We start from the raw sequence: 143,204 nt of genomic DNA on the forward strand, positions 1-143,204 counted from the left end.
TTCCCTCTTCAATTTAGTTGTAAGCTTGTGGCAAACCCTAAGCTGACAATGAGTATGTTTTATGAGTACCAATAAGCCGGAAAAGCAGCAATCATAACTGTGTAGAATGGAAACAGGTTTCATACCTCAGATCTAGTAGCTCCACCAACAATAAATACAAATATCCGCTGGCCCATCTTCTTAAAATCACTAGATGTGTGTCTTAGCATCGAATCACTATAGACCAGGAGGAAAACTAACATTACAATTACGAAAAAGTATAAAACAATAGTGGAGGAGAAACAAACTTCTCCTAGTTTGTTTCAATGCAAAACATATTCTTAGTTTAAAGGATTTTAACAAAAATCTAATTTAGGAAAAATGATTGGTTTATTTTTAGTTTTTTTTCTTGAAACTCAAATAATTTTCTAGTCACTTAAAAAATCTCTATGCTAAAACTAACAAGAACCAAAAAGTTGTGGTAGGTAGTGGTGGTTGTGGACACGGAGGTAGAAGATGTTGGGGGGGGGGGGGGGGGGGGGGGGGGGGGGTTGGTACTTGGGCTGAGCGGACCATTTTACCCATAAAAAAATACCAATGAGAAGTGCAGGGTGCGAATAATGGTGACCCTGCCAGAGAGGCGAGTAGGTAGCATTGGTTGCGGTGGCAGTAGCAGTGGTGGTAGATGTGGGGTGAGCGGGAAGAAAGTGGTGGTGATGGTAATGATGCTAAGAAGTAGGGGGCAGGAGAGAGGGGGAGCGAGGCAGTGGTGGCCGTGTGAAGGAGGATGGAGAGAGTAGGTTTTGTTTGGGGAAGAAATGAGTGGATGGGGGAGCAAGGTGGTGGTTAGTGGGGTGAGCAAGTTACACAGGGGTGGTTGGGTGGTGGTAGTGATAGCACGGAAGAGCGGATAGGAGAAGGGATGGTGACAGCACAGAGTGAGGGGGTGAGGGAAGTATGGTGGTGGGAAGGGGGCACGTGCTTGATCTAGAAAATGGCTTATGTTCAGCAGGAGTAAGCCATTTTTTTCTGAAGGGCAATTTTCTGTGGATCATGAAACATCTCTCTTTAACTAAATAATTTTCAATGGATCAATTTTTGGTAAACAAGCAACAAACAGAAGAAAACCAATTGGATATTAAAAAAAAAAAAAATTGTACTCAGTTAATGCAGAAATTTTTTGAGTTGAATGGACTACTAGGATCCACGTGAGGAAAGAATAACATTAGCACCTTGAATACCCATCATCAGAGTTCCGAGGCCGAGCCCACGTAGGTGTCCGCCTTGATCTAAGTGAATGAGCAGCTGGAGCTTGATTTACTGCTGCAGTGTGAGACATCCCGTGAAAAGTTTGACTTGGGTCATTCAAACATGGATAATCATCTTTTGGGAGTTCACCTTTGCTAAGTTTTTCAATAAGTTCCTGGAAGATGTCCAAAATTTCTGTCAAGTTCCTTGTGGCTTTAATGAGAGCCACAAATTTACAGGATGATTAATCCATCACAAAATGAAAGTGTCAACAAGATGCTAGTCACTTAGGCCCACCATTGGTTCCTCCCAAGGGCCCTTCATCGTTGGGCATGCATCTATAAGCAATTGGGGGGCTGCTGAGATAATCCCCAATTAGCAAAATATGGATAAGACACATGAATGTCAACTAATATGATTGTTAAATCTGGTATTAATCACTAACAAAGGAGAGTTAACCTTATGCCCTCAAGGAGAGTCAGCTTAAGGATTTCACACTTCATCAACGGGAGCCAATAAGAAATTCATTGTTATTAAGTAACTCCAACACTGAAACACATTTCCGGTGGATGGGGTTATGTATCTAGGGTTAACTCCCTAAGGGTGTGTCCGAAGGTTTCTACTCTGCTGAGATTCCATTTTTATAGTAATAAAAAAATAAATAAATATAGATAGAAGCCATTGTTAGGAGCCAACCATTTTGCATCATCTAGACCACACATCACCCAAGTCTAAAATAAAAAAGTAGAGAACTAAAAGCAGCCATGTAGTGAGTGCAAAGTGTGCACTGCTACAGTGGCTTCTCTCTAGCATTACTCTAAAAAAAAAGGCTCCAACACTATGGAGGCATGGTCATTAAAGTAGGCCTCAAGCAACTAGATAAATTTGCTTTCCATTGTCTCCAGAAAAACAGAAACATAAAAGAAGTTCTAGATTGGCATGGCAAAAGGAACTCATAAACATAAAAATGTTTTTTAGCTTTTATTTGAAGTTGAGAAGCTTCAACAGCAATTAAACTTTGGCTTCGATCAGCCCAGAACAGATACATATTGGAAAACCATCAGGAAAAGGTTTGAAACATTAGAAACACAAACGCTAAGAACACTGATTACAACCTAATTACAAGCAATATATATAGTTATCAGTAAATGATCATGATGGAGGTCATAGGCTCAAGTGCATTAGAAGTAAAATGTGGAGGCAAATAGGAAAGCTTGCAAAAACCAAACCTAACAAAGGTACTTCAAGTTCATATTTCCAATGATCTGTATAACGTGAATGACTCGGTCTTTACTGTACCTCAATCATTGGATAAAATCGTGATAGCTGCCACGTTTCTTCTTCGCCAGTACGCTCTTTCCTAGCTGCACGCTTCTTCTGAAAGTGGCATAGTTTCTTTTAGACATTAAACAACAATCAAGCCACATGCACAACTAAAATAAGGCATTTACCTTGTGAATATCAAACTTCAAAGAGAAAGCTCCAGTTGAGCTCTTTTTGGTATCTGATAACCCCCCCAGTAACCTCAAGTTATAAACAGCATTCATATCCTCAGGTGGTAACTTTGCTAACTGAAACGAGTTACAAATATAAATTTACAAATGGCATGCATTAAAAGCATCGGCAAAACCGATAATAAAATCACTGACTGCAAAGAGTAATAATACATTGCAGTTCAGTTACCAACCTTCATTATGTTTAGACCCTTTTCACCCTCAAACTTCTCAGGATAAATGGCTACAAGAATCATTAACAACCGCAACTTATTTTCACGGGTTGTATCCTGCAAAAAAAGTTGTACTTCATTTTAAAATACATATACACAAGGAGTAAGGTACATCCATTTTTTCATTACAATTGTAAGCTATAACCATTTATTGTACAATTGCAAACCTCTTTTGTGGTCAAGAATTTGATAACATCCTTCATTCCGGCATCTCCAAAAACCAGATCCTGCTCCAGCTGCCCAAGCTCCCGAAGCCCAGATTCCCTGATAGTCCTGTTAATTTTTCCTGCAATCTAGATAATAAAACCAAATCTACGTGAAACCATGGCTCCTGTATGCAAAAGTAAACACCTACAAAACATTTAAATCATTGGAGGTACATTTACTTAAAATGTGCATAAATGCACAAGTTACTCCATTCTTCATGCAAGACAAAAATCTTATTCGATGTTAGGGACCCCAAACATAGAACAATTTCCGTAGGATGATGGGGAACTGTTGACCACAAGGAAATGCCCTTGAATTTATTAAAGTTACAAAGGTGCATAAAAAAATCCTGACAGGAGAGATTTTACAAAAGAAAAAGGTAACTATTATATATATTAATGAGATCGAGGACATGATAAAGTAATAAATGGTGTGCGAACAAAAAAATAAAATTAAAAGTTTCTTTCTAGTCACAAGATGCATGATTCAGGGATCAGCTTTGTTTTGGGCTGGTGCAAAGAAGTTTTTTTTTTTTTTTTTTTTTTTTTTTTTTTTTTTTTTTTTTGTTTTGTTTTGTTTTGGGTTGGTCAGGGTATAATCACAGAATATCTGATGAATGTTGGCATGCGGATGCAATGTTAGTGAGTTAAAGTGAAATGATAGGAATGAAAAATGACAGAAAGACATCTGCAATGGTTGTACTTGGTAATGGGCAAACGAATGATTTTTAACTCAAGCTCAAGCACTGCTCAGGAAGACCAGAAAATGAACAAGGTTCAAGGCAAGGACAAGAAAAGCAAAAGAATTGATAGCCAACCTATCATAAGTATAAAGGAAGTATACAAAAGAAAACAGAACCTATCATAACTAGGGATGGCATAAAGAGGCCTTTAAACTTGTGCATGAGACACTCAGAGGGCCGTTTCCAATAAATTCAAAAAAGCATAAAAAGAGATGCCACACTTCATCATGTTGCATTGTTGTGACCAAACTTTTCACAGAAGGTGAAACTACCTAATATTACAAAACTGTAATAAACAAGACACAAACCTCTACATGGAGCGAGAGCTTGTCAATTTGTTCACTATACTGTGGTAATGCTTGAACCATCTTCTGCAATTCCCGTGTAGACAGTTCACCTCCATCCCTATACAAAACATGAGCTTTATGGTGAAAAATCATGATGTCATTATAACAGACTGCATATACTCAAAGATTGAATAGGAGTTACAAAACACAAAGATCATACTGGCCATCTTTGTATGAGCGCTAACATGGAAACAAGACAAGTTCAACAACGAAATAGTTTACCGTCTTACAATGTCAAAGGACCTAATTGTCAAAAGACAGGCAGGAAAACACTACAAGCAAATAATACTGTCAAACCCAGGATGTCTGAGTCTAGTCGTTGCTAGACTAATATATAGACAAGGAACGATGACTAATTCTTTTTTTGATAATTAATAAGAGATTTTATTACCAAGAATAGGCACAACTCAAGTACACAGGAAGTATACAAAGGAAATACCTACTACATTCTAGAAGCAGGAAAAAAACCAATACACATTATCATCATTCCTTACAAAAATCCTAGCCCACATATTTCAGCCTAAGCAACATAAATGCCAAATAAAAATATTCTCAAATCTTCCAACTTATTTTCTCTCTTTTCCCATTGCCGGCAAGGGTAGAAAGAAGAATTGAGAGTTTGTATCGGAATTTCTAGTGGGGTGGTAAAGGAGAAGAAAGTTTCATTTAGTTAGTTCGAACAAGGTTTGTCAACCAATTTCTTGTGGTGGTTTGGGGATAAAAAATTTGAGGTTGTTTAATAACGCACTACTAGGGAAATGGCTTTGGAGATATCATATGGAGAGAAAAACCTTAAAACGTTGTTGATGTTAAATATGGAAGTTTGTGTGTGTGTGTGTGCGGGGGGGGGGGGGGGGGGGGGGGGGGGTGGGGGTGGGGGGGGTGTTGTGGGGGAGGGGTTGGTGCTCAAAAGAAATACGAGGTGCATATGGGGTGAGTTTGCGGAAGTTCATTCGAAAAGGTTGGGGGGGAATTCTCTAATCATATTAAATTGAAGGTGGGAGATGGGAAGAGGATTCTATTTTGGCATGACATTTGGTGTGTGGATTCTACGCTTAAGTTGGATTTTCCCTATCTCTTTTGGATTGCTAGGGATCAAGATGTAGCTGCGGAACATTCTTTTTATAGTATTGATAATAATATTCAGTGGAATGTTGACTTTGTTAGAAATGCCATTGATTGGGAAATGAATGATGTTACTGCTTTTTTGGGGAGACTTTATAGTTCAAAGGTGATGCCAGGAAGAGAGGATAGTATGTTGTGGGTTCATGCAAGAAATTCCAAGTTCTCCATTTCTTCTTTTTACAGAATTTTAACTTGTAACAGGAGCTGTGAGTTTCCTTGGAAAAATATTTGGAGAGTGGAGGTACCTACCAAGGTGGCTTTTTCAGTTGGGTGGGGTATCTCTTGGCAAAGTGTTGACGACTGATAATCTTAGGAGGAGAGATGTGTGCATAGCTGATTGGTGTGTCATGTGCAAGAAGGATGGAGAATCTGTTAATCATCTCTTTCTTCACTGTCAAGTGGCCTTGTCTTTGTGGAATGAGGTTTTTAATCGGACAGGTTTGCTTTGGGTGATGCCAAAGGATGTAGTGGATCTATATGCAGGTTGGTATGGATTAAAGGGAAGAAAGAATGCTGCTGATAATGATTCCTTCTTGTTTGATGTAGTGTCTATGGATTGAAAGGAATGGGAGATGCTTTGAAGACAAAGAACGATCGATGGGAGAACTTAGGGATTTTTTTCTTTAGTACTTTGTGTTTATGGGCTAAAACTCTTGTAATGGATGATGTTAACTTTCTAAATTTGTATTAGCTTTTCTTTTGTTTTTAGAGAGATGTAGGTATTTCCTTTGTATACGTCCTGTGTACTTGGGCTTTGCCTATTCTTGGGAATAAAGTTTCTTATTAATTATAAAAATATATATATATATATTCTCACCTTTTCCTCATTAACACTCATAATAAGTAATCTTCACTCACATTTGTTAACTTCACTATCAAGGATAAAGATACAAGGAGTGCAAAACAAAACTACTCCCTCTATCCCAAAATGACTGTTTTGGTTCCAAAGACATGACTGTTGTGGAATGAAGAAGAAGTACAATAATCTTCCTATAATGCCCTTCATAATTTTCAATGTGGGCACTCCTTCCATTGAGAATTTGAGATGCTATCTATCAATACAGCATAAAGGGGTAAAGGTTTAAAAAGCTTTGACACCTTGAAAGTGTCATAATTTTTGGATGCCCCATGGAAGAAATATTTAACAAGAAAAATTTACATCAACCTTGAACCATGTTGGATTTGTGCAGCTTTATTCTTTGAAATGAAGTTGGTCATCTTCTCATGCAACCGTTCACTGGCCTGAGAAGATCATTGATTCAAACTCATTGATATAACTCAATTTATATTTATCTATACAAGGAAAAAAGGAATTATAAACATGGGAAATACATCTGCTATATGTGTGTGCCGAAGCTCAAGCCAGACGGGATCATGATCCTCCAAAAGAACCTCTTTTTTCTCAGGTGGACCACTGGTTTTGCTAGGAACCTGAACAATACAATCAATTGACGTACAGTATCCAAAAGGCACTGCAAATAATTGAAAGGATTTATATAAAATTTAAAATAGAGAACTTACCTCGTGCACATATTTATTTCCCTCCAAATTCAGTAAATCGTGACACATGGCATCATATGTCCATTCATGTATGATAGGAGCAATCTAGAAATTTAAACGATGAATATTGTAAACAATATAAACAATGTTTACAGTAAGAAAATTATAAATTCATAACAAACACATGCACCTAAAAACCTGATCTACAGATCTGTCGAGGATGAGCAACTCGCATGTTTCTGACTTAGGGAAGTTAGGAAGTGATTTATATTTCATAATACCGTCCCAAACACCAGCAGCAAGCTTTGTCGGAATTAGATCACGGAAAGTTGTCATTGTAGTTGCATCAAGGGACTTGGCAGCACGATAACGCACGTAAGGAAATTCCTGATAGAATTAAAGATAAGCGTGCTTCAGAAAACTTTTAATATAATACAAATCAAATTCAGAAGTAAAAAAAATGTAAATACCCTTAACGAAGCAAAAACTGTAGCAATGCGGTTAGCCATCACATTCAAGCAGGCTACACCTTTGCGACAATCCTCATCATCTCCAAAAAGTTCCTCTAAAGCCCTTTCATTATTGGTGATAAAACCCTATACCAAGAATATAACAAACAAGAAGTGACAATAATAAGACTTTATCATGATTGGCACACAACAGTATAATTTTGAATGGAACACAATTCATCAGCAGCAATGGTTTGTAAAACTCACCAAAATTATGATGAAAAGATAGGAGAATCATCTATATGAATATAAAAGCATATCGTCTACACTAAATGCACACTATCTATATTATGAATATGGTATTAAACAAGTTGACTGGAAGTAGCATCAGATACCTGACTATCAATAGCAAAGTACTCCAAATTCATCTGCATTTATCACCCAAAGGAGGAATATGTCACTATCTACTTATTAAGAATCCAAACACCAATGGAGGAAAAACAAGGGTGTAAATAGCTGCGGAAGGAGTATTTTCCAAACTGAGATAACTCTTACCTCTTTCAATGCAACTATACGAGGTAAAACAGTTGTATCCTTCTTAATGTGATTAACCAGTTCTCTTGAAATAGGTGAACTGAAGAAAACAAATACCCTTCACCAATACAAAGAAGATTAAAAAACCGCAACAAAATCAAAACTTCATATAGACAAAACAAGGAAACATAAAGATCTTTCACATACTTCCTGTACAAAGGCTTCCTTCCAGACATATCCGACAAGAACATTATAACGCTGCATATTAGAGAGAGAGAGAGATTAGAGAGGCCCCCATCTATGCCCTTGTATTATGAAACAAAACAGCCTTTTTTAATTCCCAACACCACACTTTTAAAAATAGATCAACAGAAAAACAAAAGAAAATAAGGCAATGAAGTCACCGGCATGAGATCAGAAGGGCAAAACCTCGCCATCAAAACTGGAAGAAAATAAAGACAAACTCTATATTGATTTTCACAACAGAACTGACTAATATGATGCAATTCTTTTTTAAAAAAGAAAAAAAGAAAGAAAGATATGGCCGTAAAAAATACACAAATGGAAACAAAGAGTTCCTCGACTGACAAGAAAACAAAATGTATGTAATTCTGCCCTTTTTAGCACTATGAGTACCTACAAACAGTAGAAACAGTTAACCAAAGGAGAACAATTACTTCTCTTTGGATGGTTGGATGAAGTATATAGCATCCATGGAGGGTAATGGCTGCCTTCGCCTGTATATGTCTTCAACCACTGTAGGAAAAATTGAAAACCTAATGACTTCAGGGCAACTAAACCAACTGATAAGATAAAAATAAAACATGTTACAATTACTTTTCATTTGTCTCATCACGTAAAAAAATCTTAAATGTAAAGCGAACAGCTGATTTTATTTATTTGATGTGTAGAACTTTATTAGAATAAATGACAGGCAACATAAAAAACTTCAATAAGGACTGCTACTACCTAGATAGATCCAATGAAAAGCATTACAAAAAGGGTTCTTTGATCAGTCTAAAGGAAGCTTAACCACAACTCCCCTACCATAGTGTCCACATTAGATATAGTGGCACCATCTTCCAGACCCTATTTATGTTCCAGCCTGGTTTACATCTCCAACAAAAAACTAGATTCTGTAACAGCCTTCCAGCTTAACCTAAAATCTTCTTCAAAAGCAGACAGTAGTCAATGGATCTTCCTAATGTATCAGCTTTCCAGGAAATGACAAACAGCCAGGTCAGGCCATAGGACTGCAAGGTTGGTCAAAAAACATTAGGCCCACCGGAACAGCTCCAAGTACTAAATGATGCGAATTGTTTCTTTTTAGATGACTAGAGAGACAAGAATTCCTTCTTATTCTTATTTGTTTGCGGGCTGTTGGGCAGGTTCAAGGGGGCAGCTAGAAGTAGATTTTGGCAAAAAAAAAAAAAATTACTGACTCCTGTTCTTTAGAGCTTCAAAATGCACAAAAATAATTGCCTTTACAATCAAAATTAAACTACTTCGTTATTAAAAAAAGGTAAAAAAAAAAATCTAAATTCAAGTTTTTAAATTAAGAAAATTTCTAGGGTTATCTTTTAAATAGAACAATGATTAAAATCCTAACCATACCACACAACAACAGATGCACTAATCTATCTATTTAACATATTTTTCTATAAAACACTTGTATAAATATATAGAATATTCACGAGAAGAAGGGTAGCAAGATCATAAGATTAATCATATTTTTTCTATCGGTAAAAAAGCATTTTATTGAGGAAAGAAATACGCGTAGCCCAAGTACATAGGACACATACAAGAGCAACACCGATGCATGATTGTCTAGAGGTACAAGAAAATCATGAATGTTGAAGATTTAATACCACAGGTAATTACCATCAGCCCCTCCCTTTGAGGAGACAACCATAAATCAAAATCAAAGGAATCATATTCATCCTATTGGAAATTCCACAATAAATTCTGCTTTTGTCACTCTTTGGTGTCATATTTTTTTCATAGCCAATTCTGAAACAAGATAAAGGAGGGTTGCAGTAGGTTCACAGACATTGTGAAATGGCTTGAATTATGTATTGTCAGCTAATACATACTCAGAGTGTAAAGGATCCATGGAGGCGACTCCAACTAGTTAGGATTTAGGTTAGGTTGAATTGATTTCAGTTGGAAATTCCAAATAAAAAATGCAGCATCGGAGGCATCAAAACCATCTAACAGAAATTGACAATGTGATACCTATTGATATGAACTAGCATGCAGCATCACATTCTACAGTCAACTAAATGTAGCTTGCCAGATAATTATGAGATGATAACATAGCAAGGACTGGGCAGAAAACAAAAATGAACATCACTGAGGGGGGAAAAAAAAGACCCTGTCAGAAAATTTCCCTATGATCCTTACATGAAACACCTTCGTCTGTGATATCAGCCATCTTGCACGAGTAAGACATTACCTTGACAGTTAGTTTGTCCATGATAAGTACCTAGAGGAAAGAGGTTCAAGGCCAGACATATTTAGAAATGAATTAATAGAAACAGAGGAATAAATAATAAGATCAGCAAATAAAAGTTCAACATGCATAGACAAGAAAGATAATGAACAAGAATATTAAGTTATGAGTAAAAAAGCAAATTCATATATCCTTATAAAGTGCACATGGATATAAAAAAGGCACATTAAATGCTCTCAAATAATATGCATGTGTAAATGTCCAGAAAACTACTACAAGCTACATATACCTTCCAAGTTGATTTTGAATCCCCTGTTTTGGCCGACTGAAGCATTTCATGCAATAATCCTACACATAAATAGGATTTGAATTAAAAACAAACCAACAGTATTAAATAATTACTGAGCGTTCAGTCAACGATTTGGCCCTGCCTAATCTCTAATGAACTTGGGAGACTGTCAGATAGTCAACCAATTCATGATAACAAAATAACTTAAGTTCTAAAAGAAACATAGACTATGTTGTGGATCATCACTGCAACAACATACAGGCATGCTCCAAATGAACATCTTTTTCTCTGATCTACATTTAGTTTCCAAGAAAAATTAATATGAGATTTAAGTTTCTGCAAAAGAAAAACTGTTACATAAAGCACAGTTGAGTGGACTTTGATTACTAGATTATACATCGTGTGAATCCAAGAATTAAAAACTTGGTTAATTTTCTTTTTGCTTGGTAACCACCATAGGACAAAGAGGATGTCAGGAAAATCATTGATCAAAGTCCCTAACAACTTTCACTGCCATTAACTTAAAAGAGTCAAAAAGGCATTACATCAGCAAGCAGATGCATCAAATACTTGAATAGAAAAAGAAAATAGAAAAAATAGTTTGTAGGAGATTATAGAAAATAGAATTTTATTCCCAAGTTACAATGAAGGAGAAAAAACACACGTTATCAAATTGGAAAAACAATAATACTAGATATTCGTGCATGAGAACAGTCAATTGATTGAAACTGGAGCAGAGAAATTTCAGCAAGAGGACCATCAGTTTATACAACTTGTAAGCACCATCATGGGAAGCTACAGAGCGCTCAAACTCCATTGATCCTTTTGGCCCCACAAAAGGATGGTATCATCAGTGGATGGAAGATGCAATTATTATCTTCTTCATACCAGCAAACATCTTCTTTTAGCCATATCATTGGTAGATGGTATGGTTCCTAAAACTCAAGTATGATAAAATGCACCATGCGAAGCAGATGGTTTACAGTCCCCATATATACACCCATATATACACCACTTTGATTTTCATCTTTGGGTGTCTCAGCCTTTAATTTTCATCTTTGAGTGTCTTGGAATTTAATGCTTCCATCATTCTGTCATCTCACTACTCAATTCTTGTTTCTAGTCCATCCACATCAGTCCAAACTTTGAATTCAACACTTGGGTTTTGTTAACTGAAATTTCATTTTATCTAAGAGAAAGTTTGCAGATGAATCCATCTTTTATGAGGAGTCACACTGCTACTGCTAGTCTGCTACACCTTTGTTTCAATTTCATTACATCAGTCCGCACTTCAAATTTAACACTTGAGAGTTTAGTGGCGAAACATTCATTCTAGCTGAAAGAAAGTTCACAAATGAACTTATCAAAAAAAAAAAAAAAAGTTCACAAATGAATACATACCTTCTCAGCGGGGTTACCACTATTCAAGGTTTAAGTTCCAAAGTCCCACCGCCCAACCATCACCACCATACTCATGGAACCACCAATAACCTAACCTATACAGGCTATACTCAATCTTTCCTTCCACCCAACACTTGAATTCTCTAGCTTGCTCGACCGTAACTACTCGAGCCGAAGTATTGTTCTTAAAAAACCAGTATGGCCGCTAAGACAGGCAGCATCATAAGGTTCAGACGGAAGTGAGCGTGGAAATACTGACACTTTCGTTTTATTACAAAATGCATTAACCATTGGAATACATAAATATGTAGTACTTGAGAACTTACATTTCCAACCACGAGTAATGCAAATAATCGACCAGAACATATTACTCCCACATCCAGATTTAACAAAAACATGTACGAAATCAACTAATAGTTTTACTAATGAATTCCTTGCCGAAACCAACCACTGCGAAAAAAATTATTAAATCGGAATGAAAGAGAGAGAGAGAAACAGTTCGTGGAGGGAGAGAAGATACTCACGGTCACGGCTGATTTGTCTGAAATTCTTGTACTCGCCGCCATGCGAAGATGAGTCAGAATCGGACATCGACATAGTCCTAGAAGCCTCTGATTCTCTCTCTTCTCCTTTGCTTCCAATTGATCACTCGGAAATCGAAATCGGGGAGGGACAGAGATCGTGAACTGGCCGAGGTCAGGGGCTAGAGAGAGAAGGGAAACTCGGACGAGAGAGAGAACGAGCGTGGCTTTTTTAATTCAATTAGCACATTATTAAAAGGGAAGCTACACTGGCTCCGGCTCCGGCTCTGATTTCTGCAACGCGAGATCTTAAAAAATTAGAATAACGTCCGGTTTGGATGGCATTATTGTTGTTCCATCACATCTCAAATATTTAAATATATTCTCTCTTTTCCTAAAACTCTATAAATATTTTAACTCAAATCATTTTACTACTATTTATAGATCATCACATCTCACTTTTCAAACCAGACATTGATATTATAAAGACTTTATTCTCAATTCGATATTTGCAGTTATAGAGTGCACAAGCGTCGCACATCCATTTTGTAAAAAAAAATAAGTAAATATGAGACTTATATAAAAAAATTATTTTTTAAATAGTAGATCTCACAAATTTTCAAAAGAAGTACGGCGTTTGCACAACTCATATTTAAATCTAACATTACTTTTACTTAAATGGTAAGACTTAGTTTGTAAGATTTAAATTTTCAAATTTATTTTCAAATCAAATTATGTCATATAAATATTTCACTAAGTATATACTTGGGATTACGGTAGGAAATATAAGTTATAATTTTAGGACTTATAACTTAAGTAATAAGTTTTACTATTAAAAAGTTATTTACTGTTTGACAACCATATGTTTGGTAAACATGTTACATTTGTTTGGAAACAAATTAAAAAACTATTTGTTGAGGTAGAAATGATAATTATTTGAATTTTTAAATATTATTATCATATCTTTAAAAATTTGAAAGTTGTAATTATCTAAAAGTTGTATGAGTACTTTCGTCCATTGATAATTTTTTTAGAATTCGAATTACGTTTTACATTATATAGAAAAGTACGTTTGAGAAAAATGATCGATACTCTTCCTCAAAAGTACTTTTTAACTTATTTAAAAATGTTTTAACATGTAATACCCAAACAATATAATTATTCTATTAAATAGTTTTTAGGGCTATTTAAATATTTTTTAAGACTCATACCGCTACTCCAAATAGACCCTGAGAGCATTTACATTTGGATGAACAAATTTTTTCCTAAATTTTAGCTCAAAATCATCTTTTCCCAAATTTTATTAATCTTTCTAAAACCTCCTGCATCTCACTTTATATTATATTAAAACAATATTATATATTATTTCTTTATTAGTTTTTCTACTCATTTAGTTGTCTTTGGAAAATACTTTAATCATAAAAGGATTACACAAAAGTAAATTCATAAACTGATGTGACTTGATGTAGTATATTAGATTGTAAAATTATTTTTATTATAAAATAAATTTAATGGATTCTATGAAATCACATCAATTTATAAATTTATTTTGTATAATCACGTTATATCTGTAGCAGTTATCTTTATCTTTCATGGAAAGAGAAGAAGATATTTTTTTAACTTTTTTTTTCGTATTTTCATAATTATTTAATTATTTATTGTACCCTTCTTTTCGATTTTTCATCGATTTTTCTTAAACTATTTATATCTCTAAGTGATAATATTTTTAAAATCAATGCTTTCGTAACAATAAATTATAATATTTAAAAATAATAATATTTTCATTAACGGTCAATTTAAAATTCCAATTATAACAAATATAAATATCAGAGAAAATATAGATGATTGAAAAAAAAATTATTTTATTGCTTAGAATTAAATATTTATAAAAAATAATTTAAGAATAAATAATAGCTCCACGTATTTATGGAGTCGCTGTTTAAATCTCAAAACCTTCCCCTAAAATACGTAGTCGGATGGAGATGAGCTTTTGTCAAAAAGTTTAAATATTTTACTAAAATTTAGGAAATTAAAAGCTTTAAGCAGCATCTGAAAGCAGATGCTCTAAATGTGTTATCCAAATCGACTTGTAAACATAATTTTTTTTAAAAAAAAAAAGGTATGAACTCTGTAAATTTAATTTAGAGCATGTTTGGAATTGAGTTTGAAAGTTTAGAAAATGCTTTTAATTATTTAAAAGCTCTTTTAGAGAAAAATGATATATTTAGAAAATTTATAAAAAGTGTTTTAATCATCTAAAAAAGTTGAAAGTCTACTTTTTAAAAAAATACCAAATGAAAGTTTTTATAGAAAAGTTCATGCAGATAACTATATATTTCTAAAAAATTAATGTAACTAACTTAAAAAAATATTTTAGATATATATTTATCAAACAGTAAACAACTTTTGAACTATAAAGTTTATTATTTAAGTTATAAGCTATAAACTCTAAAGCTATAAATTATATTTTCTACCACAATCACGAACATGCACTTAGTCCATACATTTTATTTTCTTAAAAATTTATATTCTCAAGTGAATCGATAAAGTACATATAATAAATTACTTATATTGCATAATTTAGTTTTAAAATTTAAATATTACAAATTAAAGTTGTGTTTGGATATTAAATTAGGTTGAATTGAGTTAAGATAAAAGTTAAATAAAATATTTTTAAAATATTATTTTTTAATATTATTATTATTTTAGAATTTGAAAATGTTGAATTATTTATTATATTTTGTGTTAAAATTTGAAAAAATTATAATAATTAAATAAGATGAGATAAGATAAATTTAAAATCCAAAATAACCCTAAATCAATGTAAATAATCCATTCTACTTCACAATAAAATAACTCTATTTTCTTTTTGGATAGCGACACAACCGTTAAGATTGTTAAGATGCAACTTGGTTTGAAAAGAATGCCGAAGTGAAGGTGACGTGGTGGGAAGCCGATGTTGAAGTTTGAACCGGCGAACGAAAAGTATTGACGATTGGACCGGACTTATTGAAGACGTCCAATGTGAACTTGGTCCCTTCCGAGTATGAACCCGTCTTCCTCACGAAAGTACGCTTTCCTTGTTATTTTATCATCGGTTGATGCGACATTTTAAACAACTTCTTATATTAATTATTATTTTTTAAATATAAAATGAAATAATATAATTCATTTGAATTATAAGACTCCGAATGAAAGACAACATTTATCACTTAAGTTATGTTTAGATAATAAAATGAAATGAAATGATTTTAGATAAAAGTTAAACAAAATATTGTTAGAATATTATTTTTTAATATTATTATTCTTTTAGAATTTGAAAAAGTTAAATCATTTATTATATTTTATGTGAGAATTTGAAAATATTGTAATGATGAGATGAGATAAAATATTTTCACTATCCAAATGAGACTTTATTGAAGTAAGGTCGCGTTTAGTTGCAAGACTCAGCTGAGTTTAACTGAATTCAATCTAATTTTAAAATGAATCTAACATCCAAACGCTCAATCTACAACTAACAAGCATGACGAGTGTGTCGACCATAATCTAAATCCGAAACTCTTATGCTATAAGCTATAGAAACTACAAAGTCTAGATGTACATATAAATTTAGTAAATGAGATCTTATATTTTGAAATTTTTAATATTTATTATAATTTTAAAGTAAGTGTCAATCGAAAATGTTAGGAATCCACTTTGAAATCATATTTTCCCTTCTCGTTTGACGTGGATCCTTCCACGTTGGCTTCTTTTATTTTTTTATTTTTTTCATGTTGACTAAAACACATTTCCTTCCCCAGCTTGGCATTCTCCTTCTCTGGTCCCCAGCCCCATCGAGTTCATCATTCTCAGCCTTTGCGAGTTCGTCCATTCCTAGTCTCCATCGAGTTCGTCTCCTATCTCCAACCCATCTCCGGCCACCCTCCATCTCCGACCCATCTCCCCTGCGAGTTCGTCCATTCTCAGCACAACAAAAACCATGTTCCCATTTCACCCATGGCTACAATAGCCGCTTCACTTTTCATTCTTTTAAAAAATGCTTGGAATCCCACATTGCCCACTTCTTTAAGAAATGCTCTTAAAAACTACTAGTACACCTTTTTTCACCTTGTGTTGCCATAGAAACCCAAGTATGTGTCACAAAAGAAAGACTTGCAATTGACATGACCATTACACACCCACCAGTTTCTAAAGCGAGAGCTATGGGGGATTTGAACTCAAGTGAAAGAGACAGAAGATTCATATGCTTGAAAAAATGGGGTTCTTACAGTACCACATCAACATTAAAGTTGAGTTTGACTTCTATGTTATCTAAGGCATAATCCTAAATTTGCTGCTGCCGAGTTCATTGACTTATCCCTGAACTAAGAGGATCGACCACGAAAAAACAAGAGTATCTTACTATCATTTATCTTTCCTGAGTAGATAAAGTCAGACATGTTGGATCAAATCAGTCAACAAAGTCTCTCATGTGGTGTTGTCTCAATCTCTAATATGGGGTTGATTACGTGATGGATTTCGAGCTGAAAAAACTCTGAAAATCTCAATGGCTGCAACTTTCTTGTCTCTTGAAGCAAAATTGAAATGAAAGATCAAGAGAATGAAAATAACTCAAGCATTATGCATTTTTCTCTCTCCCGACAAATTTAAAATAGGATAATAAATGAAGGCGAACTATTGTACAAAATGACATGGCAATATTGTCTACCTGTGTCCGAGAAAGCAAAAACTAAAGGTCAGTAAAATATCAAATCTAAGTCCAGGTCCTAAATTCAGTAGAACAATGAGATGTTGAAATATTTGGGAGTTTACAGCATGGTTCCAGAAGTTATTACTCAAAACACACCCATGAAAAAAAAATCAGGGGAGATGGAGGGTGGCCGGAATGGACGAACTCGCAGGGGAGATGTGGGGTGGCTGGAAATCATTTTACCTTGTGTTGGGAATGGACGAACTCGTAGGGGACATGGGTCGAAGATGGAGGGTGGCCGAAAATGAGGTCGGAGATGGAGGGGAGGGGAGACGAACTCGATGGGGCTGGAAATGGACAAACTCGTAGGGGCTGAGAATGACGAACTCGATGGGGCTGGAAATGGACAAACTCGCAGGGGCTGAGAATGACGAATTCGATGGGGTTAGGGAGAGGAGAATGCCAAGCTTGGGGGGGGGGGGGGGGGGGGGGGGAGATGGGGGAAATGAGCCAACGTGAGAAAAAAACAAATTAAAAGAAGCCAACGTGGATAACCCACGTCAAATGGGAAGAGAAAACGGGATCCCACAGCGGGATCTCTAGCATTTTCTCAATCTTAATGTTTTGAAATGATTTTAGAGTACAAATGTAGATATGAATTAGACTTGGTATTGAATCATTACACATGATTGGTTAACCTTTTCAAATCTTTCACCTATTTCTCATTGGTTCTTGTAAGATTTGGACAAAAGATGGTCGATGTCCATTTAAGTTTAGATAGTGAAAATATTTGAGAAATGTTGAGAATATTTGTGAATAGTAATAAAAAAATAATGAAAAAGTAATAATAGAATATTGAATAATAATAAAAAATAAGTGAAAAGTAATGAATAGTAAAAAAAATATGTAAAAAATAATAATAAAATAAAAAATAATAATAAGAGTATTTGAAATATTCTGTTTAGAAAACCGGGCAGGGTTGGGAAGGCTATGCGGAGGTATAGCGTTATTGAAATGGTCCCATATGTCATACGATGGCTAAGCCCAAATTAAGCCTGGCCTTGCCCAATATAGTTTCTAATATCTCATTTTCTTTAGCACCTAATAGGGTTTCTTAATTTGAAAATAAAATAACTAAAAAAGCTATATTTATATGTAAGTAGAGGATACACCCTGTCATGTCTAATACGCGGGATTGAAAAAATTCAAAAATTCAAGCCAAAAAAATAAAAAATAAAAAAATCTAAATTTTAACGTTTAACGATGATCATATATTTATGAGAAGTGATATTTACAGTCATAGAGTGCTAAGTGCCGTACACTTATTTTGAAAAAAAGAAGTAAATATAAGATTCACATGAAAAATTAATTTTTTAACGGTAGACATCACTCTTTTTAAAAAAGAGTGCATAACGTTTGTATAATCTATAACTATAGCTAGTATTACTCTTTTATTTATTTATTATATAGACTATAGAGAGTGTACTCTATACTAACTTACTAATATAAGAAGTATTAAAAACTTCACTTAAATTGTTTTGTAGATTAAAACTTAGTTTAGATACTAAGATACTCTCATCTCATCTCAATAATTAAATAATATAAACATAAATACTTTTAACTATGGCTAATTGAATGAGAGTGCTCTAACTTGATTAGAAAAAAAAAAAAAAAAAAAAAAAAAAGAAAGAATGAGAGTGCTCTAAGCGGTTCTGGACTTGATAATTGATATGCTGCTTTGCAAGTAATCGGGTGGTCCAACGCCAGAAGTTGTCAGGCTTCGCGATGAATATATGCAGTCTTTATTGTCAACCATCTCCATATCTTTTTCTAAAGAAACATACGTGACTCAAGCCATGGCGGACAAAACTCTAAACCATGCTCATTCATCATTCATGAGATTTTTCTCGTACAAACTCAGCCTATATATCCTGTCAAATTGGTGTCCCACACTCCCACCTGTTCATGAGTGACCATTCATTTAGAAATGGACTTCAAATTCCTCTCTGTGATACTCTTTAGTCTTTAAGAATACTTTCTAATTACCATAATCCTTCATTGTATTTGTATTTTGTACTCGTTTGCAAATCAAATGTAGTGCTGGCTACAAAGAGGTTATATACAGGCCAGTCTCTAGTTTTTTTAGCCAGAATCTCAGCAAATATAATACACCTAGGCTACTAGACCTTTAAAAAACAACCTGGAATTCGGGTTTTTTGGGATGCAATTCTCAGCTGAATGTAAAGTTGGCCTGCTGTACTGTTAACACATAAATGGCTTCCATTATTTCGTAATGAGAACAAGGCTCGTGTAAAACGATAGATAAAATTCAGAGGATCCAAGAAGACGATAATGATTGCACAGAGAAGCATTCTGTTCATATGGACCCTATCCATTTCACTTCGTTTTCTGCTTTCTCCGTTGGTATCATCATATCCATGTACTTAGCTTAGGACCCATCAAAAGTAATATAGTCAATTTGTATGGAATCAGAAATTAGAATCCAATCCCCAGGACTTGAAAAGGGAAGAAATCCCATGTGCCCACGAATGTCAATGGTGAAGAACTTAATAGACCAAACAAAGGAAAAAACAAAGAAAACCATCCTCTACTTTGACCCAGAAAATAAAAAAAAATACCACAACCACAGCACAACCTCTCGACACAGAAATAGGTATCCATAAAAAAAGAGCTTGAAGTACCATCCCAATTATACAACAATAAACAACAAAACTGCGCATAAAAGTATTACAAACGAATCAAAATATTTCAGTTCTAAATCATATAATTATTAAACCCTCGCTATGGTGGATGAGTAAACCTTTGCCTTGACCATCACTGATTGTTGATGTTGTTGCTGTTGCAGTACCTGCATAGCACCTTGCATTTAACCAGGCTGCCGTAGACATAGAACCCAGGTGCAACCATGATCCGGACCACAGACGGCATCAATGTCCTCATCTTATCTCCACCCATGTCCTCCATGTAAACTCCATCAAATCCCGCCCCTTTATCCACCCTAAATATAGGCAAGCTCGGGTGCACCGAGGTGGCCAAAAGGTGCACCAACCACACACTTTTTGAAGCAACAAAGAATGCCTGCAACAGTGGCTCCGGCCATGCTCTGTTCCACCCCAACATTGCGACAATTTCACTCATTTTCCTGTCACAAAACCTGCTGAAATCTTCACTGAAATGCCTTGTCCCCTTATTCAAGACCTCCTCCCATGTCAACTCCCGAAGCAAGGTAAAGGACTCAAAATTAGCCTCGCACCGATCAATCGGGTTCAATATTTGATTCGAGGCGTTCTTTTGAAACCCAACAGATTCGAAGTCCTCATAGAAAGCTTGGTTCAGCAAAGCCTCAAGGTAGAAAATCAAGCTTCTTGGGTTCTTCGAGAGTGAAACCTTTATATCATAAGGTTGTAGAAGAACCGAAATTCTTTCATATACTTTGTTTCCCATTTGCCTGAGTTGCATAGTGAGCGCGCGGCACAAGAGCCGGACCGAAGACCGAGCCTCCGAAACCGAAACCAGAAAATGCTCAATCACTTTGTCATTAACGCTCAGGGAGCCTTGATGGTTCACCAGCAGATTACTGTGGCTCTTTCCTATTTGATAGCGCGAGTTGGTGCTGCACTCTTCGAGGCCAGACTTCAAGTTATGGCAATAAATCTCGAGCTTGTTGAGCTTCTTCTCTAGCTCAGCCATGGAGTACTTAAGCCTTGAAGCTTCAAGGAGAGCCTCGTCTCTCTTTCTCGTAGCCTGAATCAGCTTGTGCGAGAGCTCTGCCACCGCAATCTTCCACTGCTCCTCTCTGGCCGTCGTTAACGCCTCCGTTGACCTCGGGCTTCTCCTCGTTAGCGACGAAAAGATGGCCTTGAATATGCCATTGGGACTCGCAATCGACGAAGACTGATTGTTGAGACCATTGTTGTCCAGCGGAACCACCGAGATCTTCTCGCGCGCATGTGGGCGGCACTTGTTACACAAGACCGAACCGTCCTCTTCGGTCTCCGTTGTATCGGACTCCGAGTTCTTCTTGGCGTTGGGTTTGGAACTTTTGTAAGTTTCATGGAGCGGCGTCGGGCGGTGTTTGGGAGTAACTCCCTTCTCCGTAGAACCAGCGGCCGGTCTCCCTCTGTTCTGGATTATTTGCTCCTCGCTATATCCATCTTCATCATGTTCTTCTCTTTCACATTCTTGAATCTACAACAAATTAACAACTCCATCAAGAAAACAACTACACAGAGCATAACTATATACAGACAATCATATTCTTTTCATTTCTTTCTCGAGAAACAAACGTTGGCTATGTCTATGTACTTACAGGGGTGAAGTGAGTGGGTTGGTGGGGAGGAGGAAGAGGAGGAGATTTGGAGGAAGAAGAAGGCAAAGATGTAGAAGAGGGAGCCATGTGTGCTACTGCATATTTTTTCCTGTTGCCTTCTCCTCGTTTTGGCACATCTAAAGTACACGACAGTTTTTGAATTTTATCCTGAGCTAGCTTTGTATCGGCCTTCCGGTTTCTGTCTCTTCGTTTTCTTTACATTTTCTGAGATTGTATTTTCGTCGTCTTCTAATCATGATAGAGGATCAAGTATAGAAGTAAGGTTTAGCACGCGTTTGGAACCAGACGATGGAAAGGTACATTCTCAGGTTAATGTCCAGTCCAGGTGATCCATCGAACCATGATTGACCACGTCAGTATCATCATGAATCTACGCAACATATTGTGGGCAACTTGCATTGCTAAGGCCTTCAATTAAATACATACGTGCCAGTACAGTGTTCATAAATGCACATTCATATCTATCCACTTTGATTCAAAAATACGTAAACATTGTCAAGTAGATGGATATAAATGAACTTCCTAAAATGTTCTGAAGGTAGTAAAAACTTCGTGAATGTCGCATAATTTAGCTAAAATCTGAACAGAGAAATTAATTAGCCGCAGACACTGACCGGCTTAGTTTAGACACGAAAAGATGCTTGGTTTAGAGTATCAATAGTGAACTGAACTTAACCAAATTTTGATCAAAATTTATCTTGGTTGCACAAAAATTTACTATAATAGATTTAATAAATAAACAGTAATTTTAGCTCAATATTTATTCGCTATCCAAATATGGCTAAGCCTCTTGGGCTAGTTAAATATTATTTTCACCATAAATAATTCTCTTCTCACTGCCTACTATTCTTCTAGTGCAAAAATGTTGTAGAAAAAATATACCTCTTATGAATATATGATTGTTGGAAAAATATAATCGTAAAAAAAATATATCAGTTGAAAAAATATGACTGTTATAAAAAAAATCGTTAAAAAATTATATATATTAGGAATAATATAAACATTAAAAAATTAATATGTACTTTTTTAATAACTAATAAATAGTTAAATCAAAATTATAAATAAAATAAATAAAAATATCAAAATTAATATTTTAATAAAATAATAATAAATTTAAAAAATTTATTATTTGAAGTTGTTAAAAATTAACTAACTAAATTTATAAAAGATAATTTTTAAATTTTATTGAATCCAGTACTAATATTCTTGGATTGCTTTGACCTCCCCTGGCTTTACATTATGCCCATTTTGGCGTGAGCAAGGGGCAGGAGGTGGGGGCGGCGTGCGCACATTAAAGTCTCTGCCCTTTGATTAGCTACGCAAATACATGATAAGGTGATAAGATTGTGTTTAGATGTTGAAGTGAATTGAGTTGAGATGATAAAATATTATTATAATATTATTTTTTAATATTATTATTATTTTGGAATTTGAAAAAGTTAAATTATTTATTATATTTTATATTAAAATTTAAAAAAATTATAATAATAAATTGAGATAAATTGATAATCCAAAAGAAACCTAAATATATTTTGAAAAAAAATTGTTTGAGCGAGATTTACCATAATGGGAATCCATGAAGTTTATGCCGGAGGCTTAAAAAAGGGGCCCCGGGGGTAGGGACAGGGGAATCCAACAAGTGCACAAGATTTTCACGAAGGACGTTGCTACGTCTGCAGACGGTTTTTACCGAAATTCTCTGCAGATAAGTTAATTTTTTTTTAAAATTTTTTTTTTTTTACTTTTTCTTTTACCATTTTTTTAAACTATTTAAATATTTTTTAAAAATAAAAAAATCACATATTTATTTAAAAACATTTGCTTAATCATTAAGTAAAAAAAAAATTAAAAAAAATTCGGCGAAGGATTTCGGTCTGTGAAACTAGTGTTTTCCTTTCATGAATTCTTGCACGTCTATGTAAGTCGTGCAAGAAATATTAATTTGAATATTTGATGCCCATTAGGCTTGCAGTTCTTTGACATTCACTTTACGTGAAGTTCAAGAACAAACAAAAAGAACAGAAATTAATAAGTTGAACAGTAAAATTACAAAGCAACTCTTCCACATAGATGTTAAATGTTTTAGGAATAATTTTATATTGACAGTACATAAGGTCTTAAGTATGTTTATTAAGAATGAATAATCTTCTCTTATAAAATTGATTTTATAAAATAAATTAGACTTATAAATTTGTTCATGATATCCATAGGACAAATGAGGGGTCACATTACTTATCTTGTAACAAAGATAAGGAAAAATACTAGCCTACACATGAGGGAGAATATTAAGAAATAATCTCACATTATCAGTGAATAATGTATTTGACATGTTTATAAAGAATAATCAATTCTCTTTCGTAGAATCGATTTTATGAAATGAGTTTTTTTTTTAAGAATATTTTATGAAATGAGTTAGACTTATGAATTTATTCACTAAGGTTGCGTTTAGATGTTGAGTTGAGTTGAATTGAGTTGAATTTTTTATGAATAGTAGTGAGTTGAGATAATGAAGTGAGTTTTGTAAGATCCACTTAAAATGAGTTTAATGCCTCGTTTGCATTCAAAACCTACTTTAACTCAACTTATCTCATCTCATAATTATAACTTTTTTAAATTTTTATTTAAAATATAATAAACAATTTAACTTTTTCAAATTCTAAAACAATTTTTTCAAATTTTCATATAAAATATAATAAATAATTCAACTTTTATTTTACTATTTACAAATCACCTCAACACATCTCAACTCATCATTGAATCCAAACCACTTTTAAATGTGTAGCTGAATTTATATATATTTATAAGAAATTAAAAAAGATTGTGGGTCTCGCATGTAAAAAAATGTTGAATTAAAACAGATCGTGAGTTTTATTTATAAAGAGATTTTAAATTAAGATAAATTTTTTATTTAAAAGTTAAATATTTAAATGTTAGATTTAATTTAAAATTAGATTTAACTAAACGGGCCTAAATCCTCTCAAAGTTAGTAAATTCGTTTGGATTCAAAGATAAGTTGAGATGAATTATAAATAATAATAAAATAAATTATAAATAATAGTGACATTCTTGATTTAAAATTGTTAAATAGTAGTGAAGGGTAGCAGTTCTCAAAGTTTTATTGGAGCAACAAAAATAGAAGGCTGTGGTCGTTCAATTACGAAGGGAAGTTGTCACATTTAGTGCAGCCTTTAAGTCCCGCCACCAAATCGCAAAGCCTCCAACAACTCGCATTTATAATTCCCACAGACTTATGTCACCACGTACTGTGTATCACAAGCCACCATGCAACCCCATGGCGAGAGAGAGATAGAACCAGAGTGGTAGGCATGTGAAGTTAATGAATAAGACAATGAGGGCCAGAGATCGAGTCACCTTCAGGTGGTCCACTCCAATGGGACTCCCACACCTTGCTGATTCTTGCCAGCACAGGACTTACCCCCGCTGACTTGTGACGTCCATTTTATCTTTCCAGCAGGATCACGTGCACCAGTTCCCCCCACCTCCCTCTTCTTGTCTGGATTTCTTGTCCCTCCCTAATCCTTGTGTTCTGATCTTAATACCCCTTTGGTAAAAGTATTTTATTTTATTTAATTATTATAATTTTTTTAAATTTTTAGATAAAATATAATAAATAATTTAATTTTTTTAAATTTTAAAATAATATTATTATTATTAAAAAAAATAATATTTTAATAATATTTTACTTAACTTTTAATTTTCATTTACTATTTATTCTATCCTCTACTACTCATTTTTTAACAATATTTTGTTCTCGTATTATTTATTTACTATTCTTTTATTTTTTATTTTTTATTTTTATTTTTACTTAATAGTTAATAAATTAATTTTTAGTGAAATTGTATATTTTTTAAATCTTTTCTTAATGATTAGTATGTTAAAAAAATACTTAAAAAAATAATAAAAAATTAAAATTTTAAATACACTATAGAATAATAAAATAACGGTAGAAGGATAATAAATCTATCATTATTTTTTATCTAAAATTATCACATCTTATTTTATCTTATTATCTATGTCACATTTAGTTTAGATAGTAAGATGTGTTGAAAAGAACTGTGAATAATAATAAAAATATAATAAAAAAATTAAATAATAATTAAAAGTAATAAATAATAATAATAATAAAGTATTCAAGAATATATATTTTACTCGATGTATTGATCGAAAATCTCTTTTCCTAGAGCGTGAATGCAGAATTTCAAATTCAGGACGTGCAGCACGGTCCAGGAGTTCAGGACCATTGCGCTACCCAGAAGTCTTGGCTTAAACTTTGAATTCCAACTCGATTGTTGTGGTCTTTGTGGATGATGATGGACTCTGAGAGCATTAGTATTGAATTCATTATTTTTATATTTAAAATTTAATAAAAAGTACATATTTTTCATAAATTAAAAATATCTCTATCCATAACTTCATATTGGATTAGCTATTAAATTTATTAAAATAATAATATAATATTATTTTGTTAATAATAATATTTTTAATTTATTTTTTTCATATTTTACAATTACACTAACTATATTTTAATTAATAATTTAATTTGATATTTAAATTATTATTTCCTAACTTAAATATATTGTAGCTCAAAATTAGGAAACAATAATTTAAATAAATAAAATAATGGTTATAGAGTGTGAATAATGAGTCTTCAAATTTGAAGATGAAGATGAATGTATTGTAGCTAAAAGCTTAACATTTGAGCATATGGTGAATCCAATACCAAGATTTTAAAGTCAAAATCATCAAATTTTAAAGATTGGACTCATTTGATGAGTCCAATGCTAGTACTCTAAAGGAAAATCCAGGAAAAGTGGAAAGTTATTTTCGTATTTGGAATTATTAGGGCTAGTTTTGACAGCGGAATCTTTTAAAAGATCGAGAATATTTTATTATTATTTATTATTATATTTTATCTATTTATTATTATTTAATATTTTATTATTATTTTTTTACTATTATTTACAGAATATCTGAGATTACATCATTACTCAAACACAACCTTAATTCAAGATAAATGATTCCAGAATTCAAATTCCGCCTGATTTATTATCAAGACTAAAATCTAAAACTTTAAAAGTTTTAAAAATATATCATCTTATTATTACAATTTTTTAAAATTTTCATATAAAATAAAATAAATAATTTAATTTTTTTTAATTCTAAAATAAAAATAATATTTTAATAATATTTAATTTAATTTTTTTAATTTTAATCATAATTTAATACATCTCATTTTACTTCATCTTTAAAAATAATATAGGAAGAAACCGGTTCAGAAAAAGTACAAAAGATCTTCTTGAACAAATTTGAATAAAAAAAGTGTTGGGTGTGCATTGGGTTTAAAAAAAAATGTAAAATAAGGTTCAAGAGTTTAAATTATAAAGACAAATGTACGAATTTACCAAAAAATAAAATCCCAACAAAACATACCACTTTAAGTGAAAAATTTTATTTACAGTCTCTACATAAAAATTATATATACACATTTTTTATTAAATAAAAGAAAATATTATTTTAAAAGAGATATTTTTATAATTTTAAAAAATTTTAAAGATAAAATTATTTAAATTTACATTACAGTTCTCAAATTATAAAATTATTTAGATAAAATTATAAACCTTAAGAAGTCAACTCGCAACAAGATATTCATGTCATATCGATAAAAGAGTCACACGAGCTACTTGTTTGCTTATCATTTTGAGAGGCATAATATAATATATTGTATGGTCCTAATTCAGTGAGCACGGCTATACATCAGCTATATTTTTCGCACATTATATATAGTGTTTTTTTTCTCTCCTCAATACGGTGTGCTATGACTACAGCGGCTGATGTAAGTAATTTCTCAATTCAATATGCGAAAAGAGACGCATCGTCCCATGTTATAATTTAATTTAAATTTAAATTTTTATAAGCAGTCAAAATGATACGCAAGTAGCACGTGGGACTGTTTTTATCGATATGGGATGAATATTTGTTGCGAGTTGATTTAAACTTTACAAATAAAATTATGGCATATGAATAATGTGTGATGTAGAGACAGTTTGGAACAAAAATTTTACAATTTTTCTAATCTAATCATTATAATTTTTTTAAATTCTCACATAAAATATAATAAATAATTTAATTTTTTCAAATTTTAAAATAATAATAATGTTTTATTCAATTTTAAACTTTCATCTAAACTATCTTATCTCAACTCAATGTCTAAACAATTTCTACTTGTGATTTGTATGTGTAGTTGTGTACTATAACTAGGGCTGCAACCCGAGCAACCCGTTCAACATCTGGGCCCGACCCGCACTTATTGATCGGTGGGGCAGAATCGACCCGACCCTCATATTCAACCCGTGTCTTTTTTTTTTTTTTCCTCATCTTCAACTCTCATTTTCCTTCAAGCCATACTCACGCAACATTGTTTGTACTCTCAATTTCACTTCTTACTACACGAATTGTAAACTCAAGATCCCTGCTCCCACTACTGCTAGCCCGTCGCCGACTCGCTGTCGGTTACCTCTAGATCTTTACCCTGTTGTGCATATGCCGTCCATCTCTACCCCGTCTGTTGCCTCTGGATCTCTACCCCGCCGTTATGGTTCTCAATATAAAGTGAAGTAAAAATTTAAAATAGAATGACTGAGGAAATAGAAATAGATATATTGTGAACGGGATGTAATAAGGAAAATGAATTAAAGGGAAAATGGTGCGCTGCATGAGAAAAGTGAAAAGCTTGTGAAGTGTTTGATAAAATGGGAAGATGAACTTAGAAAACTCAAATCGCCATCACTCCCAACTCACTAAGCTCAACAACCTGCTCTCCATCGACGAAGTCCTCCACCTCACCGCTAGTCACGTCCTCCGTAACTAGTCTTCCTCCCTCAACTTTACCCACGCGTTCCACAGCCGCTACAAAACCAAGAAAGACCTCAAGACTCTATACCTTCTACGATAGCAAACAAGACTTTGTAAGCAGGTTAAAACTGATTTTTTTTTTGGGGGGCGGGGGCGGGGGGTTTCATCTGCAGATTTTGTAAGTGGGTTGTACGGGTCGAACCCGATCAAGAGTTAAACCAGTATTTATTTATTTTTTTGGATCGGGTCAGGTCGGGTTGGTGCTCACGGAAGGGCCGGGTCACTCATTTTTTGCACAGGCCTAAATATAACATTTTATCCGCAACCTAGCCACGTTTTCTGGCATGTAAACACCGCTGCCCATTGTCTGTTCTTAGCGCCTCCGTTCTTCTCTTTCCAACTTTCCAAGATACTCTTCACTTTTCATGGGCTTTCTTATCTTCGGCCTGACCTTTTAACTCCCTCTTCAACCACGAGGGCATGTATAAGTTCTTCTATTGATCGTTCTCATACATTATATATTTTATTTTAATATTTTTTTAGTTTTATTTTTTAAAACTAATTAATTTTTTTCCACTCATAATCTATGTACCATATATTTAATAAAAGAAACTATAAAAAAAATTATATATGATGTATGGTATAAAGATGGTGAGTAGAATTGCTCGGACATGTATTGTCTGGGTCTTCCAAATCTTTCGTCATGGGCCTTCGTCCATTATCGTCTTTGGACATCCCTTGCATAAGGCTGCTTTTGGATGTTGAGTTGAGATCAGCTCTTTATGAATAGTAATGGATTGAGTAGTAGATGAAGTTATGTGGAGTTCATCTAAACTGAGTTTAAAGTATGTTTGGATGTTAAGATGAGTTTAGTACTTTTTATGGGAAGTTGAAAAATATTGTAGGTCCCACGTATAAAGATGTGTTAAATTAGAAAATGTTGTAGGCCTCACGTATAAGGAAATTTTGAGTTGAAATGAAGTTAGTAATTTGAAAGTTTGATGTTTGAATGTTAGACTCAACTCAAAATTATACTGAATTCAACTAAATCTTACAACAAAACGCAACCTTATTGGTAAACATTAAGGCCTAATAATATTGTCATGTTAAACTCAGGGACAACACGAATCTTGCGCAATGTCTCTTTCGCAATTACAACGAGGATCCAAATTACGGTATCCTTATTGGGTCAACCAGTGTCCCGTAGCCTAGATGTCTTATCGGACTCTCAGTATTAAGCCCATTTCATTCATTAGAAGTTGGAACCCAGGACAGGGGCTTGGTCCGTTGTGACTACTGACGACATCATATGGGGTTTGGGTAATAATGTTTGATAATGTTTGTATCTAGATCAAAAGTCCGAGCTCCCAGATCGATTTTCAACTCCGACTGAACGACATACAAACGATCTCCATTCACGATTATACTCTCAATCCCAATCCCTCTCTGCTGTCCCCACTATGCAAAGGTCGGGAGCAGCAATGGCTTGGAACGTGTTCAAGTTCTGTACGGCCCTGCGTGGTCTCGGCTCCATCATGATCCTCCTGGTCCTCGCCATAGTCGGGGTCTCCTATTACACTATTGTCATAGCCATTTACGGCCCAGCTCTCCTCCACACCGGCCTTCCCGATTCTCTCGCCGCTCTCGCCGTCTTGCTCTTGTTTCATTTCCTGGTATTTTCCGTCTCAGTACTTCTTTAATTGGTTCTTAATTTAACTATTAAATTGCTTGGTTGATGAGAAATTGAAGAAAAGGAAAGAAAATCCTAGCCCCGAGTACAGTTAATGGAGACAAAAGTGGGAAAAGTTGAAAATTGAATCTCATTACCTATATGGTTCCTCACCTCAACAACAATCTTAGTTTTGAATTTGCAAATACGCACCTTTTTCTTTTCACTTTTGTAACATTTTTTAGTTCTATTATGCTTAAAGGTACTTTTTTCCCATCCATTTCAGACAGGAAATTAGAATAGTGAAGACTGATTACGGTGCAAAATACTATATTTTACGAAGTATCTCTGAGTCAGTTTTGTTATGTAGTTGGGGATGCTATTATGGAGCTACTTTTCTGTTGTTCTAACGAATCCGGGCAGCGTTCCTCCGAATTGGAGGCCAGTAATGGATGAGGAGAAAGGAGACATGGATCCATTGATGTCATCAGAATACGAGGGCCCAGGTTTAGGCTCAAACCGGTCAACTATGGACCCAGCCAATCCAAGAATACGGTTTTGTCGAAAGTGCAACCAAGTTAAACCGCCTCGTTGCCATCACTGTTCCGTTTGTGAGTTCTTTGCATGAAATCCCGCTTTCAAAACCTTTTTGTTTCCTGATAAGTTGCTTTGAAAACTTCTGCTTGAAATTATGAAAATTAAAGAGGATTAATTTATGCATTTGTTATAGGTGCGAGGTGCGTACTGAAAATGGACCACCATTGTGTTTGGGTCGTGAATTGTGTTGGGGCGTTGAACTACAAGTACTTCTTTCTTTTCTTGGTATGCTGATTTCATTTCATCAACTTACAAGTCTCTTTGCATTAGCACACTCACTTTGCTTGATATCGTACTCATGCACTAGCTCATGTGGATTTTTGCCTTTGCCAAATAAGGGCAATAGAATCAAGATGGATGATTTTCTATTGGATTTTTGTTTGTTTCTTTATTTGTTTGTGTCATCATTTTTATGATGCAGTTACAGTCAATATCGTATGTATCCTATCTAGAAGTTCATGGTCTTGTAATGGTGTGCAGAAGAAATAAACGATTTTAGAACAAGTAGAAATTGAGTGCAGATTAGGTTTTCTTTATAATGTGTTGTGCTTTACTGATATAATGCTTCAGCAGCCACTGGCCCAGCAAGTAAAGTATATGCTAATCTTAATACGTTTGCACTTACAAAGGCCTCATGTTGTCTTCGCTTCTTGCCCAGGTTAGAGTTGTTAAAGTATAGTGTGTGAGACAATGAGAAATGTGGGAAAAGAGTTTTCAGTGTATGAGGTTTCTCAAAAGGATGCTTGCTAATATCTAGCATCAATCTAAAGCATTGCCTCTAAACAGTTTTCTGTTGCTTGTTTGTTTGTTTTGATGCTAACAGCAGTAGCTTGGTATTAGATCTTCAATCTGGGAAATTATATATAGAATGTGCAAATGCTTTATTCTGTTATTGACTGTATTGGTTAATTTTGTTGATTGTATGCCTTCCTTTTCGTAGCATAGTTGATTAGCAGGAAGGCTTACTGTCATTGTTTTGCTGCAAGATGTTGCAGAGGAAGGGTTTGCATCAACACTTACCAGCACAAATAAAACAATCTCATCCTTTCAGTTTCGTAAATTACACTAAAGTTTCCATTTGATACTAGATAAAGTATTACAATTTCTTCTCTCTCTCTCTCTCTCTCTCTCTCTCTCATGTGTAGGCGTGCACACATATGATGTCTTGATTGCCTAAGCTTGTTTATGGTTTGCCAAGGAGACACTACAGGGCACTATTCGATTGTTCTTATTATTTATGTACTTTATGAGAGTTTTTGACTTTGTCCTTTTACTTGCAATCCGGTGTGGAGGACATACTATTCACACCGTTGATGTGGCAAGACTTGATTCGCAAGATTCAAATTTATAAATTACTCTTGCAAATCAAGTCATGCCATTTCAACAGTGTGGAAGGTGTGTCCTCCACACTGGTTTGCAAATAGAATTTTTCTTTGACTTTTATGGCATTATGCATATATTTTCTTCTACCCCTAGCAAAACAAAAGCACGCTGAGACAGCTTTAGGCTGGGTTTGGATGTTGAGGTGATATCAGATGATCTGAGTTGTGTGAATGGTAATGTTTTGTGGGTCCCATTGAGGTGTGTCTGTATGTAAATAGGTTGAGATATGTGTTTGAATGTATGGAGTAGGTTGAGATGTGTTTAACTTTTTTGTGGAAAGTTGAAAAAGTAGTGGATCCCATTAATGATTGATTTGAGATGAGTTGAGTTGATTTCAACAACCAAACACAACTTATTTTATTGTGTCTTGTGCTTTTCTGCTAATAGTGTAATTTCCGAGAAGTAAAAAAAGCAATGAGAGTATGACTTAGTGGGGTCTTTTTAACGTTATTGTCCAATTTTGCTGCAGCTTTACACATTTCTTGAGACAATTCTTGTCACTTTATCGTTACTGCCGTATTTTGTCAAGTTTTTCACTGATGGTGAGATACCTGGAACGCCAGGCACCCTTGCAGCCACTTTGATCACATTCAGTAAGTTCTTTCAAATATAACGTCTTATATCTTAGATTTTCATCTGTACCCTTTAAGTGCTCAATTGCTGTTGTTTTATCCACTCAGTTTTGAACTTATCCTTTGCACTGAGTGTTCTTGGCTTTCTGATTATGCACATATCATTGATTGCTGCAAATACCACCACAATTGAGGTAATTCCTTCTTGTTTTCCATGTAACTAGGAATGAATTTAAACTTATAAATGTCTGACATAATGTTCTTGATCATTCAATTTTCTTGATTTTAGGCATATGAGAAGAAAACAACTCGTGAATGGCGTTATGACCTTGGATGGAAGGAAAACTTTCAGCAGGTTAACTCCTTTGTGTGTATGGGTGGGGTCTAGAAACATGGTGGATATGCGTGCCATTTCTGCTAATCTGTTTTGCTAGATAAATTGCATTGCTTAAGTGAACTTTTTAAACCCAGGATTAGTATGGTACATATGCACTGTAGAGCAGAAAGAAGAGCCTGATTTAGTTGCACTTGATTTTAGACATCTACAATTAAATCTGCATGAAAGCATGACGTCAAAATGTTCAGGCTAAAAACTTTGTTTGCAATACTTGGTATTTCATCATATATATCCTCTACTAATTTCAATTTACTGCATGTTTGAGCTTATCCATGGTATGACTTGTAAGACATGGTACCTGGAATTTGGTTTTATATTTCCTATTGTTTGTGAACATGTCCTTGCCATCTTTGTTCCCCCAGTTTTATACGCCCTTCTTGTCTGCACTTCTCTTTAGTAATGCACCATCTCAAACCGGTAATTCTTAGTGGTCATAATCCACCACAGGTCTCTCTATACCTGAGGCTATGATAGATCATATTACTACATTGCTAGCTGTAAGTAAAATTAAAGGTGGCAGACTATGGTTAGAACACCTCTGCTTGTCATGACTTCCAATGGTTAATTGGAGACAGTTCATGTTGTATATAACATGCATAGAATCCTTTGTCATGATGCAAGAATCAACTGGTCTTCCTACACCATGTGATGCAGGAATTCACCTTCTTCCATTGGTGTTTCTACACATGACTTGACACCTAAAATAATACATTTCTTCAAACTGAACTGCCTTGGGCAATTGTAACCAATTTCTTCTTTTTAGAAATTCTGAAATTTTTTGTCTGAGTTCCTGAATAATATGACAGATTCTCACTTTGTATGGGAAACTACAGTGTAATGGAAAGTGGAAACCAACATGTACTGGAAGTTTTTATTTTTTGACAAGTAACATGTACTTGAGTTTTGTGTTTGCTTAAAAATAAAAGTTACAGCGGCTGTATTGTGCATCGGAATTACATTGTTGGCAACATTGTAAATTTCCTTTTCCCATTTCAGGTGCTTGGGAGGGATAAGAAATACTGGTTAATCCCTGCATACTCAGACGAGGATCTGAGACTGATGCCAGCACTTCAGGGTCTTGAATATCCAACAAGGCCTGACTTGGATGTTCTTCGGGGTTTCTAACCATAGATGACCAGGACAGTTGGTTGCAGTTTTTTTCACATGCAGTCTCTGCAACCGGAAGGAAGGGAATATCATTCTTGAGTATGGCCTGGAATTTATGCCTAGAGACAGCAACAACGGAATCATCAAAATGGTATATAAGCTTCAGCCTTGGAGATATATCACCTGGATGTTTTAAAGGAGTGATTGAATTCGCAAACTTGGACGGCCAATATCGATGATGTCTTGTATTCACACGTAGATTCTACCTGCTGGAAGTTGTGTATATGTCATCTTCACTATATTTGTTATCATTTACACGATAAACGTCGTAAGTTCGAGCATGCACAAGGATTGTTTATCCCATGAATGAAATCTGGTTTTCATCATGATCTGTTGAACATGGATAGCACTTTGTTCCGAAAGATTTCTGACATCCAGTAAAATTACATAGGAAAAAATTGGCTTATAAGATATCTCACCAGCGGCAACATTTTTCTCCAAGAGAACTGTTTCGTTTCAGCCACAAATGAATTTATAAAATTAAATGTACATATTATTGTAGCTTGACGTGATATTTAGATTATAGTATTATTTTTATTGTAAAATAAATTTAATATATTTTATAAAATTATGTCAATTTATAAATTTATTTTTATACACATTTTTTACTGCAATAACACTTCTTTTTCTCTATTCTTAGGTTGCGTTTGGATGTTGAATTGAATTGAGTTGAAATGATAAGATATTGTTAGAATATTATTTTTTAATATTATTATTATTTTGAGATTTGAAAAAGTTGAATTGTTTATTATATTTTATATTGAAATTTAAAAAAGTTGTAATAATGAGTTGAGATGAATTGAGATGAGTTGAGTAACCAAATAAATTAAAATCCCATTTGTATATAAAAATAATTTTATTTCATTTTATCTTATTATTATAACTTTCACAAATTATCATATAAGATATAATAAAAAATTTAATTTTTTTAAATTTCAAAATAATAATAATATTAAAAATAATATTTTAATAATATTTTATTTTATTTTTAATTTTTATCTAAAATTATTTCAACATCTAGTTGTAAAAGTCCGAACTCGTGGTCACTTTTCTTAAAAGGGAATGTGTATTTATTTAAACAGACTCTGCTGAGCTTCACACGTGTTATCTCCATAGATTTGAATCTCAACTCTGACGTGTATCAGATCCGTACATCCTTATCCATCACGCTGCACATGTGATTCCAGTCCCAGACTCCCATGAATCACGTGCTACGGAGCTCCAGGCTGTGTTTTGCACAGGCTTCTTTATTTCTTTTGAAATAATTTACAAAAATTTATGTACTTCACCCTACATAAAGCCATATGAACTCATATTCTTTCTAAAAGAGTTATGTGAAGGGACCACCTTTGTGAGAATCAAATTTGATAATTATAAATAAAAATTATTTTCTTCTGTCTTTTTTTTTTTTTTAATTCTCTTAAATATATATGATTTTTCTCTTAACTTTTCTTTTAAAGAAATTTAGGATCGAGTTTATAACAATAAAATAGAGAAAATTGTTTTCATTTATGGTTATCAAATATTTAATTATTTGTCAAATGGGGTGCTAAGTATCATTTTTCCTTTCTAAAAATATAATTTTCTAAAATAATTTAAACATGCATTAATTATACTTTTATTTACATGATGACCTTTTATTAAATAACTTAAGTATTTTTGTGCATTAATGCATGATTCTACTTCTAGTATTTTTAACATTGCAAGATTTCCTTTTTTCTGAGCCAGATTAGAAATACAAGTTGATTTAGATCATGGACAGTTTGGGTATTTATTTGTACATATCCATGCCAAGATTTTGCGTACAAGTAGACAGAGATCGAAGACATGAAAAGAATGAATTATATACTTATGAAAAGTCAGTTTTGTGGAGGCTGGAAGTACTAGAAAGTTTTCTTTAGTTCTTCTCACGAACTTCTGTACAGATGATAATTAAATTGAATTTATGTTTATACATGCAACGTAAGATTTAAAGAAGGATTAAAAAAAAAAAAAAAAAGAGAGAGATCAGAACTATAAGTCTATATATATCTTTCAATTTCACCAGAAAACTACTTTCTGATAACATGCTCCTCTCCTGATTGTTGATCCACATGCCTGATCCATTTTTTCGCACCTGAACCTGAATTCCCCCCACTGGCCGCCGCTGCAACATGTGCAATATCCAGTCCCATCCCCACCGGCAGAAACACAGAGCGCACGAGATGCTGCGATCCGCCATCAAGAACGCTTCGCCATTTGAAGCTTGCTGCTGCTGACTTCGAACTGGCATTCTTGCACACCAAAACAGCACCGCGGCTACTCAGCTTTGCCAGCCTCAGTATTCTTGCAAAGTCCTTGCGCCTGCAATCAACCACCATGAAATCTATGCCTACTAGCTCGTCCATCGCTTCCTCCGGCTCTCCGACGATAACTTCCGGTGACATGCCGGCCTCGACCATGCCTTGGGCATACTCCGACCTCGACTGCTCATCGGGGACTATGCAAACGTGTCTTCCGCCCGTGTGACGGCTCGCCACCGCTAGGCCTGTACTTGTTGCCATAACTCCACCTTGAGACCATGTCTCCACGATGAAGTTGGCGTTCCAGCCTGCAGCCATGGCGGAAACAAGCTCTGCCACGCCTGATTCTTGATACAGCTCGCACTGCAAACAAAACCCGACCGTAAATTCATCAGATATATATATGGAAAACAAAAAGAAAGCAACTCATTAAAGATTCAAAAAAAAAAAAAAAAAAAGGGAAGCAACACTAGAAAATGTTATTGGAAAGTTTCAGCTTACAGATTTAACAGTATCGATGTAGGCCTTTGATGCAGTCTCAGGAGACCAAACTAGCTTCATTTTGTGTTGTGCTTGTCCTGATGTCTGTCGTCTTCTTTTCAAGTTGAGTTTTTTGCTTGGCCGTGAAGTTAAAAAACTTGGTTGTGGGGATATGCAGCAGGGGTGGAGTCCATTTTGGCGTTTTATTTGAGACCGAAAGGGTCGTCTCACATACAGCAAACAGTGTCGTACGTGGACCGTTGACAATGATATTGAATCCGCGCACATCCAACGTGTAGATGGGGATCACAATGGATTAGAATAACGTTGTTTCTCATATATACCAGTGTGCAACAACATGATTAACCAGGTAACTTCCAGGGATGTTACTCATGGTATTTTTTTAGTTTAATCGATTCCGACATTAATTTGTTATATATATATATATATATATATATATATATATGGACAACATAAAAGCATGCATGCAATTAAATTAATCAAGATCCTAATTTAGAATTTTATGTTTTTGTACATGTTTCTAATTAGAAAAATCAGAATAGCAAAGTACTGAAAAATATAAAATAAAAGCATCCTATATAGCTATATATATATTTTTTGTACTTGATATTGGATACTACGTACGTACTTATAAGACATGACTACAATTAGTATTGAAATGAATATAGTCCGTGACATCCTTGTCAAACACACACACACACACACACACACACATATATATATATATATATATATATGCATACACCATTTGCTACATGTTTTGTTTACTTATTACAAGGACAACGAACGACCATTAATAATCGAGCTTATTCTTTAGAATTTAGAATTTTTATTTTTTGAGAAAGTAAGCCACTTCATCATGTGAAGGCGAGATAAAGATGTAACGCGTTTGTGCGTATTTTGTAACGTGAAAAGGGACATTGGTGGATTATAGTACCGCTTTGTCAAACATATACACCGAGATCAATCTCTCCCCCTTTTTATTTTTTGTTAATTTGTTTATTTAAGTCTAGTTTAGATATTGAGAATATCTTACTATAATTAATTATTTTATTATTTTTATTCACTTACTTTTTATAACTATTTATTACTATTCTCAATATTTTATAAGTAATTTTTCATTCCTATTTATAAAATATTTAAAAATATCTTGTTATCTAAGCACAACCTTAATTTTGTTTTGATAAGAATTAATGGTCTAATGTCTTTCACCTTCACGTCACATCTTCACCATCTAACTCATCGTAGGAGCGTGGAATATATACAAGCATAGACTTAATAAAAAGTCTTCGTCGCTCGTGTTCTATCCACAGGAGGAGAAAGAAAAATAGATATCCTCTCTTTTCCAGAAACGTACGTGTCAAAGCCCAAGTTCACATACGGAGGAGTTTTGTCTTGGGGCCTAAATTGTTTTTTTATAAAAATAAATTGTTTTTTAGAAGCAAAATTATAGAGCACAATAATATAATTAGTATTTTGTTTAAAAAAATCATACATATTAATTCGAATTGCTAAAACACTATCAAACTGTAATATGGAGGAGGTATTTTTAATTAGGATTATAAAAACACTTATTTCTCCTCATAAAAAATCTAATAGGAAAAATAAAATAACTCCTTATAAAATTCTGAATGAATTTGTTTTAAGTCATGTGAAATTTCTTGATACGTTTCCTTACGTGTAGGCCTGTATTTTTGGTACTATTATCGTAAGTAGGTCGCATGAGTCTATTATCAGTCATAGATTAATCTGCTCTGATACTATATAGAAACACTCGTTTTTTTCTATAAAAGACCTGATAAAAAAAGTGAGATAACTCTATATAAAATTTAGAATGAATTTATTTCTAAGCCATATAGAACTTCTCAATAACAACTAACTTTCTTTTTCAGAGGGAACTTCATAAAATATAAAATAAATAATTGAAGAGATATAAATTAAAACTAAAGAACTAAATAAACAATGAAAATAAGGGAGGATTAATTAATTCTGTCGGTGAAAGATAAAGCAAGCCAACCACAAAACAAAATCCACCGAATTACGAAATGCTGTGGGTGATATGTACGTACACCGCCATAGCTCCAATTAATACATGACCACTGTCAGCATCCATCCATACACCTAAAGTTGAGCCCCAACCTTATCAAGGATTCAAGATAAAGCACGATCATTGGCCTGTGAAATTGTTCACGTCACAGGAATGACCAACTCTATGGAGGATGATGAATTGATGATGCTGATATCGGGTTAGTGGAAACCCACCACGCCATCTCTACATTTAGCAGCTGGCATGGGACATGTAGATCAGCAGCCGGCTCTACTCTGTAATTGCCATATGTATCTGAAATTCTATCTGATCCCGCGTGTAATTCATTGCTGTACAATGATGTGAGACCATTAAGGTGGTGTACGTAAAATAATTCAAAGTGGTGGTGTTCCTGTGTTATTTCTAATGCATCGACCCTCATGCCTTGTCGGCATAAAAAAAAAAATTCGATAATTATTCCACGCGTGCAGAATTTAAAAGAATTATAATCCAATCTTGATTTTACTTTTAAGTCACGTTTAGATATAAAAACGATTTCATCTTATCATTACAATTTTTTTAAATTCTCACATAAAATATTATAAATAATTTAATTTTTTCAAATCTTAAAATAATAATAATATTAAAAAATAATATTTTAACAATATTTTATTCAACTTTCATCTAAAACTACCTTATTTCATCTCACTCTATCCAACCGGAGCCTTAGTATTATTAATCATGAATATAAGGTAATGTGCTTGTGACAACCTAGCCAATTATGATGTAATAGGAGATTTTCTTCTCTTCTTCAACTTTCTAATTAAGCCTATGATTGTTATGCTCGATTTCTAGATCGCGCAGGTGTTACATCTATTGGGCACGAATTTCTTAAATTATTACTTAATTTTGTTATACTTTTTCATTTATATTTTTCATTTCCTAAATTTTCCTAAATTTGGTTTTTTGGAATCTTTCTATTCTTGTAATTCTCAAAGTTTTCTCTTTCTAATAAAATTAGAATACCATCATTTTTTTTTAAAATAATTATAATTGAAACAAAATGTCCAACACTTTGACTTTATGGTAATTATATATTGAAAGTTTATAATTTTTTGTACTGCTTTTTAATCTAACATCTTTTGAAAAGGAGGTTGCATGGCTTCCAACCTAAACCATGATTAATTATAATTAGGTCAACTTTACTCTGAAACTTAAATAAATCATGTAAACCATGTAAACGTTGGCCAACTCACAGCCTGCCTGCCCACAATAATTTTTATACTGGTGGCCTGATTAAAGATCTACTCGTGAAGAATCAACTTAACATTGATTACACTATGTTCCTGCTTTCCTTAACTAAGGATCGAGTGAAAATAGATGTGACAATTCCTTCCAGCCAGTTCAAACCAACACGTTGCAGCACATCCATTTGTACTGTGACTTCTAACTACAGTTTAATAATTTATTTGTCAGACTATTTAAAAATCGTCACCAAGCGGTTTTTCCTTCTGGAGATTTGGGTGGGAGTCAATCTTTTGATTCCGATCATCTTCTTTGTTTTTTTACTTTTATGTTGTAATGTGTGTTGGCTTTGAGAAGACTGTAGGGGACTTCCACTCAATCGAACTTATATCTTGTATCTGTTAGTTTTATCTATAAATGTTTACTTGCCGAGAGAAAAAAAAAAAAAAAACTTAACATTGATTACTTTATATAAAAATGGTGGAAAATAAAACAAGAGTTAATTTCAGCCTTTAGGTCAAGACTCTCGATCGATCGAGTTCCTTACGTTAATTTGTATTGAAAATGAGTCATGTCTCGGCCAACGGTCGTAAACAAAAACACGAGGAATTCTAGCCATATTTTATTGCAATCTTTTCTTGATCAGAAAGCTCATCTATCAAAGTGTCCGGGAATAAAATTATACCCAGTTTTGTCCTTAGACGTCAGCAATGATGATAATTAAACATTGACATTACGTGACTAAAAAGAAAATGAAAGTTAAATTACTTATTTTGGCACACATATACTAACTTTAATTAATCCTATATATATATAAATTCCTAATCAAAGAGTAATTATCATGTTCATGGATGTCAAAGGGACGACATTTATCGTATATTGCGTATTATTTATTTGTTAGCTTTCTATCATTATGTCTTTAGTTGAAAATTGCAATTGATTACTCGATTAATTATCTTGAAACATCATTTGATCAAGATAGACTTCTAAGTTTCATTTGGATAGTGAAATAAGATGAGATGATTTTAGATGAGTTGAATAAAATATTGTTAAAATATTATTATTATTTTGAGATTTGAAAAAGTAGAATTGTTTATTATATTTTATATTATAATTTAAAAAAATTATAATAATGAGATGAGATGAGTTGAGAATATTTCTGTATCTAAAACGGAACCTAGTGTTTGAGCTATTGTATCCTGTTTTAACACGAATCTTGCCTTTTTTTTTATTTATTTATTTAAAAAAGAAAAACAAAAGCTGTGCACAATGTTGGGCCAAGAGTTTGGTTTCTTACATCACATTCAAACTCTTGTAAAACTTCTACCGGGCTTAGGTAGTTTGCTCTTTCGAATATAAATAAGCAGCGGCCCAGCCATTTCTGCCTGAGATTCGATAGCCACAGGTCTCGCTCAGAACTTCCATCGAACACCTGGCAATCTAGGACTGACTTCCATTACAATAACCTTCACTCTAATACACGTGGCAAAAGTTCAAAAGCCTTTCAGCACACGTTTCACCTATCCAACTTTAGCTCCTTCTTTTTTCATTTCGAAGCCTTCCTTCTGATTGTTCGTCGTCGTGGAACGCAGAGAACAAGAAGATAATGCACCGCTTCAAATCCTCTCTTCGGTATCCCAAATTCGCTGCATACAGTTTCGTATCAAAACGTTTCTCTCACCTCGAAACCGCCGGGCCCCTGGCCTCGCTCCTCGGGTCCCGCTCTGTGGTCCGCTTCCGAGGTCCTGATACTTTGAAGTTCCTCCAGGGCCTGCTGACGAACGATGTACGGAGGTTCGGTGAACCTCTGGGCGAGAGAACCTCGACCTTTCCCACGCCCAATTTGCCCGCCTTGTCTGTCCCGCCCATGTACGCCGCGCTCTTGACTCCTCAAGGAAGGTTTCTGTACGACCTGTTCTTGTACATGCCGCCGAGGCCTGAGGCCAAGCTCGATAGGAACGGTTCCGGACCCGGTTCGAACTCGGACGAGTCGTTCCAGCTGTTTGCGGATGTGGATGCAACTGTTTTGGATGAGCTCTTGCAGACCTTCAGGAAGTGAGTTAATCGAATTTTCACTCATCTTACATTATTTGCGTTATTTCTCAAGTAGGTTTTATAAATAATATTACTAGGAATCTCACCAAGTGAGTTTTGTAATTTATAGCATCTATTTGGGACCTTGAATGGTTAATTTCGTAATTTTGGCTCGAGAATAGCAGTTATTCATGAAATAAAAGAATGTTGTATTCGAATTGGCGGTTGTTAAGATTGGTTTATTGTCTTAAATTTTATGGTAAATTAGGAAGAGTAGAACCGTAGTTAGATTACAGCTGAATTGTGAACTTCGAGTGCACATTTTGCTTTTGAACTATAAGGAGTTCGGTTTTCTTTTAAAGAAACACGCTTAGTTCTTAAGAAGTCTTAGATTAGTAACTGTCATTTTGTTACTGCGGATTTTCTGCTAACCTTGACAATTGAGTGGTCACAATAAGTCATGAAGCATGTCCCAGCATGTGGTAGGTCACTTGAACACTCAATGAAATATGGGGGAGCTATTGTTTGGCCATGGAAAACAATAACCTGCAAGTAAAGATCGTAAATTTAGGTGGTTGGAGTTCAAGAATCATTTTTGAATGGAAATGATTCTTTCCGATAAAAAAATTATTCTTTATCTCCAATGTTTTTCTGCTTTTAGCAGCTCAGTTGGAGAATAATACATTATGATTTGTTCTTGCTCAACATTGCTTGCCGGGTTTTGGATAAAAGAACTGGCTTGGTATAGAGGAGCAGATATGAAAATGAGAAAGGTCGTCTTCTGTGTATCCTTTGAGTGAGTTTTCATTAGCTGATATATCAGAGTCCTTCAAGCGACACTTTCTTCTAGGGTGCTGCACCATAGATTCCTCTAGCTATTTTCCTAGTTACAGCAATTTGGCCTCTAACCTGTTTTATGAGACTTGGTGCTGCCTGTGTTATGTATGAGCAACTATGGTTCACTGGTTGACCAGGCAGTCACCACAATTTTCTTGGATAAGTATGAAAATGGAAAGTTACTAAGGAGGGAAAGAATCATGGAAGACACAGTTTTCGGATCCAGTCTCAACTCAAAATATGTTATGAACCCAATTAAAGGGGCTGGGCTTAATGCCCAACTTAGTTGTTATCCTGTCATTTTAATTAGTTGTTGAGTTGTTAGTGGCCCATGGGCCTAGTTAAGGTAAATAAGAATCGACCCAGGGCCTGAGTTTGGTCGTCATTGATTAGGGGCATGGATTCTAAGTATATAGAGGGGGAGGAACCTCTGTTAGAGGGATCTGGAAAATTAGTGCTGAAACTTGTATTTTCGTTTGGGAGGAATTGGAGACCTCGAATACTCCAAGTTGTAGCCATTATCTTTATCTTCTTGTTCTTTGTTCTCTTGTATGGTTTATATTACTATTCTTTCCACTGGGTCCATTACAAAATACAAAAGGATCCCTCTGTTGCTAGAAAGTTGATGTTTGCTTGATTTTTGATCCACCAACCTTTCTTGCACTTCCTTCTAAATATGAATAATTGTAGCCGAAAACAAGAATAAATTAATAATTAGTTCCATTTTTTGCACTTATGCTATAAGATATGTGACCAACACCTAGACAGCACCGGGACAATTACAGAGGCTTTCCTATGTGGGTGAACGACCATTTTTTCCCTCTTAATGCTCTTTTATTTGCTTAATCTGTAATAACAAGGCCAGTAATATCCTTCTGTGGAAGCATTTGTGCGCTTTTTATTTTTGTCAATATAAGCTTTTAAATCTATGCATTTGCATATTTTCTATTTGAAAATCTTGTGCAATCAGATACCGATTAAGGTCTAAGGTTGAGATTGAGAATGTCGCAGAAGACTTCTCTTGCTGGCAGCGTTATGGTGGGAACCTTTCTGAAAAGTCGTTATCTGCAGAAGAACCAGAGGCTGCCAGTGTTGGCTGGGGTGGTGGTGTTGATCGCACTGGAGTGTCAGCTTCACGTGGAGTTAATCTTGGATGGCAATGGTTTAAGGATCCCAGATTGGATTCTCTTGGTTTCAGGGGGATCTTCCCATCGGACACGATACGTGAGTTTTCTAAGCTTTTGCTGCTCCTGAGATCTGCGTATGTTTACAGTATCAAAAAGTTTCCAAGGGCTTATGATGACATCATGGATCATTTGACAGACCCACTTACTGAATAAGCTGCATAAATATTTTCCTTTTGTGCCTGTTGCAGCACCTTTGGTCGAGGCTGACAAAAAAACAGATGAACAGAATTATCTACTCTGGAGGTTGCAGAAGGGAGTTGCAGAAGGCTCGACTGAGATTCCAAAAGGTAGTTTTTTATTTCCTCCTTGAGGTTATGCTCGAGTTTTTGCAATATTTTCCTTAACGTATTTTAGACTGCAACTCGACTGAGATTCCAAAAGGTAGTTTTTTATTTCCTCCTTGAGGTTATGCTCGAGTTTTTGCAATATTTTCCTTAACATATTTTAGATCCTTAACTCAAATCTAATTGATTTTTGTATCCGGCCCTTCACCCTTTCAATTGCTGTGGCTAGTAATTTGTCTGCATTTTGTAACCGTAAGCATGACATGATTATTTGCCTAGTTTTTCTCTTTTCATTTTTGATAGAATTGTTTTCTCTCCATTTCTATTTTTTTTACAAATATCACACACACACACACACACACACACACACACACACACATATCATGTACGTTTTTCTGGATAGAAATCATGGAGTTCTTATTATCATTTCTAGGAGAGGCAATTCCACTTGAATACAATCTTGTGGGTCTGAATGCAATAAGCTTTGACAAAGGGTGCTACGTGGGCCAAGAGCTTGTTGCTCGTACGCATCACCGGGGTGTCATTCGTAAGCGTGCAGTTCCTTTAAGGTTTCTCACTGACAGTGGAGAAGGTAAATATTCCTCTCATCTGAAATCTTGCCCATTTTTATCCCTCGCTGGTCCTGGTATGACCCAAACGTTTCATTCCTGTTCCTCAGAGGTGGAGCAGAAAGTCGCTCCTGGCTCAGAAGTAAAGGACGATAGCTCCCACAAGAAGGTTGGTACGGTGACAACTGCACTAGGGTGTCGTGGGCTGGGACTTCTGCGGTTGGAGGATGCCTTCAAAGGATCGGGTGCATTGATTATACAAGGACGCGAGGATGTGAAGGTCGAGGCTATTAGACCAGATTGGTGGCCTGCTGAATGGTTTCAAGAGCATCAACAGCACAGTGCTGTTGCTTAGAGTAGCCCTCCTGTCTTGGCGAGTATGCTGGCCGTGAATCTTCTTCGAAGGGTTGAAACCTCGTAGCTCTTCAGTTTTTTTCCCTTCTTCTGAGAAATAAAATGAGGCCGTTCTCTATTCTTTATTGCCAGAAAGAAAGAAAGAAAGAGAATTTTTGTAGAAACCCTGATTTGCACATTAATTCCTCAAATAGCATTTAAAATTTTAGCGAGGGGAAATAGAAAGAATGTTGTGGGTAGAGAACTCGAGGAAAAATGGATGGAAAGTGGATAATAATGTAACTTTGTTTTCTCAATGTCTGCCTTCTCTATATAGGCTTCATCTCAAGTTTTCTGAATGTGTCAAACCTCTAATACATGCCTTTTGATTGCATCAAAGTAGAGAACCAATGACTTCCAAGTAACAGATTTAGATAATTAGAGAACTTTTCTTGGGCCTGGGGACAAACGATTAGGTTTTTCACTTCTTGTTGAAAGACCATGCAACTCAAGAAGAAAAAACTACTTTAGAAATTGTGACGTTGTGATAAGAGACCCAGCTGCTCTGGGTCAATGACTTAATAAACATGGTCAACCAACCACAACCATTTGGACAAGCTTGATAACTTAACTTTCTTACACGTCTGGTTGCTGGTACTGCTGTTATTTATGGTCTGACATCAATTATAAATGAACACATTAGCATTTGGCACCGTCACTTAGCGGGGCCGTGGTTGCAAATGCATTTCTTCAATGTATGAGAAACTATATATATAAATGGATGAAATAATCAGAGTTTCTTCCAATTCCTCATCACAGCTATTGCTTTTCAGAAAGGTAGAAATATCTTATTACAAGTAATCACGAGGACTCTTGTTTCCCAACATAGACTTCTCTTCCACCAGCAAATTTGCAGGAAACTAAGTCTTTCACACGTATCAGTAATATCATTAGTTTGCTCAGAAGGATATAACTATAAATAGGACCAGCTTCAACAAGAGTAGACAGATTAATGAAGGTCCATCATTAGGTTATTATCTTCAGCAACTCCCATGAAATAGACACAAAAATAGGCCATTAAGAACTGTCACTAAAACTGCTTAGCTCCTCAATTACGGCCTCGATGTTTGGCCTGTGGTCAGGGTGCTCGTGGGTGCACATCAGTGCAATTTCTGCCAACTTAGTTGCCTCAGATTCAGAGAAACTCACCTTCAGATTTGTGTCGATGAAATCTTGAAATCTATAAGATTCAGCTGCCAATTTTATTGAGTTGGTGACATTCTGCTTACCGGAAAGAATTTGGAGGATGATTACTCCAAATGCATATATGTCACTCTTCTCAGTGAAGCGACCAGTGGTAATGTACTCAGGAGCTAGGTATCCCATGGCAGCACTAATTTTAAGAGCCGAGAAGATAATGTCATCAGCAAGAAGCTTAGGAAGGCCAGAATCAGAAATCAATGGATTGAACTGCTGATCAATGAGAATCTTCTCGACTGATATGTTTTGGTGAATTATGGCAGGCTTGTTTTCTTTGCTGCTATGTAAATACCCAATCCCTGGTCAGAAAAGCACAACACAATATCAAAATAAGCAACCATATATTTTGAGGTCTTGTGATCCCGCATATGATACAGTCTCACTTCATTGGTTTTCTTAAACTAAATTTGTATTTTGAGATTCAGGGGTGAGATCAATAAATAAAAAATACGAGGAAGAAAGGAGTGTGCACTTACACACCTTGTTAAAATATGAGAAAGAAAATTTCCATTTTGGCAGCGCCTCTAAAGAGCAAAACATCATCTAAAATCAGGACATAAAATGAAAGAGGCACTTGAAGAAATGGGCAAGATCAGCCTTAAAACTCCACAGTTGGCAGCATTTATTCCCTAATAATTTGTCATGATAGTGCAATTCACTATTATGGAAACTCGGATTTTTTTTTTCTACTCCCCCACCCCCACCCCCCCCCCCCCCCCCCCCAAAAAAAAAAAAAATTTGTAGGTTGTAACAAATTTGTACTAATAAATTCAATAGCAAAATCGTAATAGCAATTAAATCTCCAAGTGACACATACAGCAAATGATTGGGACAAAGATACGTATTCATCAACAAATGCAGTCAAAGCATTTGTGTTGATAAATTCTCAAATTAATAGACCTATAACTAACCTACTAATATTATTGAGAAATGCACATCATGACCATGCATGGAAAAACTGAAGAAACAGCACAGCGTATCCAACTGTAACTGTTATTTCCTTAGACTAGGATTACCTATCAACCCATTCAGCATCAAGATACAATGCAGCATCATTACAACAGATTTGCGAATAATGTGATGAATATAAATCTCTGACCTTTTGCAATGCCACTGATGATAGAAACCCTCTTGGACCAGTCGAGAGCTAGGTTGCTTCCATCATCCAAATCAAGATATCTAGACAGGTTGCCATTTGGAGCAAAATCATATATGAGAAAACATTCACCCCTACTCCTTGAGCAACAGAAACCTCTCAGCTGAACAAGGTTTTCATGTCTCAGTGAGGTTAATAATTTCAAACCCTTCACAAACTCCGCTTCCTCAGACTTGCAGCTAGTCACATTAATGCTTCTAATAGCTACAATAGAACCATCTCTAAGAATTCCTTTGTACACAGCTGAGAATTTGCTCTTTCCCAGTAAATTTACCTCAGAGAAGTGCTGGGTTGCAGACTCAACCTCTTCCATGTTGAACCTAAAGTAACTAAGATAATCGTGAGGAGATCCAATGCCATTTCGGCCATCAGCCAAAGGGTCCATCCATTGGAGTACTCAAGAATTACTAGTGGAGATGCACTATTCACGTAGAACTTAGTCTGGTCAGTGCTAAGTCGATCATCAGAAAAATCAGATATGGTCCCGATCTTTTGTTTCTTCCGGCGGTACATGATAATGATCAGAAATACAGCCCTGTCAATATGACAGTGACTGTAATAACCCCTGCAACTACTGCAGCCTGTGGGAATCTTGTTGACATTGAGCAATGCGTCTGGCTGCAATGAGCTCCAAAATTTGCGGGCTGAGGGTTGGCTTTTGGAGCAGTATAACTTATGCTTGGTCCAACTTTACCATCATCGAATGCTGTGCAAACTCGCACTGCAGAAAACCCAACTCCACATAAACCTGGATTGTTCCCACACTGTAACCCTTCCTTTAATCTCCTGAAAGCTTCATTTTCATTTATCAAACTTATAATCAGTATAGATCAGTCCACAACAAAGTTAATAAAGAAAATGGAAGACTGTCAGAATGAGGTTTTTTGAGTGAACATAAGCGAGGATGGAAGAAATAGACTTACCAGAAGGGACAACTCCAGAGAGAGAATTGTTTCGGACATCTAGAACTTTCAACTGTAAAATATCCGCCAGACTAGCTGGAATTCCACCAGAGAAGCCATTAAAGCTTAAATCAAGCCTTTTTAGCATCCTCAAGTTCCCTAAGCTTGCAGGAATTTCATCCATTAGTCTGTTGTCTTGCAAGGCAAGAACATTTAATCTCTTCAAGGAACCCATCTGTGTAGGAATCTTCCCGTCAGCTGGTTATAACATAGCTGCAAAACTACAAAACAGAGAAGTTTTTTTTTTTTTTAATTAAGCCGAGTTTTAGGACAATGTCCTAAAAACAATACATCTTTGATTCCAAATTTTAATTGACATCTTCGTACAACAACACTCAATTCCTAATCTCATTGCCCATTCAGTTGTTGCGGAAATTTCGGAAAGGAAAGGAAGTATTAAACGAAAAAGTCAGTATCAGTTGTAAAACTCGCCTTTTGGTGATAAATAATAAGACAAAATATGCAAATCGAAATCTTTTCTTTTCTTTCGCGTATTTGCCTCTCTGAAGAAATGTGAATTAAGGTGGCCGAGATGCAGATATTAACCATCCCACTTGATCAAAACAAAGACAACCAGATGAATAACTGAAAAGAAACCTCCACCCCATTCGACAGAAAAGAAGAAAACAAAAATGCCAAAATAATCAACGGACTTAGTTCTCCATGAGGCCTTCAATCCAAAAATGAGCAACGAAACCACATCACATATAACAATGCACCAAGAGAAAATTATGCTCAATTTGGAACCAGAGCCCCAAAAAAAAAAAAAAAAAACAACTCCGAATGCCACACCAACACCACATTTACCCGCATCTAAGGGGATTCTGTCATTTTTTCTGAAACCAAAGAACTTCAATCGAGATTTTGAAATTCATCTCTTCCTTCCCTCAGTTTCTCCACAACACGTCAGCCATACGTAAATCAATTGCAAAAGAACACCCAAAAAGAAGAAACAAAAGATACAGATTAGTGAGCAAAACCGGAACTTTTTCCCATGAAACAAACCACTGACCTTGAAGACTACTCATCTTCCCTATCTCATGCGGTATACCACCAGATAGATTATTCACATTGAGATAAAGATCAGTCAGCTCAGTTAGATTGGAAATCTCTTTGGGTATTTCTCCGGACAAATTGTTGTAGTGCAAGTACAACCCCGACAAGCATTTTAGCTCAGCCACGGCTCCCGAGACCTTGCCTGAGAGACCCTTTCCCTGCAAGGAAATGTTGGCCACTTTGCGATGCTCGTTGCACGCCACCCCCAAAAATGAGCCACTGCAGGGGTCATCCTCACTGGTCCATGACTGCAAGAACTTGTTCTCTGGGTCCAGTGAAGACTTCAACTCGAGAAGAGCTCTCAGCTCTGCATTTCCAAGAACAGGTCGTAGAGTATAAAATGTGAGTAAAAGAGGCAGAGAAATTAGAAAGTGAAGGAAATCCATTCCGCTTTGGTTGTAGAACTCTCTGTTTCCCCCAAATCTTTTGCTCTGTTTGGCCTATCCCGAGAAACCCATATTTGTTCTGGAACTCCGGGAGTATTCTTCCAAGTCCTTGTTCTCCGTCTGCCACACTTCCCTCCTTTAATTTCTCTATCCAGAATTTTTGTACTCTTCCGGGAAAGAACGGGCAGAAAGAGTACGTAACGTCGTCCAAAGGGTAGAATTTAGAAATTTACTATAACTTCAGTGCTTTACGTTGTTGGGCTGCAGATAGGTTCACATTATGGATTCGAGAAGAGACAGTGGAAGAAAAGCGTAAGCATGACAGTTGGCTGTAATAGACTAATATTCAGATCAACGGCGACGTGGTGGATAAAGGGTCCTACACGATAATGAGGAGCTACTTTGATTTGAAACTAGTGCTCAGAAATGGGCTCCAGCCAAAGCCTCCAATGTCAACAAGTTTACAGTAGTTAAGAGGTGACGCTCTCAATTGGAGCGAAATATTAAAACCGATGACGATGAGATGTGGGCGTTGCCTTTCATGCCTGAGCCATTTCACATTGGAATCATTTTCACGTCTCCCTCCACCTTCACCTTCACCTTCACCTTCACGTATACTTCAGACAAACCTATGTTGCATTTATTTTCTGTATGCTAACTAGAATTACTCATCTCAGATTCATTTTCCATATCAACTGTTTTACCAACTTCGAGATTTTCAAGGTTTTAATTTTAACAAATTATGAATTATAAATCTTCCTCTATTTTACTTTTTAGATTGCATCGAGGCAGGTTTGACATTAAACTCAAACTAAAACATTATAAACATTACCGTGAAATTATTTCTTATCCCATAAATTTAAATTGATAGGAGGATATATATTCTGTAAAATCATTATTTATCGATCTCAAATGTTAAAACTGATATGAATAAATATATTTAATTACTTGTATTGTATTATTATCGATCTTAATCAAAACGTGAAATTCTTTAACCAACAATTATTGGTTTAGGGTATAGTCAGTCATTTCTATTTTTTTTTTTTTTAATAACACAAACACCATATTTTTGTTTAAGGTAATACTTCATGCAATTATAGAATGTATAAATATTGTGCAATCATTTTAAAAAATAGTAAGATTTATTATTTAAAAATTATTATTTTTTTCATATAAATCCATATTAATTTACTTTTTTCTAAAAAAAAAAGAAAATTGCGTGACGACCGTAAAATATAATTTCATGAAATTCTTTCTCTAGTCTGATTTTAGTAGTCTAGTTCAATGGGTTGGAAACCTAACTTTGGCATCCAGAACATGGCCTGACACATCGGTTTGACTATCTTCGTTTCTAATTGATCGAGGACTCAGCAGCAGTGTATAATTTGATTGGACCATTGTGTTTTGGTTGACTCCGATATGTATTTATACTCGTGTTGTTCTTGTACACGTAATCAATTGATAAATGTTGTTGGAGAGTGTATCAATTCACTGTCTAACTTTTTTTTTTTATCCATAATTTAAGGAAGATAAATATTTTAATAGAATATTATAAAAATAAATTTACAAAAATTATAATTTAACGTATTATACAAAACAATATTAATTTATGAATTTAATTTTATAAAATATTTATAATTGTAATAGTTATGCGGCTATATTCATGCAAATTATATGTACATGATCCTTAGAAACAAGTGCTTATAGTTTTGGAAGTAGTGGGTAGCTTAGGACAAAAACATCACTCTCCCTGACCTCGGATTCCCTCCAATTCCACTATATACTTACATAGCAGACAGCATTATGGTATTTTTGGTGTTTCAAAGGTTAAATAATTCCACCATTTCTAATTTAAAACATACACGTTGTGATAAAAATTAATGTTGTTGTGGTACCCACAATCATGACGTACTGATATTGTCATGCATGCACCCTGCATATCGAACCTTTACAAAAATACAGAAACTATAAAGAAAAGGACAAATTATTAAAGCAAACCACAAGTTTAATCATCTCCGTAGTCAAATTAATAAATTAAAGTTTCCTTCCTAAAGGCAAATATTGCCCAAAGAATAGCTCAGTGGCAACTTTATATGCCACGATCCTCGAAGTTGATCCGTTCTGTACTTTACAAATTATAATTATATAATTTTGACGGTAAATATATATTTTTTTAATAAATTCTACGTAAAAATTAAGTATCGATTAAAGATCAGATCTTTTTAAATAATGAGATAAGATGATATGAGTTAAAATAATTTATAAATAATAATAAAATTATTAGTTAAAATTAAATTATATGAGATGAAATGTGATTTAATCTCACCTCTATCTAAACAGACCATTAATCAAACATTTCGCATTACCTCTAAAATAATAAAAGGTAGATACGAAGAAAAGGAAGATTAGTGGTTATTTAAAAAAAAAAAGAAATAATGTTCCTTAATCCTTATCACAAAGCAATGATGCCATTCAATCAACCCATGATTTGTAGCTTTATGAAATCTCGCCACCATTTACGACATGATTGAGAATAGGAAAAAAAGAGATACAAAAAATAATATCTAAAGGAATCAAATGTAAGACTTAAAAGGAAAGAATTATAAAACTCATTTTACATATCTATTTTTTTTTTCTCTAATTAGATATTGAATTCTAGAAGTTTTTAATTTCTCATAAATAATAAAAAAAAAAAACAAAATACAACTAAGGCCTGGTTTGATTTGGCAGATGAGATGAGGTCACATCTCATAAAACTATTACAATATTTTCAAACTCTCACATAAAATATAATAAATAATTTAATTTTTTTAAATTTTAAAATAAAAATATTATTAAAAAAATTATATTATAATAATATTATAATTAATTTTTAATTTTTATTTTATCTCATCACAGTATAATCAAATGAACAGGGATGAGTGATTGCCCTGGCCATACGCGATAAAGTATAAAAGATTTCAAATGTTATGTGCTTTTGATGTTCACTTTTTCTCCTTGAAGTCTTGACATGAGAATGACCGATATCTAACTTATTAGAGTCAAATATTATAAAATATTTCTCTCATATTTGTTAGTTAAATAATGATATACGTATAATTTATTTTTATGATTTTTTATATAATTATATTTTAAAATTAAAATAATATTATTTTTAAAGATTATTTTATAAAAATATTCTTTAATTATAAAAATAATGGTGCATGTGAATTTTATTTTTCGTACTTTTTGAGGATGTTTAAGTGCCAACGAAAAAAGTCTCCACCAGAAGTAGTGTACACACCTCAGTGATCTTTCGCTTGAGTAGTATTTGGATAGTAAAATATTTTAACTCATTTTATTATTATAATTTTTTTAAAAAATTTTATTATAAAATATAATAAATAATTTAATTTTTTTTAAATTTTAAAATAATAATAATATTAACAAAATAATATTCTTACAATATTTTATTTAACTTTTAACTTTTATCTTAACTATCTTAATTCAATTTACTATCAAACCGAATCTTAATCTTTACAAGGTTAGGGCAGGAAACATAGAGAATCTAATGGCTCTCTAATCAATCATCGGAAGCTAGATGCAGTAATGTAAGCTCTGGGTCATTGGCATGGAATGGCAGGGGCCAGCCAAAATTGATAAATTAATGTCTCAGAATCCTACCCTTTTCAACTTTTTGTTTTGTTTTGTTTTGTTTTTATGTTCTTAAATAAAGTTCATTTTGACAAAACTGTATATGTTGGTTCTCACGACGGAAAAATTTCTTATGTATGCAGTAACACCAATATGCTACTTTCTCTGCATAAATTCACTACATTTCTCATCACTTTACTTGTATCCATTGAACTAAAATAGAATGCAAATCAACCCAATATTGTTGGTTTTGGAGGCAGTTTTCTTGTTCTTCCCTCTTATTGCTAGTTACTTGGACAATGCTAAGCTGCATATTAAATGTATACTTCAAATATGTACACTAGTACAAATAGAATTTATTTTTAAAAAATATTTTTAAACATCCTTAACCATTAAAAAGAAATTAAAAAAAATATATAAATTCACTAATAATTATTTTCTTCATCATTAAAAAAAAAATACAGAGTGGCACATTTAAAAGTCGTACTATCATTCTTCAATCAAATAATTTACTCAACCTCCGGTTCCCTAACCACAAGCCACACTCCTAACGTGGCCGAACCCGATTCTTCTCCACTTCATGGTTTATTCTCGCTCTTCTCCCTCAGACATCTCACTAGACCTATCTCCCTCAGTCCTGTCACCCTCGTTCTCCTTTAGACATCTCACTCTTGTTCTTCCTCAGACCTCTCAACTCTCCCTTTTCTCCCTCAGACTCTCCTCTCTCACGCATTTTCTTTCTCACCACAAAGCCCTCACCGAACCCTAGAAAAATTCCTACTCTCACTCGACTCAACATTCAGCCTCAAGCCGCTAGACCAATTCACCACATTTGAAGACCCATCTCCCTCATCCTCATTCTCCCTCAAACCTTTCAACTCTCCATCTTCTCCCTCTCGAACCTTAGACTCTTCTCTCTCACTACTTTTCTTTCTCACCCTGAAGCCCTCACCGAACCCTAGAAAAATTCATCCTCTCACTCGATGCAGCATTCAGCCCCTAGCCGCTGGACCGATTCACCACATTTGAAGACCTATCTCCCTCACCCCCTCCAGTAGAAGAAATCTTCATCAAAGGTATTTTTTTTCCAATTTGTTTTAATGGGACTCACTTCTCAGTCGCACATGTTTACACATTAAGTTCAGGAAAGTCCCTCAACATAGTTACTGGTAACTGCAAGTCTGTATCAGGATCCATTTCCTTTCTTCAAATTTTGGGAAGCTTTGAATTCCAATATTAAGGGCCATGTATCATTTCTATGGTACAATGCACAAAAGCAAAAGCCGACTGAAAACCTTAGTATCATTTTTTGCCACATAATTTGTTGTTGCCTTTCCTTTATAAGCACTTTTAAGTAATATTATGTCTACACTTGAAATTTGGATATCATGAAGCTTAATTGAAATTCTATAGTCATTACAAATATTTTATTTTCTTTTGCTAGCTATTGGAGCCTTCATTGTTGTCGAAATACTGTTTACCTCCAGTCTTCTTACGATTGTTGGAGCTGGTGAACAAGTGTTTTGGCCATGTTACTTATAAAGGTCGTACCGTATCTATTGTCTTACTTTCTTGTTATTATTTTTTTAAATTTTTACGAAGAGCCGGAAGCCACCTTCATAGCAGCACCGTCCTAATTTTATTAAAAAACCCTCACTTTTGGCAGGGGAATACCGTCGTAACAAAAAAACACTTGGGATTTACAAAAATATCCATTAAAAATCCCAAGCATCAAACCAGCCAATAGAAGCAAACAAATCTATACCAATGCCACCAAAAAAAACCAGCTCACCATGCCTAATATAAGCCATACCCATTTTATCTAACCTATACAACCCTTTGATAACTCTAGGAAGCTGAAAACTATTTGTAAACAAATTATTCCTCCCCATAGCCCCCCGTCGAGCCAACTCATCAGCCACTTTATTACCTTCCCTATACAAATGATTTATAGAAAAATCTACTCCCTCTAATAACAAATTCAGCTCCTCCCAAAAATCCCACAAATACCATAAAGGGCATTTACGAGATCTTATCCAATTCACTACAATCTTCGAATCACATTCAATGTCAATCCGATAATATCCCATCTGTTTACAAAGTTTTATTCCTTCAATCACCACTCTCAATTCAGCTTCATTATTAGTACAAGAACCAAAAGATTTAGAAAAACCAAAAATAAACAAACCTGTACAATCTCTAAGGACACCACCTCCACCAGCCAACCCTGGATTCCCAAAGCTTCTCCCATCCACATTGAGTTTCAGCCTCCCTTGTCTCGGTTTTAGCCATCTCACTATTGTCATAGTTTTGTCTCTTTTTCCAGCAATCTTCACATCCAGATTATTCAATACCCGATGATCAACATCCTTCAAATGCTTTATAACAGCCATATTATTGCTCAAAACCCCCACCCAATGTTTAATGGACAGCCAAACATCTGCACTACTCTCCAATTTCCCCTCCATTCTCGCCACACATCTCTTTCTCCACAACCTCCACACAACCAAACAAGGGATCAACCCCATCAAATTCCCCAATTGAGAATATCTGGAAGCTCTATTAAACCACATCTGGACTATTTCTTTTCAGCTTTGGTGTCTAAGGAGTGGCACACCTACTTCCACCGAAACCTTCATCCATACGTCAACAGCAAAATCTCCTTTATTCAAGACATGCTCCAAATCTTCTATGTTACGCAACTGGCAGCAATCACATGCAGATGCAAGAGACCCCACCCTTCTCACCTTATCATCCACATTCAAACACTCAAAAGCAGCTTTCCACATACATATAGCAATTTTCTTTGGCAACCATTTGTTCCAAACCCACTTAGCCCATTCAAACCTTGGTGCTCTAAATCTGATCACATCCCATGCTGATTTTGTGTTAAAAGAACCATTTTTTTTCGGAAGCCATAAGAGTATATCTGTTGAACTTCTAAGAGAACCAATGCTGTCCATTACTTCTTCAGCTTTATTCATACCCAACAGCCTTTGTAAATTTTCCACATCCCACACATTATTAATAACCAACTCTTTTAATCTGATACGAGAATGTTCACCATCTGGAATATCCGAAAACAACGGGCCTGAATCCAAGAACTTATCATACCACAATCTTACTTCTCCTTCTTTAACCTTCCACTTTGATTTGCTTAACAGCTCAGGCATACACTTCATTATTTTCCTCCAAAAAGAAGAATCTGATCCATGTGCCTTACAAATAGCAAGATGCCATCCTTTAACATATTTTGTTTTAAAAAATCTAGCCCATAATGAATTATGGGTTAATAACTGCCATCCAAACTTCATAAATAAAGACCATTACACTTCTGAAATATCCCTTACACCTATACCCCCTCCTCCACAGGCACACACAATGTCCTCCAAGCCTTCCATTTCCTTTTTCCTTTCCCATCAGTTACTCCCCAGAAAAAAAAGTGGCAAACATACTTTGTATATTTTTTATCACCAACATTGGTGCATTTAAAACTGCTAACAAATGCAAAGTCATGCTTGACAGCACATGTCTCAACAACACTAGTCGACCTCTTTGAGACAAAAGTCTACTTTTCCAACCCTTAATTTTCTTACCTATTTTTTGAATCAAAGGGTCAAAATGACAAACCTTCAATTTACCATCCACTAACAGCACTCCCAAGTAAGTAAAAGGAAATTTACCTTCAAGAAAGCCAGTCACATGCAGCAACTCACCCCTCCATTGAACACCCAACTTCTTTGAGAAAAAGATAGCTAATTTATCATTATTAACCTTTTGACCAGTCCAGCTTTCATACTCTCTCAGCACCTCCATTAAATGTCTAACAGATTTTTTGCAAGCATTTACAAAAATAACGATATCATTTGCATACAACAAATGAGATATAATAGGGGCACCACTCGGATGTGCAAACGGTAAAATACGCTTCTTTGTCATCTTCTTGTGAATTAATCTAGAAAGAATTTCTTCCATAATAATAAAAATATAGGGAGACAATGGATCCCCTATCTCAAACCCCTTTTAGACTTGAAGAATCCCCTATATGTGCCGTGCATCATAACAGAAAACCAAGGAGTAGAAATGCAATTTTGAATCAACTTACAGAAGCACTCTGGAAAACCAAAAGCATGAAAAATCTGAACTACCACCTGCCATTCCACTCTATCATACGCTTTACTCATGTCAAGTTTTAACATAATATTACCACCTCTCACCCGCCTATGTAACAACTTCAACATCTCTTGAGTAAGCGTTACATTTTCAAAAATACTCCTACCTTTCACAAAAGCACCTTGCTCAGGTGATATTAAATCACCAATCACCATGGACAGCTTACCAACAAGGAGTTTAGAGACAATTTTGTATATGACGTTGCAAAGGCTTATCGGCCGAAATTTATCAAAATATTGAGGATCCTTTACCTTTGGAATAAGAACTATATAAGAAGAACAAAAAAATCGAGGCAGCATATCACCTTTAAAGAACTCCCGCACCGCTTCCATCACATCATTTTTAACTACTTCCCAACAGGTAATTTAGAAAGCTGACCCAAAACCATCCGGTCCTGGGCCGCTGTCCACTGAAATAGAAACAGCTCATATACCTCCTCCCCAGTCGGTTCTTCTTTTAGCTTCAGTATAGAATCCTCAGAAATCACTGGCTGAATAATACTACCCAAATTTGGCCTCTGTACCGAAATATCCTGGCCTAAAAACTGTTCAAAATAATTTACAACACCATTATGAACCATTTCCATATTTTCCAACAACGACCCATCAGGCAACTTCATGGAGCTCACACAAGAGTTACGTCTTCTTTGCGCAACCACCGCATGGAAGAACTTGGAATTTTGGTCACCATCAGATAACCATTTTATTTTTGCTTGCTGCGCTAACCTTCTCTCTTCCCTTTTATACCATAAATCCAATTCAGCCTTAGAAACAAGAAACTCTTCTTTAATTGATTCTGAATACTCTGTTTGAAGTAAAATCTCATATCTTTCCACCCTATCCTCCAACTCTCGGACAATATCACCAACACGTCCAAAGGTTTGTTTATTCCACACCCTAAGCCTTTGTTTCAATCTCTTTAATTTACCCACCAGTTTACACAACCTTGAATCAGCCACCATATGTTCATTCCATGAAACGCCAACCATGTTAAAAAAATCAACATGTGACGTCCACATATTCTGAAATCTAAATGGCACTGGACCATGCCTCTCCATATTTGCAACTAGCTTTAAAAGGATCGGAGAATGATCTGAAGTATTTCTCTTTAACAAAGATGCATTAGCTTCATCGTATTTTACAGAGAAATCATTATTAATCAGCACCCTGTCCAATTTCGCCCAACATCGTGCCAACCCTTGATGTCCATTACACTAAGAAAACTTTCCTTCTTCAAATCTGAGTTCCAACAACCCGCACCCATCAATACATCCATTAAATTCAGCCATAGAGGAACCCAAGCAAGGCCTTCCTCCCACCCTTTCTGCATCAGATCGAATTACATTAAAATCTCCCATAACTACCTATGGCACCACAAAACTGGAAATCCCCTGAATCTGCTCCCACAACTCCCTCCTCACAATCTGAGAGCATTTAGCATAGACAAAGGTAAGAAGCAAGGAGCTTCTATCCTCTGTTAATAAAATTGTCAAACATTGATTAGAACTTCCCACAATATCAACCTGAATCTCATCATTCCAGAACAGCCATATCTTCCCACCTTCCACGACATTAGAACAAAAATTTTGAAATTGCAAATACCCCGCCCACCTTATACTCTTTTACAATTTTCTTTAATCTTCTCTTTGACGTACCCAACCCTCTCACATTCTAATACATAACATTATCAATCATAAATTCAATTTTTAAGGCAGGGCCTTAGCCTTCTTAGACTTTCTAACTTGCACATCTTCCTTATTTCTTCCTTCTGATGCAGCCACCGGCACAATACCTGGATCCGAGCAATAGTCTTTTTGATTATCAATACCAACCTCCACATCTCCCTCAGATAACACATCAGAACTAATTCTAACCACCTCACCCTCCTTTTCCCCCTCCATCTCATCCACTTCCTCCACGAGAACGTCCTCCCTTTCCATACTATTTTCTACTCTGTTTTCCTGACCTATCCTAGAACAACCTCCTATTTCAACTTGCACACCTATAACCCCCTGAACAAGGGTCATGAACCATTTCGGTTTCCTCTTCAGTACTCATCTCTCTCATATTTCCTTCCTCCCTATTAACATTATTTTCCTTACTAACCTCATTCACTCCTTCCATATTTTTTCCACTCACAATCAAAGGGACTTGCACCTCCTCATTCTTTTTCTCCATCTCCCCCTGTCCCTGAACTCTCAAAACTGAACCCCCCTCTTCCATAATCTCAATTTCTTTTCTACCCACTTCTTTCCATACTAATCCTTCTCCCTCCTTCCTCAGCCCTTCCTTCCTTTTAACCAAAGTCTTCACTCCAACACGGTAGACTACTTCCGTATGCCCTTGCCTACAACACTTCTTACAATAAAAATCCCTCTTCTCATATATTACCTTTTGCCAACTCTGTTTCTGTCCTACAACCAACGGAAAACCCTCAATAGGATTCCTTTGCAAATCCATTTTAACACACAAACGTGCACCAGCGGCTCGTGTTCTATATAAAGTGGCGTTATCTGTACCCAAAAATTTACCAAATCTGCTTGCAAAACTCTGTAAACAATCCAATCTATATAGATGTAAAGGCAAACCTAGTAAAAATATCCACTGCGGTGCAATCGATGGCTCCTTATTGATATCAAAATTCACGGACCAGTTGAATAATCGATACTGACACCCAGCCACCAATCTTCCTTCTCTTGCCCATGCATGAATGTAATCTTTTTCATTTGCCAAATGCAACAACACATGATAATTATCCATAAAGCTAATCATTGGGACCTCAGATAAGCCCCAAGATTGGATAATCTGCCTTCGAAGAACATCGATAGACGGCCTTGAAGAGAGAAATTTAAGCACCAATGCAAACTTCAAATCCTCGGATCCCTTTCCATCTCCACATCAGTGAAAACAAAACCAACTCCCCATTAATCAATTCCGGCTTCCGTAGAGGAATTTTGAATTTCGCCCCTGGAATTGGCCTCTTCAAGGCTTGAGCAAATGATCGTCCTCCTAAAAAGCTTTCCCCTTTGCTGAGCAAAGCCTCCCCCGAACCACCCCTGCAACCAGACCACCGTCCTACCTCCTCTAAACCCTCCGGCCTCAGCTCCTACAGGAGGTAGCGCGGCCATGATCGCAATAGCCCCCAATCGAATGCCCTCGAAAAAACCCTAGCAGAACGAAAATAATCGCCTTGACTTCAACAACCATCTATAACACCACGTCGTCTTTGTTTGTTCAATATAACAACTGGAACTGCTCTCCGAGAATTGAATTTTTTAACTTCAATACTTGATGTTCTCATGAATAAGGAAAGGTAAAAGATTTTAGATAGAATCTGAATTGTGTTGGAGATTATTGTTTTGATGTTCTGTTTCCATGTTTTATGGCAATAATTATTCTGATAATTTTTATTGATATTAATTATTAAAAGAGGTTTTTCTGGGGGGGAGGGGGGTGCGGGGTTTGATGTATGAAGCTAATGTGCTCGATAGTGGACTGGATAACTTAGGGTTATTTTTAAAACAACATAAATCATGGCTGTCATAGAGAATTGCTCTTCTTCTTAGATGGAGCACTAATAATGATGTGCTTAGATTTTCGAAATGATTTTGCCTAATAAATTGGCATCTTAGACACTTCTTCACATTTATAACGCCTGTTTGGATTTATATGCCTTGTCAACATCTTTTCAATACATGCTTGTACAAGAGCAAAGTTATCGTGCCCTTTTTTTTAGGAGTATAATTTCAGATAGGCTTTTCTTTGTTCTTTTGCTCTTTTGATCCTTCTTGATGCATGAAAAACACAATAGAGTAAGAAAGACACATTAATAAAAAACATTAAGACATGTCGATATTGCCTAAATACGCAATTTGTATGGGGGTACTTAATCTCAATTGTGTTGGCATTTGAAACTTCGAAGTAGATGAGGAACTTGAATATGTGACCTAAATTAGAGGTGAGTTGGTCATAGCTGGGATTTTTAAATTAAAAGCTTTATTAGAATAAGAAATTGACTATTTCATAGAAACCTAAGCATTTATAAATATAGTAATTTGCATGATATGAAGCATGTGATCATATGAGCCTTATCTCCGTTCAATAGCCTCTGTTATGGTTAAGAACTTCAAAATGTTAGCAATGAGGGAAGATTTTTTGCCCATATGTGAATGGGAGTGTTAGAATTAACTATTTTTTTCCACTTAACTTTCAGAGTTAGTGACAATTAATCAATATATTTTCATGGTCTATTTGGATATATTCAATCTTTCGTTTCAAACTGGAAACCAAAGTGGTTCCAATAATAATATTATGTGGTTATTCCCTTTGGTTCACCCTATTTCCAATATGTGATCATCACACTTTTGTGGACTCTAGCTCTGTGTGCTTCTTACTCGAGGACGCTTAACCTCAGTGGTATTTTCTTAGAATTTCCCATTTATCTAATTTAGTTAGACTTAAGTGATGTATAGGTACAAAACAATGTCAGAGGTGATCTTTTTATGTTGTGTAACATTATTGTATTCAAAATTAGAATTTATTATGTTATTGAGAGTCAGGACTCTTGTTTCTGATTTTTGCCATTAAACATTTTTTAGTTAATATAAATCTAGTCTTGTGATTAGACATTCTTACACTTTCATGAACAGAGCTCTAAATTTGTTTTGTTTTTCGTTGTTTATATTGATATGCAATCCTGGTAAATGCAGGCTCATTGTCATTTTACAAGATAATTGTGGATAATGATTTGAGTTAATCTTATTATATTCATGAAGGAGCAGATTTTCTGGCTTTTGTGCATTTATTTGCTTGTTATTAAATTTGAAACAAAATTTTTTCCTTATGCACTATCTAGTTCATTTCATTTATATTCTTAATCCAATTGAATTTCAGATAGATGCTCATCGTGCACCTCTGGCTGCTATTGTCCTATGTTCCAATGGGAAGTACATAGCAACTGCTTCTGAACAGGGAACCATAATCAGAGTCCATTTGGTTTTTGATGCAACTAAGGTGGGAGTGGCACATCATCCATTCATTAGGACTTCATACATGTATCTATGGTACTTGATTTATCTATTTAAAGTAGGTTTTCAGAGGCTGCCATTACAGATGGTCCACAAGAAAGGCAGAAAGCAGTTTGAATCCAATGTGGCCCTCACTTTAGAGCTCATAAGAAAATTAACTACTGAAAATTCTTCACATCAATCAATAGTATCTGAGAAAAACCTAACAAAAGAATGAAATTCGGAAGAGGGAGGATGCTTTATTACTGCGTGAGTATGAAGCTCAAAAAGAAAATGACAAACTAATAGAGAGAGAGAAATTGCCTAAGAAGCAAGAGGACGAACTTCGAAGAAGGATAGTAGAGAATATGGTTGTACGTATATTGTTGTGTCTATATTGGATTATATCTCTTGTAATAGTTTTTGGTTGGTTTATCATGTTAGTTTTAAATGTCGGATGGATTGATTGGATCCTAACATGTATGATATGTTATCCATGAATATAATTATGACAGCTTATATGGATATTAAGTTCAATGTTTTACATATAGTTGGCATTCTCTTTTTGGAGTGATATTTGGCATTGGCAGGATTTTTTTATTGATCTTTGAAGTTGTCAATATTTTTGGAGTTGGCTTTAATTTTGGAAATGTGGTAATTTCTATTCAAATTCCAGGTTATACGTTGTTGCTCATGCTTCTTTACACTTCTAAGGCATTGGAAATGAACTACCTCCATAGCCTCACCGCTTAGTTCTTTTGTTAAAGCACAACTTTCTAATCCTAACAGGTTATATACATTTAGTGTGCATATCTAGTACTAAATATTTTTCCACAACAAACTTATATATTTTCATTAGGGGCACAACCTTAATTAAAGCACTACTAAAAACTGTCGAACTATTCTCCACTTCATATACAAATTTATTTACAAATTTCTAAAGATTGTATCTATGGTAACTTCAAAATTCATCAAGTGGTTATACAAATTTCTTTACAAAAGTCATTCTTCCTTTCAACTTGATCTATGTCATTTTTATGTTGAACATTCCTTTCAACTTCTAATACATAACCTCCAAAATCTATCTAATGCTCACTTTGTATGCCCTGTCATAACCTCCAAAATATAGCCAAAACTTGGACACATTCCAAAAGATGTTATCAACAACCCAAAAACCAAAAACCCTGATGGTGTCTACTGACTGCTGTTTGCAACATCGATGGTGTCTGGCAAGTATCTTCAGATGTTATCAACAACCAAAAAACCCCACAAAATACAGATCAAATAAACATTAAATCGGCTCATTTAAGATGTTATCAACGACAAAAAAATTAGTGGCATACATACAACATCAAGAATCCAAAAACCCCACAAAACACAGATCAAACAGACATCAAATCGCAGATCCATAAACGCATAAACATACAAAATGAGTAATGGTAGAAATGGAGAGATGAAACGAAAAGAGAAAAATAAAAATCATTTTCTTTAATTTCTTACCCTTGTAAGACGACATACGATGGCTCTTGGCAACTACAATACAATATAAGCGAAGGATTGAAGCCGTGCGGAAGTGGTGAGGCTAGAGAAGCCATACGGAAATGGTGAACCCAGAGGAAAATATTTGTTACACGGTGTCAGAGTGATGGAGCCACACAGTTTCGGAGTGATGAAGCCACACGGGGTGGGCAGAGGGTGAGGCTGGTGAAAGGACATGAGCTAGGGGAGTGGAGGCGAGGAGAGTACACGGGAGAAGGATTTCTGAAGGAGAAGTGAAGAAGAACGTCGGCGGAGGGGGGGGGGGGGGGGAATTGAAATGCACCTTCTAGAAGAAGGACCAAAACGCACGTTTTCTTTAAAAACAAAAAAACCACGTCGACTGGAGTGCGGATGTTGGGTGAACGATGGATGGTTGTGTAGTAAAACTCTTCTCCAATTACTTATAAGGTTGTAATTATATGTAACAGGTGGTTCCTCAATGATTGCATATTATTTTTTATTTTAAAGAGAGGATGATATCCTAATTTTATTAATAATGCTTATTATTTATGATAAAAAAAAATCTTATATAAAGGAAGAGCGAGATTATAACTAAAATAAGCTCCTAAGAAATTACTAGTGGAAATTAATAATAAAATATATTCACTTAAATATCTTTTAAAAACTTATTTAATAATATTATTATTAGGAATTTGTTTTTGTTGGTATTATTTGATGCCAGCTCCACTCAAAATGCATAAAATTCTCGCATAAGAAAAAGTCGCAGTTTGGATATCCACGTGTCAAGAGAGTATTATATGGGATATGATCCCCCCGCATAAAAGTAAAAACGATGTCGTCCTCTACATTTATCATAAACAGAGAGAAACTAGAAACAACAGAACACCATTTTCCATCTCGGAAAGCGACAGAGGGAGAGAGAGAGAGTAAAGAAATCACTTGTGGAGCGTGAAGAGAAGGAAACCCGACCCGGAAACAATGGGCAAGGATCTGAGCGATGACCAAGTGTCGTCCATGAAGGAGGCCTTCACGCTCTTTGACACCGACGGTGACGGCCGGATCGCCCCTTCCGAACTTGGGATCCTAATGCGGTCTCTTGGGGGAAACCCGACCCAGGCCCAACTCAAAGCCATCGTCGCCGAGGAGAAACTCACCGCGCCTTTCGACTTTCCTCGCTTCCTCGACCTCATGGCCAAGCACATGAAGGCCGAGCCCTTCGATCGCCAGCTCCGCGACGCTTTCAAGGTCCTCGACAAGGACTCCACCGGCTACGTTTCGGTCTCCGAGCTCCGACACATCCTCACCAGCATCGGCGAGAAGCTCGAGCCCTCCGAGTTCGACGAGTGGATCCGGGAGGTGGAGGTCGGGTCCGACGGGAAGATCCGGTACGAGGATTTTATAGCTCGAATGGTCGCCAAGTGATGTGGCTGTAGAATCGGGTTTGGTGTTTTGTGAGAAGGAAACGTTTTCTGGAATTAATTTCTTTCGTGTTCGTTGTTCGTTTGGGTTTTGATGTATTGGATTCTTTTTGTTAATTTTTGGTAATGCTACTAGTTTCGTTTCAATAGATCTTGGGTGCGTTGCTTGTTGTTCGTAATGTGTATGGGAACTATTGTCTTCAGCGGAATGTGAAATTGACTAGTTTCTTGTTCTGGATTTTTGACTAGTTTCTTGTTCTGGATTTTGTTTGGCTTTGTTTGTGTGAGATTATTGTGTGCCTTGAAAAAATCAGTATTGTATTTATGATGAGATTTGCCTGATTTGGGCACTTGTTTCTTTGTTGGGTATCATTATATTGACGAGTTTCTACTACGTAGACAGCCATTTGTTTGTTCAGTTCCTTCTCTTTTCGTCAGTGTTGTGAAGCTAGAGAGATTAAAATATTATAGGATTGTGAGAAATAGACCATATTTATTGTTTTCGGTCATGCATTCTTCATATTGCTGTTAGCTTGTATAAAACATCTTGTGGGGGTGAGTGGCAAAAAGTTTAGTTCTTTAGAAATGGCATAATGCTATGTGTGGCACGCCTTTTGTGCAGCAAGTGGTGATTGATGAGTTACTTCTTGATGCTGAAAGTAACCTTTTATTACGTATAGATGAATTATGGACGGAATAGGGCTATATTTGAAACATGTATATAGGAGATGGTGCAGCTAGAATAATAGATTAAAGGTTTTGGTTCGAAAAAACAATGAAGGAAAGAAATGAGTTGCCATACTTTCTTATCAAACCACATTTATGGCAGTATCATTTATCCATCAGACTAACCCCGAGGGGTTGTTTCAAGTGGTAGAAGCCTTGGTCTTAGTGGTAGGCTCCCTCTAGATCCAAGATTTGAACCCTTTGGTGCAAACAATTTGTAAGGGTCACATCCCATTGGTGAAAAGCTGATTATTTCTGATCCGTGTGATGGGGATGCATTATGCAGGTTTGGGATTTAACCGGGCAAAAGACGTGTTTGCATGGTCTCCGGGATTTATTGTCTTAAAAAAAAAAAAAGTCTATCCATCAGACCAAAGTTTGTTGATTTTCTTTGCATGACTATTCTTTTCTATTAGTTTCCCTTTCTAGAGCCTAATACAATGTTTCAGGGTGCTAATTAAGGATGATTTAGTGACAGCAAAGTTGAAACTGAGTGCATCATCTTGGGTTAGCTGCAACGTTTACTTGGCCTGCTTGTTTTCTAGCATCAATGTGATCATCATTTCGTTTTTACTCAGATGCGAAGCAGAGGTTTCAGTGTCTTGGGAATCTTCATGATTTTTATGAGGTAGTTTTATTCACTGGTAGGATCTGTAGGCTTGCATTATAGCTAAAACCATAGAGTTGTAATCTGCACAGTCAAGTTATACAAGTCCTTGTATGGAGAATTTACAGACTATGAGAACAGTCACATCTTGCTTATAATAAAAGTTGAAAATTGTATGAAGCCTTCCTTAAAACCTCCTCTTCTAGTAAATTTATATGGTATCATGAAACCATGTTAACATTCTGGGTAGCTGTAAAAGATTAATACATAGGATCGGTAGTTACTTTGGCATGGCCTTTTGAAACTGAACGATGAGCACATATATTTTTTGTTTTGTTTTGTTTGTAAGAATAAATATCTAGACTTGCAATGGCCATATTGTTTCATACTCTCAACACTGGAATGACCTATTGCTTCGGAGATGTGGCACATAGGATATAATTTGATGGAAGAATCAAGGAGAAAACAATAGTGCTGACAATCGGGCACGTTGGACCTTAGAAATACACTTAGTGTGACTTGATTAGATTTGGTGTTCTATCTCAATATATGTACTAGAGTTTGTGATGGGCATGCTATGAGGATCTTGTAAAAGGTGCTGTTGGTTTACACCATCAATGAAAGATCAAACATACTCCAATTAATACATGCAGAAATGTTGGAAGACAAAGTGGAAGACAAAATATATCAGATCATATATAGGCTGGGAAAGTGAACAGTTTGCCATCCTGTTGGCGATATTGGGTTCAGGAAAGGGAAGAAAATGGAATTTGATGCTTAGGTCGATGACTCGATATGCATGTGTACCCTAAAGTTTGATGCTTTTCTGCGGTGACGTTGAACTAATTCAGACGCATTTCAATTGTCTTGTGTTGGACACAATTGACAGTGAGTATTTGTAGGAGGCTACTGATCTAGCTAGGGAATTTTGGAGGGAAGTAGAGAGAAGGATACAGATGTGTGTGTGCCGAGTAAGCAATCTGCTATGTGTTGGTTAAATTAAAGTCTAATTTTGTCAATATCCCCCAATACCTTGGCAAGGGTTTGATTGAGTCTACGACCTAGTGGGTATTTGATTGTGATGGTGTTCTGTTCTCGATTGAAGGCTTGGATGCATATTGCTAAAAGGTAGCGGGTCGGGATATGCATCTCGCAATCTCGGAGAGTAGAGACAACCTTGTATGCTGCTACAATTTAGGATCATTGCTTTATACTTTGAAGTTCTGCTTTATACCTAACGAGCATTCAGAAACCATGCAAACTCAAAAAAGTTGATCGAACAAAATCAATTCTCCCTCCTTTATTCCCTGGGGTTCGCAGAACAATGTATGAAAATATTGTGGCCTAAAGAAAAAAGATTATACGGTGCCGCTTGGATAGTGAGTTGAGATGAGATAAATTGGGATTGAAATTGAATAAAATATTATTTTTTGACATTATCATTGTTTTGGAATTTTAAAAAAATTGAATTGTTTATTGTAATGTGTGGGGATTTGAAAAAGTTGTAATGATGAGATGAAACAATTTCACTATCCAAACAGAGCTTACATCCATCTTAGTGAAAAGCGTATACAAGAAATCATCCTGACATGTGAAAAAATCAGATTAAATTAGAAGACAGTCACTCCCAAATGCCAAATATGTAATAGAATACAGATCCTAGGCACACACAAGAACGGCCGGTATAAGCTTATACAGCAAAAAAATGTCCGAACATTTCATTTTACACTTCTTGTTTGACTTTCCAGCAATAGTTCAGAGTAATGTACAACGACCCCAAATAAAGAGGAAGTAAATATAGACAGAAAATCTCCCGCACATGAGGTAAGAAAAGCACCGCCAGATCTTCATTAACCAAGTGGCTGGCTCTCGCATGGCTGAGTTGTTCATCTGAACTATGGGATTCTGAACTTTCTGGAGCTGGATGCAGCTGACCATCTGTGGAACGACCTTCAGAAGGTTCCCCATCATCCTTGGGTGGATCATCAGGATCTTCTCTTCCATCATTCTCTTCACTATGACTTCCACCACTACCTCCCTTTGAGATGCCTTGGACCAAGTCAGCCCGAGCTTCTACACCAACCCGTCTCAGGTGCAGCTGCCACGTCAAAGATACATGTTGAAGAACAGGCCCGTCAACCAATACATTATAAGCAGATATATAAATAAGGACTACCTGAAGATGTAAGTTAACTTCATCTGGACGAGAAAGAAATGGAAAATCTCCCCCAGTTTTCAAATATGCTCGCCTTGCACCAGGATACCTCTCGCCCAGTTCATCTTTGAGTTGTTGCGGAATTGCACAGTAGTCGTTTGTCTTCAATGAGGGAGCATTTAAACATGTCACAAAGAACCGGTATTGTTATCAGTGAAAACTTGTTAATTTCCTTCTTCCAGTATTAAGCTAGGAAAAGATAGCCAAGACAAAGATATCAACTTAATGATGCTGAATTCAATGACTTCAAGCATTTGAAAAGCCATGCAGGAAGACAGAAGTAAATCAAGCAAAAGACTAACTTGTGACAAGCATTATATAGCCAGCAGAGATACATGGGATTGTGTGTTGATAGAGTTGCAATAAGTTTTATGAACCAAACCGTGATATCTTTATCCAGGTATAGTAATCTACTGACCTTTGGTCTGTCAAGTTCAACACATTTAATAACAAAGCTTGGCTTATAGCCACGAGATTCTCTTTGAACCTATGTGACATAAGTAGTCGATTTCCTCCCCCTAAACAATCCATAATGAAAAAACTTAATAAAAAAATGCAACTTAGAATCTTCACAAAATCGTTAGGACCAAACCCGCAACATTTAGTTCAGTGTATATACAGGTCAAACCATTTAATTTGAAGTATCCTCTCCCCATGTGAGATACCACTTCAATTACCAGTTAATTGGATTTTGACTAGTTTTGAAAGGTAGCACATGCCCAACTTGAATTAAAGGCTCTTTTTTTTTTTTGGTTTCCCCCTCACTCTCACCAGAGAAACAATAAAGAGAACAAGAACTGCAAATGATGTTTCTCAATATCTATTAATTATCATTATTTTGGCAGAGAACTACACTAGGCAAGTTTCCCAAGGAGTTATGTGCACAGACCATCAAAAAGTTTTTCATATGACCATTAAATGTTATATTCTCAAGTGTTTCTGGTGAATTTCAGAAGCGACAGAGAACTTCAAATGTTAACTAGCACATCACACAGCGAGGAATAAATGATGAAGAAAAACAAGAAAAAGAAAGAATGAAAATTGAACCAAAATCACAACAAAGTTTTAGAAAACGAGGAAGCTGAAACTACAGTGACTTTCCCAAATTCGGACTAGAGTCATACTAGACCAAGATTATGTGTACACACATCCACAGAGGTTCAGATAACTTACATCCATTATAGTTATAAAAGAATCTGAAAGCAGCAGAGGTCCAACCGCAGCAGTATCAACTGTCAAAGTTAACCTTGAGGCCAAGTCGTCCTTTGAGAGTGTTTCAACCTGAATTGACAGTCACATGTTAGGGTTCCAAAGGAATTAATCAAGTAGTTTTCTACAGCATGTATATTTGCATGAAACTTAAAAAAAAAAAAAAAAAAAAAAAAAAAAAAAAAAAAAAAAAAAAAAAAAAAAAAAAAACAGAGCAAGCAAATGGAAATTTGATTATGCACAAGACTCATTTTCTGAACAGATAAATTAGAAGTACCTGCCTAGAAAAAAAAATAATAAGACTGGGCCAGGACAAAAAGGAAAATGAAAAAGGTTTGCCTCCTCAATTTTGGTAAGCATTCACCTCCTCAATGTTTGGAATATATGATTTGAAATAAAAAAGGAAATTCTCAAGATCACAGAAAATACAGTCGAGAACATCATCAGTTTAATGCCAAGTTTTTTGAAAATATTCAAGGAAATATCAATGGTACTTAAATTTTGAAAATATTGAATTGACTGCACAATTGTCAAATTGATAGCAAATGTTGATTTAACTTTTGCGAACGCATCTCAGTTTAGGTTTAATTATGTTTGAATCATTGTTTTTAATCTCATACCGTACTGGCCGGTATTTGCCGTATTGGCCCAAATACCGGCCGTACCAGCCTATATTTCGGCCTGTACCGGCCTGTACTGGCCGATATTTCAGCCTTTAATTTTTTTATTTTTATTTTTTCAAACTACAAGCTTATTTTTTTACCTTCAATTGAGACTAGGCTATTTATAATTTATATATATATGTATTTATATATAATTTATTCATATATAGACTATTATTTTGGAATATAATTTTTATATATAATTTATTCATATATCGACTATCCTGAAACGGTACACGAAACGGTACCAGTACCGAAATATTTCGTTCAAGTGCCTTGACCGGTACGACATCCAATACGGTATTCAAAACATTGGTTTGAATTCCAATTTCAAAATCTTGTAATATGAAGTGTTTCCTATGAAGCTCAAAGAAGTTTCTATTACTAGGGTCAGAAAAGTTGGGAGAGAGATGGAGAGAGCTGGAGAGAGATAAGGCAAGGTGGGAGGGGAATGGGTGCAGCAGGGAGGGATCATGACCCCAAATACCATATGCAAGAAAATAACGAAGACCCTGGGACAATTGCATGCCAATCTATGAATGATTGAGAAACTAATGGAATTTGAAGAGAAAAACAGAGTTGGGAATAACTGCAACCAATCATTTCACAAAGAAAGTATTGTTCTGTGCTGAAAAACTGAAATATTGGGTGTTTGAGGGCAGAATGCTTCAAGATATCATATACACAACTAAATCCAAAACATGGTGGAGACCTTCACAGACTTTACCTGAGAAACAACAAAGTCCACAGAATCAGCAATGAATGGTTCATGGGGACCATCACGAATTCCTGTTAAGACGTATCGTTTCAGCAAAAAAGAAGGGGTCCAACTGACACTGCATAAGGCATACCCCAATCAGAAAGTCAATTTGTTGGAAAAACATTGCACCTAACACGCAACTCACTGCAAACAACAAATCCGGCAAAAATGACAATTATACACATCTTTTACATAGAGATCATAGAAAGCAAAAGAATATATAATAGTGGTTATTGAAATAGTAATCTCCCAATTATGGAACTATTGGTTGTCAACTGATGTGACTATAGAACATTGCTGTAACCACAAAGAATAAGTTACGAGAGAGGGTGGATAAACAAAATGACACAACTTAATCTCTTCAGCTCATGCTGTTTCCAGATGAAATGGAAAGTAATCCGGGAATGTGAGGATTAAGAGGAGAAAAAACATGTGATCCTGAACTGATGATGCTGTGCTTCATCATATATAGATACTAATAGGAACATATCTGCATCTCCTTTCACCCCTTAAAACGTGTCAACTCACCTACCCTATGGAGCCGGTGGGTGGGATTTTTAAAATTTAACAGGATGAGGTGTCAATAATGGGCAGTCACTAGACCCATATGAGAACTAAAATTTGAACGTAAGCATAATTTTGAGTTCAACTGCCAAATTTTGGTCAGGTTTTTTCATCTATTAGTCTAGAACTGTTTAAAAATATACAGTATTGACCACTAGGTTGAAACTCAAACATTTTTTGTGGCTAATAGATAAATTTTGGATCCAATGCTCATTGCTAGAGAAGTTTTGGACAGTAGGAGCAGGCAGTCAGGGGTGATTTGTAAGTCAGATATAGAAAAGGCCAAGAATCATTTCAATTCAAACAGTAAAAAAGAATTAACTAGCTTGCTCGACAATCTGTTCACAGTTTTTTTTTTTTTTTTTTTAAGTAAAAGTAAAACTTTCTATTAACTGTTTAAACTCAGTGAATGAAATATCATCTAATTTTTGAGCTTGAGCTCAAAAAAATCTTACATTAATTATCCCTTATTTTTCAGAAAATTAACTGTTTCTACTTAAAACCAACCTTCCTGCACGTAGCATGTAAATTTATGGGGACTCCAAACCCCCCCCCCCCCCCCCCCCCCCCCCCCCCCAAAAAAAAAAAAGAAAAAACAAGAACCATTACAAAACTCAGGTGGGTCGTGTGAGCTCAGGCGCTCCAAACACAATAATCTCATATAACCAGAATATTAATCAAACTTCTAGCAAATACACAGTTTCTGCTATTCCATTATATAAAGCAGATCTTTTAACTATATTGCAAATCATTTTTTTTTATCGATAAATACGAATTTTATCAAAAAAGGCGAAGCCAAGTACATGGGACATATACAAGAGCAACACCTATGCATGGGTGTCTTAAAGATACAAAGGAAATCATGCACGTTCATGCCGTTAAAGTCTATTACAATCGACCAATGGAATAAAGTTTGAAGAAAAAAAGTTCTAAGCTTGTCCATTGTCCATTCACGATCCTCAAAACTGTGACCATTCCTCTCCATCTATATGCACCACCATAGACAGATTGTAATCATCTTCCACATAGCTGCAATTTGAGAATTACCTAGGAGGCCTCGCCAGCTGGCCAAAAACTCAACAACCCTTCTTGGCATCACCCAAAGGAGCCCCTCTATAGCAAATATATCATTCCACAAACTCATAGCCACATCACAATGCAATAATAGGTGATCCACAGACTCCCCACCTTTCTTACACATATAACACCAATCCAATACAACGAGTCAGCATTTCCTTAAATTATCTAAGGTGTGAATCTTCCCTAATGAAGTTGTCTATATGTAAATGTGTCAATTTCCCAGTCTTGTGCAGCTCTAATGAAAATGATATTCCATTGAGGAGAGCCACTAGATAGATCCATGAGTTCTGTGACTGCAGCCTCCTGTTGTTGTACAATGCCTTGTAAAGTTGGGTTGGCTTCCTTAAGAATTCGGTCTCCACACCAAAGGTCATTACATAATTTAATTTTGGAACCATCCCAACTGCAAAGTGTGTATATCGACGAAAATTGGTCCAACCTCTTCTTATGTTTTTCCAAAGCTCCACCCCATGTGGCCCGCTCACCTCATTCGAGCACCATCCTCCCCAGTCCCCACAATCTACCATAGTTTAGATCTATGATAACTCTCCACAAAGCTCCCTCAAGTGGTAAAGGCCTTGGATTTGGGTGAATGCTCCCCCCAGGTCCAAGGTTCAAATCCCTTTGGATGTAAACAATCTCTAGGGGCCACACCCCCTATTGAAAAGTCAGTGATTTAACCAGTTCGGTGTAGGGAAACTTCCGAGAGTGCGGTGTACGAGACCGGGATTTATTCTACAGGGGTGGGTCCGAAGGGCCCTGCCTTGGAGAGGTTCCCTGACATAAAAAAAAAAAAAAAAAAAAAAAAAATCTCCACAACCATTTACCCAATAAAGCTTTAGTGAAAACTTCGAATTCCTAGCCCGTCTTCATGTATTGGGGTACAAACCGTATCCCAATTCACCAAGTGAAACTTGAATTCTTCATCTATTCCCCCCTATAGGAAATCTCGTTGCAACTTCTCTAGCCGGTAAGCCACCTTGCATGGTATTGGAAATAGAGATAAGAAGTAAGTAGGCAAGTTGGATAGAGTGCTTTTTATCATCGTAACTCTACCATCTTTGGACAAATAAATCCTCCAACTCACCAGTTTCCGCTCCATTTTTTCCAACACCTAGTCCCAGATGGACTGTGACTTTTAAAGGAAGCACCCAAGGGAAGACCGAGATACTTCATTTGGCAAGGTGGAGACTTTGCACCCCAGAATATTGGCATAGCTCAAAACACTGGGAACATTTCCAACTGGAACTAATTCTATATTGCAAATCTTGTGAAGGTTTTAGCAGAAACTAAAAACAGACTTTAGTTCAATAGAGAACTTGTTCCCATTTCTTCATAATTATTTATGTCAAAAACCCCAAAATATATTCCTCATACGCCTACTGTATGTAATTAGAGTTGATAGCAGTCTCTTCCTAGCATCTTTTATTTTTTATTTTTTATAACACTCTTCCTAGCATCTTGATGGTACATATTTATCAAAAACTTTTATGTGCATAGTATTTCAGTGATTTAAATAGCAAGTCATCAACTCTAGTTTCATTTTTTAAAAAGTAAATAAAAAATTAGGCAGTCTGATCGTATGCAGTTACAGCCCTCAATCTAAGAAAAATATGATGACTTACATGGGCGCCCATGGCATTGCAGTAGAGAAACTGCGTGTATCCAGAAAAGAATTGGATAGTATCAATGACCGAACTCGTCTTGGACGATGCTGAGCAAAGAGTTGTGCTAAGAAGCCCCCAAGGGACGTACCATATAGATGTATCTGTTAGATATGGATTGATTAGTCTACTCAACGATTACTCAAGTTGTCAGGAACTTATATGACTTGAATTTGCAAGTTATGTACATTGATTTTACAATTTTTGAATCTCAGTTCATGAGATATCAATACAATCACGCATCCATGCTGCCTGTATGAAAACACATTGATCATGAAACTTATTTAAAATTGTTCTCAGCCCACATGTATCTTCTCCTCCAATGATTGTCTCGCACAATTTGTAGCTCTATGATTATATACAGGCAGTTCTATGTTGATTTATCTAAAGATGATATATCGACGATAGTGGTTAAGTGCCATCAATTACCATATTGCATGAATATATATATATATAAGCATTTTATTAAATCCAAGTGATTCGACCCAGTTTTTTGTTTAAGTGACAAATTAATCAAAGTCATGATGTAATAAACTCCAATCGCTAGTTGGTGAAACACATCATGTCAAAGTTAAGAGGGAACATTATAGGAGGATGGCTTATGAGGCATTCCATGTACAAAGTGACCCACAGTTTATGCAACACTGGTTCAAACCCGCTCTGTGCTTAGAACTGTATGAAGCCCAGCATAGCTACTGAAGCACTTAGCCAATCCAGAATGCCAAAATTAGTGAGTGTGCAGGCATCATGGTAAGTGCCACAACATCAAATACTGCAATGAGAGTAGAATGATATAGACAAAAACTTCTACTGATAACACAAATATGGTAGAATAAATGTGAAAAGGAAATGAAGCTCTTACATGATGAACATCAATAGCATCCAAGAACTTTTCAAATGCTCGAATCCACTCATGATGATTCCAAACTCGTGGAATATCAACAGAAATCACCCGGTAACCCTTCACATTTGAAATGGATTTGATTATTCAATCTTAGTTAAAAATTTAAATGATATATAATATAGAAAATTTAGAGGGTTTCCCGGTCACAAACACAAAAAAAGACTTTAGAAAGTTACCAAGTACAACAAGAGCATCAATAGAAATAATTATAGCTGATTCATTCTTGCTGTAACAGTGTCCAGTTGCGAAAACTTTTCTATATGGTGTGAAAAGGACTAGGAAAACCACAAGGAAGGAGCCACGTTAACCTTGGAGTTCCAAATGAGGTGAAATAATTTGGCAATTACACAAGTGCACTTCATTTTGACACCAACTTTTATGCTGACCAACTACAAAAATAGTTCTCTATTTCTTCAAATAAAAAAAAAAAAGGTTATACTAATAACTTAAATGAATATAAAATGAGCAAATAAAATGGAGATTTCACTGATATAACCATGCTAAAGCCGAAGAACCCCATATCTCCGCATTTGCAACTGCGCTATAAAATTCTCTTCACATAAAAACACTAAAACTATGGGAAATGGAGGAAGGTTAATGATAATTTGTGATGGTTTCCTTTCATTACAGATATTTTTTCAATGAACAAACTCCTCAAGTGGCACTATTGCTCAAAAAAATAACGGGCAGCATCAATTGTTCTGCGCTCTAAGACACTAACTTCCAGAATTTAATGATTCCTGGTAGAACTACACTACTGAGAAACCATGGCGTAAAACTTCTCACGAGAAAAGAAGAACAGGGGAAAAGAAAAAGAATGAGCATGGATTTTTAATGTATATTGAGTATAAAATGTCATAGATATGATGAAGACCCTAAGGTCAAACTTACTACCTTCATGGACAATGACATGATTTGTTTGTAATATACATCTGCTGTCCCTGCTGTTCCAGGAAGACAAATAAGAGGAGGTACCACCTTTGGACCAAAATCATAATATCGCCATTGCTTTATGCCAATCTGTGAGGAATTAAAAATAAAAAAGAAAAGGTTTCCGACAGAGACATCATCAGGTAGTAAAAAGCACAATCGACAAACCAAGGATATATGGGATTACGTCTAAAAATAAAGGCATAAGCATTGCTGGAATGAGATAAGGAGTCAAAATCATGATAGCTACAACCCAAATTCACAGAATCGAAAGAGTACTGTGAAAAGAGACACATATTTAAACAGGCATCAAGTAACTCATAAAGGACCTCTATGCTTAGCAGAGAAGAATGAGACAAAACAAAATGCACGCCCAGCTACATTGCGAAGCCAAGATGTAAAAACCATTAAAAAATTCCTAATTTGGACGTAGAAAAGAAACCCATACAATAACGAGTAAGATATGGATCCATTCTCATCTGTATCCGATTGATAGAGAGAGCAAAAAAATTATAGCTGAAGCAAAGGCATACCAATAACGAGTCTAGACGAACAAGCTAAATCCATATTTAAACAAACATAAGCCACATACGCACATCAGAATTCTCACAATTGGCGTGTAAGTTGAAGCTTGTTTTATATAAGGGTCAGAGAACTACAAACCCAAGCTCATCCGCTACCCATAATTGACTAACGAAAAGGAGACACTAGCAGAATGAAGATATACCCAATAACAAAATGAAGCTAATGAAAGAGACCCTTGATCAGAAATCAGATGAAAACGGAAAAATAAAAAGAAAAAGGAAAAATGAAAATATAGAGCGAAAGAACTTACGGGGATCTTATGAAGAGGGACCAGAGACTTGAAGTGGATGTAATCTCCGGGCACCGTCAAAGCACCTTTCATTGCTAAATCGTTAATTGCTATGCACCAAACACTCCCGTATCACACAACCATATTCGAATGGATCGATCACTTAAACTGGCTCTCTTTCTCTCTGTTTGTTACTCCCCGCTGTCCTCTGCGAACTCGTCAATATTATTTCGAGAAAAATTTTATTTTTTTGCAAATTATTTCGAGGTATTGACGAGATCAGAGAGACGGAACAGAGAAAGCCACGTGGCTGGGCCCCCAATCCTCCTCCTACCTACAGTAATCATAGAGCTGAATAACGGCGATGCTCTTTCAACTGCTCGTCTGCGTTATACTGTCCGCGTGATTTTCTTTTACCATTGATGCACCATACTGGCGCACTTTAGCGTGGCATTTCTTTCTTATTTGTTTGTATTAAATATGAGTTAAGAATAAAATATTATTTATATTTGAAAAAAAAGGTTCCTTTTCTATCCTATTAAATTCCATACATCTTCTTCGTAAAATTTACCTTCTCTCTAAATTAAAATTTTCGTGACATGATTATTAATTTGTTAAAATTAGGAATGCTAATTAACAATTTAATTGTTTATTTAATTTTTAATGTCTATAATTTATTTATTTATATTACAGTTTAAGTGGTTTTTCATATAAACTATTTATCTGTGAAATCAAGTAAGATTGGGACATGCTAATAATAACAAGAGTATGTTCATTACTATAATATTCAGCAAACAAGTTAGAGCATTCGCATCCAGATGCTATATTGGGAGCCACTATATATCTCAATCATTCCTTCCAGTTCTTCATCTCACGCAACTTCTCTCTTCTCCATGTCCTACTTATTATCGACAGTCGTTCGTATCCCCATCCGGCAACCCCTCCGATCGTCGTCTCTGATAAGGCTTTACAACTTTACAACTTCGACATGCACCCCCCCTCTCCCACCACACACACACACACACACACATTCTCTCTCTCTCACATCGAAATGCTTTATGCCGATTCATCTTCATGTGTTCACCCATATTGCTTCATTGTTTTCAGATTTCTTGTGATTTACATCCATCTGTGTTCACCTATATTACTTTGTGATTTACTTGAATGGGTATTTGTGATTTACTCGAATGAGTATTTTTGATTATAGCTTATCTTGGCTTGTGATTTACTCAAATTTTGTTGTGATTATTCCATGTGATTTAATTTGGGTCTCTGATTATGGAGAAGTAGCTATGAATTTTGTACCTCTCTGTTTTGAGAAATTGGGGCCTTGGTTTACAGTTCACTCGTATTGTTGGTCTCTACTTCAATCTATTTAGGGTTTTACATTTGGGTCTGTGATTTTGTTATTATAAATGTGATTTTGCAGGATGTGATTTACATTTTCTTACATTTGGGTTTCTGATTACATGTTACGATAACTCTCATGCATAAACTTGTCATTTCTGTTGTATTAGACAATGTACATGTTTTCATTTGGGTCTCTAATTCAATTATTTCTTGTGATTTATTATGTTTTGGTTTCTAATTTACATGTTACTATAGCTGTGAATTTGAAACTTCTCATTTCTCCAACATTGGGGACTTATACATGTTTCTATTTAGGTAGATGACTCGATTATTTCCTGTTATTTACATTAGGTCTTTGATTTACATGTTACTATAGTTATGAATTTCGCCAAAGTCTTTTTTATAACATTGAGACTATGATTTACCATTACCATGGTTATAATTGGGGCTTTGTGTAATTTCAGATTTTGTGGTTGGCATTCGATTGGGGCTGTTGTTTGAACTGTATATGTAAGTGTAGGGGCTATGATGATGGTCGAATTGTTGGGTGTACCCGAGTATAATATCAGCATCTCTAATGAATGATCATCGATCGGTATGGTAGGGTAACTCAGATAGCCATTTTAATTGTGAAAATTTCACAAAGGCAACCGGGATTTGTAGCCATCCTATTTTGTGCCCTTTGCTATGCTTGAAAATGAAAGATCTGAGCCTCCTTGATATGTAAATATAAGCAATTTTGTTATTTTGTTTTGTGTTATCTTGTGTTTTCTTGGTTTATTTGGTTGAGTATGCATGAAAGGTTGACCCTTGTTGGTTCATGTGGAACATGTTTTCTACTTTGACTTGTGCCTTATACCCTGTTTGAGAGTTTGGTTTTGTGATTTCTTAACAGTGCTTGGTTGGTTGTGCTGCAAGTTGTTGTTCATTGTTAAAGTTGCTGTTCAATTTTGTAAAACTTGGCTCTGAAATATATACATGCATGTTGTTCTTAGTGCCATAAATGGTGTTTATAACTAATATAGGCCATATCCTTTTGATTTCTCATTAACTGGTCTTGAGGCATGAGTTTTGTGATTTAGGTATTCTACTACACTACATGTATGCTGTTTAGATTCTAAAATAGAGATTACTTTGATGAGCTTTTTGTTCAGTTGTGATTGGCCTGTGATATTCAATTTTTCAGGAAGGACCAGTTTCTTTTTTTCACTAGTTTTGATATGAGATATCTATGTTATACATCATTTCATCTTATTCAAAACTACATCCTTTCTTGCAGTTTTGCTGTGATACTATCTTTTTATACTTTGTTGGATTATTTACTACTTTTTAGAGACACTTGTTGTGCTATGATATCATTCTCATTTGTGATAAGAAATGTATATTTTGCTTAGATGCTTTTCTTGTTTGGTATATTTGGGTTGGGTATCCCCATCAGTTGTGATGATAAAAAAGTTTGGGGGCTTTGCAAGAGAAAGTTGAGTGTCGACAACGAAAATGGGCAAAAATTCCATGGCAGGGTAGCTCGGATGGCCAATGAATATTGACAACCGATTGATGCAGCCATTGAGAATATTGTCTCCCAATTAAGGTTTTGTGAATTGAAGTAAAAATCTCACGCTTTTAGTTTGTACTCAAAATAAGAACTATGCTCACTGTTTGTGTACAAATTTGAAGTAAAATAAAAGACAACACTACTCAATGCCTGAGTTAAGTAGTAGCACTAGCAATATCTCACACTTAGCAAACTATCTTCAAAATGAATACCCGATATGTTATTGTGGTATTAAGCATATCGACGAATTGCTCATACTGAGGATAATGAGGGGTGCCGATTTTTCGATTGCCAAAACTATGAGATACTTTTCATTTGTTGGTGGTCTTATTTGCTAATTTGTGTTGGTAATGTTTTGCTTACAGATTTCAGTACTGGTCAATTGTACATACTAGGTAGACTTGCAGGTTTTTCTGTTGGTATGATTCATAAATAATAGCATATGGCCAAAAGACAATTAATTGATTAAAAATTGAACTTTATAAGATATAAGCAATAATGAACATCCAAACCAGTCGACATCGACTAGAAATTGATTCAGAGAGGCATAAGAGAAAACTGGAGAAAACCAGTTTCATTATAGAAATTTCAATGTCGCAGTTATTTGTTTTGACAATTTATTTTGAAAAATTCTGAGCAATCTTATGGCGACATGAACTAAATTTCTGGGCCCGATGTATGAGCATTTTCAATAATTGTAAATATAATATAGTTTTATTGTTTGCACATTAAATTTGTGTTTTGGGACTGGTGTGAATGGACAATAGTAGTACTTATATGTAGAATTGATAAAATATTATGAATGTATTTTAGCTCTATTTTCATTAACTATTTCAATTATTAAGAATGAATCCGCAGTATATGAAGTATTTAATTTATCTTAACATGTGAAAAAAGTAAATTTATCTATTTATTTCCTTCAGGTGTGTCTAAAGCTTAGATCATTTCAATCACCGTTAGATTTGGTAGCAAAAATATAACCTTACTTTTTATTTATCTGTTACAAATAAAATACCATTGAAAAATGAGAATATTTATTATTTGTAAAATCGTAATAATTTCAAAACTATACTTATACCGGGATAAAAAATTAGCTTTGTGTTTAAAGTTGAAGTCCAAGATGATATTGCTCAACATAAAGAAAAAGATAAAAGAGTGAGTAGTTAAAATTATATATGGCAGTGAGAGAAAATAATAATAAAGAAAGAGTAGATAAATATTATTTTAATAGAATAGAGAAAGTATAGAGAATGAGATGTATGAAGTTTTTGAAAGATTAATAAAATTTAGAACAAAATTTTAAAAATGGTGTATTTTAACTAAAATTTAGGAAAATTTATAGGAAATGAGATGTGAATTCTCTTATGTAGACTATTGTATAGCTTTGACTGTCTTGGAGACAAACTCAGTCGCCACCATCTCACTTCTATGAATTTAACTTCATGAGTTTTAGAGTAGCAATGAAGGTAAATAGATATCAAGCATGTGAATACGGATTTTAAATAGAGCAATGGTAGGTACAGTCTCCAAATGGGGACTGCAATGCAAGTCTAGACAATTTTATCTTTAAAATTTTTTAAAATTACAAAACCATCTCTCTCAAAAGAGAAATTCTATTTGCAATCCCTAAATGGGGACTGCATGTGCAAATTCTTCATTAAATGGAAAAAAGTACCATTTTGATAAGGATATTATTGTAATTTTAAAAAAAATTTAAAGACAAAATTAACTAGGCTTGCAATGTAATCTCCAAATGAGGACTGTACGTAGCATTGCTCCTCTTAAAATGATATTTTTTCTCATTTAATAAAGGGTCTGCACATACAGTCCCCAAGTGGGGACTGCAAATAGAATTTCTCTTTTAAATATATGACAACTTATTTATATAATTCTAAGATCGTTACGTCAGATTTTAAAAGAGTAATATTATTCCATTTCAAAAAAAAAAAAAAAGAGTAATATTATCCATCATTCATTTTACCATCATCTTATCATCATTTCATGAGGTTGTATTAAATTATTAAAAATTATTTATGATGTTTCATTTATGGACCTATTATTTAATATCACATCAATAAATATTGAAAAGAAGATGATAAATAAATTTTTTCACAATTTAAAAATATATATATATATATATAGATATATAATTGCAAATGAACCCTATAGACTCTAGTCACGGAGCCAGAGGTCTTGATTTCCAAAACACTCAAAAACAGGAGGAAAAAGGGTTCAAAATCGCTTCTAAGTGGTCGGGCTGTTATATGAAGTAGAGTAGCCCTCCTATCAACTGCTGCCATGTCATAAATCACATAATAATTTTAATACTCTCAACCACACAGAATAGATCATTTGCAATACACAGATTTCACCCACGAGCCCTTCCTTTGCATCTTTTCTTCTTCCCTTTTCTGTTGATCATAGACCCACCATCCATTTGCACAGATTTCACCTTCTCGAACTACAATCGAAAATTAATAAAAATCCCTTCACTCATGAGCTACCTGAATTGCGAAACCCCTTTCTCCTGCAAAACCCTTTCCCCAGTATTTTAAACACTGACTTTCGTCTAACAGTTAGGGGACTTAAACAAATTTCATAAAAAAACACTAGCCGAAGTACTCAAATACTGACTTTTGTATTTATATACGCAATGTAAACAAGCCATAAGTATTCAAAGACCAAAGAGAACATTTATGTATAGATATTAGAAATTGAAGCAAATGCAGAGGCAAAGAAACGTTCTGGATTGAAAGCAAACTCAAGAAACTCAGAAATTGAGTTTCTACAAGGGATGGCCCCGCATGCAAGAATCGCTCACATCGTTCGCCTCTTTCGTATGGTTTCTGGACCTTTTCAATCGAAATAGCTTTCTTCTTCCTTCTTTCACAATTTCTCTCAGTATGATCAAAATTCCATGGACGCATATAGTTTCTAGACCCTTCCAATTGGTATTGCAATACCCTTAAACTCTTTCAAACCAGTCGAGCTTCGTCGCGGCTCGGTGGCAAGGTCTGTCAACCCCGTGTTTTTTGCACTTTCGTTATGATGGTTGCTTTGATGGAAGGGAGCGAGGGCACATGAGGGGAGGGCTGTGATGAGTTGTTGATCAGGTGTAGATAAATGCACAGTTTGTAAAATAAAAAAATTGCTATTATTGGAGGGCTTTTGATTGAATAAAAACAGCCGAACTCGTTTGAATGATTTCTCAAAAAAGTTGGGCCGAACTCTGAGTCCAGTTTTCCAAACCCCTCTATGGATATCCAAACCGGTCATGACAGCCGCTGTCCACTCTGATTCTCCGAACCTCCGTTGGAACCCACCTTGAAACCACACCACCGCCCACTCACTACGCTCAATCTCAGAAGGTTAGTCAATCTCAATCATCCCTATTTTCCCAATTATTGTTCCTTTCGCTTTTCTTTTTTGTAATTCAACATTAAAATAAAGACAGCCGTCTACCTATGGTTGTGTTTCTCAAAGTTCGAAGCTTCTTCTGCACAATACAATCCAAAGGATTGCAAACCCTAAACCCCTTTATTTCATTGAGTGTATTTTTTCACTCGGACTGCTCTACTCATTCGGAATCATCGGGCTCTTCAGGACCAAAAACTGCCCAAAACAATGTGGCAATCTTCTGGGATCTGGACAATAAACCACCGAACTCGTTCCCACCATATGAAGCCGCTGCCAAGCTAAAGGCGGCGGCGTCTTCTTTTGGGGTTGTTAGATACATGGTGGCGTATGCAAATCGCCACGCGTTTGCCTATGTCCCGCAAGTTGTTAGGGAGCATAGGAAAGAGAGGAGGAAGAAGTCGAACCCGTTGAAGAATAGGGGGCTGACTAAGGCAGTTGAGCCGCATCTCTGTCGAGTTTGTGGGAGAAAATTTTACACGAACGAGAAGCTTGTGAATCATTTTAAGCAAATACATGAGCCGGAGCATATAAAGAGGCTGAATCAGATAGAGTCAGCGAGGGGGGCGAGGAGAGTGAAGTTGGTGGCCAAGTATTCCATGAAAATGGAGAAGTATAAGAATGCTTCAAGGGGCATTTTGAACCCCAATGTAGGGTATAGTTTGGCCGATGAGTTGAAGCGGGCAGGGTTTTGGGTTCGAACGGTGCCGGATAATCCACAAGAGGCGGATGCTACCTTAAAAAATCATATGGTGGATATGATGGACAGAAGGAGAGTTGAGTGTATGTTGCTTGTATCAGATGATTTAGATTTCGTGGATGTTTTGAAGGAAGCAAAACTGAGATGTCTGAGGACGGTTGTTGTTGGGGATACGAACGATGGAGCTTTGAAAAGGGTTGCAGATGTGGGGTTTTCATGGATGGAAGTTTTGATGGGGAAGGCTAAGAAAGAGGCAGGATCGGTCCTTGGGAAATGGAAGGATCGTGATGTTTTGAAGAGATTAGAGTGGACATACAACCCTGAAGTGGAGAAAAAGGTATATGATTTTGAGGATCATGTTGAGGATATTGAGGATAAGGCTTTTGAAGGAATTGTTCGTGGGAGGGTTGACGATAATAACATACAAGAGGATAACAGCGCTTGGTGGGAGCTGGACTCTGGTGATGAAGTGGTTTCCTCACAATCACTAAAGAGATTGGAGTGACATACAACACATACTCGAAGAATAATGTTGTAAATGATTCCGAGGATGAGACTGTTGAGGAGACTGATATCTGTTTTGAAGACTACATGCAAAACGAAGACAGCAGTACTTGGTCAGATCCGGACTCAAATCCTGATGCCGTCTTTTCAAAATCATGTAGATGGCTGATGGTGGTTTGTTTGTATTTTATGAGTTTGTTATGTGGGAAACCGGGAGGTTAACTTACCTTCTCTTGGCTAGCATTTATCAGATAATGACAGAATTAAAGAGTTGGATCATCAATACATGATACAAGGCAGTCAAAGTCCCCCGCCACCCCGACTTCCAAGTATTACAGAATTCATCGATACATGAAAGCACTCATTTTGCCATTTTACAATCCTGTAAACAGCGAGTACCAAAACCAGAGGAAGCCGGGCCTGAAGGCAGCTGATTTCTTTTGTGGAAGTTGAAATAATTATATCGTTAGCATGTGAATCTTGAAATAATATGTTCACTTGCATGGATCTTAAAACAGGTTGTATGGTCCTATAGATGGATAACGGTGTAGTTGCATTAGCCTTGATTCTGATTCAAGTCCAATGCCCTGGATTTCACTGACAAGTCTTTTGCGAAATTCTCTATGCTTCTCTTCTGCATAGAGCATGTAATTTTAACCTGATGCAAAGTACCGTCTCTACTTCAATTATTTGAGACTGAATTTTCGCAAGTTCTGTTTCTTGCATGGGGCAGTGATTTTGTGTAAGGTATGAAGTGCTGTTTAGATTTATGGAGGGATGCTAGAGTCTAGACGATTGGCATCTGGGGACAATTGCAAATATATTTTCTGCAAAACAAATAATAGGATTCTTTTTCACCTCCCAAGCCCATTCCCTAAGGTCCAAATATGCTCGCCATTCTCACCCCAGGCTGTTTATACTATTTAGTGTTGGGAGGCACAGTTGTGCCATGGATCATAGTATCCCGTGACTAGATAAGTTAGCACACCAGAAACGTGTCAAAGCTCAGCAGATATACAGAGCTCAAGGGTGGTCTAATCCAGTGGAGATTTTGAGTGAATCGGATTTCCCTCCGGCTGGAGGCGTGGCACATTGATTTTCGGGATCTACTGACACTTTTGGGTCCTGCACAGTTCAACAAGAGATGGCTATTCTTTAAGACGGAATCATGCAACTCAACTATTCACACGAATGTTCATGCTCCTCAAAAGTTTCAGAATTTGCAGACATTGCTGTTGCCAGCCAACTCAATTGCAAAAGCTTCGACAAGAGGGGTTTCACCTTGCAATGTCGTTCTCCATCATCTACTTTGGGAATGAATCAATTATTCATTGCAAGTTGTTAAGATATAAAATAAATAATAAAATCTACATCTTTCTATCAGTTTAAATTTTTGGGACAGTTGGTGATTTTACATAATATCAGAGTAAAAATCTTGAGTTCAAATTAGGGCTGTACAGAAAATTGTAAAACCGGCCGAGACCGACTCAGACCGACCGCCGGAGCTCGGAACCGGCCGAAACCGGTAGGGAACCGGTCGGCCGGTTCGGTTGCGGTTTGAACCAACCAAAAACCGAAAAACCGACCGACGCCATATATATATATTTTTTTAAATATATTAATTTATTAAACGACGCCGTTTTACTTAAATAAGTGAAACGACGTCGTTTAATTCTTAAAGTTAGAAAAAAAAAAATTATACGGAACGGCGCCGTTCAGCCCTAGGGCATATTTTGTCCCTTCGCGGCTTCGCCCCCAACCCCCAGCTCACAGACTCACTCTCACAGCTCACTCTCTTTCCGCCTCCCTCTCTCTCTCTCTCTCTCTCTCTCTCTCTCTCTCTCTCAGCTAACGATTTCGCGGCTTCGCCGTTTCGGACCTTCGGTTTCAACGACTTCAACGACTTTGAGTTCGAGCCGTGACGCCGCATCGCCACGACGCCATCCACGACTCCAGCCACTCACGGCTCACCGACGCCCACGTCGCCCAGCAGTCCACCGTCCAGCAGCGGCGAGACTTCCTCCGGCAAACCGACTCTCCATTGTTGTTTTTAGCAGTTTAGGTATGATTTTCATATTTATTTATTTATAAGTATTTTTTATTTTTTTATTTAGAATCCGAGGATCAATTTTTGGATTAGGGTTTTTGTTTTCTGATTTGGTATTTCAATCTAGGGTTAGGGATTGTGTTTGCTTTGTTTGAGATGATTGAAATAGTGAATATCATTTTGATGAAGAATTTTGATTGATTTTCGCAGTGTGCATTGCCATTCACGGATTGGAATTTGGATGTAATTTTGTTGAAAAAAAATAATTTGTGATGTTTATTGAAAGTAAAATTTATGAATGTTTATGTTATAAATAATTTGTGATGTTTATTGAAAGTAAAATTTATGAATTTTATGTTATAAATAATTTGTGATGTTTATTGAAAGTAAAATTTATGAATTTTATGTTATAAATAATTTGTGATGTTTATTGAAAGTAAAATAATTTGTGAGATTTATGAGCGATCTAAAATGTAGATTAGAATCTTAGATTTGTGATGTTTGCCACGTTGCAAACTAGCTGCTGTGTAATTAACAATTGGGGTGATTTTTTGTTCTTTCTTGTTTTTACATGTTAGATGGATTCTTCGTCAAGTCCAATTGATCTTGATTCGAACTCCCAAATACCAAAACTCTCGACTTCAAGTGCCCCTAATAGTAGTAATTGTCCACTTCCTAAGAAACGGAAGGGGAAGGATCCGTCAATTGTTTGGGATCATTTTACAAAAGTTGAGGGTTGTTCCGTAGATGATCCTAAGGCCAAGTGCAATTATTGTGGCAAGATATACGCTTGCCACTTGAAGAGGAACGAAACTTCAACTATGCAAAACCATCTACCTTCATGTCTCAAAAATCCTCATAAGCGTGGGCCTTTAGATAAATACCAAACAACATTGGCAGGTGAGGTATCCTCGGACGGGTTTGGAGAGAGTGATAATTCTTTAAGAAATCTTGTAACTCATAAATATAGTGAGGAGGCTGTGAGGATGGCGCTTGCGGAGATGGTAATTCTCGATGAATTACCATTTAGAATTGTTGAAGGGCAAGGATTTAAGAAGATGGTTTGGTTGCTTGAACCTAGATTTAAAGTGCCATGTCGAGTGACGGTTGCAAGAGATTGTATGAAACTATTTGCATCTGAAAAAGCCAAACTTAAAAAGTTATTCAAAGATGGGGGAATGAGGATTTCATTAACTACCGATACGTGGACATCGGTACAAAATCTTAATTATATGTGTTTAACTGCCCATTTCATTGATAGTGATTGGAAATTACAGAAGAAAATTATAAATTTTTGTTTAATCCCTAATCATCGAGGGGATACCATTGGAAAATATGTTGAATCGTGCCTCCTTCATTGGGGCATTGATAAGATATTTACTGTTACTGTTGATAATGCTAGCTCAAATGATACTGCAATTGCATATTTGAGACATTTTTTGACGGAGAATATGTTGGAAGGGAAGTATATGCACATGAGATGTTGTGCTCATATTCTAAATCTTGTCGTGAATGAGGGTCTTAAGGAGTGTGATGATGCCATTACAATGATTAGAAATGCTGTTAGATATGTGCGCTCCTCCCCTGCAAGATTAGACAAGTTTAAGAGATGTGCAGAAAAGGAAAAAATTGATTGTAAAAAAATGTTGTGCCTTGATGTACAAACCCGATGGAATTCAACTTACATGATGTTGGAGGCTGCTGAGAAATTTGAAAAGGCTTTTAGGCGAATGGAGAGTGAGGACTACAATTTTCTTTCTTACTTTAAGGATGGAAACATTGGGCCTCCTAGAGCTGACGAGTGGGAGACAGTGCGGGTTTTTGTAAAATTTTTGAAAATGTTTTATGATGCCACTTGTCGATTTTCTGGTTCTTTACATGTCACGGCAAACACAAGTTTTTTGGAGATTTGTAGGCTCCAAAAAGAGTTGGTTAGACTGTGTGAGAGTCAGAATACTTGTTTGATGAGCATGTCTATAAGCATGAGAATGAAATTTGATAAGTATTGGGGTTCATTGGATAGACTGAATTTGTTGTTGTTGATTGCAGTTCTCCTTGATCCATGTAGTAAGTTGGGGCTTCTTACTTTTCACTTGAAAAAAATTTATGATCATAATTGGGTTGAAGATTTATTGTCGAGGGTGAGACAATTATTATCAGACATGTATGAGGAGTATAATGCTACGTTCGGTTCTTCCTCGAGTAGCAGAGAACATGTTTCCCCTCCGTCATCTGCACCTCCAGATGATGTTGAAGACAATCTTGAGTCACAACTTTTTTATGAGTGGTTGCAAGCATCGACTGCCTCTGGATCTACATCTACCAAAACAGAGATTGATCGGTATTTATCAAATGGTTGTGAGGCATTCAGTCAATCTTTTGATTTGTTGAATTGGTGGAAAGTGAATGAGCCTAACTATCCTATACTTGCGAGAATTGCACGAGACGTGTTAGCCATGCCTGTTTCCACGGTTGCATCAGAGTCCGCATTTAGTACGGGAGGTCGGGTACTTGATCCTTTTCGGAGTTCCTTGGCTCCAAGAACTGTTGAGGCACTTATTTGTACTCAGAATTGGTTGCGACATCCGTCAACGCCAATTGATATTCGAGACTTCATGGATAATGTTGAGAGCTTTGTAGTAGAATCTGGTAATGTGTTTTTAACTTTTTCTCATTCAATTCCATATTCATTTATTTTTATTATTTAATTTAATTTGTTTTCATTATCCTAATTTATTAATATTGATAATTTGATTATTTGGTGTTTTCTTATAGAGTTAGGAGCATCATACATCACAACTATTGATGATTGAAGAGTCGAAGACTGCAGACTGAAGAATGAAGATTTTTTGAGTTTTATTCAAAAACAATTGTTATTTGTTGCTTAAGACAATTTAATTTTGTTTGTAATGTGTATTAAACATCTAGTGGAGTTTTTTTTATTTATCTAGTAATTAATAATTTAGTATATAAGATAATAAGACTATAAAATATAAGTAGTATATATGTAGTAGTTACTAGTTAATAGTTATTAGTTACTAATAATATATGCATGGCATGATTAAAATTAAAAAGAAATTGATTTAATTAATTAATTTTAAAAATTTTGGAAAAAAAAAAGTCTTTGTAGTAGATGATTTTGAATAACAAAATGAGCTGAAAAAGAGGTTGAATTGGGTCTTAAAATGGCCCAAACAGTGCCAAAACCGGCCCAAACACAGTGGCCCAAACCGGCCCAAACCCGACAAACCGACCGTGAACCGGCCGGTAACCGAACTGGTCGGTTTTCATACCCTCATTCGGTCGGTTTCGGCCGGTTTTGAGGCTCTAACAAACCGACCGGTCGGTCTCGGTTTGGGCCCAAAACCGAACCGACCGGTCGGTTTTTCAGCCCTAGTTCAAATTTTGATTTTACACTATCCAATTTAATTAAATATTCCACGTGTTGGGCCATCTATTGAGGAGAAGTTTGACTCACACGTGAGGAGAGTGTTAAGATATAAAATAATTAATAAAATCTACCTCTTTCAATCAACTTAAACTTTCAGGATAATCATTGATTTTATCGATTTAAGGCTTCATTTGGTTTCTAAATCCATCTTAACTCATCTCGACTCATAATTATAATTTTTTTAAATTTTAATACAAAATATAATAAACAATTCAATTTTTTTAAATCTCAAAATAATAATATTATTAAATAATAATATTTAATTTAATTCAATTTAGTTAAACATCCGAATACAGCTTAAATAGAGTCATAAAATACCTCTTATGGAATTGTTGTTTACAAGAGAATTTAGATATAAGAGGGGAAATTCAGTACAACCTGTCAATCAGCCGCAGTTCTTTTGCAACATCAACCATAGTTGGCCTCATCTCTGGTTCCAAGTCTACGCATACGAGAGCCAACTGCAACACTGCTTGCAATTGTTGCTCCATACCTGCTACTTCCCCCTCTGCCAAGATTGCAGCATCCACGATCTCGTTTATTCTTCGGTTTCTTACGGACTCTACCATGTGAAGAGCACGTCGTCCTGTTAAAAGAACTAGAAGAAGTACACCAAAACTGTAGACATCAGTCTTTTCTGTTACGTAGGACGTTTGAACATAGTTCGGGCATTGATAACCTCGGCCATACCCAGAAAACGAAACTCGTACGCAGGTTTCACCCTCGGGAATTGTTATGCAATCAAAAAAGTTTGACAATTTGGGAACATCATGTTGGTCAAAGACGATAGAAAACACGGATATTTGCCTATGGATTATGGGTCTGGAGAAGGCAGTATGGAGATACGAAATCGCATGAGATATGTCCCTCGCAATCTTTAATCTCCTCTGCCACGCCATAGGCCGTCTTTGTTGGGGAACTCCATCATCATCGGAGGCATAAATTCGAGCAGCAAGAGTCCCATTCGTGATAGATTCATACACTAAAATGGGAAATGGAGTCTCGAGACAGCATCCTATTAGCTTCACAGCATGCTTGTGAGGCCTAATCTTTGCAGAAATAGCGATGTCGGTGAAGATACTCTCGATCGGACATGGATTACTTCCATCTTTCTTAATGGAAATGGTTCGCCCTTCAAGAGAACCCTTGTACCATATGTAGTACGCGTCAACGCGTAGAACAAGCCCTGGATCAAAGTTGTTGGTTGCAGACACGAGCTCTCGGTAAGAGAAGATACGGATGGGCATAGGCCTACCATTACAAGCGGCAACCAGCTTCTCCAATAGCATGCTTCCATTCTCTAGAAAGGCTTTCTCCCCCTCTGTTTTTCGTTTGCCGGCCATTCTTAACAAATGATCTCTTTCCTTCCTCCCCATTCTGCGAGCTATTAACCTTTACCACATTAAAATGCACGAAAGTACAGAGAAAATTCGCGGAAAGTGAGTGGAGCTGGGTTTGATTCAGAGGTTCGACGACCGTTTCATTAGTCAACATTCCCACGCGGACAGAGATGCGTTAAAATAAGAAAAAATAATTTATAATAATTTAAAATGGATATTTATGAATAGTAATAAAATAATTTATAAATAGTAATAAAATAATTTAAGTTAAGATATTTTATTAAATTTTGAAAAATAGAAAAAATTGAATAAAAATATTATAAAGTTAAATAATTATTTGAATACAATTTATAATATTATTTTTGATTTGATATTTGAAAAAATTACATTATTTTTTATATTTTGTTTGGAAGTTTGAAAAGATTGTAATAATTAGTTAAAATTGTTAAATATTTGAAATTAAAAAATATTTTGTGTTTGACTGATATTTGAAAATGAAAGATTTGAAAATATTTGAAAATACTTCCCTACTCAAACAAGGCCTAAGGCTCCTTTGGACACTGAGTATTTCAAAATTATGTGAATAATAATAAAATGATTGAAATTTAAATATTTTATTGTGTTTTGGAAAAGAATAGAAAAAAATTGAATACAAATATTTATAAAATCAAGAAATTGTCTGAATATAATTTTTTAATATAATTTTTATTTTGAAGTTTGTAAGAGTTTATTGATTTTTGTTTGTTTTGAAATTTGTAATAATTTTAATGATGATATGAAAGGTTGAAAATTTAAAATTGAAAAATATTTTTTGTTTAAATAATGTTTGAGAATGAATATATGAAAAGTTTTGAGAATTTTGTCTCTCGTCTAGTCTCCAAACGAGCCCTGAAGAGTATCTAATCTGAATTTGCATACCAGTGACAGTAAGCCGGTTAGCACTGTTCCATTTGAGCATTGCAAAAACAGTATGTAGTCCAACATTTTGGAGACATTGCTGCAAGAATCCGTTCATGGCTTCATGAGCAGGCATTCCCCAGCATCTGTCAGACCTGGTTTGAAAACACTGTAATTTCTTCATCTTTCTTTGATCTCGGACAATTTTCTCATAGCTATAAAATGTAAGAATCCAAGTGTGCCAAAAAAAAGAAAAAAAGAATGAAAAAAACTCCACTGGCTAGAGTACCTCAGACAAGCCAACAACAATGAGAAAATAGCAAACAAGGATGAGAAAAACCAACCCAAAGAAAAGAACAAGCCAACGAATGGCTCGATCCCCTTCTACCAGCAAGGTATTGAACTACCTCTTAAACTACTAACAGCACGATTGTATTCAACCCACTAATTGGTCCCAAAAATGAAAGTTGTAGCCCTGTCATACAATTTTTCAAGCTTCCAAGTTATTAGATCTCCTGCTTCTACAGGCAATCCCTGCAAAGATGTCATAATCTTCTGAGCAAAGATACAAATATACCATCAAAGGAATGCAAGGATATCTACACCCTGTGACTTTGGCTTCTTGTCCCATGTGTTGACGTTCTGATCAGAGATGAGCAAGGAGTTCTATCAATCAAGTAGCACGTGAGAGACTAAAACCAACACAAAAAAGTTCAAAGAATAAACTAACGTATAGAATGTTAACTCCAGGAACCTATCAAAATGGTGGGAACCGATTAGATCAGTAGAGCCACCAAACTGCACACGGACTACCTACCCTGTCACCTGAAGAAGCAATTCCAAGAAGGTGACAATAAAGATCCTAATTTATGTCTAAAATAAAAGTTTCTCTTCTGTTCTTAATTTCCTTACAGTCCAAAGGCATAAAAGTGTACAATTCACAATACCATGCATCCAACACATTGGATGCTATAGCCTACAGACTGGCCAAGTGATTAATGCCTGATTGGAATGTTCATGTAACAACACTGATCAAAGAGCACATCCACTCCCAGCAACTATAGCATATTAACAAAAAAGAAAATAGAACAAAGAAAATAAAAACTATGCATCAAGAGGATGAAGAGTGTAAAGAGAAGCATCATTGCACCAGTGAATTCCAAGGTTCAGAAACAGAAAGTGAACTATAAACACATCGTGCAGTCAATCCATACCAAAATAGCGGGAACATAAACATAGATATCATACATCTCTTAAGGGATATAAGAGTAAAAATTCCCATTGCAACAAATGTTTTTATTTATTTATTTCAATTGCAATCGAGATGATGAAATGAAGTCCACAAATCGGATATCTTTGTCATCTACCACCGGCCATGGACTGTACAAGCCCTTAACTAAAAACTAACACCTTAAATAAAGCAGCAAAATGTGGTAAACAGAAATCAAATTTTCTTCAACTCTTCTCTTGATACAAACCAGCCACGCCCTTAAAGAAAATGCAAATCAATGGCCAATCACGGGACGCTAAATCCATTTTATGACAGTATCGAGATTATAATAAATGCGGAAAATGAGAGCGAAAGGCAGGTAATTCATGTGAAGAAGAGAAAGTACAATGACTTGTAGGGCAGCACAGATTCAAACATTTCACCAGGCACTCTTCTTCTTTCCCCCGGAATAATAATTAAGATACCACCGCACGAACTTCTTTAGCCCCGTCTCCAAATCAATTGTAGGCCTATATCCGAGCTCCCTGTGTGCCAAACTTATATTCGCATGGGTAAACTTCACATCCCCATTTCTGGGCATCGGCAACACCTGCCTCTTAGCCTTTACCTTCAAAAGCTTCTCCAATATACTCACAAGCTCGGTCACGGGGATCGGTGCTGTATTCCCCAGATTAAAAACCCTCAACTGCGCCGGACCCTTCTTCTTCCCACCACTTCCAGTGCTCTTCTTCGCCGTGTCCAAGGCCGCCAAGCACCCCTTCACAATGTCATCAATGTAGGTGAAATCCCTGGCCACCGTCCCATGATCAGAAGCCTCGAATATCGTAATTGGCTTACCCTTTAGAATATCCTTTGTAAAGAAGAAATACGCCATGTCTGGCCGACCCCAAGGCCCGTACACCGTGAAAAATCTTAACCCTGTAATAGAAAGCCCGTATATATGGTTATAAGTGTGTGCAATTTCCTCACCAGCCTTCTTTGTCGCTGCGTAAAGGCTCGCCGGTTGGTCGGTCCTGTCCTTTTCCGAGAACGGTACCTTGGAATTCAATCCGTAGACCGAACTCGAAGATGCCCACACGATCGAAGGCTGCGGATTCGCTGACTTACACACTTCCAGAAGGTTGACCAGCCCGGCAATGTTGCTGTTCACATAGGAGCCCGGGTTTTGCATCGCGTAGCGCACGCCCGCCTGCGCGGCGAGGTGCATCACGTGGGTGAACGCCACGACGTCGAAGAGTTTGTGAAGAAGCGACGCGTCGTTGATGTCGCCCTCGACAACGAATACTCCGGTACGCTCCAAGAGCTTCTCGCGGGCGCGCTTAAGGCTCGGATCGTAGTAATGGTTGAAACTGTCAATGCCCAGCACGCCGTCGCCGCGGCGCTTGAGCGCGACAGAGACGTGAGTCCCGACGAAGCCGGCTGCGCCGGTGACTAGGACGGTGAGGCCGGAGTCGGAGCGCTTACGAGCCGAGCGGCTGACCCGACGTTCCCATTCGCGGCCGCCCCAGGAGTCGGACCCGAGGGCTCGGCGCGAGGACGAGGGTGGGTCCGCCGAAGGATGGGTGAGGAAGAAGAACAGGAGGATGAAGGCCACAAAGAAGGACCAGAAGGTAATTTTGGAGTGCAACCGAAGGCGCTGAACGTACGGTGTGTGTTTGTCCGGTTTGAACTTTCCGGGGGTAGAGGGGAGATCATCAAGGCGGGAAATTGTGGTCTTGAGCTGAGACATTGGCCCTAAATTTCTTATTACAGGGAGGATATTTGTGGGTTAGGGTTCAAAATGTTTCTGGCTTCGTGTGGGAAGAGGGGTTGGATTATGGATTGTTTGGTTGGAGAGAAAAGGGGTTGGGAATGTGTTGCGCTATTGCTGTTGACGATGATGTCCGGTGTTCTTCAGAAATAGGGTGTCGCTTTAAGGGAAAAAATGGCAAATTGGGAACGTTCACCGAATTGGGGATATGGCAATATGCCGTTTTCTTAAAACCAAAAAAAAAAAAAAAAAGACAATAATAATAGGATGGATGTTTATACTTTTGGTTCATCTTTTCACTAATTTTGATTAATAATTACATATAAATATAAATATTTAATTTTTTGATCTTTATATGGTAAGACGTTTATTTAGGTAAAATGTTTGTAAGGTATAATTTGGGTTAATAGAATCCGCTCTCAATGCCATTTTCTTAATTATTTTTTCTGTCATGAGTTGGTATCACTCTCTTTCTCGGGTATCAATCGACCTTCAATTTTGTTTTGAAAAATCTTTGTGAAAATGGTATGAGAAATTTGAGAGATGGTTTGTAGTTTAAGTTTGGGCCAATCGCTTCCTTTGGAGCTCTCTTTTTTGTTTTTTTGGTTATGTTTATCTTATTAACATCTACAACACAACAATGAAGTGCTGTTTGGCCAATCTTCTGTCCCTTTGTTTTTCAGTTTCTTTTCTACTCTCTTTCACTCTTTACCCCTAACCTCCTCAACCAAAACCCAACGAGAGGCCCTAAAGCCTTAACACTTGCAACTCTACTCCTCTCAACTCTCTCATCCTCCTTTCTTTTCTCTCATTTTTCTTTATTTTTCTTCACTTCCCTCTACACTTTGAAGTAGGCCTGCAACTCGACTTGGTACAGCCGGACTTGTGCCTGACCCGACTTGCATGGCTTCATTTAAGGCATCAAACAAATCGACCCGATCCGAACAAAATAAAATCGAGTCGAACCTGTACGACCCGACCCACCAAAAAAAAAAAAAACCTACTTTTTGTATATCGATTTACAAAATCTCTCTATGATCTGAATCTCAGATCTACCATCATACTTAATATCAAGAAAAGACCCAAACGATACTTGCAGAATGGAAGAGCCACTTGCAGAAGAAAAACAACTCACATCCAAAAACATATGCTTTTTGCACTACTGTCGCCACTCACACATCCAACTGTAAACCACTCAACCCAGCCATTGCAGGAAGCAAGCACCCACGTTCCAAGGCCAAGTCAACTGCACAAGCCACCCATCACTATTGAGTTCTCTCATGCACAATGGAAACCATTGCATGCGAAGCCTCAACGTAACCAACTATCTTTGATTTTATGCATGAAAATAGAGTATTTATGGTGCTCTCAACTATTTCTCGATGGCGGCTAGGGACGTCGACCACATTTTTTATATTATCCTTATCAAAAGCTATAATATTTCATACTGATGATAAGTGTAAATGAACTATAAAATTCGATGTTATTGGAAGAGAAACTCTTACTCTTTATAATGATTCAAATAAGATTTCAATTGTATTATTAACTAATATTTTTAGAACATTAACAATATGTGATTAGGTTTTCCTTACAAATAACGTTATTCTTCATTTTGATTTTGTCTCTCCAATCGCACTCACTAATATAACTTACTTTAAGGCTTTGAATTGCTCGTAAGATTTAACGAAAGGAAAGAGAAAGGAAAATAGAGAGGAAAGATAGAATATGATTTAGATGGAAGGTGATATAGACGAAGAGGTTCGGTTGAAACAGTAGTGGCAAGAAGCTGAAAAGTAAAACTTGGAAAGAAGGCAAAGCCTTTTTTTACAATAACACTTTAAATGAAGAACCTTGTTTTCTAATTAAAGGCAGGCGCTGTCTCTCTTAGATATAAATTATTTAAGTGATGAATCACACTGAATTTATCTAATTTAATTCTTCAAGATCTCATCAGGAAGATTACATTTTAAGAAAGAAGATCAAAATTCAAGAAATATTTGCAAGTTTTATTATATTCTTAGGGCTGGTTTGGATAGTAAAATGAGATGAGTTGATTTTAGATAAAAGTTTAAAGTTGAATAAGATATTGCTAGAATATTACTTTTTAATATTATTATTATTTTAAAATTTAAAAAAATTGAATTTAAATTTAAAAAAATTAAATTATTTATTATATTTTATATAAAAATTTTAAAAAATTATAATAATAAGATAAAATGAAATCATTTCTTAACCCAAACCCGCCTTTAATTTTTGAGACGTCTTCCTTTGATGTTTTTATTAATAAATATCCGCCCGTAACTCTTCCCTTTACTCTGCAGCATCTTTGATCTTTGTTCTGATGGCTAGAGGTTATACATACAAGAAAATTTTATTTGATATTCTTTCTTGTTAATTTTATCTTTTGTTAGATAATTGATTTTTTCATATTTTTTTAAATGCTTTACTTATTTTGAGAAATATAGAAATAAAATTTAAATTGAACTTATTATCCTAATATGTTAGTAGTAATTCCTCATCAGATACAGATAAAAGATATAATAAAGCGATAAATGAATTTCTTAATATAAATTCTATCTTAATATTTTTTTAACTAAGATGAATATAATTTTAAAATAAATTATATTATTGTAAATTTGTGCATTTGATAATTTATATATAATTTTGTGCCATTAGTATGCGATAATGTTTCTATTAATGTTTAAAAATGTATAATAAGGGAGAAAAAGTCACTCTCGACCCTCTTAGGTAGTCCAAGACTAGATAAAACGGTTCGAAATCCACGATAGTAGTACGGAGCAGTGGTACGGTGCCTGTACGTATATTCATAATAATAAATAAAAAAATAAATACATAAAATATAAATAGAAATAAAAATACATAAATTTAAGTGATTCAGTACGAAATCTTTAGACTATATCTACAAATTATTTAGAGGATAAATCTATTTTGATATAAATATTTTATAGACTCTCGTAATTTTTCATTTTTCTATATATAATAGAAGTCGGATACATTTTTTCCGAAAAAGATAGTATCTTGAAACTCTCGTGCTGAGATTGAAGACCATGCTCTATGTTCTCATAATCCCCTCTCTCTCAGGTCTGGATCTTTTTTTATTGTATCTCGTACGTAGTAGGTAGAAAATCAGCACGATTCCTCTTTTACGTGTCTCACTTCCTTTCTTCTATTTTTCATTTTTCATTTTTCATTTTTTTGGTTGCCCTCTTCTTTGACACTTTTGCTTCCTGTGATGCCCTTGGGGCTGGGCTGGAATGCCGTATCGATCTCCGCACATCACATATTTTTTAATTTTTATTATTTATTTATTAAATATTTAATATATAAATAATAAATAAAAAAATTGAATTAGTTTAAAAAAAAACTCAAAAAAAAAAAAATTTTTAAATATTAAAAATTTAAAAATTTAAAAAAATATGATATGTGGAGATTGAAGAAGTTGTGTAGTATTACTCCACTCCTTTTTTTTACTATGATTTGTGAAGGACCGGTAATTGATGTGATCTTGCGTTGCAAGTTTCCTTTCTATAAAAGGTCAAATGAAAAAATCTCCAAAAATAATTCAGCAGACAATTGTTTTATATATATATATATATATATATATAAAATATAATATAGGTAAGGGGGGCTTGAAAATTGGTATAGGCTATCACGGGGGTAATTTCTATTTTGTACACTTTTTTTTTTTTTAACGCTACTATGTTGTAATTGTTATGAAGATTGATATTTGATATTTTGCTGATACAAGTTGTGGATTTTTTTTTTTTTTTTCGTTTTTGAAAAGCACAAACTGTGGATCTTGGCCCGTCGTCTCGATCCGATTGGATGCATATAATCTTATATATTAATGTCCATTTTCTTTCTTTTAAAGAGTGGTGAGGTTTTAATATTATAATGGACAAAAATCAGAGTCCATTGTCCCACAAATAAAACAAAAGACTTGGGGATATAATATAGGGTTTTCAATATAACTATAAAGTATGGGCGACTCCACTTGCTAGATCTTACACGAGATTCCATTACTTGATCCCATCCGGGAAAAAATAATAATAAATAACAACAAAATATATCTTGTTGGAATCCTCGTATTGTCCACCACAACTAAATTCCAATATATATTTTTTTTTGTCTGGCCCATTTTTTTTAATTATTTAGTTATTTATGGCCTTATGGATTCGATCAAATCAATTTCAATTTTTTTAAATTATGCTAATTGTCTCGTTTGTATTATTATTATTATAGGAAATAATTTATTAGAATTTTAAAATGTGCAATTTTTATATATTATTTTTAAAAAATAGATAGATTTTAGATATGTTAAAAAATATATTTTTTAATGATATATCCTACTTTAAGAAAACAAATATGCGAAACTTACAACTTTGAGACTCATGGCACTATTTGGATTGAAAGTTGATTTCGACTCATTTCATCTAATAGTTATAATTTTTCTAAATTTTTACAAAATATAATAAACAATTTAATTTTTTCAAATTCTAAAATAATAATAATAATATTAAAAAATAATATTATAATAATATTTTATTGAATTTTGTATCAAAACTCACTATCCAAACCTCATGATCGAATCGCATGACATTGGCTTTATAAGCAATTATTGAAAGCGAAAAAATTCTACTCATCATCTCCACATCATACACGATACACCACACATGATTTTTTAATTTTTTCTTACCAAATGTGTGATGTATGAATGATGAGTAGAATAACTCAATTAATTTAGGAGGAATAAAAAAAAAGTAAGTGTGGTGTGTGGTATATGAGATGATGAGCAGCAAAGCTCCAATTATTATTTTAAATTCTGGAGACATTCATAATTTGTTTTTGTTTTTGTTTTTCTCGACAAGTTAAGTATTGCATAGATAAACTATAAATAGTTACAAGGGTGAGAGTTCTCAACAATCTTTCCAAAACAAGCAAAGATAGCACCAAAAATAAAAATAAAAATAAAAAAAAAAGTAAACCAAAAACTTGACTCCAACCCATTCCTACGAGGGGAAGTCGCTCTAAAGTGGTTTTAACATAATTTGATAAACTGACTATAATCATATGACTAAAAGCTGCAGTCGAGTGCACTGCATTTTGTTGATCTGGTTCAACTGTAAGAGACTATCACGACTACATTGTCTTGATTGTTGGTTAGGAAAAGTAGGAACATAGGAAAATAACAACTTGAAGATGACCCAATACACTGGCGAAGGACCACAACTGATGTGGTGGCGCGTGTGAGATACGTGCCATACTAAGCAACAAAGGAGCACATGAATCTAAAGGATCTAAAGCTACTGGCCCCAATGGTGAAGTGCGTGGTGACATGAAACTCCCTCTAGTGCGGCGGCGTGTAAGGCCCACGAGCACTGTAAGCTGCGTGTGAGCCACACGCGCTACTCGCTTGGACATATTTCTTTCACCATCTGACAGATCGGCGATTGGGGAGACCGTTGGAGGGGTGTGTGGCAGTTGAATATGGTCAACAAACAGCAGATCGAAAAAACTTATTACTATCACCGAAAAATTTAAAGAGAAGCCATAAATAAACCTAAAACTAGGGGCTGGGTGAGCGGAGGGAGCGAAGACGAAGCTATATAAAGAAATTAATTTTTTAATAATAAATTTGATTATTTTTTAAAATAATTATATGATATTTGTATACTCACGACTGTTTATTTTTTATTTTTAAATACTGCTGGTTTATTGCGCAGAAATAAAAATTGCGATTCTTTAAACATTTCGAAAATATAAGAGGAAAAAAAGAAAAGAAAAGATTCTTTACTTTTTTTTTTTTTTTTTGGACAGGAAAGATTCTTTACTTTTAGATACCTCTGTTGCAGGAAAAACAAAAAAAAAAAAAAAAAAAAAGATACCTCCGTTCACTCCACAGTTGGATGGTGTCTCCCCCTTTCAGGAATGTATATCCGTATCAAATCAGCTTCAAGCTGGTCGTTCACAACTCCAATCATTCACTGCCTCACATAGTCACTGAGAGCCTTCTCTACGCAGCCGTCAAGCTCCTTCCTCCTTCCACGGAGAGAGAGAGAGAAGGGGGAGAGAAATTGATAGGCCATGGAAGCCAGAAACGTCCTCCGCTTCTCGTTTCTTTTTCTGAGTGTCTCCCTTGTCCTACTTTTCACCTTTGTTCACCTCCCCTACGCTCCGCCACGCATGACTGACCTCCTTGATTGTGCCACCAACTCACCGTGGTGCACCTCGAAGAACCGCATCCAAACCAAACAAACAAACGTCCTCAAAGAGCCTCCGAACCCCAAGCGCCGTCACAACCATGCGTCAGACACACCCCACCACCCTCTAGACCCCCTGACCATCCAAGAACTCAAGAAGGTCCGCTCCATCCTCTCCTCCCACGAGCTCTTCGAGTCTTCCAGCTACTCTCTCCACTCGGTCGACCTCGAGGAGCCCGAGAAACCGCTCGTCCTGAAATGGAAAAAGGGCGACCCCTTGTTACCCAGAAAGGCCTCTGTTGTGGCACGTGTCCGCGGCAAGTCACACGTGTTGACCGTCGACCTCGGTACCGGCCATGTGGCCGTGCGAGAATCCGGCTTGCACTCCGGCTACCCCATGATGACGATGGAGGACATGACCCTGTCTACGTTTGCCCCGCTCGCCAACGCGGACTTCAACCGCACGATTGTCCAGCGAGGAATTGATCTTGCGGACCTCGCGTGCCTGCCGATTTCGACGGGGTGGTACGGGACGCCTGAGGAGAACAGGAGGTTGATTAAGGTACAGTGCTATTCCATGGAGGGCACTGTGAACTTCTACATGAGACCAATCGAAGGGTTGACCGTGCTCCTTGACCTGGACACCAAACAAGTGGTGGAGATATCGGATAAGGGCAGGGAGATACCAATTCCAAAGGCCGCTAACACAGACTATCGTTATTCAGTTCAGGAGCTCCATCAGGCAATGAACCCACTGAACCCGATATCCATTGAGCAACCGAAGGGTCCGAGTTTTACCATCGAAGACGAGCACCTAGTCAAATGGGCAAACTGGGAATTTCACCTGAAACCCGACGCGAGAGCCGGCGTGATAGTTTCTCGGGCCAAGGTCCTGGACCCAGATACCGGGGAGCTAAGGGACGTGATGTACAAAGGCTTTACTTCTGAATTGTTTGTTCCTTACATGGACCCCACCGATGCATGGTATTTCAAGACTTATATGGATGCAGGTGAATACGGTTTCGGGTTGCAAGCCATGCCGCTCGACCCGCTTAACGATTGTCCACGGAACGCGTATTACATGGACGGTGTGTTTGCGGCAGGTGATGGGACACCGTACGTTCGATCGAACATGATCTGCGTGTTCGAGAGCTATGCCGGCGACATCGGTTGGCGCCACTCGGAGAGTCCGATCACGGGTATGGAGGTAAGCAATACTTTTAGCGTATATAAGCAATTATGCATACAAGAACCATCTGAATATCTGATCATTACAAGAATCATGTGGTTTCCATTAGTTTGTGTCTGTTGGCATGCGAATCCACGTGTTATGATGCCGAACTTCTTATGTTCTGGCTTTTATTTCTTTTGGCAGATTAGAGAAGTGAGGCCAAAGGTGACGTTGGTGGTTAGAATGGCAGCATCGGTCGCAAACTATGATTACATTGTTGATTGGGAGTTCCAAACAGATGGGCTAATCAGAGTTAAGGTATGTCACAAGTCATTTAATTTCGTGCATGTTTTTTAAAGTGCAAGAAGAATCAAAGCTTGTTTTAGAAGTTGTTTAAGCTTGATATGAACCAGAGATGACGATTTTCCCTTAACAAATTTGTTAATTTTCATAAGGGCTTAAATCAATTGGAAGGTGATTTAAATAATTTTCTGATACTACGTTAAATATCATTTCAAAAGGCTTAAATTTCTGGAAGGCACAAATCTAATTATTTCATTAATGTTAGAATAGAATGCCCCTACCTAAGAAAGGAACGACCACGAATGATGTCATCTATGAATTATCTATCCTCTCAAGATCCTATTTTTTGTTCCTATGTAACAAGTGGATATATGGTGCTGAGCTAAATGATGTTACCTTCTTTTTGGCGGTACACTTGCAACTTTGAGGACTTTATCATGCGTAATCTAATCAATCTCTTATTGCTATTAATTTTTAACCTCAGGTTGGACTTAGTGGTATTTTGATGGTGAAAGGTACCTCCTACAACCACATTAACCAAATTCCCAACCAAGAAAATCTCTATGGCACTCTTTTGTCAGAAAATGTAATTGGGGTTATCCATGACCACTACGTCACATTCTATCTCGATATGGATATCGATGGCTCAGACAATTCCTTTGTTAATGTAAATATTAAGAGGCAGCAGACATCGCCGGGTGAATCACCGAGGAAAAGCTACTTGAAAGCCGTAAGAAACGTGGCTAAGACTGAGAAGGATGCGCAAATTAAGCTTAAACTCTATGACCCATCTGAGTTCCATGTGATTAACCCTTCAAAGAAGACACGGGTTGGGAACCCGGTTGGATATAAGGTTGTTCCTGGTGGCACAGCTGCTAGTTTGCTTGATCTTGAAGACCCTGCACAAAAACGGGGTGCTTTTACAAACAACCAAATATGGGTCACTCCCTACAATCAAAGTGAGCAATGGGCAGGTGGATTGTTTGTTTACCAGAGCCATGGCGAAGACACTCTGGCAACATGGTCTGACAGGTGTGTTTCTTTATTTGAGAATCTATACTCTTATATTGGAACTTTGGAAAGTATTTTATGTTTATAATGAATATGTTTTGATATATGAGCTTGTCGCATCAACTTCTTGCCACACAACATGGCATTCTTCATTCTGTTTCAATGGCAGATTGTATCTAATGTGCTTGGAGTTTTGCCTAACTCGAAGATGCTGATATACCCAATTCGACTTGACTATTCAATATTTCAATGGCTGTGATAACTCTTATTAATGGAGTTGATCTTGCAGGGATCGGCCAATTGAGAATAAGGACATTGTTCTATGGTACACACTAGGCTTCCATCACATTCCATGTCAGGAGGATTTCCCTATTATGCCAACTGTGTCATCAAGCTTTGATCTAAAGCCGGTAAATTTCTTTGAGAGCAACCCTATTCTTCGCTTCCCACCTAATGTCGAGAAGGATCTCCCTGTTTGCAAGCCTGCTGCTTCTGTCTGAACTTTTGAGGAAGTAATGTTGAGAAGGATCTCCCTGTTTGCAAGTCTGCTGCTTCAGTTTCAACTTTGAGGAAGTAGTTCTTGGTCTATGTTATTAATTATGTAAATGTTAAGTAGCATAGCAGTACAACTTGGTGTATCCATATGCTACTTATTTTCAGAATTCAATAAATACGAAGTAGCATATCCATATGTATATATTTTCCTAATTTTATAAATAAATGATTGCTATCTCTGACAAGAACCATTTCGGAATCTTTGATCGAGATTCAAGATTTAAGAAGCCTATACATTCTTGGAGTGGTGGAATTAGTCACACGTCTTGGCTCTCAAATATCATCATTCAATCTCAAACAGAAATTAGCTTGAATATGCGGGAATGTTGTAAACAGAAATCCCTTTTTATCAATTGCAAAGTAAAATATAATTAAAGGATGAAAAGAGAGCAGCCTGCTGACTTGGAACTGAGGTTCTGATAGTGAAGGTTTCCTAATAGCCACGATACTCTCAACTCTTATTGCTCTCTCTCTTTTGCTTTATTGTAAAAATAGTTCCATTGCTAATGGAGTACATCGCACTGCGCATTTTGGCATATTCACGGGAAACAAAAATCATGGAGAACGCTTGATCTGTTTCAATGTTTAAGAATCGATGAAGATGATGCAGACTTCCACTACATGAACAGTACAATGCAAAATGCCCATAAAACCCTTTGTTGACTATAAAACCACGTCATTTTTGTGGCAAAAGACGAAGACAAGGAAAATGCCAAACTAAGGTTTTTATACAAACCGGCATCATTTGGAAACCATTATTACATTGTCTATACTACAGGAAGTGAAAAGCATCACAACCTCATTAGTTAATGTGCATAAAAAAAACATACTATTCTGAGTAGAGCTCAGATTTGGATAACCTTAGAGTAGGAATTGCAATGACTGGTTTCTTTTTCTTGGTAATAATACTGAAAGTTTCTGAAAAATCTGTCTTTGAACCTTGTGTCAAGTTCCACTCGAAGGAATGCAAAAATGAAGCCAGGATGTATTCGAGTGTCCTTTCCCCTAGTGTAAGCCCTGCACATATTCTTCTCCCTGACCCAAATGGAAAATACTTAAAATTGTTGCATGAATAATCAAATCTGCCATAAGGATCGTTTTGAAACCTCTCAAGTTTAAATTCCAATGGATTGTCCCAATACTTTGGGTCCCTTTGTATAGCCCAAACATGAACCAAGATCCTAGAACCTTTGGGTACACGGTACCCTCCAATGATGCTAGATTCGCTTGGAGTACGGGGTACTAGGAATGGAACAGGTGGGTGCAAACAGAACGACTTTAATCACAACATCTAAATAATGTAATTTGAGCAAATGAGATTCTTCAACTAAGTTGTCCAACCTCATGATTTTTGTTAATTCTTCTTTGACTTTTTTCATTATCTCTGGATGCTTTATCAGCCTTGCCATCACCCATTCCGACATGGTTGTTGTGGTGTCGGTTGCAGCCACCACTATGTCCTATTTAGACACGAGTAAGTTGATTAGTTGAACTAAAAATTGGAAAAAACAAATTCAAAACGAAATTTGGATGTCTATGAATTAGCTAATATTGTAAATGGCACCACTCCAGTTTAGCTCTAATGTTATAAATATCAAAAGCACGGCCTTGAGTTGGGTCATTCTCATTGATGGTGCCCTTAGTTCCAAGAGGACTTGCAAAAAGTCCTCTTGTCCTGTCTTTGTCGTTCTCTCTTCTTTGATTTTGGCCAAACTCTTTATCTATTTGTCAATGGCATAATCAAGTATTCGGTCAATGCTTTGGGAAATCCTCTTTGCTTTCCTTTCGATCCCTTGTGAATCAAAACTTGCTAATGTTGGAGAAAAGTCCGAAACATTTGGTTTTCCGACCAAGAACATTACATCCGCAAACATATGCTTAAACTTAGCTCCAAACTTAGCCCCTTCCCCTCCACGTAGCGTGCCACCCTCAACATGTTCATGATGGCATTCATCGCCGTTACAAACACCAGTTCCCTCAAATCTACTGGAGTGCCTATTTTGTCATACACATTTCTAATGATATTCCTTACCTCTTCTCTTCGTAAAGCGAATGTAGTATCAAGGTTTGCTGCGCTTAGCATCTCTCTCACAAACATCTTTCGCAACATCTTCCAGTCAGGACCATTCGGGGAAAAGCAATATCAACTCCCCCATATGTGACAGCAAGTACAACTCTATTAGCATCACGGTTGAAAATATTGTGTCTTGGTCACGACCAACTTCTTTAACTAGCGAGGGTGAGCTAATCACAATGCACAATTTATTTGCAAGCCAAACTTTATATATGGGGCCATAGATCCCACCCAAAGGCGAATGTGAAGATGGAGTGTACCCATTTCTGGAGAATCTACCACCAAACTCCAAAAATGCCATTGCCTATGTTCATGAACGTACCACCACTGATGGATGGCACAAACGTCTTGGTCATCCTTTGTAAAAAATTGTTCATTATTTAATCAATGCTTTTTCTTTACCAACCAATAAGAATGATCATTTATCTCTTTGCACTTCATGTTCTCAAAATAAAGCTCATCGCCAACCGTTTCATTCTCATGGTCTCTCTAGCACCACTCCCATAGAGTTAATTTACACGGATGCTTGGGGTCCATCTCATGAAATTGGTATTGATGGTTCAAAGTATTATGTTATTTTTGTTGACCACTATACCAAATACATGATTTGGCTCTATCCTTTGACTCATAAGTCCAATGTTCAAACAATTTTTCCGCAATTTCGAAATCTTGTGAAAAATAAGTTTAACACAAAAATAAAGAGTTTTTATTCCGATAATGGTGGAGAATATATCGGGCTAAAACTTTATCTTTCCGTTCATGGGATTATTCATTACACAATCGCTCCTCACACTCCACAACAAAATAGTATGTCTGAAAGACGCCATCTTATTGAGACTGGTCTCACCTTACTCACGGATGCTCACATACCTCTCTCATATTGGCCATACGCGTTCCAAACCGCTGCATATCTCATAAATCAAATGCCCACCTCAACGTTGAACAATCAATCTCCATTTGAAAAATTGTTCAACCAAATCCCAAATTACATCAAGCTCAAGCAATTCGGCTGCCTATGTTATCCACTAACTATGCCCTATAATAAACATAAACTTGAGCCCAAGGCCCAACCATGCACCTTTGTGGGCTATTCCCTCTCCCAAAACGCGTATCTCTATCTTGAGCCCAGAACACGCAAACTCTTTCACTCTTGGCATGTCATCTTCCACGAAGGGACTTTCCCTTTCCAAACAGCAAACCCTAACCATTCTGTGCAGCCCTCATCTTCCTTAGCCGAAGAAAACCCCTCGGTCATGATCTAGTTGCAGAAAGTTCCCTTGGCTCCATAATCTCATCTTCCTCGCACTCCAGAAGCTCCAACCTTTTATCTAATAAATGCATCCCTTCCAGAAGTCGGGGTTTGTTGCATGTATTAGCTCTAGAATTATTATGATTATCTGAGTAGCAGATACCATCAAACAAACTATAACTGATTTAATGAGCCATTTGCAGTTTCACAGTCTGAATTAGTTCATACTTACACATGCATGGGTTAATCTTTGAGATAAGTATTTGACTACTGGCAGGATCAACCAGGTAAGTAACCCCTCTTCTCCTCCCTTGATTTCGAATCAAATCTCTCCATTGCAAGTACGTGAAACCGAGGTTTCTGAGAACAATGAAGTGCGACCACATCGCATGACTACCCGATCCATGAACAATATTTATAAACCCAAAAAATAATTTGTTGTCACTAAGCATCCTTTTCCACCCTCCTCGGAACTCACGAGTGTTACTGAAGCACTCAATGATTCCAGATAGCGTGATGCCATGTCCTTTGACTGACAGCTTTAATGTGTCACAATACATGGCAACTAGTTCCATCACCAAATGATTGTAATATTGTTGGATTGTAATATTGTTGGCTGTAAGTGGGAGTTTCAGATTAAGCGGCATGCAGATGGATCTGTTGATTGGTTCAAGGCCAGACTCGTGGCCAAAGGGTTCAATTAGAGACTAGGACTGGATTTCACAGAGACATTTAGTCCTGTAGTAAAACCAATCACAATACGCACAGTGTTAACCCTTGCTGTTATGCAAGGTTGGTCTCTAAGGCAATTAGACGTCAATAATGCTTTTCTTCATGGGCATCTCACTGAAAAGGTCTATATGAAGCAACCACTTGGTTTCAAGAATCTGGAAAAACCAAAACATGTTTGCTGCCTTACAAAGGCAATATATGGGCTAAAACAAGCACCTTGGGCTTTGTATTCTGCCCTCAAACAAGCACTGTTAGCATTTGGTTTTATCAATGCTAAATCCGATTCTTCTCTATTTGTGTTTCATGATGGTCCTCTACTTGCCTACTTCTTAGTCTATGTCGATGACTTGATTCTTACTAGAAATAATTCGACATTTGTTGCAAGCATTATTGATAAACTTGGGAAACAATTCTCCATTAAAGACTTGGGATCCTTACATTTCTTCCTTGGTGTTGAGGTTATCCCTACAAAAGATGGTTTGTTTCTATCTCAGCATAAGTACATCCAAGATCTACTTGCTAAAACAAGTATGGATGGAGCTAAGGATGTTACAACTCCTCTATCTACCTCAGTTCCTCAAAAGCTATCCGATGGTTTGTCATCAGTTGATTCAACCGAATACCGAAGAGTGATTGGAGCATTGCAATATCTGTCCTTAACTCGGCCTGATATAAGCTTCCCAGTAAATAAACTCTCACAGTTTACACACTGCCCCACACAAACTCACTGGACAGCAGCTAAAAGATTGTTGCGTTACTTGAAGAGCACTATTTTTCATGGCATGAATATCAGAAAAACTTCAAGTCCAGCATTCACATGTTTCTCGGATGCTGATTGGGCTGGTAGTTTGGATGACAGAAAATCAACTTTAGCCTATCTCATCTTACTTGGTAACACACCTATTTCATGGAGCTCCAAAAAGCAACGTGCCATTGCACGGTCATCAACGGAGGTTGAGTATAGGGCTTTAACAATGGCTGCAGTAGAGTCTATTTGGTTGCTATCTCTTTTTCAAGAAATGAAGTTTACATTACCACGACAACCTATACTTTTGGGTGATAATTTGGGTGCCACACAACTCAGTTTTAATCCTGTCTAGCATTCAAGGATGAAGCACATCCAGATAGACATTCATTTTGTGTGAGATTTGGTTGAAAAATAGATTCTTACTATTTGGCATGTTCATACTAATGACCAGCTTGCAGATTTGCTCACCAAGCCACTTTCCAAACAACGGACAAACTATCTAAGAGACAAGATCGGCCTATCTGATGGTAGTCCATTCTTGCAGCGGCGTATCAAGGAAACTGAAGAATTCAAATAAGTGACAACTCAAGCCCAGCTGCCACAATAAACATAGCCGATCTTGCACCTTCTGTGATTCTAGGATCAGTTTTTATTTCTGTAAATATTGCTTTTTATTGTGTTATAAACTTCCTTTTCAATTACATATTTTGTATGCCTAAAATTAGGCCTTTCGGATTGTATATATATGCAGAGCATGAATAGAAACATTTGTGAGTTCAAAATCCAAAAATCATAGCAGTGTTAATTCTCTATATGTTATGGGTCTTTTGTTGAAGCATGGTCAGAGCTTTATTTTATAATTTAAAAAAAACATTTTAATTATATAGATTATGAAAGTTAAGAAAGTTGATACGAAATTGATATGTTTATGAATCATTTCTGAAAGTCTAGTTGGCCTATTTAAGCCAATTTAATTTGTTACAATAAGTATTAATTCTTTACTCTCATATCGGTTTACAACTTGTGTAAAAAATTGCCAACCTTTTATATATGGCTAATATGGGTCAGAAGTAGATTTTCAGCTTGGTATATTTCGGTATATCTTGTGAGCTTGTTAGAAAGAAACTCTAGTGTGAAATGGGTTTTGGAGGCCATATATACAACGAAAGAGCAGTAATATATAATAGAGCCGTGTGGTATTTTTCATGGGATTAATATGTGATAAGCAAATTTATCTCACTGTTCACATATCTTTATCATGAATGATTGCAAAAAGATATTGAATACCATGATAATGGAGTGTTATTACGGAGGATACAAAATGTAAACTGTTAATGTAAAAATAAGTGTGTTGGCATATTTTTATGAAAATCTTTGTAAAATTGTGTTGTAACAAGTGTTGAAGTGTGTAAAATGAAAATGGGGTTAACACGTCTTGGGCAGAACACAAACAGAGGTTCGCTCGACATGGCTCGACCCATCGCTCTAGTGACATCAAGTTAGAGACTTCGCTCGACATGGTTTGACACTTTGCTCAAACTTCATTTAAGTCAAAGAGTTCGCTTGACTCGGCTCGACACTCCGCTTGAGCGAACTTCAAGTCAGAGAGTTCACTAGATATGGTTCGACACTTCGCTCGAGCTACATTCAAGTCAGAGAGTTCGCTTGACTCGGCTCGACACTTCGCTCGAGCGAAATTCAAGTCAGAAAGTTCGCTAGACTATGCTCGAGCCAATGTTCTGAAAATCTAATTTTTCCTTAAGTTTGAGCGCCTCTTTCTTGGTAAGTATAAAAGGGAACTTTTTGTTCTTTCTTTTGCGTGGAAAATTAGAGCAAAAACAAAGCCCATTTTCAAGAGCATTTGAGAGAAACTTTTTCCCACATTCAAAGTTGAATCTCTTGGAAAATATACCTTCATCAAATCACACTCAAGATAAAAACATAGTTGAGTCCATTGGAGTGGACGTGTTCATTGGTTGGAAGGTTTCCGGAGCTGCTGTTGCTGCAGAGATCGAGAGGTTCTCGTGAGATGCTATAGAAAGGTCGGAATTCCGGCACTACATGCGTGTAGAGATTGAGTGAATCACTCATGGAGTTGCAAGCCAAGTTTAGCTACTACAAAGGTTTTGTGAGTGTTTCTAAATTGGTTGTAACAAACTCATATTTCTATAATAGATTTGTGGTGGTGACATACACCCGGAGTGATTTTATATTTTGAAGAAGTTCTTCCAATGAGTTTCCACTTTGTGACCAAATCTCTGCTTTGATTATTTGTCTGATTTATCTATTTGATAAGTGTGTGCTTGTCAATATTTTTATTAGACTAGAAAGAATTGAACTACATCTATTCACCCCCCTCTAAGTGTTGTGTTGGGTAGAACTACTGCTTTTTCATAAACCATACAATAACATAAGAAAACAAGCAAAAAGATAATGAGATTTGACTTTAGAGGAAATATGTAGTTTTAAAATTGATGAATGAAGAGACTTTACAAATATATAAGTGGGATATTTGGATAAAAGTCAGAGTTTCTTTGAGATCAACACGAATTTAATTAACAAATATAGAGAGGCTTATAGAATTCTGCACATGCAGCTCCTGTTTGAGCACTCCTTCTTATATAGAGCCTGAAGTCTTGAATTACCCTCTTTAATTAAATATAAAAATATTTTCAACTCATTTTATCTAATCATTAGGGTTGCAACTCGACCAATCAGGTTCATGTCTGGGCTTGACCCGACCCGATCCAAGAAGAAAGCAACCTGATATTGGCTGACCCGACCAGAGATTGGAAGCCGGTCTCTCATTTTTGACCACAAACCCATCGGAAGAAGAAGAAGAAGAAGCTTCAGGGGGAGTGTGGTTTTCTTGTTCCCCTTTAATTTTAATTAGCTATAAATTTTGGGTAAATTAGCTCGGTTTTGATTGTCCTGTTGATTGATTCAAATCAATGTTATCAGTGTCCCTGTTTTCTGATGTTTCATCTTATATGGCGATCTGACCTTTGGCCCTAGCGTTCTTCACGAAAATCTCAAAATAGTAGACGAGTCGCTTGACTAGAGCCAGGTTGTTAGCCTGAACAACCCCAACGTCGTGGTCGTGTAGGTTGACGCTCGTGTACTTTACAGAAAGCTTAAGTGGACACGAGCAGGAACCCCCTGTTTGTCAAGGAGAAGGAAGAATCTTCTTTTGGTCGGTTTCAATAAGTTTTCATTGAAATGGAAATGGAATTTTGAGGGATTTACTTACGAAAGAGAAATGGGTTTTTAGGAAATGGATTTCGTTGAACATTTTTCCCAAAGTGTTGAGTCTTCACTTTTCCTTTACTCATCCCCATAGCTCAAGCTGAAACAAAATTCCCCAGAAGCAGTAGCAGGAAAAGGCATGTCACTTGGACCAGTGGTTGAGCCTGCCGAGCCTGAGACTGTGCCCCAGGCCCTCGCCACTGACGACCCCAAGAAGAACCCTGAATTTCAGAAAGATGAGGTTGTCGTCGAGGATGTGATGGACGATGATGAAGATGATGAGGACGATGACAATGATAAGGATGAGAAAGAGGATGAGACTCAAGGTGCGAATGAGAGTTCCAAGCAGAGCAGAAGCGAAAAGAAGAGTCGTAGGTTGGCTTCGCTTTGTTAAGGAGAAGAATAATCTTCTTTTGGTTGGTTTCAACGGGTTTGACCCGCAAGTTGCTGCAACCCGGTTTTTTGGTTGGGTCGGCCTGGGTCGCACGAACGGGCCTAGTCCTAGCGTTTTCTGCATAGGTCTACTAATCATTGTATTTTTTTCAAATTTCTATTTAAAATATAATAAATAATTCAACATTTTCAAATCCCAAAATAATAATAATATTAAAAAATAATATTCTAGCAATATTTTATTTGACTTTCAACTTTCATTTCAACTCATTTCATCTGAACTCACTATTAAACGTCACCTTATTTGCAGCTTCTCTGTCTACTTTCTCGTGAACATTAGGTTATGTTTGGTTATTAAAGTGATACTCATATCAAATTAAAGTGATACTTATATCAAATTAAAGTGATACTCATATCAAACTAATCATTGATAAAACCTACTATTTTTTTAACTTTTCATAAAAATATTAAACTCATCTCAACTTATTTCATTAATTCAAACACATATCTCAACCTATTTGCATTCAAACACATTTTAATGAGATCCATACAATATTATTATTTATAAATCAATTTAAATTATTTGAAATCACTTCAACATCCAAACGAATCTAAAACAAGCTAAGTTTGAAGTCTTTTGTATTCAATTTGTTTGATAAATTATCAATGATGTATGCCTGCATAAGTTTGAACTTTATGAAAATCAGGACACGTGAACAAGAATGAAGTAAGGATTTTGATTTTGGAGGCCGGATTTTCGGGGTGGAAACTTTGAATTTGAATTGAAAAAAAAAGCCTTGAATTACAAACCTTTTTTCGCTGAATTACACGAACAGACAACGGCCGGGCATGCACTTGATTTAGTGACGAAAGCTTTTTTATTAAAGAAAGGCCGAGTGAACCGATATTTTGACCGATGGTTTGATTGATTGTTTTTTTTTAAAATTTTTTTTTAATGATTGAGGAAATTGTTATTAATGAATTTGTGTATTTTTTTAAAACATTTAAAAATATTTAAAAAATTGATAAAAGAAAAAAAGAAACTCTAATTATCGGTCCTGATATTGGTACCGATTATCTATACCTGTAGCATGATTCTTTTTATTAAGATGAAAAGCATATTGTTCTTACCACTTAATATTACTGCTCAAATAATTTAATTTAATTTAATTTAATTTAATTTAATTTAATGATTAAAAAAATGATTATTTATAAAATTGTATATATTTTTTTAATAATTAACGATGTTAAAAAAAATATTTATAAAAAAATAAATTACTAGCCGTACGCCAACGGTAAGTGCTTAACGACCCTCTAGAACCACCCTTTTTTCAATGAGCTGATGTGGTGAGACAAGACTAGTGCAGCAGTACAGCCACGGGATAATTTTTCCGTTTTACTCGCCAAATAATTTATTATCTGCCGATTAATCCGCAACTACGCATTCTTCAAAGAAAATGATACCATGTGGTTTGTCCCTTCTGGCATTTCAGTTTGACCGCTCGTTTGTTTTAATTTTTTTATTTAATAGTTAAAAAATTGATTATTAAAAAATTTATGTATTTTTATGTAATGCATGTTGGGCGGCATAGTAGCGTCAGCTGTTCTTCAATGCCTCCTACCAACTGCTGTGATGACAATTAAATAAACAAAAATGCTAAAGACAGTCGCTCCATACAAAAGTTGGGTAAACGGCATGGCACGTCAGTTGATATTTATTAAAAGAAAAAAAAGACAAAAATCAGAACAACAAAACTCTATTTTGTAAGGAAATGGATTTCCGCTGCTCTGGCCAAAGGCTTCTATCCATCGATCTCGTCTTCGGCTTGCTTCGTGGTGTTATTCCTCTCAGATCATTTACTGCGTGGTGTTATGGTTTTCGACTTTGTGCATTGTGGTCTTCAAGTGTATCTGTGCTCACCCATTCAACATCGTCATCTTCTTCGTGTGGGTATTCGGCTTCAAATCAGCAAGACGCCATTTGTGGAATTCAAATGAGCATTTTTGGATTTCGAAATCTCCCCTCCGTCTGTCATTTCTCCTTATCTGAATGTCCTTGTGCGATTTGATCTTTCTATCTGAAGCTATTTTGGGACCTTTTTATTTTTTGTCCATTAAAAATTTATCGACTTTCGAGAACAGTTATTAACTTATTAATGTGGCCAAGCAAAACAGCGTCAACAAGAACTTCAAGAATTCACTTCTACTGTACCTACAAGAAAGAGAAAATTATTATAGCATCAGAGAACTCGCTTATGCACATACCTAATTTGATTCAAAGGTCCGTCTCTCTCCCTCCCTCCCTCTCAAATTGAACCTTCTGTTTGCAAGTTTTCTATAATTTTGTTGGGTTTGTTTGATGCTCGCTAATTCTTTCTTTTTTTAACAAAAACTTTTGTTTAGCTATATTTTTATGGGTATCGAATCATTCCTTTCGGATTTTTTTGGTTGCAAGTGTACTCTTGAAGTAAATCGATTGGTTTATTTATTTAGTTTGTGAAGGAAGAAAGTCCTCTGTACCTAATCTTTACCCTTTTTGCTTTTTGAGCTTCACCAACCTTCTTTCTTGCATATATTTAGTTTTTGAAGGAAAAAAGTTGCGGGATTGATATTTCCATACTGGGTCTACATTTCTGTAGATTCTCTGTAACACTCGGACTCAGAATTTGTATGGTTGAACTACGGAATTTATTTATTTATTTGGAGATCTTGGCCGTTCATTTAAATCTTGGAGAAAAAAAAAACTATCGGTTCATGAGCAGTTTCTCACCCGCACTTCTCTATGGTATTTTATCCACTCTATGCACACGCACGACTCTATTTTCCATCCGCACGCACGTCTCCCTCATCTCTTTAGGGTTTTCACATCACATACTTATACGCACACTTTAGCCATGCATAGAGAACTGCCTTTGTTATGTTCGCTGCCGCCACTAGGCACTCCTCCCCACACAAACAACAACCATAGCTCCTCCGCAGCACACCCCTTTTCCAACGTACAGCCACCTCGCACCCAATGTTCTCCCTCTCCCTCTCTTTCCTTCTCTGTGAATCTCCTTCGTGAACCACCTTCCACATCCAAACCATGCAGGACGCACGACGGAAGCAACCAGTTGTGCCTTGTTGCAGCACCGTGGGACTGGCCCCATCGCCCAACCTCTCTATGTCATCAAACGGGAACCAGCTCCACTCACACGGCAATGACACCACAAGCCGCCAGACCCGCCTGTTGACCCATACTCCTCAGCCGTTCAACACATAAACGCCACCATCACCATCGTCCGTTGAAAGCAAAAATCGGAGTTGCTCTGTTTTGGAACCATGGAAACAGAGCATCGTTGCCCAAAGTGAGAACCATGCCTTGCCACAGTTGGACAACGACGCCACTGTCAGCAGCATCAGACGATGCTGAAAAGCAAGCATCCATCGCCCAGAGATGTCCAGCGCCACTACTCGAAGCCCCATGCACGCCGCCGCATGATATGTAAACTCCTCTCACTCTCTCCCTCTCTTAGTGCCATGCTGCCGTGCCGACCAACTTCGACCTCTGCCCACCACACTGCAGTCGCGCCTCTCCTTCTCTCTCGGTGAGTAGAGACTCTCCTCTGAAGTCTGTCACACAGGTTTGGTCTAGGAGTGTTGGAATCTAAGATTTCTTTTGTTTCCTTGTTCTGTTTATGGTTCTTCCCAAAACGCCCTTCTCATTTAGATGATTTCATGATATTATAAAGAAATTGTTTTAAGTATATTTATATTACTGCATCTAGTTTATAAGTCAGTATGCTTTCTTGCCGTTTATGTTTGTTTTGATATTGAGTTTGATTTATTTGAGATGTTTCTTGTCAGTCATGTTTAGCGTGAAATTATAATTTTAAGTAGATAGTATTTAAAGATCTAAAATTTTAGTTATATAGTCATAATGGTTATAACTATTTTCAGTAGTGAATTAATAATAAGATTTTATTTTATTCTAAATGTTTCAAAATCGATTTGAGTATATATTACTAAATGAGTTTTAACGTTTTTTTTACATTATTTGAGTTTGATATAAGTATATTATTAAGTTGTAAATTAGAAGTATTTAACCTGTTTTTAAACACTAAGCCGATTATATGATACAAGTCCTTGATGGTTTTAAATTAGATATGACTCAGAATATTTTATGAATTACTATTACTTAAGAAATTTATGAATTTAAGTAGATGGAGAGTTTTAACAGTTCTTTTAGAAGTTTAGTAACATTTAGTATTCCGTATAGGTGACAATTGGTATTCATTCGGCACGATTATGGAAAGATTCAGAAAAGCTAAAAAGTCCAGGTAAGCGGGGTTCCTATCCTAGACTTTGCATTAAAATAAAATGAGCTGAGGTTATTTTTGGAAAATATACATATTTGATTATGAAAAGAAATTTGAACTACCTAAGTTATTTATTCTGCATTACTCATGAGATTTTGTTTAAGAAGAAATTATTTTCTGTCGTGACTGGTGTAGACATGAGCTTATTTTTGACATTTTGTTTCTGAACTTTGAAAAAGAGAGCGAATATGAAATTTTGTACATAAAATATGTTTTGTGATATGATTTTGTTCTGTTCTAAAGATTTTCTGTACTCTGATATGATATGATGTGATTTCTGAAAACCTCTGGCATAACATTCTGTTTATGTTTCTGTTCTGTTTTGACCTCACCACGGGTGTAAAACTGTGGCCTCTGTTTGGGTTGGTACCAACTTTTCTGTTTCTGGTGCACCCACTTTAGAAACAAAGTGGTTTTCTGCGTGGTCTTTCCTATGTGTACACTCAAGGCTCGAAGAATGAATAAGGGAAATATTCACATTCTGTTTCTGCTCAATTAGCTACCGGGATTTGCACAACCCTACCACTCGGGTTAAACATGGTATTTGTTATGATATGATGAGATAAGATGTGATGTTTCAGTTTATGCTATGCCAAAGAGATTTTGATTATGAATATTTTCGAACCTTCACTCTGATATTTTTGATAACATGTTCTGACGCTGCATTTTGAAAATATTATTTTGATTCTGCATTTTGAAAGAAAATATTTTGTTCTGCATTCTGAACTCTGTAAATGCTCGTGTTTACGCACTAGTATATGTTCTCTACTTACTAAGTTGTTGATAACTCACCTCTTAGCTCCATATATTTTTCAGATAATTTTGATGGTTCAGCTGGAGAACAAGAGTAAGAAGTTTTAGCAGGGTGTGATGATCGAAGTGGAATAAGTGTTTGAGGGTACAAGTGCTTATTTGAGAGTCGTAGTTAGTAAACTGATTTTATTTTTCGGGTATTTGATTTGATGAGTTAAGGATAATTTCGAGTTTTTGGAGGATTTCTAATTTATGTTATTGAGAATTTCTTTATTGTCTCCATGGAGGAACTTAGATATTTGGATTGATTAAATGGATTAATATTTTATGAGATTTTCTGGAATTTATAGTTGTGTTATTTAAGTTGATTTTAGGAATTAAGAGCTAACTCTCTGGACCTTCGGGATCGGAGCGTTACATTCTCCTACTTTCATTTAGTTGGGGAGAAAATGTGGGAAAAGAACTGAATACAAGTAAGTTGACTGGTTGAAGGTTCCAGAAAAGAAAAGCAGAGAGGGAGGGAATTGAGAAGAGGGAAACTGAGGAGGGGATTCAAGAAGCCTCAATACGGTGCGTTTTCTATTTTCCACATCAGCAGCCGTTTACGCACCGTTTGTATGAGGCAATTGTAGATAGCAGTTCTGTTAAATAAATTTATTTGCAAGTTTGTCAGTTGAAACATTAAACACATTATTGAATGTGGAAGTTACATCAATTTATGTAACATCCCGTATTTTAGTGTATTTTTACTGAAAGATTATTTTAATAATTCAAAAATTTATTCTCTTATTTTATAATTATCGGATATTTTAAATGGGTAATTTATGATCTTTAAATTGTGAAAATTAAATTGTTATGTTTTCTTAATATTTATTTATTGTTGTACATTTAAATTGATCTTCTTTTTTAAATTAATTGATTGTGGGATTTAATTATTTTATTTTCATTGTATCATTACATTTAATTTATTTTAATGCATGTGCTGTTTTAAAATAATTTTAGATGGATCATTTTTGTGACCCAAGATGTGAGGATTAGATCTCATTTCTTTCCCTCTATTTTTTCTTTTTTCTTTTTTCTTTTTCTTTTCCTTCTCTTTTTCTTTCTTTTTCTTTTCTTTTTCTTCTCTCCTCTCTCCCTCTCCCGCGCGAGCTGCACCTCTCCTCTCCGTCCGCTTTCTTCTCTTCCCCAGCCCACCGCCGTCACGCCGCTATGCGCGACACCGCCCTTCCCATCAGCTTCCCCACTAGCAGGCGACCACCACCCTCCATTCTCAGCTCCTATCGCGCCGCCGTTTGCCCCCACGAGCCTCTCCAAGCTGGGGCTCATCTTGAGCTCCAGCGCCGCCGTCGCGCCACCACTGGCCACCATTTCTTCACCACTTCATCCTCGACCTCCTAGCAACCCAATGGACCCAACCCCAGCTCCGATCCGTCACCGGTGAAGCACATCCAACCCCATTTTCGATTTGGGTATTTTTGGCCTAAAACCACCATTTGTGCCGCCACCCACGGCAAACCACCACCACCATTAGCTTCACCGACCTTTCTAAGCCCTACCCCATCAATTTCGGGTCTTAGTTTGTGTCTATTGAAAAGTGGGTTTTTGAGATCCACGGCCACAGTGTATTTTACACTGTTACGTTGCTGAGTCACTACTTCTTGCACCACCGTGATCATTCGAAAATCATATTATAGTGCTGTAAGTATTTTTCCAAAGAACTATCGTGATTTAAATATATTTTTGTACTAACTCATATTATTGTGATCTGGTTGGACATGCCGGACTGAGTCCGAGGAGTTCGGGGGTCGGATTGATTGTGGATGGAGTTGTGTGTTTGGTTGGTATTGTGAAATGTTGGTTGTTGGTATGGTGTTGTTCATGTACACGGCATATTGCATGCATGATCATGTTTGTAAAGGAAACTGGGTTTTTGTGTAGATGCATTCATGTTCATGTGTTTCATGAAAACTTGGTTTTCATGTGTTAAAGGATTTTGGGTGTGTGTGTATCATGACCCCAAGCAAAGATGAGATATTATCTTTGTAGATCTCCTGTGGTCACTCGGGAGTGGAATATATTGAGTGACGTCCCCTGGGTTGTCGTTGGGCGACAACGGGATTGGACGAGATGGTTTCGTGCAGACTCCTGGGCCCTTCTGCTGGCGGGGGCTAGAGGATGCTTGGCCACGAACGCCCTGGGCGCGGAACTGGGCATCGTTCGTTGCGTAGTGGGTGCTTGGCCACGAACGTGATGGGCGCGGAACTGAGCATCGCTACGAAGTCAGGACGTGCGGATGATCCCTAGGGGAGATCATAGTGCATTGGTTAATAGAATAATGGGTTGTTTTCTGGAAAAATAGCGTGTGTTGATTAAAAGGATTTTATGTGATTCATTTTCTGGGAAAATGAGGTTTTATTGATTTGTGTCATTTTCTGAAAAAATGACGAAGTATTCTTTTTGGGCCAAAATGAGATTTTGGCGTGGGTTGAAAAATATCTATTTTAGGGGAAAATAATATTTTTGGATTTAAATGCATATTTCATCATATGCATGCATGTTGGTCGCATTGATGTATTTTTATCTCGTGGTTATTTGGTTTATACTTACCTGCGGTACCGTTCTATGGTAACACAGATTTCGATACAGATGAGGCTGAGGGTGAGCCTGAGGAGTCGGCTCCGCCTGAGGAGTGATTGGATCACTCGCGTTCTGGTTTTGGGATGTGTAAAATATTTATTTCGGATGATTGTATAATATTTAAACATTTTTACTGATTATTTAAATTGTATTAACAATTCTGGTACTTAGTTATTTTAATTATCCGCTGCGTTGTTTTTGTACACTGTTGCATGTACACACACTTGGCACTAATGTTGGGATGTGTGACCCTGTTGTCATCATCCCGGCATCTCGATTCCCGTGTCTCCTTACATGGGGGTCGTGGGCGCCACAGGTGGTATCAGAGCAGTTCGGCTCTGGGTAAAACCACATGTCCCATAGGTGGAGTACCAGAAAGTTTTAAAGTTGTGATTTGAAATTATTTGGTTTGAAGTATGTTATTTTAATGGTTTTAATTTATTTATATTTTTATATTTTGTTGGTTTTATTTATTTTATTGTATACTACTTGTTTGTTTATTTTAAATTATTTGTTTTATTTTATGGCAAGATATTTTATTTTATTTATTTATTTATTAATTATTTTATTGTGCACTACTTCATTTTTTTATTCATTTTATCTTATTCATTTTATTGTTGGTTTTATTCATTTTGTTGTATATTATTTATTTATGAAATTTTATTTTATTTTGTTTTGTTCGGAGTTGAAAAGGGGGTTAAGAGTTGTGCTATGGCAGGAAAATGGTACGATTGTGAATGTCATTGTTAGGCTTGAACATTTAGTGTAGTAGGCCTGAACTCTTGGCAACTGGTTTGTTTTAATATCGAGGCTTGAAGGGAATGGCATGATCTGGGTGAACTCTTTGGAGTAGGAACTCAAGTCGCAACTGAGGAGGGAAATAGTTTTAAATCGCTTAGGTTAATTGAGGTCGTAGCCTCTGTAGAAATTATGTAATGAGTTTATGGAGTAGGAGGTTGTAAGTTCAACGAATTCCAAGGTTAGATTTTTGAGAAGGTCACCTAAGGTTTGAGGTCTCATAGTTTTTAGGAAATAAGTTTATTGGATTTAAGGTGGTAGGTTCAACAAGCAATTGAGGGATTACTTAGATTAGAAGTTTTCGATATTGTCGACCTTGATAAGCAATTTGGTAACATTTGGGATTTTAGAATTTACAAGTTTTATAAGGTGAATGTTTAGAATTAAGGTCATTGATCTTCAAGATTTCAGGAAATGATTCTTATCTGGTTTAAGGTTTTAGAATTGCAGAGTCGAAGTGTTGAATTATAATAGGATTTGAGTTCTTAGTTTTGTAGACTTGGTACGCTAGTTTGGTCCATTCTATCAATTGATTAGTTGGTAACCATTAAATTGGGATTGATCAGAGTTGAGTTACTGATATGAGAATTTTTAGGAGAGAACTTCTTTAGAGATGGAAGGTAATGATCTAGTTTGTGTATTTTTCGAGGATTGAAGATGTTGATTTCATTAAGATAATGATTGTTTTTAGCTCGAGGTTAGTGACAGGTTGGGGATTTAATCCATATCAATTTTAAGGAATAATAGATGGTGCGGACGTAAGAAATGATTCTTGTTGATTTTGAGGATATAGGCCCAGATGATGGAAATAGTAGTGACAAATCACTTGCACGTTTGGAGGATTATTGGTTCTGGCTAAGTGTGCATGAGATCGATGCGTAGTAGTTGTGAGTGTGTATGCATTTCGGAGAGTACAGGGGTCCTTGTCTCATTTTTGGCTTGGAAGAAGTGTCTTGGGTAGGTATTGAAGATGAATAAATACAATAGTATTAAATTCAAGAGATTTTGGTGAGTCAATCGGAGTGTGTAGTCGAAACGGATTACTCAATGGAATGATGGTCGACAATAATCATTGTGATTATCTATACGAATTAATTGTGACTTGAGGTTACCTAGGAATTTAAATTTTGAGGTTATACTTTCTTTGGAGATTGAGAATCCAGTTGGTTGAATTAAGGAAATTGTTATTTAACTTGAAGAGAGATTGATGGGTCGTCATGTTTGGTGTATGATAAGATCTTGGAAGTTGAAACTTAGGCATCAGCGGTGGATAATATGATCAAGTATGTGAGTTAATATAGCATTAGGATCCTTGGGTGCTTTGATTTGGCTTTTGGTGGATTGATGGTTTGAGCAGTATGGCTTGCCTTGAGGTTTAATAGTGATGTGTTATTGAAGGAGCTAGTCGTGCTAATACTAGCTTATAGGAGTAGAAGTAGCTGGGCGAGTTACCAAGAAAGTTTTGTTAATGTTTTGGTGAAGTCATTGATGGTTCGTAGTGAGTTTAGTTACCGCTAGATTAGATGTTATTCAAAATATAGGTGATGAGCTTTTGGGTTTAGGTTGTTGGATAGAAGTTTATAAGTGCTCTTTTTGGTTGGTCGGGTTGGAATCGAATCTTTTTAAGGTATGCTCCTTATCGTAGATGAGACGGATATATTTTGGGTTGAGGTTGCTTATTTTCAATTTGGGATGCTGAGGTTGGTTTTCTATCTATGATCATAGATGTATTTTGTGGGATATTGATTTTGATCAAGACAACATGAGTTAATTTTGGAATATGAGTGATAACTCTTGGTCTTGGAGAAAAGAGTATTTTCTATCAAAAGGTGGTAAGAGTTTTCTAGTTAGTAGGTATGGAGCCACCTTGTTCTCGATGGTGCTAGTTTTTATGAGGACATAAATTTTATGCATGTGGCGAATTATCAGAGTGTGCAGTCGAAGCGTGATATTTGTGGTTGTAGTTAGGAGTTCGGATTTTGTGCTGATCTTGAGGAATTAGTGGTGACTTGAATTTTTAGATGATGCTTGTAGTTGGAGATTAATCTTTTGGTTGTGCAATTTGTTATTGATGGTTAACCTTGGAAGTGGCCATTAGGTTACCAAAGGTAGAATTCAATAGAGGTTTAGAAGTTGTAGCATAGGAGCTGATTGAGGTTAGCATGGATTATTGTATGGAGCTATTGATCATTGGAATTTTCTAGATTTTGTATTAAGGTTCTTGTGGAAAATAAGACTTTGGTTAGCATAGTCATCTAGGAATATTGGTCGTGATGTGCCGCTGGAGGACTAATACGAGTATGTTGGATATCGCCATATTGTTTTTGAGAAATGTGCCACGTGCCATCAAGTTAAGGCTGAGCTTTAAGGACCTGCTAGTAGACTTCAACCTTTCCCTATTCCTAAGTGGAAGTGGGATCATATTTTTATGGATTTTGTTGTGGCTTTGTTGAGGACTCCTAGTGGAAAGAACTCAGTTTGGGTGATAGTTGATTGGTTGACCAAGAGTGCCTATTTCTTGCCTATCAATAATACCAACTATTTGGGTAAGATGACTCGGTTGTATGTCAAAGGGATAGTGTGTATGCATGGAGTACCCAAGAATATCGTGTCGGATCGGGACCCACGGTTCACGTCCCATTTTTGGAAGGGTTTGCAGGCAGCTTTAGGCACTAAGTTGAAGTTATTACTGCATATCACCCACAGACAGACGGTCAATCAGAGATTACTATCCAGACTCTTGAGGATATGTTGCGTGCTTGTGTCATGGAATTTCAGGGGAGTTGGGAGAATCACCTGCCGCTAATTGAGTTTGCTTACAATAACAGTTTTCATTTCTCCTTTCAGATGGCCCCATATGAAGCTTTGTATGGGAGGAAGTGTAGATCACCATTGTGTTGGGATGAAGTTGGCGAAAGTAAGTTGATTGGGCTTGAGATAATTCAAGAAATGAAGGGCCAAGTTCAGTTTATAAGGACTAAAATGGCAGAAGCCCAAAGTCGCCAAAAGAGTTATGCAGATACAAGGAGAAGAGACTTATCATTTGAGATAGGTGATTGGGTTTACCTTAAAGTCTCTCCGATGAAGGGGTTAAGCGCTTTGGCAAGGGAAAAACTTAGTCCGAGGTATGTTGGCCCTTTCCAGATTATAGAGAATGTTGGGCTAGTTGCTTATAGAGTTGCCCTACCGGATTATTTTGGGGATGTCCATGATGTGTTCCATGTGTCGTCTTTGAAGAAGAGTTTTGGACAGCTAGAGCCGTGTTTTGTCGACCTAGAACGCATTGAACTTCAGCCTAATCTTACTTATGAAGTTGCCTCGACGCAGATTGTGGATGAGAAAGAGCAAAGGTTAAGGTCTAAGACAATACATTTGGTGAAGGTGTCATGGGGCGATCCGTTGGCTCAGGATTTCTCTTGGGAGAGAGAAGTTGTCATGAGAGAGCAGTATCCGTATTTATTTGATTGACTGGCGGTATGTTTCTTAAGTTTGCTCCTAGTTGAATCTTATTCCTGTCTTAGCCTTAATGTTTGACCTTGCTAATTTCGAGGACAAAATTTTTTTAAGGGGGAGGATGTAACACCCCGTATTTTAGTGTATTTTTACTGAAAGATTATTTTAATAATTCAAAAATTTATTCTTTTATTTTATAATTATCGGATATTTTAAATGGGTTATTTTATGATCTTTAAATTGTGAAAATTAAATTGTTATGTTTTCTTAATATTCATTTATTGTTGTACATTTAAATTGTTCTTCTTTTTTAAATTAATTGATTGTGGGATTTAATTATTTTATTTTCATTTTATTATTACGTTTAATTTATTTTAATGGATTTGCTGTTTTAAAATCATTTTCGTTGGATCATTTTTGTCACCCAAGATGTGAGGATTAGACCTCATTTCTTTCCCTTTATTTTTTCTTTTTCTTTTCATTCTCTTTTTCTTTCTTTTTCTTTTCTTTTTCTTCTCTCCTCTCTCTCTCTCTCGCACGCGCTGCACCTCTCCCTTCTGCCCGCTTTCTTCTCTTCCCCAGCCCACCGCCGTCGCGCCGCCGTGTGCGACACCGCCCCTCCCATCAGCTTCCCCACCGGCCGGCGACCACCACCCTCCATTCTCAGCTCCTATTGTGCCGCCGTTTGCCCCCACGAGCCTCTCCAAGTCAAGGCGCATCTTGAGCTCCAGCGCCGCCGTCGCGCCACCACCGGCCACCATTTCTTCACCACTTCATCCTCGACCTCCTAGCAACCCAATGGACCCAACCCCAGCTCCGATCCGTCACCGGTGAAGCACATCCAACCCCATTTCCGATTTGGGTATTTTTGACCTAAAATCACCATTTGCCCTGCCACCCACGGCAAACCACCACTACCATTAGCTTCACCGACCTCTCTAAGCCATACCCTATCAATTTCGGGTCTTAGTTTGTCTCCGTTGAAAAGTGAGTTTTTGAGACCCACGGCCACAGTGTATTTTACACTGTTACGTTGCTGAGTCACCACTTCTTGCACCACCGTGATCCTTCAAAAATCATATTATAGCGTTGTAAGTATTTTTCTAAAGAACTATCGTGATTTAAATATATTTTTACACTAACTCATATTATTGTGATCTGGTTGGACATGCCGGACTGAGTTCGAGGAGTTCGGGGGTCGGATTGATTGTGGATAGAGTTGTGTGTTTGGTTGGTATTGTGAAATGTTGGTTGTTGGTATGGTGTTGTTTATGTACATGGCATATTGCACGCATGATCATGTTTGTAAAGGAAATTAGATTTTCGTGTACATGCATTCATATTCATGTGTTTCATGAAAACTGGGTTTTCATGTGTTAAAGGATTTTGGGTGCGTGTGTATCACGACCCCAAGCCGGGATGGGGTATTATCTCGGTAGATCTCCTCTGGTCACTCGGGAGCGGAATATACTGAGTGACGTCCCCTGGGTTATCGCTGGGTGACAACGGGATCGGACGAGATGGTCTCATGCTGACTCCGTGGCCCCTCTGCTGGTAGGGGCTAGAGGATGCTTGGCCACGAATGCCCTGGGCGCGGAACTGGGCATCGCTCGTTGCGTAGTGGGTGCTTGGCCACGAACGCGATGGGCGCAGAACTGAGCATCGCTACGAAGTCAGGACGTGCGGATGATCCCTAGGGGAGATCATGGTGCATTGGTTAATGGAATAATGAGCTGTTTTCTGGAAAAATAGCGTATGTTGATTAAAAGGATTTTATGTGATTAATTTTCTAGGAAAATGAGGTTTTATTGATTTGGGTCATTTTCTGGGAAAATGACGGAGTATTCTTTTGGGCCAAAATGAGATTTTGGCGTGTGTTGAAAAATATCTATTTTCGGAAAAAATAGTATTTTTGGATTTAAATGCATATTTCATCATATGCATGCATGTTGGTCGCTTTAATGTATTTTTATCTCGTAGTTGTTTGGTTTATACTTACCTGCGGTACCGTTCTATGGTAACGCATATTTCGATACAGATGAGTTTGAGGGTGAGCCTGAGGGGTCAGCTCCTCCTGAGGAGTGATTGGATCAGTCGCATTCTGGTTTTGGGACTTGTAAAATATTTATTTCAGATGACTGTATAATATTTAAACCTTTTTACTGATTATTTAAATTGTATTAATAATTATGGTACTTAGTTGTATTAATTATCCGCTGCATTATTTTTGTACACTGTTGCATGTACACACACTTGGCACTAACGTTGAGATGTGTGATCCTGTTGTCATCATCCCGGCGTCTCGATTCCCGTGTCTCCTTACATGAGGGTCGTAGGCGCCACAATTTATATAAAAAATTTATTAATATTTTAATTAATATTTTTATTATGAATACAATAGATCTCTCCTAGTAAGTGATGTATTATACAAAACGCTTATATATAGCATTTCTCCAGAAAATAATATCCATTTATTCCAACGCATGCTTTTGTCACCTGATTCGTTTATTTATTTGGCTCTATCACTAATATTTTAACCCTTCACTACCCATTATGTTTGGGAAGTAAGGAATCCTGTGCTGAAATTAGGATTGATAATGTATTTATAAGGAGAGTTAAATCTTAGTAGGAGCCGACTACCATCCCACTTGGCTGGCATGGCATGTACAGTAACACGTGCTCAGTTAAAAAAAATTTAAAATTTTTTACTTCATTGCCCACTTCGAATTTCACTTCATTGCCCTAACACACCCCTGCACCTTTCTTCTCCTCGAGACGCCCCTAACCCAAACCTCCACTCCCATTTCCATGTCTGCCAACACTTTCATTACTCTACTTAATGAGTATAATCTCAAGAATGTAGGTGTGATTGAAGAAAAGTTACGCCGAATCCAAGAAGAATGGATAGATCGTGGGGTTGACTGGTATTCACTTTACATATTATATAAGTAGTGTGCTCCCATTTTTAATAAAAAAAAGTAAGGATTAATGATTCCCTTTGTTTCTCTTTTCTGACTTTTCAAGGTGTATTTCTTCCTTCATGTATCGTTGCGTAAGTGAGTGGTATTAAAGAGGTCGCTTGGGCATGGATGAGGTTTGATAGTCCAATCTTGCTATTATTTTATTTTTTCCTGTTATTTTATTTTTCATAACTCATTATGGTTTTCTTTTTGGCAAAAATTGGATGATAAATTTGTTAGATTAATCCTATTTGCGGCTATGCGAATATGAAACTATGAGATCGATAGTGGTAATTTATAATTTTATGGAAGTAATTTCTATAAGTTTCTTAGCAGATATCACCTACAAGCATAGGCTATGAGATAATGGTAATTTATAACTTGATATTCTTCTTGATTATTGCTTCTTGATCTGATTTCTTTTCTATTTTTTATGTTTCTTTTCAATCTTATTTCTTTGCAGTTTCATTTCTTGCCAGCAACACCTTGTAGAGACCTGAATTGGCTCTTGTGGCATATTAACAATGTTTACCCAAAAAGTTTAATGTGGATTGAGGAGATTAACGCTGAAGAGATAATACAACAATCAGTTTTAGAGCAAGCTAATAGAAGAGTGATGGCATGATCAAAGATGATAACAGTGGATATTTGTAAAGATGTAAAGATGATAGGAAATGTTTGCTGTTTTAGTTGTGGTTGATCTTGTAATTGTTAGCTAAGTTTTGGACTATGAGACCAAATGATATGGTCTGGGTTGGTAATGTAAGTTTAAAGATGATGTTTTATGTTATATGGAGTTATATGTTAAACAAATGGATCCATTTTCTTTTTTTGATGTACTGAAATTTGATGTAATTTATATCGAATGTAATGATAGTTGGTTTGCACTTGATCAATTGTGGATGGAATAGACATGTATCTAATGCGAATTTTAGCAACATTCATATACAGAGATGGCCAAACAGCGCCATTGGTTTTTCCCATTGTCTAGACAAAGTGATCAGATTCTGATCTTATAAAATGTCGAAGCAAGAGTTGTTCAAATAACACTTTGAACAATACTTTCTTTACAAAAATTGCATCCACATCATCCAACAAAAACTTTTTTACAAAAAATTACTTCAACATCATCTAACCAAAGTTTCATTACAAAACAATGGTCACTTCTTTCTTTATATCCATGGTGTCATTGTCATCTCTAACAAAAGTTTCATTACAAAACAATCGTCACTATCTTTCTTTATATCTATGGTGTCATTGCCATCTCTAACAGAAGTTTTTTTAACAAAATAATGGTTTTGTCACTGCCTTTCTCTTGATCATCCATGTCTTTGCCCTGCCATAATTTTTTTTTTTTGGAATTAAAAAACAATGTTAGTATCAGAGAAGGCTACAAAGCTTGAAAAGAAAAACAAAATTAATCTCATTACCTGAAAATCCAAATTGTCCTGAGGGGCAAAACAAATGTTTGTTTTTGCAGCTATCATAGTCACTGGGGAGTCACTCAAGTTCACTTGAACTTGGGATGCTTGGCTTGTCTACAAGGCAAAAAATAAAAAAAATAAAAAATAATCAAACATAAACTAAGATTTAATATATAAGTATTAAATGTAAAAATTTACCTGATCATACTGAACTATTTTTCTCTTTTGCTTGTTTCTTGTCAATTTCAGATTTGCTTTTTGCTCATGGTTTCTTAACCGCTTTCTCTGCCGTAGACATCTTTCGCTTTGATGGCAGTCTTCCTTTACCTCGAACTACAAGAGGGCTTATCACTTTACTATTTTGTCCCACCAAACCATCACTTCTATGTAAAACTTTGTTACAGTTGGATGAGACATTCGGTATGTGTTGTGAAAGTTGAGAAGATGTACACTTCAACGCACGATACTTCTCCTTTAGCATATCAATGTGTTTCATCATGTCCAAATAATGCTCCACCTCTGTAGATGTCATCGATGCTAGTTCAAAAAAATTATTGCACATGTTCTCATATCTTTGTCCAGCAGGGTTGCCACTCAAGTCATCGTAACTACTCTTAATAAGAGAATATCTACGCTTGATATCTTTCCTTCGTCTATCAAGTATGTATATAGGTGGCAATGAAGTCACTTTTCTCATAGTCGGAACAGTTATTGAATGTCTACACAAAATTTCCCTAAACTTAAACAAACCACAAGTACACTTCACCTCACACTCATTTTCATTGAAGTAAACAAAAAAAGTGACTTCCTTGATAAAATTGTCACCTCATCAGTCACTATGTAGGTAGAAATGGCACCTTCATTTTGAAATAACATGAAATGACAGTATAGCTTCCCTTTAAACTCCTCCTGTACCTCTTTAAATTTTGCAGTGGTATAAACATCTTTAAATTTCTTCTCAATAGGGTAATGAGTGATGCATGGTATTACACTATTAAAAGAATTGAAATCTGCTTGGACCTCATTCTCAACCTCCCTCCTCAGAGCATTGTCGAATTGGTTGACAAATTCTTTCAATGTTGTGCTTGAGTGTACATAGTCATCAAAAAAAGCATTCATACTTTTACTACGTTGTGTAGTTGTCATACCAGCCCAAAATGTGTCTTTGACATGTATAGGGACCCAATGCATCCGCTCGTTATATAACGAACTTAACCATGCATTCTCTTGAAGATTGTAAGCTTTAAGTACATTTTGCCAATTTTGTTCGAACTCTATGCATGTTTGAGAATCATACACTGCTGTCTGAATGTCACTCTTGATAGCATGGTATTGCCCTAGTGACCGAAGCTTCTCGAGAATTTTTGTCATTGTGTGCCACAAGCAAAATCTGTGTCGTGCACATGGAAATACTTTTGCTATGGCCAATTTCATAGCCCTGTCTTGAACGGTTATTATTGCTTTGGGTGCACGGTTATTCATGCATTTCAACCACTCATCAAACAACCAGACAAAAGTTTCTGTATCGTCACTGGATATTAACCCTGCCCCCAAAAGTATAGATTGGTCATGATGATTTACTCCCATGAAGGGAGCAAAAGGCATCCATAATCCAAATAGTAACTGCAAATGAGAGTATTTTGGGTAAGCATAAAAAAAAAGTACTATAAAACCTGTGAGTATTTTGAAAAAACTATATGTATGTCCATACCAACTAACAAATTAAGGAAAAAAAAAAAATGAATATTGGAAGAAAAATCAATTTCTCAAAGAACCAAGCTCATGTCTCGAGTCTGATAAGCTAGTATCTTAACAATTCCTGGGTGTAACTTAAAAAGAACTTGATCTTGTTTGTATTGCTTGAAAACTTTTAAAGAAAACAGGGTATAAACAAAGTGTTATTAAAGATGTCCCATTTCAGCCAATCATTGGATACGAACAAGCGTTATTAAATCCATGAATGCTATGAACAAATTAAATCTCTTGGACATGAACAAAAATAGGGCAAATATATATATATATATATATATATATATGATTAGTTAAAAAAAGTTGGAATAAATGGTACCTACTAGTGGATAAACTCGACACCAGTAGCTAGAAAATGTCACCGGCGAGCAAAGAAGGATGGTGATGGCGACAGGAGCAATGGGTGTCTTCTTTGGAGTACTGGATAGTTATTTGCGTTGGAAAAATTGCTCTGAATGGCTTGGTAGAGTAGAGAATCGATGGAGGTTTTTAGGGACATTTGGAGGGAAAAAAAAAAGACAGGGGAAGGCTTAAGCAAGAAATGGAAGTAAAAAAGGTGCTGTGCATTGTGCACGAGTTACATACGATTTTTTTTTCCTTCTGACATAGCACGTGTTACTAAGCACATCACGTCAGCAAGTGAGATGGTAGTTGGACCCTGGTATAGAGTATAACAGAACTCTAGTAGAGTTTAATTTAGGAAAATGCTATGCACGACACCATCATTCTACTTTCATCCCACTATACAAGATGTGACATATTTCCCACTATACAAGATGTGACATATTTATCACCATTAGATGATATTTTATTAGATGATTCTTTATCATCCAATGGTGATAAATATGCCACATCTTATATAGTATGATGATAATTAGGATGATGTATAACATTACTCTTTAATTTATATTCTAATAGTTCATGATGGAGGGTTTTTTTTGGAGTAATTCTATTTATCATCCTAATTCTCATCATCCTTTCATCATCTCATGATGTGACATTAGATGATTAATGAATATTTATTATATTTTACTTGTAAACCTATCATCTAATGCCACATCATGTGATGATGGGAGGATGATGAGTAAATTTTTTCTTTTTTTTTGGGACTTTGGCTTTTTCCCAAACTTTAGAATTTTGATATGCACACAACCCAACTATAACTTTTATACAACTCACTATTAAGATATTATTATCTTTTACATTCAAACTCATCAAAATAAATAAAATTCAAATAACTTTAAAATAAATTAATATTTTAATAATGAATTGTGTAGAAATTGTATATGCATTTTTCATTATTAAAATCTACCGAAAAAATAATAGGGTTAAAAACATAGTGGAGAAATTCAATCCATCCTTCCTAGTTGAGGGGGGAAGGGATGTGCCTTTGACTTTGGTCATCATAACTCGTTGAGGGTTGCATGGATGTGGCATTTGCGACGGGCTTGAGACATGGGATGTACTCCCTAGCTCTAATCTTCATAAATCCTTGTGGGTGGCGGGGATGTGGCATTCGCAAATTGGGAATTTCACCTAAAGCTCGATGCGAGAGCCGGCGTGATTGTTTCTTAGGCCAAGGTCTGTTGATGATCTCATGGAACATCATCAACATATGATGATCTCATAGTGGTTGGTGTTTATGTCGCATCTCATCCCAATTGGTCTCGAGGTGGTCAAAATGGTCGTTCATCCGGTTTTGGGTCTATTGGTCGTGGTTCTGGTTCTGCCTCCCAACAGGTCAAATTACGAGAGATGTCATGGTCGAGGCCCCAATGGCTTGTCTGGTCCTCGACTTATCTATCAAGTATGCAGCAAGGTGGGACATACTGCTCTACACTACCATTGCTACGACGAGTCCTACCAAAGTAAATTCTCCTCTATGCAGTCTTATTGCATCAGTCCCTATTGATCAACATATTGTAACTGGTATCCTAACACTGGTGTGATACATTATTTGACGTCATATCTATCCAATCTCAATGTTAACGGTGAAGAGTACAATGGTTCCAATCAGACTCACATTGGTAGTGACGCTGGTTTAACCATCACTCACCATGGCACATCTAAACTTTCTACCCTTGAATATTCTTTTCTATTACATAATATTCTTCATGTCACGCAAATCACCAAAAAGTTACTTTCTGTTAAAGAATTTACCATAGATATTAATACCTCCTTTTTTTTGTCCTTTCTTAATTTCATCCCTCTTGTTTTTTTGTAAAGAGGGGACCATTCTACTGCACGAGCCAAGTAAGAATGGGCTTTACTCCTTTCTTGCTTCCAATAATGATTCTTATTCCTCTGCGCTTATTGAAGAATGAACCTCGCTTCCTTAATGGCACTCCATGATGGGTCATCTAGCTTTCAAAATTGTTCATCGAGTCTTATCTCAGTTTTCTCTCCTTGTAGTCCATTCTAAGTCCAGGTTTTCATGTCCTATGTGTCTTAGTTCTAAAAATCGTCAATTACCATTTTTTGAGTCACTTAATCGTGCCTTGACACCACTTGAATTAATTTATAGTGATTTTTGGGGGCCCTCCCTATTCTTTCACATAATGGTTTTCACTATTACATTCCAGTCGCTATCATGGTTCTACCCTATTTTTTACAAAAGTGATATTCTCACTATTTTTCGCAAACTCTAACCCTATGTCAAATGATTCTTTAATTGCAAAATTAAAGCTGTTCAATTCGACTGGGGTGCTAAATCTCACCCTTTATCATCCTTCATGTCCTATCTTGGGATTTCTCATAGTCGTTCCTGCCCTCACACTCTTCAACATAATGGCGCTATTAAGCGGAAACACCGCCACATTGTTGGAACTGGTTTGGCTCTTTTAAATCATAGTCACCTTTCGCTTATGGGATGATGCGTTTCACACTACCTGCTATATAATTAATCACATGCCATCACCCATCTTTCACAATCAGTCTCCATTTCAACGTTTCTTTCATAGAGACTCTGTCTTTCCTTCGTGTCTTTGGTTGTGCTTGTTGACCGAACCTACGACCATATACTCATCACAAATTGCAGCTCGAGTCCATTTGTTGTATCTTCCTTAGCTATAGCCTAAACCACAAAGGATATAAGTGTCTAAAGCCCCAAACGGGCAAATAATCATTTCATGGGATGTCGTTTTTGATGAATTAGTTTTTCCTATCTAGCTTAGGTCATCCTCTTGTTGGTCCAAGGTGAACCTCCTTCATAGTTTTTCCTTCCCACACTTGGGCCCATTCCTTCTTACTCAACTTGTGTAGCAGGATAGCAGCTGAGCCCATGTCGACCCAATTAGAATAGTCAAGCAATGGCCTGCTCGTCCAACAAACCCAATCATCCCTTCCTCACTCTTAAATTCACCGGAACCCGCATACTCAACTCAGACGTCTCCTCCCTCAATCTTGAATTCTCTTGAAACCTCTTCGTCGTCACCTGAGTCTTCCACTCAACCACCTGTAGATCCTCTGCCCTCCCTACACCCTATGGTCACTTGGTCGAAAATAATATCTCTAAACCCAAACCACACAGTGATGGTATTGTTCAACATCCCCTTCCCAAAGACCTCCTTGTTAAATCTAATTCAATCATGGTGGAACCAACGTGCTATTCTACTGTAGTCAAGCACCCTGAATGGCGAGCTGCCATGAATTAAGAGTTTGATGCCCTACTAAAAAATGGCACCTAGAGTCTAGTTCTGCCCACTGCAGCTTGAAATGTCATTGGTTGATCAAAATAGGTATATAGGATAAAAAGGAAAGCTAACAGTGAGGTCAAATTCTATAAGGCACATCTGGTCTCCAAGGGATATCTCTAGCAATTTGGTATTGACTTCTCTAACACCTAAATTCTGATTATCAAACCAACAATGGAGATAATTGTTATCTCCATTGTTGTCTCTTAGGTTTGTTAATTAGACAAATTGATGTGCTTAACACCTTTTTGCATGGTACACTATCAGAGGAGGTTTTCATGACTCAACCTCTTGGTTATGTTCATCCATACTTTCCAAATCACATTTGCAAGTTGCACAAAGCATTGTATGGACTAAAACTGGCCCCAAGCTTGGTTTTTCCATCTAAGCATTCATTTATTGGAGTTGGGCTTTCATGGCTTACGTCCAGATACTTCCCTATTTATTCACAACTCTACTAAGTTCACTATATATATATATACTAATCTATGTTGAAGACATACTGATTACCTGCTCATACAAGCATGCCATCAAGGGACTTGGGTAGTTTGAATTTTTTTTTCTTGGGTATTGAGGCACTCAATTCCAATGGCCAAATCCTATTATCTCAGCAATGCTAGATCATGGATATTCTAAAAAATACAAAAAATGTGTGAGGCCAAGCCAATTGGCACTCCAATGGCTAGTTCCACTAATATAAGTGCCTTCGATAGTAAGGGTTTCAGTGACACTGCTCTATTTCATATTATTGTTGGGGCCTTCCAATACTTATTAGTAACTTGCCCATATATTGCTTTCACATTAAAAAATTATCACAGTTCATGCACAAACCAAAATCTTCATGTTGGCAGGCGACAAACCATCTTCTTTGCTGTCTATAATAGATAATAAGCTATGGTCACTATATTTGAAAATCTATAAATACTATTCTACAAGCATTTTCAAATGCCGACTGGGTGGGCTCCCTTGATGATAGATGATCAATTGGAGGATTTTGTATTTTCTTAGGATAGAATCTAGAACTGCAAAAGGCAGGCTACAATATTGGCTTGGTCGAGCACCGAGGTTGAGTATAAGGCTTTGGCCAATATAATAGCTGAAATTCATTGGCTTCAATTCTTACTCCAAGAACTTGGTATTAAACTCTCACAATCCCCTATCTTATGGTGTGACAACATACGAGCATGCAACGTATTTGTCAACAAATCTAGTTTTCCATGCTTGTACAAAGCATGTCGAAACTAATTTTCACTTTGTCAGGGACATGCATGGTTGCCAAGAAATTGATTGAGACCAAGTTTCTGTTTCCTAACATATATCTTTACCAAGCCCCCCGTCTTCATCAAACCTTACAACAATCCATTCCAAGCTAATGTGGCTTCCACTTTGTTGGACTTGCATGGGGATGTTAAGGATAAAGAATCCGATCGTGATAAGTCATCCAAGTTTAGAAGATATGCTCAATTAGACTTTGTTATGTTTTCCACTAGTGCTTCCATTGTAACAGACTCTTAATAGAACTCCGTGAAGTTCCTATATTAATAACACATTCCATAGTACGTTATTCTGTGTGGTTGATATTTTCTGATCAACAATCTCTAACATTGATGTGCTGAATATGTGGGATGTCGTTGTAAAAGAATTTATTGGCAACTAATAAAAGAAACAAATCCCTTTTTACCAATTGCAAAATAAAATATAATTAATGAATGAAAAGAGAGCGCAGCCTGCTGACTTTGAACTGAGGTTCTGATAGTGAAGGTTTCCTAGTAGCCATGATACTCTCTACTCTTATTGCTCTCCCTTTATACCACTAACCAAAGTTTTGGCTGTTTTGCTTTATGGTAAAAACAATTCCATTGCTAATGGTATACATCCAAACACATCATGGAGAACGCTTTATCTGTGTCAATATATGTTTCAGAATTGGCGAAAATGATCATGCAGACTTCATTTACATGAATGCCCAACAAAACTTTGTTAACTATAAAATCACGCCAAACAGGGTTTTATTCATAGGCCAATAATTGCGCAAATCTAGATACATGCATGTGAATGTACTAACTACTACCGGAAAATGTCATTATTTGGAAACCATCATTACATTGTCTATAGCACTACAGGAAGTAAAAAGCATCAAAACCTCCTAGTTATTGTGCATACAAATGCTTTATACGAGGTACTGGTATGGAAAGTAATAGAGTATATTTCTCACATTGTACTATTCTGTGTAGAGCTCAGACTTGGATAACCTTGGCGTTGGAATTGCAATGGTTGGATTCTTCTTCTTGGTAGTAACACCGAACACGTCAGAAAATTCTATCTCTGAACCTTGTGGCAATTTCCACTTGTAGGAATGTAAAAATGAAGCCAAGATGTATTTGAGTGTCCTCTCTCCGAGTGTAAGCCCTGCGCATATTCTTCTCCCCGACCCAAATGGAAAATACTTAAGATTGTTGCCCGAATAATCAAACCTACCATAAGCATTATTCAGAAATCTCTCAGGTTTAAATTCCAATGGATTGTCCCAATACTTTGGATCCCTTTGTATAGACCAAGCATTCAGGAAAATACTAGAACCTTTGGGTACAAGGTACCCTCCAATGATGCTAGATTCACTTGGAGTACGTAGTATTAGGAAAGGACCAGGTGGGTGCAAACGGAACGCCTCTTTAATAACCGCTTCTAAATAATGTAACTTGGGCAAATGAGATTCTTCAACTAAGTTGTCCAACCCCACGATTTCTGTTAATTCTTCAGTGACCTTTCTCATTATCTCTGGATGTTTCAACAATCTTGCCATCACCCATTCTGACATAGTTGTTGTGGTTTCGGATCCAGCCACCACTATGTCCTATTTAAACAACAGTAAGGTGATCAGTTGAACTGAAAAATTGAAAAACAAAAACAAACAAACCAAAACAAATTTTGGATGTCTATGAATTAGTTAAAGTTATAAATGGCAAACTCAACCCCTCCTGTTTGACTTTAAAGTAATGAAACGCAAAAGTAGAAAATTAGCAGACACATATATATACATACAAAAAGCACGGCCTTGAGTTGGGTCATGCTCATTGATGGTGCACCGTCATCTTGTTCCCTTAGTTCCAAGAGAACTTGCAAAAAGTCCTTTTGTTCTGTCTTTGTCGTTCCCTCTTCTTTGGCTTTGGCCAAACTCTTGATCTGTTTGTCAATGGCATAATCAAGTACTCCATCAATGGTTTCAGAAATTCTCTTTGCTTTCCTTCTAATTCCTTGCAAATCAAACCTTGCTAAAGCCGGGAAAAGGTCCGAAACATTTGGTTTTGCGAGAATGATCACTAATTCCGCAAAGATATGCTTAAACTCTGCTCCAAACTTAGCCCCTTCCTCTCCTCGTAGCGTGCCACCCCACAGCATGATCATGATGGCATTCATCACCGTTACAAACGCCAGTTCCCCTACATCTATAGGGGTACCTTTTTTGTCATACACATTTCTAATGGTGTTCCTTAGCTCTTCTCTTCGTAAAGAGAAGGTACTATCAAGATTTGCTGGACTTAGCATCTCTCTCACAAACATCTTCCGCAACATCTTCCAGTCAGCACCATTCGGGGAAAAAGCAATATCGACTGCCCCGTATGTGACAGTACGTGCAGCTGTGTTAGCATCACGGTTGGAAAATATTACGTCTTGGTCACGAACAACTTCTTTAACTAGCGAGGGTGAGCTAATCACAATGCACAATTTATTTGCAAGCCAAACCTTATAGATGGGGCCATAGATCCCATACAGTTGCTCAAATTTTGTATGAAGTTCTGTACCTACAAACGGAAGGTACCCGACTATTGGCAAGCCACGGGGACCTGGTGGCAATGGAGGTACTGCAGCCTTTCTTTGTTTCTTGATGGACCATAGCAACCATAACACCGCAAATATACTGATCAAAACAGTGAGAGTTGTTCTAGAAAATCTCTCGTCGCCAGCAAAGGACCTCCACCATGCCATCGCAGAAGCTGCATTCAAGTGTAGGGCGATGTGAAAAAAAATGGTAAAAAATATTCAAAATTAGGAATATGTATGTGATGTGTGTTGGGTTGAAGCATGGCCTGAAAGCAAGGAAGAAGAAGGGACGTACGAGACCTTAATTAGGAATAATCAAAACTTGTTTATTTCTTAAAAACATAGCTTAATTGTATCAAAATATATGTAGGTAATCAAAACTAGATGATCAGCGCAACAAAATCATGGTATTCAATATCTTTTTGCAATAATACTCCATGGTATTCAATCAATTATCGATAAATGGAGTATTATGTACGTAATAATACGGGGGATATAAAATGTAAACCATAAATAATCGATAATGGAGTATTATTACGTAAGAATACCATTTTGTAAACCATACAATAACATACAAAATGGAGAAGTTTTGATTACGGAATAATACTCAATTATCGATAATGGAGTATTATTACGGAGGATACAAAATGTAAACCATACCATAACATAAGAAAACAAGCTGCAAAAAGATAATATTGACATTTGAGGAAATATATTATATATAGTTTTAGAACTGATGAATGAAGAGATCTTACAAGTTGGAACTTTGGACGAAAGTCACAGCTTGATCTTTGAGAACGTCAAGATTCTTACAAATATAGAGAAGTTTTTAGAATTGATCTGCACAAGTACTCATGTTTGAGCACGCCTTTATATAGAGCCTGAAGTCTTGAACTATTTGCTTCGGATCAGTGTACTTTCTATAGGCCGCCTGAACTAATTAGGTGATGTTTGGCGAGTTAAATACTTGGGTACCCTTGAGTACTTTGGCCCCTCAAAATTACCGTTTGGATATTTTTTTTTATTTTTTTATGATTAAGGAAGTAACTATTATTAAAATAATATATTTTTAGTTTTTAAAAATATTTAAAGATATTTAATAAAAAAATATAATTACACTGATAATAAATTTGAAGGGACAAAGTAAAGTATCCTTAGAAAATTCAAACTAAAGTTTCAAACTTTGAGTTTGAATTTTCAGTTCCGAAAATTCGGCCTCCAAAGTCCAAGGTCAAAATCCTGATTTTGTTCTTTCCCACGTGGATTGATTTTCGTGGAATTCGAACGAGATCCGAATTAAAAATTTTATATATCATATTATCATCTCATTTTTATCATATTAAATATGATGTGATACATTTATTATCATTAAATGATTATTTATTACATATTTTTTTATCATTTAATGATGATGAATGTGTTACATATTAGTTATTATGATTAAAATAAGATAAAGTGTGGTGTAAAACATTACTTAACCCAAATACATGAATCTAATAATGAGAATAATAAGTTTTGTTTGGATTGAAAACTCACATCAACTCATCTCATCTTATTATTATAATTTTCTCAAATTCTCACACAAAATATAACAAACAATTCAATATTTTCAAATTCTAAAATAATAATAATATTAAAAATAATATTTTAATAATATTTTATTCTATTATTCACAAACCATTTTAACTCATCTTTGAATCTAAACGGAGTTCTAACAATGCGCGCTAGGGTAATTATCAAATATTTTCATTAAATATGCATATTAGTATAAATAATTTATTTTATTTTTAAATTATTTTTCAAACATCCTCAACCATTAATAAAAAAAATAAAAATTTACTAATAATCACTTTTTTAACTATTAAAAAAATAAAAAAATAAAAAAAATAAAAATATATGAGTGAGCACATTTGGTGTAGATATTTGATATCCATAGGCCCATACTACCATTTTCCTTCCATTTGGTTGTTTTATTTTAGTTGGATACAATGGATGGTTTTAGTGCTTTATCAGTAAATCCCTTGTGTCGGTTTTATTATCACAGTATTTTTCCGCCATAAATGAGGGCTAATAAAATTGAAATAGGATCAATATTGAATATGTGGCCTCCGACTCTTCTATTTAAAAAAAAAAAAAAAAAAAATTACATCTCCCCTCAACAAGTCAGCACATGATGATGAATATTCCAACCACGTACGAGCAAAGAATTTATGTAACAACTCCCAGCAAAGACAACTACCGGTACATGATTCAAACCATGTCGGTCTCTTAACATTTTTTTCCTTCGGAAAATGTGGTTTTCATCTTAATTTATTCATCCAACATTTTCGTAAGAATATTATTTTCAGTATTTTTAAATTTTTAATTGTCGGGTGAAGAAATTAAGATGAAAACGACATTTTCGGAAGGAAAAAATTGTTAATAGACCGTCATGGTTTGAATCATGTGGTTAATTGTTGCATAAATTTTTTGTTCGTACGTGATTTGAATATTCATCGAGTGCTGAGGCGAGAAGCCCGCACCAGTACCGGCCGCCACGTGTTAATTTCTCTAACGTCTTCCTCGTGAAATAATTAATTCGATCTCTGCCATCGTTCCCTTTCAAATAACTTTAAAATAAATTAATATTTTAATAATAAATTGTGTAGACATTGTATATGGACGTATAGGATTTTTCATTATTATTATAGAGTACTATCACAGCAACTGGATGAAAAAATAGTAGGAATAATAATTTAAGGACAGTGGAGAAATCAATCCACATGAATGGAGGAAAAAGATCATATTCGTAGTAGGGCTGCAATCCGATCAACCCGACTCATGTATTGGCCCGAACCGTCTTAAACACAGGCCAATCCGATATGGGCCGACCCGATCCGAAATTGAAAGCAAGTAATGGAACCCAAATTGTATACAAACAAATTCAACAAAAATCTTACAAATTCCATGAGCAGAAACCTTAAACCACTCCATTCAAATTCCATGAATGCTAATTCTGTCAAACCACTTCAATTTCTAAGCAGAAACACCATGAGGATTGCTCTTGCTTTTAGTCTCTGGGCTAGCTTCCTCATCTTAGGCCCTCTCTTGTTTGCTTCATATGGTTGGTCATCTCTCACGACCCATCCTTTTTTATTGGTTGAAAATATTATGGAAATAGTTGGCACCGCGTGGTGGTGAAAACCCTAATAAGAGTGAGTTAAGAAGACCAAAGACGATGAAGAGGACAAGGGCGACGACGGCGTCGGACTTGAACTTGAAGAGGGAGAGGCTGTGGCTCGACTCCTTGAGGCTGTTCTCGACGCGTTCCATCTTTTTGGTCTTAGATTGCTTGGCGATCTTGGTGGAGGATTCGGTTTTCATCATCTCCAGCTTCTTGGTAGCCTTGTCAATTGAGGACCTCGACTTGTAG

The 143,204-nt window shown here is 36.2% G+C and overlaps 14 protein-coding genes, 3 long non-coding RNA genes and 1 pseudogene across 20 annotated transcripts in view; 7 read left to right on the forward strand and 11 right to left on the reverse strand.

Annotated features, from left to right (window-relative positions):
* Positions 1–12,847, reverse strand: part of LOC121234957 (SNARE-interacting protein KEULE-like) — a 13,382-nt gene extending 535 nt beyond the window's left edge. The window contains exons 1-20 of the mRNA XM_041131115.1: positions 12,524–12,847; positions 10,599–10,657; positions 10,261–10,342; positions 8,535–8,613; positions 8,065–8,115; positions 7,879–7,975; positions 7,719–7,751; positions 7,345–7,470; positions 7,073–7,261; positions 6,896–6,979; positions 6,707–6,805; positions 6,540–6,616; positions 4,211–4,307; positions 3,121–3,246; positions 2,915–3,010; positions 2,679–2,798; positions 2,527–2,604; positions 1,212–1,402; positions 126–216; positions 1–42 (exon numbers count right to left, since the gene is read on the reverse strand). The exon at positions 1–42 is cut by the window's left edge and continues 48 nt beyond it. Of these exons, the coding sequence (XP_040987049.1) occupies positions 1–42; positions 126–216; positions 1,212–1,402; positions 2,527–2,604; positions 2,679–2,798; positions 2,915–3,010; positions 3,121–3,246; positions 4,211–4,307; positions 6,540–6,616; positions 6,707–6,805; positions 6,896–6,979; positions 7,073–7,261; positions 7,345–7,470; positions 7,719–7,751; positions 7,879–7,975; positions 8,065–8,115; positions 8,535–8,613; positions 10,261–10,342; positions 10,599–10,657; positions 12,524–12,596 (1,890 nt within the window). The 5' untranslated portion in view covers positions 12,597–12,847. The remainder of the gene's footprint in view (positions 43–125; positions 217–1,211; positions 1,403–2,526; positions 2,605–2,678; positions 2,799–2,914; positions 3,011–3,120; positions 3,247–4,210; positions 4,308–6,539; positions 6,617–6,706; positions 6,806–6,895; positions 6,980–7,072; positions 7,262–7,344; positions 7,471–7,718; positions 7,752–7,878; positions 7,976–8,064; positions 8,116–8,534; positions 8,614–10,260; positions 10,343–10,598; positions 10,658–12,523) is intronic.
* A 7,038-nt stretch (positions 12,848–19,885) lies between these two features.
* On the reverse strand, positions 19,886–21,968 carry LOC121235047 (IRK-interacting protein-like). Its single transcript, XM_041131260.1, has 2 exons — positions 21,541–21,968; positions 19,886–21,419 (listed from the first exon to the last, which is right to left on the reverse strand). The coding sequence occupies exons 1-2, from the start codon at positions 21,625–21,627 to the stop codon at positions 20,046–20,048; spliced, it is 1,461 nt and encodes a 486-aa protein (XP_040987194.1). The 5' UTR covers positions 21,628–21,968; the 3' UTR covers positions 19,886–20,045.
* Positions 21,969–28,759: 6,791 nt separating this feature from the next.
* Positions 28,760–29,692, reverse strand: LOC121235183. The gene is made up of 3 exons (XR_005934525.1): positions 29,560–29,692; positions 29,453–29,456; positions 28,760–28,892 (listed from the first exon to the last, which is right to left on the reverse strand). It is a non-coding gene; the product is annotated as an uncharacterized LOC121235183 (long non-coding RNA).
* On the forward strand, positions 29,565–34,545 carry LOC121235182 (probable protein S-acyltransferase 14). The gene is made up of 7 exons (XM_041131465.1): positions 29,565–30,107; positions 30,474–30,714; positions 30,834–30,925; positions 32,553–32,676; positions 32,764–32,849; positions 32,945–33,010; positions 34,049–34,545. The coding sequence occupies exons 1-7, from the start codon at positions 29,895–29,897 to the stop codon at positions 34,175–34,177; spliced, it is 951 nt and encodes a 316-aa protein (XP_040987399.1). The 5' UTR covers positions 29,565–29,894; the 3' UTR covers positions 34,178–34,545.
* A 1,498-nt stretch (positions 34,546–36,043) lies between these two features.
* On the reverse strand, positions 36,044–37,164 carry LOC121268898. Its single transcript, XM_041173167.1, has 2 exons — positions 37,003–37,164; positions 36,044–36,864 (listed from the first exon to the last, which is right to left on the reverse strand). The coding sequence occupies exons 1-2, from the start codon at positions 37,060–37,062 to the stop codon at positions 36,271–36,273; spliced, it is 654 nt and encodes a 217-aa protein (XP_041029101.1). The 5' UTR covers positions 37,063–37,164; the 3' UTR covers positions 36,044–36,270.
* A 4,531-nt stretch (positions 37,165–41,695) lies between these two features.
* On the forward strand, positions 41,696–45,834 carry LOC121234465 (putative transferase At4g12130, mitochondrial). Its single transcript, XM_041130405.1, has 5 exons — positions 41,696–42,328; positions 44,115–44,368; positions 44,520–44,618; positions 45,049–45,207; positions 45,295–45,834. The coding sequence occupies exons 1-5, from the start codon at positions 41,880–41,882 to the stop codon at positions 45,537–45,539; spliced, it is 1,206 nt and encodes a 401-aa protein (XP_040986339.1). The 5' UTR covers positions 41,696–41,879; the 3' UTR covers positions 45,540–45,834.
* Positions 45,835–46,295: 461 nt separating this feature from the next.
* Positions 46,296–50,733, reverse strand: LOC121234464 (annotated as a pseudogene).
* A 12,144-nt stretch (positions 50,734–62,877) lies between these two features.
* Positions 62,878–63,332, forward strand: LOC121235213. Its single transcript, XR_005934532.1, has 2 exons — positions 62,878–63,155; positions 63,232–63,332. It is a non-coding gene; the product is annotated as an uncharacterized LOC121235213 (long non-coding RNA).
* Positions 63,333–65,500: 2,168 nt separating this feature from the next.
* On the forward strand, positions 65,501–66,300 carry LOC121235246 (probable calcium-binding protein CML13). The gene has a single exon (XM_041131568.1). It carries the CDS (start codon positions 65,627–65,629, stop codon positions 66,068–66,070), a length of 444 nt encoding a protein of 147 aa, XP_040987502.1. The 5' UTR covers positions 65,501–65,626; the 3' UTR covers positions 66,071–66,300.
* A 2,555-nt stretch (positions 66,301–68,855) lies between these two features.
* Positions 68,856–82,848, forward strand: LOC121234406. The gene is made up of 3 exons (XR_005934387.1): positions 68,856–68,870; positions 72,473–72,474; positions 82,713–82,848. It is a non-coding gene; the product is annotated as an uncharacterized LOC121234406 (long non-coding RNA).
* Positions 68,985–78,582, reverse strand: LOC121234402 (maspardin). Its single transcript, XM_041130333.1, has 8 exons — positions 78,223–78,582; positions 77,352–77,477; positions 76,416–76,514; positions 75,515–75,657; positions 72,213–72,321; positions 70,788–70,895; positions 69,576–69,716; positions 68,985–69,497 (listed from the first exon to the last, which is right to left on the reverse strand). Exons 1-8 carry the CDS (start codon positions 78,292–78,294, stop codon positions 69,123–69,125), a joined length of 1,173 nt encoding a protein of 390 aa, XP_040986267.1. The 5' UTR covers positions 78,295–78,582; the 3' UTR covers positions 68,985–69,122.
* A 1,383-nt stretch (positions 82,849–84,231) lies between the features above and the next one.
* On the forward strand, positions 84,232–87,107 carry LOC121234404. Its single transcript, XM_041130334.1, has one exon. It carries the CDS (start codon positions 84,571–84,573, stop codon positions 85,723–85,725), a length of 1,155 nt encoding a protein of 384 aa, XP_040986268.1. The 5' UTR covers positions 84,232–84,570; the 3' UTR covers positions 85,726–87,107.
* On the reverse strand, positions 86,199–92,717 carry LOC121234405 (serine/threonine-protein kinase ZRK1-like). Of its 4 annotated transcripts, none has more exons than XR_005934386.1 (3): positions 91,601–92,715; positions 86,761–86,849; positions 86,199–86,668 (listed from the first exon to the last, which is right to left on the reverse strand). XR_005934386.1 is itself a non-coding variant. In XM_041130338.1 (3 exons), the coding sequence occupies exons 1-2, from the start codon at positions 92,596–92,598 to the stop codon at positions 91,631–91,633; spliced, it is 876 nt and encodes a 291-aa protein (XP_040986272.1). In that variant the 5' UTR covers positions 92,599–92,717; the 3' UTR covers positions 86,199–86,849; positions 91,601–91,630. The 4 variants fall into 4 exon arrangements, 3 of the variants coding, with proteins under 3 accessions (XP_040986272.1, XP_040986269.1, XP_040986270.1); XM_041130338.1 differs by having other exon boundaries at positions 86,199–86,849; positions 91,601–91,820; positions 91,913–92,717; XM_041130335.1 differs by having other exon boundaries at positions 86,199–86,849.
* Positions 92,718–94,734: 2,017 nt separating this feature from the next.
* LOC121234850 (UDP-glucuronate 4-epimerase 3) lies at positions 94,735–96,661 on the reverse strand. The gene has a single exon (XM_041130974.1). It carries the CDS (start codon positions 96,417–96,419, stop codon positions 95,109–95,111), a length of 1,311 nt encoding a protein of 436 aa, XP_040986908.1. The 5' UTR covers positions 96,420–96,661; the 3' UTR covers positions 94,735–95,108.
* Positions 96,662–102,330: 5,669 nt separating this feature from the next.
* Positions 102,331–105,878, forward strand: LOC121268830 (primary amine oxidase-like). The gene is made up of 4 exons (XM_041173096.1): positions 102,331–103,868; positions 104,037–104,150; positions 104,620–105,167; positions 105,436–105,878. The coding sequence occupies exons 1-4, from the start codon at positions 102,546–102,548 to the stop codon at positions 105,644–105,646; spliced, it is 2,196 nt and encodes a 731-aa protein (XP_041029030.1). The 5' UTR covers positions 102,331–102,545; the 3' UTR covers positions 105,647–105,878.
* Positions 105,879–138,057: 32,179 nt separating this feature from the next.
* LOC121268832 (flavonoid 3'-monooxygenase CYP75B137-like) lies at positions 138,058–139,212 on the reverse strand. Its single transcript, XM_041173097.1, has 2 exons — positions 139,013–139,212; positions 138,058–138,824 (listed from the first exon to the last, which is right to left on the reverse strand). Exons 1-2 carry the CDS (start codon positions 139,043–139,045, stop codon positions 138,192–138,194), a joined length of 666 nt encoding a protein of 221 aa, XP_041029031.1. The 5' UTR covers positions 139,046–139,212; the 3' UTR covers positions 138,058–138,191.
* Positions 139,059–140,673, reverse strand: LOC121235550 (flavonoid 3'-monooxygenase CYP75B137-like). The gene is made up of 3 exons (XM_041131895.1): positions 140,548–140,673; positions 139,181–139,965; positions 139,059–139,070 (listed from the first exon to the last, which is right to left on the reverse strand). Exons 2-3 carry the CDS (start codon positions 139,955–139,957, stop codon positions 139,059–139,061), a joined length of 789 nt encoding a protein of 262 aa, XP_040987829.1. The 5' UTR covers positions 139,958–139,965; positions 140,548–140,673.
* A 2,097-nt stretch (positions 140,674–142,770) lies between these two features.
* The window catches only part of LOC121268833 (calcium load-activated calcium channel-like), a 612-nt gene continuing 178 nt past the window's right edge, over positions 142,771–143,204 (reverse strand). The window contains exon 1 of the mRNA XM_041173098.1: positions 142,771–143,204. This exon is cut by the window's right edge and continues 178 nt beyond it. Coding sequence (XP_041029032.1) covers positions 142,925–143,204 — 280 coding nt within the window. The 3' untranslated portion in view covers positions 142,771–142,924.

This window comes from Juglans microcarpa x Juglans regia, chromosome 6D (assembly GCF_004785595.1).
Source record: "Juglans microcarpa x Juglans regia isolate MS1-56 chromosome 6D, Jm3101_v1.0, whole genome shotgun sequence".
Classification (NCBI taxonomy): domain Eukaryota; kingdom Viridiplantae; phylum Streptophyta; class Magnoliopsida; order Fagales; family Juglandaceae; genus Juglans; species Juglans microcarpa x Juglans regia.

Bases quoted from the DNA above. Each gene is read 5' to 3' on its own strand.
- LOC121235047 (XM_041131260.1), bottom strand. From the start codon at position 21,627: ATGGCTCCCTCTTCTACATCTTTGCCTTCTTCTTCCTCCAAATCTCCT. The intron at 21,420-21,540 runs GTAAGTACATAG...AATTTGTTGTAG, and splicing joins AACCCACTCACTTCACCCCT to ATTCAAGAATGTGAAAGAGA.
- LOC121235182 (XM_041131465.1), top strand. From the start codon at position 29,895: ATGCAAAGGTCGGGAGCAGCAATGGCTTGGAACGTGTTCAAGTTCTGT. The intron at 30,108-30,473 runs GTATTTTCCGTC...TTTGTTATGTAG, and splicing joins TGCTCTTGTTTCATTTCCTG to TTGGGGATGCTATTATGGAG. The intron at 30,926-32,552 runs GTATGCTGATTT...ATTTTGCTGCAG, and splicing joins AGTACTTCTTTCTTTTCTTG to CTTTACACATTTCTTGAGAC.
- LOC121268898 (XM_041173167.1), bottom strand. From the start codon at position 37,062: ATGAAGCTAGTTTGGTCTCCTGAGACTGCATCAAAGGCCTACATCGAT. The intron at 36,865-37,002 runs GTAAGCTGAAAC...TTTTGTTTGCAG, and splicing joins ACATCGATACTGTTAAATCT to TGCGAGCTGTATCAAGAATC.
- LOC121234465 (XM_041130405.1), top strand. From the start codon at position 41,880: ATGCACCGCTTCAAATCCTCTCTTCGGTATCCCAAATTCGCTGCATAC. The intron at 44,369-44,519 runs GTGAGTTTTCTA...TGCCTGTTGCAG, and splicing joins CTTCCCATCGGACACGATAC to CACCTTTGGTCGAGGCTGAC. The intron at 44,619-45,048 runs GTAGTTTTTTAT...TATCATTTCTAG, and splicing joins CTCGACTGAGATTCCAAAAG to GAGAGGCAATTCCACTTGAA.
- LOC121235246 (XM_041131568.1), top strand. From the start codon at position 65,627: ATGGGCAAGGATCTGAGCGATGACCAAGTGTCGTCCATGAAGGAGGCC.
- LOC121234402 (XM_041130333.1), bottom strand. From the start codon at position 78,294: ATGAAAGGTGCTTTGACGGTGCCCGGAGATTACATCCACTTCAAGTCT. The intron at 70,896-72,212 runs GTAAAGTCTGTG...CTGTCAATTCAG, and splicing joins TGGACTTTGTTGTTTCTCAG to GTTGAAACACTCTCAAAGGA. The intron at 69,717-70,787 runs GTAAGTTATCTG...CCCTCATTGAAG, and splicing joins CTTTTATAACTATAATGGAT to ACAAACGACTACTGTGCAAT.
- LOC121234404 (XM_041130334.1), top strand. From the start codon at position 84,571: ATGGTTGTGTTTCTCAAAGTTCGAAGCTTCTTCTGCACAATACAATCC.
- LOC121234405 (XM_041130335.1), bottom strand. From the start codon at position 92,598: ATGGGGAGGAAGGAAAGAGATCATTTGTTAAGAATGGCCGGCAAACGA.
- LOC121234850 (XM_041130974.1), bottom strand. From the start codon at position 96,419: ATGTCTCAGCTCAAGACCACAATTTCCCGCCTTGATGATCTCCCCTCT.
- LOC121268830 (XM_041173096.1), top strand. From the start codon at position 102,546: ATGGAAGCCAGAAACGTCCTCCGCTTCTCGTTTCTTTTTCTGAGTGTC. The intron at 104,151-104,619 runs GTATGTCACAAG...TTTTAACCTCAG, and splicing joins ATGGGCTAATCAGAGTTAAG to GTTGGACTTAGTGGTATTTT. The intron at 105,168-105,435 runs GTGTGTTTCTTT...TTGATCTTGCAG, and splicing joins CTGGCAACATGGTCTGACAG to GGATCGGCCAATTGAGAATA.
- LOC121268832 (XM_041173097.1), bottom strand. From the start codon at position 139,045: ATGAGCATGACCCAACTCAAGGCCGTGCTTTTT. The intron at 138,825-139,012 runs GTATGTATATAT...TTGTTTAAATAG, and splicing joins AACTCAAGGCCGTGCTTTTT to GACATAGTGGTGGCTGGATC.
- LOC121235550 (XM_041131895.1), bottom strand. From the start codon at position 139,957: ATGGCATGGTGGAGGTCCTTTGCTGGCGACGAGAGATTTTCTAGAACA.